General features: G+C 39.7%; 15 protein-coding genes, 1 long non-coding RNA gene and 1 other non-coding gene across 18 annotated transcripts; 9 read left to right on the top strand and 8 right to left on the bottom strand.

Moving 5' to 3' along the window:
- The first annotated feature begins 8442 nt into the window (after nt 1-8442).
- LOC116260683 (berberine bridge enzyme-like D-1) lies at nt 8443-10570 on the top strand. The gene is given in 5 exon segments (XM_031639121.2): nt 8443-8523; nt 8617-9388; nt 9391-9547; nt 9549-9817; nt 9820-10570. Coding segments are annotated over 5 exon segments (1587 nt in total). The 3' UTR covers nt 10128-10570.
- A 185-nt stretch (nt 10571-10755) lies between these two features.
- Nucleotides 10756-14600, bottom strand: LOC116261110 (uncharacterized). Its single transcript, XM_031639724.2, has 7 exons — nt 14123-14600; nt 13934-13993; nt 12174-12256; nt 11972-12036; nt 11860-11893; nt 11162-11232; nt 10756-11023 (listed from the first exon to the last, which is right to left on the bottom strand). The coding sequence occupies exons 1-7, from the start codon at nt 14397-14399 to the stop codon at nt 10933-10935; spliced, it is 681 nt and encodes a 226-aa protein (XP_031495584.1). The 5' UTR covers nt 14400-14600; the 3' UTR covers nt 10756-10932.
- A 2496-nt stretch (nt 14601-17096) lies between these two features.
- On the top strand, nt 17097-19456 carry LOC116259845 (ubiquitin-conjugating enzyme E2 variant 1D-like). Its single transcript, XM_031637795.2, has 4 exons — nt 17097-17317; nt 18112-18251; nt 18339-18464; nt 18938-19456. Exons 1-4 carry the CDS (start codon nt 17284-17286, stop codon nt 19076-19078), a joined length of 441 nt encoding a protein of 146 aa, XP_031493655.1. The 5' UTR covers nt 17097-17283; the 3' UTR covers nt 19079-19456.
- Nucleotides 19457-20457: 1001 nt separating this feature from the next.
- Nucleotides 20458-20564, top strand: LOC116261610 (U6 spliceosomal RNA). Its single transcript, XR_004174315.1, has one exon. It is a non-coding gene; the product is annotated as a U6 spliceosomal RNA (small nuclear RNA).
- A 686-nt stretch (nt 20565-21250) lies between these two features.
- On the bottom strand, nt 21251-26106 carry LOC116261459 (uncharacterized). The gene is made up of 7 exons (XM_050079612.1): nt 25937-26106; nt 25288-25741; nt 22349-22483; nt 22231-22266; nt 22041-22176; nt 21599-21713; nt 21251-21516 (listed from the first exon to the last, which is right to left on the bottom strand). The coding sequence occupies exons 2-7, from the start codon at nt 25680-25682 to the stop codon at nt 21401-21403; spliced, it is 933 nt and encodes a 310-aa protein (XP_049935569.1). The 5' UTR covers nt 25683-25741; nt 25937-26106; the 3' UTR covers nt 21251-21400.
- Nucleotides 26107-27662: 1556 nt separating this feature from the next.
- On the top strand, nt 27663-28070 carry LOC116260682 (uncharacterized). Its single transcript, XM_031639120.1, has one exon. It carries the CDS (start codon nt 27663-27665, stop codon nt 28068-28070), a length of 408 nt encoding a protein of 135 aa, XP_031494980.1.
- Nucleotides 28071-29396: 1326 nt separating this feature from the next.
- Nucleotides 29397-34382, top strand: LOC116260836 (uncharacterized). The gene is made up of 2 exons (XR_004174179.1): nt 29397-32083; nt 33853-34382. It is a non-coding gene; the product is annotated as an uncharacterized LOC116260836 (long non-coding RNA).
- A 5129-nt stretch (nt 34383-39511) lies between these two features.
- Nucleotides 39512-42897, top strand: LOC116259881 (protein NTM1-like 9). Its single transcript, XM_031637858.2, has 6 exons — nt 39512-39900; nt 40044-40321; nt 40827-41144; nt 41413-41859; nt 41941-42091; nt 42308-42897. The coding sequence occupies exons 1-6, from the start codon at nt 39735-39737 to the stop codon at nt 42610-42612; spliced, it is 1665 nt and encodes a 554-aa protein (XP_031493718.1). The 5' UTR covers nt 39512-39734; the 3' UTR covers nt 42613-42897.
- Nucleotides 42898-44393: 1496 nt separating this feature from the next.
- On the bottom strand, nt 44394-49500 carry LOC116260073 (IAA-amino acid hydrolase ILR1-like 9). Its single transcript, XM_031638155.2, has 5 exons — nt 48956-49500; nt 46538-46663; nt 45630-45944; nt 45122-45250; nt 44394-44838 (listed from the first exon to the last, which is right to left on the bottom strand). Exons 1-5 carry the CDS (start codon nt 49349-49351, stop codon nt 44449-44451), a joined length of 1356 nt encoding a protein of 451 aa, XP_031494015.1. The 5' UTR covers nt 49352-49500; the 3' UTR covers nt 44394-44448.
- Nucleotides 49501-54395: 4895 nt separating this feature from the next.
- Nucleotides 54396-58407, top strand: LOC116261518 (IAA-amino acid hydrolase ILR1-like 5). Its single transcript, XM_031640315.2, is given in 6 exon segments — nt 54396-54625; nt 54628-54882; nt 55102-55227; nt 55832-56146; nt 57585-57722; nt 57936-58407. Coding segments are annotated over 6 exon segments (1383 nt in total). The 5' UTR covers nt 54396-54502; the 3' UTR covers nt 58362-58407.
- Nucleotides 58408-60547: 2140 nt separating this feature from the next.
- Nucleotides 60548-66417, top strand: LOC116261588 (IAA-amino acid hydrolase ILR1-like 5). 2 transcript variants are annotated; one of them, XM_031640423.2, is made up of 6 exons: nt 60548-60956; nt 61543-61668; nt 61762-62076; nt 64762-64890; nt 65288-65722; nt 66186-66417. In XM_031640423.2, the coding sequence occupies exons 1-5, from the start codon at nt 60594-60596 to the stop codon at nt 65687-65689; spliced, it is 1335 nt and encodes a 444-aa protein (XP_031496283.1). In that variant the 5' UTR covers nt 60548-60593; the 3' UTR covers nt 65690-65722; nt 66186-66417. The 2 variants fall into 2 exon arrangements, with proteins under 2 accessions (XP_031496283.1, XP_031496282.1); XM_031640422.2 differs by lacking the exon at nt 66186-66417 and adding an exon at nt 65849-66153.
- Nucleotides 66418-68013: 1596 nt separating this feature from the next.
- LOC116260100 (heavy metal-associated isoprenylated plant protein 9-like) lies at nt 68014-70890 on the bottom strand. The gene is made up of 5 exons (XM_031638194.2): nt 70755-70890; nt 70443-70608; nt 69661-69830; nt 69406-69499; nt 68014-68701 (listed from the first exon to the last, which is right to left on the bottom strand). The coding sequence occupies exons 1-5, from the start codon at nt 70770-70772 to the stop codon at nt 68166-68168; spliced, it is 984 nt and encodes a 327-aa protein (XP_031494054.1). The 5' UTR covers nt 70773-70890; the 3' UTR covers nt 68014-68165.
- Nucleotides 70891-74853: 3963 nt separating this feature from the next.
- On the top strand, nt 74854-75647 carry LOC116261339 (heavy metal-associated isoprenylated plant protein 45-like). The gene is made up of 3 exons (XM_031640057.2): nt 74854-74991; nt 75098-75173; nt 75310-75647. The coding sequence occupies exons 1-3, from the start codon at nt 74896-74898 to the stop codon at nt 75627-75629; spliced, it is 492 nt and encodes a 163-aa protein (XP_031495917.1). The 5' UTR covers nt 74854-74895; the 3' UTR covers nt 75630-75647.
- A 4645-nt stretch (nt 75648-80292) lies between these two features.
- On the bottom strand, nt 80293-82896 carry LOC116260899 (uncharacterized). The gene is made up of 4 exons (XM_031639425.2): nt 82284-82896; nt 81655-81897; nt 81403-81523; nt 80293-81211 (listed from the first exon to the last, which is right to left on the bottom strand). The coding sequence occupies exons 1-4, from the start codon at nt 82839-82841 to the stop codon at nt 81120-81122; spliced, it is 1014 nt and encodes a 337-aa protein (XP_031495285.1). The 5' UTR covers nt 82842-82896; the 3' UTR covers nt 80293-81119.
- Nucleotides 82897-88404: 5508 nt separating this feature from the next.
- LOC116260872 (heavy metal-associated isoprenylated plant protein 30-like) lies at nt 88405-90729 on the bottom strand. Its single transcript, XM_031639393.2, has 3 exons — nt 90436-90729; nt 90194-90269; nt 88405-89166 (listed from the first exon to the last, which is right to left on the bottom strand). The coding sequence occupies exons 1-3, from the start codon at nt 90544-90546 to the stop codon at nt 88847-88849; spliced, it is 507 nt and encodes a 168-aa protein (XP_031495253.1). The 5' UTR covers nt 90547-90729; the 3' UTR covers nt 88405-88846.
- A 12651-nt stretch (nt 90730-103380) lies between these two features.
- Nucleotides 103381-103978, bottom strand: LOC116261191 (uncharacterized). Its single transcript, XM_050079692.1, has one exon. It carries the CDS (start codon nt 103824-103826, stop codon nt 103656-103658), a length of 171 nt encoding a protein of 56 aa, XP_049935649.1. The 5' UTR covers nt 103827-103978; the 3' UTR covers nt 103381-103655.
- Nucleotides 103979-110087: 6109 nt separating this feature from the next.
- Nucleotides 110088-112236, bottom strand: LOC116261373 (protein WHAT'S THIS FACTOR 1, chloroplastic). The gene is given in 2 exon segments (XM_031640104.2): nt 110088-111408; nt 111411-112236. Coding segments are annotated over 2 exon segments (1599 nt in total). The 5' UTR covers nt 112018-112236; the 3' UTR covers nt 110088-110416.
- Nucleotides 112237-116947: the final 4711 nt, after the last annotated feature.

The following is a 116947-nucleotide window of genomic DNA, read 5'->3' as shown; positions in this document are numbered from 1 at the left end:
AGTACTTTCTCTATTTCGTGGCCCTCATTTTGTAGATTAATTAATGAGCTAAATTTGCCTTTGTATACATCCATTTCACAATAAGCGTTTTAAGAGATCTTTACCAAGTATATGTAGTTGAAACATGGCACTTGATATAGCTCAAATTTCAATTGCCTTGATTGAAGTACATTTGATCTAAAAATTGTTCCTCTAGCTCAAATTAAGGCCATTTGATGTAGGAATTCAGATGGTTTGGATTTAGGAGAGATGGAGTTCTGGTCGTCTTCATATGATCTGATCTATGTGTAACTTACGAGGTCATTTGACAATTGGAACACTCTCGGAATGGTTGTGAAAAATTTATGGAACAATGATAGATTTCTAAAACTCTCGTAAACTGTTTTATTTTATTTTCCAAACAACCCCTCAATGCTTGACATGTATAAAGTGAATCCTTAACTACTAAGTCCATCGAGCTAAGACTAGCAATTATTCATTTCATTAAGGTCTTAGTGCTTTGAACCAGCCTTGTCGTTTTGTGAATTATGAGGATGAGTAAATGAATAAATAAACAAACGAGAAGGTGAGTGCGACTGTTTGATTGAAAAAAAGCTGCAATACCATGTTGATTTGCCTTTTAGGGCTTCTTGCAAAATGTCTCATGTCTCTTTGACAAAAACATAGGAGTCAGCATCATGGAACGACCCTTTAAGAATAATTTTTTGAGGAAATGAACACTAAACTAAGCGGTTAAATGAAAAATACGGTAAACCAAACAGGCTTTTTGTAACGTGGCTCATAAGACAGGGATTATTTGTCTTGGAAGAACCCCCAGCCTTTTTATCTTTCAGCCGAGTGGATGTCCTATAGTCCTTCCAAACACCGAACTTGGCTATCAAAAGAAGAAAGACAATTGGTACCAGTTGATACTGTGTTGTACTCTTTTATTGGCACAAGGGCACTGTGTTGTCCTCAACCATGACATACTGGCTTTAGAGCACTACCCTCATGGTCCATTCTCAGATTCCTGAATTTGTTTGTTAGTCTAATGTGGATCTTGGGGTCAGATTCAAATCCAAACAGTAACTAGTAATGTCCAAATCCAAAACAAAGAAACCAAACATGGGTCCAAATTCAAAATAAAGAAAGCAGACAGTACGGGTTATGAATGAAATCTGAATCGGATCCCTTTGTCTTGTGTTCTTCTTCTTTCTATCGGAAGAGCTTGCACTCTGGACACTCAGAGCTCCAAGTTCATCTTCAATGGGTAACGCAGGCCAAACTTGCATACCAATCAAAATACAGAAAAAAAAGAAAAAGAGAGGAAGTTCTAATTCAAGTCCCGGCTGCTGCTGCTGCTGCTGCTGTGTCTTCATCTTGGCCTTGGCGGCTCCTGAAAATTGAGAAAAGCATATGATTTCGTGGAGCAGAAAACCATATTGGCCTCTTAAGATTTTGAAGAGATAATATCGTCTCCCCTACGTAGACGGTAGATCTCTCATATTTCCACCTCTATGATCAAATTTAACGTAAGAAAAAGAAGCTGATTCCCTGATAATCAAAATTGTTCTTCTTCTTTTCTCTTTTGAAAATGCGATTGCGCTAACTTTTAAGTTTTCATTCTTCTGCTGCAAATTCTCGTGCTAATTCTGTCTGTACCGCGGCTTTTGGCATTTAGATTTGAGCAAGTTCTTTGCTTTCGTTCTTTTTAGCAGAATGTCGAGCAAAGAATAATATGGGGTATATTTTGATGGCACTCCACAATTTAATGTATGAGGCATTGAGGAACGCGTGTGGAACGGGGGATCGAATCTCACGTTCTATCAGACGCTCTTCTTTTCCTCTTCTTGATTGACCAGTGGGGAACAAAAACATGAATGCATCACCACCCATTTAGTGTTCCCGAATCTAATCCCCAACTCTACTGTTCCAAACCATCAGACCCGAGAAAAACGTGATTTTATCATCAAACTCGCGGCTGGGAGATCGGCTTAATTAATTGGTAAATAAGCAAGAACAAATCGAGCTTATGACAAGCGTACTTCAAGAGATTTGGAGGTTTAGAGTTCGGCTTAGTGAGCCTCTTAATAGTTTCTAGATTGAAAGAATCCAGATCCGCGCCTTTTTCTTTTTTCTTTTTTTTTTGTTGCTGAAATAGAGTATTTGTTCAAATAGTGTGTTTTTGGACACCAAAGTATTATTCGTTCAACTAGTCATGTGATGTCATGGCATAAAACATGATGGAGGCAACCGTGGGTTCTCGAATCCCCAAGTCTTGCAGCATACAACCTTCACTACAGCTACAAAAGTATTGGAAGAAATGCAATTGAAAACTTGACGCGAGTCAAAAGTTGAAAGCAAAAGTAATGAACGGCATTAAAACAGCATTTATGAATCCATCAACTAAAATATGTTGGATTTGGATCTTCCTGCTTTCACTTTGCGTCAATAATATATTGGATTTGGATTTATCTGCTTTCTCTCTACATCAATCTTCCCGAGAGTTGGAGGAAAGTCGTCCTGGACGAATTTTAATCACTCGTATTATTGTAAAAATGATTCTTTACCTTAGTAGAAGTTTTGGATCTGCTCAAGAAAAGGTTTATGGGTTCTTGTGATTCTAGAAATAAGTCTTAAATCCAAAAGGACCAAGTCATGAAGTTTTATCATTTTTCTTTTTTGAAGAGGTTTTGGGTTGCCTTGGTTCTTGGCAGAACCATAATGGCCCATACGGCCATTGAGCCGCCCCCAACTTTTCCCTTTTTTTTTTTTTTTTTTGTCTCCCCAACATAGGCTGCTGTTCTCCCAAGCAATGAAGGAAGGAAGGACCACCACACTCCTGCGTACGCTAGGGTGGTGGGCTGCCCATCATCTCTCGGGCGACGGTCGAGGTGGCGGCTTCAGCAGTGGGTGGTCGCCTACAAACCCCATCTACAGGGCTGAAATGCTCCTGCCCGGCGGCCATGGGAAAAAGGGTTGTCCACCCACGGCCTTCGTGCGCCGGTCAGTGGTGCTGCGGTGGCGGCCGATGGACTACGGCCGCCCCATCGTCGGTATTGTAAGTCCCAGCGATGGGCTTGCGTGGGGTTTCAATTCAGGCCCACCATTTCAGTTGAAAAGGACAGGGCATGCCCGCCCATCACTTCTTTGTTGCAGGTGTTAAGGCGTGGCGGCAGGCGGCTGCCAACGAGACAAGCCTACCTCCCCACCCACCGGCAGGGTCGTTACCAGCGACGTTTGCCGCTGGGTGCACCCAATTGGAGGGGCGTTTTGGTCATTGTTTGCCTTCTCCAACCGCTTTGACGGTCGGCGGCGGCTCTGCCAACTTCCGTTTCTCTTCCTGACGCCCACCATAGAGGGAAAACATCTTCGATGATGTCTGTTCGTCGCCCACCTCCAAAGCTGCTTCTTCCATTTCAGGCATCGATAACAGTAATGAAGCTCCAGCCTGCCTCTTCTTCAACGCAACATTGATTGATTGGAGTGCCGAGAGAGGAGGCCATTTCTCGACAGTCGACATAACTTTGTTGTGTTTTCTTTTGAGCTTCCATTGGATTTCAGAGATCACAGCAGTCGCCTGCTCCCCATCTCTACCTCTGCCGGCCCTTACACGATGACCCAAACAAAGAGATCGACATCGGAAAGTTGCCCCTTTCACCACGTCTCTCTACCTTGAGTCGGTGGTAGGCCGAACACGTACCAAGCTCTGGGACCAACTGAGCTTGGGTTCACGAACCCAGGTCTTGCAGCGTACGACATCCACTACAGATACAAACGCTACTGAAAAGAGCAAAAGTTGAAATCAAAGCCATGAACAGCATTAAAACAGTATTTATGAATCCACCAACTCTGGTTTCTTTTTTTCGGGAAAGGAAACCGACCCTGTTACATGAAGGAGAGATGGATTTCGGTAGTGAATGCATTTACATGTATTTGAAACTATTTAGATCCAGTCATACAAATATGAATCTAAATACATGGATGTTTACATTCATGACCAAAACTAGGATCCTAATAAAATAAAATAACTAAACAAAATCCAAAACATAGGTCTGAACACTTAAATGAACTATTATATAACATCATATATTGGATCCGGATCTTTCTGCTATCGCTCTGCAATTGGATCTGGATGATCTGTCCTCTTTAACTATGCATCAATGATGGACTCTTGTATCAAAGGAGTGATACGTGGGAGCACATCAAAGCTTAAGGTTAAGACAGAAAACTGTGCTAATTTGTAGCCAATTAGCCACACGTTTCCTTATCCATCTAATGTGAGAAAGAAAAGAAAAGAAATGCCATGTTGGTCTCCAAAGCAACAGCTTGTGATACACAATCTATCTCTATCGCACGTCAAGGGCTTGGCCTCGTCTTCATTTTCATCTTCATGTATTGTATTGTAGAAGGAATGTTACGAATATGCAAGTTAACAGTGGAAGCGACATTTTAAAGCACTAAAGAAAGGTTAAATTGAAAGTTTAGGCGATGAGTTTCGTCTCTTCACAACCAAACAACCAAAAAAGGAGTGCCATTTTCACTTGTACCTCTTCACAAGGTATCGTGCCAAAACAAACGGATCGTACACGTAATACTCTGTAAAAGGCAAAAAGTATGAGCTAATCGAGAATGCCACGTTCATTCCACCAGCAATACGATGGAATCTTTCGCTTTATTTGAGGCTTAGTTCCTAGCTAGTTAAAGTTCATGCTCTTTACCAACATTTTGTCTACTCCAGTTACATCTACATCAGTATCAGTTAGTGCATGCATCTGAGGAGGCTCTTTACCACCCCCTGTTTATGGTAACAATCAGGCGGCTGTCTAGAAAGAATAATTCCAAGGTTCGCCCACTGTAAAAAGGTAAAAATCGAAAAAAGTTTTAGCACATTTAGCACTTTGCCAGATGAAAGTATTGAAGCCATATCACAATATTGACATTTCCGTTTGATGGTTCCTGCCTTGCAAAATGAAGGCATCCGGTGACCTGCCCAAATCGTAGGTTTAGCATAGTTGGTCAGTTTTGAGGGACTTAACATAGTTGGTCGGGTTAGAGAGTTGGTGAGAGCTGATTGTTGACTAGATTCATTCTCGTAAGTGATACTACTCTTTTAAACTGTAAAAGGTGGCATGTGACACTTCAAAGTTGAATTGAGTAACTGTAACTTCTTATAGACCATGTTGCAGATACGAAAAATGAAAGGAAGGAGGTTTCCACATCAGAGTGATAAAGTTCCCTCTCATCACCTGAAAAGTAAAAGGAAAAGGGAGGTTGGGCTGTCGTGTTTGGTGGGATCCACGATTAGTTTTTCCATTATAAGATCGAAACTGGGTGCCTCTTTGCAGATCAAAGCGATGGGGGAATCGCATATTTCTGGAAGTGGACACGCATTTTAACTTAGGTACAAAGGGATTGTACCTGAATTGGATACAATGGAAGATGGGTACCAGTTGCATATAAAAATACAGAAAAAAGGTTGTGAAATTCTCATCTAATATCCAAGATAGATCCGGTGGCATGGCATACCTCACTCTGTCCCATAATTTTTTGAATTGTGAAGGGAACTTTTGACCCCACGAATGAAGTATGGCAGCCCAGAAGATAGAGTTAGACCATAGATAGATAATCTTAGCCCTCGGATCTCATAAAAGTGTTTAACTCTTTTATTATGCAATTGAAGCATTTCATCTCTCACTATACACACATGATAAGAAAAAGCATATTCTTATTTGAAAAGGCTTAATGTAATTGTGGATATTGTTAATAGATCTAACAGTCAAAAATTGAACATACAATCACATTATAGTTTTTGAAACCAGAAAATGGCATTCTTTAAACATATGCTTCAATAAGGTCTTTTCCAAATGCATATTGGTTGTCCTATGCAGAAAAGCTACAACCAATATATCAAACACATTTGCCATGTCATCTAATGTATTTTTTTTTAAGTAATAGTCATACATGTATCCATGATATGTCTCGAGTTCTTTTGGTCGTATCCATGCGATATTTTCTTATGAGCTCTTGAAAGTTAAAACAACATGTGAAAAAGGAACATTAAGTTCATGAGCTCCAACAAACAAGAACTTGGTCCTGACGATGCTAAACCCTTTCTTAGTTGTAGCAGACTAATGAGCATCATAACTGATGAGCTTGAATTACTATTGAGAACTTAAGCATATTGCTACTTAAATTTTGAAGCATCTGTGGAAATGTATAAAGAAACCAGATTCACTACCGGCAGACATATTCCATAAAGCATAATTAATTAATATAGAAATAATAAACCTTCTTCCTTCAATACCGTATTATGTTATTTTTTTCCTTCTCGTAATCTTGTGTGTGGTTTTCACCGTTCGTTTTTTTCATACTTTCGGGAGATATTCCTTCCTTTTTTCTCTTTTACATAATTAATTCATTTAGTTATTCAAAAAAAAAAACAAATCGAATTGATTCGATTATCAATCGACGTGTCCGTCTATATACGCGGACGGCCCATTTTCTAATTGAAGTATTTGTGAGGCATAATCAAAAGTATCTGTTTTTTTTAATGGAAAAAGCGCTACAAAATCTCCTGGTAAAATTTTAGCGATACCGTAGTTTAACTACTAAATTATTCGTATTCAACGAAAAGCATTATATATATGGCCCTGGAAAGATCTGATTGTCTCTCTTCATAAAAGTATTGGCGTTGTTTTCGTAAGGCTTGGCGTCATCAACATAAAATATATAAAGAATCAATGTGGGTCATCTTCAAAATGCTTCTCCTCTGGCCCGTAGCAGATCGTGCACCGGATATCGAATAAGTTTTTCCTTCCATTTTCTCTTCTGCCTCTTCTCCTTTTCCCATTTTTGTTCACTTTTTCCTGCGCTACAGTCGCGTCTGTACCGAGACTTCAAATTTCAATCACAGCATATTGTCTCCACAGATCAAAATTCGAGATTTGCCTGGGAAAGTACAAACACGGAATCAGATCTCCAAAAGCTACAGAACAGTAATTAGGTAGGCATGTAGGCATATATTGCTAATTATAATGCTACGGATGCTCACAACAGCGTAGATTTCACCAAAATTTAGAAGACAACACGAGTGGGAAATCTCTACGATATATTTTGTTGGGAGGTCCTTCCCATGGAGCAGAAGGAACCTAGGCAGTTCTGTAAAGTGAAGATCTCCTGCAATGGGGTTGCTTTTTCACACAATACACATGCACTCATGAACCAAGTGTCTGGAACGTGAGAATCAAGAAATATTACAACTTCATGAAAAATCGCTTTGGGATGTCTCAGATAGTTATGGGGGAAGGTGAAATATATACAAGAGCAATCTTTACTCAAACACAGTTACCGTTATTAGTTATATTTGGTCGAGGACGGGATTCTAAAGAGATCAGAGAGAGTTTGGATATTGCTGCTATGAGTCCATTAGCACTTTTAGTTGGTGTAGTGGATACCCTTCCATGTTCGTTTCACAATGAAAATCCCCAAACTGCCTGGCTAATGATTCTGTTGAATCAGCTTCCAAACATATGCGCCCCTTGAAATTCATTTTTGACTCGCTCTGCCATTGCTAAGAGTATTATTGAAGCTCCTTTCTATTTCTTAATGTTCCTTCCGTATGAACGCACTCAGTTATCGATCCTTCGACAGTCCTTTTAGCAAAACAATAATTAAATAGGAGAATTTATCTCACTTAGAAATGTGTTCCACCTAATTTGTACCATTAGAATTTGGTAACAGGTAAACTGTGTTCCAAGCTCTATGAATGTGTCCCAAAGATTGGAACACTATGTCCCAAACAACGGAACATTCATGTTATTAAACACCCTTAAATAGCAGTTTGTTGCTATTTCATGAATTTATCCTAAAGATTTCGACAGATTCAAGAGAATAAATCTGCTCAAATCTTTGAAGTAAATTCATACATCAATGACAATTTGTTCCCATTTCCAAACACTGCTTTGGGGCTGTTTTAAAGCATTACTATCAATTCATTTTCAATATGGTCAGACCTTGCACCATTTTGAAACATAAACACATCGGTCTGTATCAGCCCACCCTGGCCATTTGAAATTGTTAAAAAACAAATTAACTGTACTATTATTATTATTATTATTATTATAGGAAAATATCGTCCAATGCAAAGCTGAATTTGCTGCTTAAACACCCAGAACCAGCCCCTCATTGTTGCGGTGAGAGGCCGATAGGATGTGTATCACTAACAAGGGCGATGTTGATTACACTGATCGTCACGTTGAAACACTGTCAATTGCGTACATATTCCTACTTACATCAAGCTAGATTCATGTGTCCTAATTTTCACAGCTAATTCTTGTTTATTTTGAATGCATGTATAAGGCGCACCCCAGGAGATGTTGGCATTCATGCTTCATTTCTGCTTCGTTCAAGTGAAGAAGCACAGAAATGACTTCATGATTTCTGGTTTGAGCAGATGGTGAGATGGTTAGGCAGGCAAAGGGCACCTGCCATTGCTTCAGATACGCTGACATCACCATGAAGGAGAGAATTCATGTCCTTCTGGTTACGTCCTCCAGAGGGTACGTGGGCGCTGCTTGCTGCTTCATTCTTTTTTCTGGAGTTCAGAAGTTCGATGAGTCGATCCCGACGTCGTAGAAAGTCGGCCGGAACCGGAAAGTCGGTCACAAAGAAGCGTCGCAATCCCCATGTATCAAACTGTCACTCTTCTTTCTTGGAGCGGAACATTTTCTTCTCTTTGTTTTTTATCACGAAACCTTCTCTGCCTACTGCATCTCAAAGTCCAGAAGAGAAAGAGGGAGAGAGAGCGGTTCCACTCCGCCTAAAAGCCCACAAGGGCAACATGAGAAATCTCATCTTCGCTGTGACCGTCTCCATGCTTATCTTCTTCACCCCTTGGACCTCACGTTCTCAGGCGACCTGGATGTTGCCACCTGCCTAAAGGCGCACGGAGTGAGCAACTTCACGTCAAATTTGCAGCTATCCCGCGACGCTTCCCGGATCGACCATCTGTTTCGGTTCTCCGTCCAGAACCTCCGATTCGCGGACCCCAGCTTCCTGAGACCGCGGGTTTTTCATGTTGTCAGGGAAAGCACCGGCGGCGGGTTTGGCATGTTGTCAAGGAAATACGGCCTGGCAGCCGATAATGTTATCGACGCCGTCTTCTTCGATGCTACCGGCTGTATTCTGGACCGAGACGGTATGGGCAAGGATGTCTTCTGGGCGATACGCGGGGCTGGCGGCGGCAACTGGGGCGCGGTCGCAGCTTGGAAGCTTCAGATCCGAGAGGTGTCACGAAAGGTGTCCGTGCTTGCCCTCTCTAGTTGCGGCACGAGACAGCAAGTGGCCGAGTTGGTTCACAACCGGCTGTTGATCGGGCCAAATTTACAGGACGATTTCTACCTTTCTGTGCCGTCGGCGCCGGGCTGCTGATGTGCCAGCACCCAAAATCTCTGCGACGTTCAAGGGCATGTATCTTGGGCCCGCCGGAGGAGGCATTGTCTTCTATCAAGGCGAAGTTCCCGGAGCTCCGGCTTAGTGCAGCCGAGTGTAGAGAGATGAGCAGGATACTCCGTGTTTTTCTTCTCTGGGTTAAGGGAGGGAATCACCGTATCGGATTTGGAAAACCGGTTCTTACATGAAAAGAACTACTTCAAGGCCAAATCAGACTACGTGAGGTGTTCGCTGCCCTTTACAGCGATAAAGGAAGTTTTTCGAATATTGGAGGAACAGTCTCGAGGTTATGCGATACTGGATCCTTGTGGCGGGGAGATGGCTCGGATCTCACCTGACTCGATTCCTTTTCCACACCGAGACGGCAACCACTACAACATCCAGTATCGTGGCGTGAGGAGAAGAGGATGCATGGAATGGTGATACTTTAAATGAAGTGGCTGATAAAATTTTATGGACACACGACTCTATATGTGTCCACTGGGCCTAGGACAGCCTACATAAACTATGTGGATCTTGATTTGGGCAGACTGGATTTGAATGCAACGGCTAGCAATGCACAAAGAGCAAGGGAATGGGGTGAGAGATACTTCGTGGGCAACTATGATAGGCTAGTGAGAGTGAAAAGGAAGTGTGACCCCACTAATGTCTTTAGCAATCCTCAAAGCATACCTCCTCTGGCTGTTGTTGTCTAGATTGGACATAATTGCTGATTTATAAATATTGATGTTTTAGTTTTTGTAGAATATGTGAACTTTCTTTTATAAGTAATGCCAAGTGTCAAGTCCTGCATAATAGCTGACCTGTCACGATTCCCCAAAAGGTTACAGTTAAAAGACATGGTTACATATTTTTAAACTAAAGAGAGCACACAAATGTTCTTAAAAGTATGTATCATGCAGACAAATGTTATTAAAAGTATGTATCATGCAGAAACAGAAGCAACTCATGCATACAAAACACACACACACACACACACACACACAGAGAGAGAGAGAGAGAGACTGAGCAGTTTATCAACCTGCAGTTGGGATACTTGCCACTAGTAGTAGGTTTATATACCAACGTACTGGTATCCAAAAACATGGAGTAAAACAAAATACCTTTGGAAAGGAACATTGTGATGAAGCAGAGCCGCTGTAATACACTAGAGGAAAAGCACATGGCGAAACTAATCTTTCATCTTCGCTCTTCCCTGAAGTTAACAAGCTAGTTCTCTTCTTCTTTTGTCCACAATAGCAAGTGTTAAACAGGTAAAAACGCTGTGGTTTAAAATAATTAAACTTTACTCTAATTTCACACAAAGATACAACAATTCAAAGGTTTGGAATTTGTCAGAATTAATTGCAATGCATAGATCACCCATAATTACAGTCCTCATTTGGTTACAGTACTATGTATTTCCGTTCAATAGTTTTAACGAATATGTTGTCAACGGCAAGGATGACACATAAAAATGGAGAGCTCACTTTACAATGGAGAAAAAGCGGCTACCCTTAACTAGTCCCAGCTTCCTTTGTTTCTTCTAACGGACTTCTTTTCAGAGTGAGCCTTCTTGTTTTGTCGCCTCTTCTGCTCCTCAACAGCAGCACTAGGAAAAAACACAACGAATTAAAAACGCGTATAATCTGTTGAATCAGTTATTGACATGGTATCCGTAACTAAACTGAACTCAGAAGAACAAAAGAAATTAGCTGACAAAATAAAGCAAGGCTGGTGTACTACATACAGCTTCGCTATCCTCTTCTTTTGTTCCTCTGAAGGGGGAGGGGGGACATAGGAGGCAGCGTCAATGATAGCCTGCACGAAAAGAAAGAAACCTGATGAATGGAAGAAAGTATACAACTTCAAAGTCTGCGATGGGATCAGCTGAGGCAGATACAGGTGGACACAGAGAGAGGATGTTTTTGCAAAGCACTGCAACCAAAAAACATGTAAAATACAGTTTCTGTGAAACTATTATTATCTACGGAGAACTAGACATACTTCAAAATTACCATAATACTGGTTTCCTCTATTTTTGGTCAATCTAACCTCTGTCAAGCCATGGGTTAGAATCCCCGACATCAAGCTTGAATTCCCAGCATATGATAGTTTCAAGCACCAGCAACCAAAACTGCTTTGCATGACCATAAAAACCAGATGTATGATCCATAGTACAAGATATATGTTGCTGTTGAAACACCAAGGCTAATATATTGCAAGTAAAAAGCATCTGTTCTTGTTTACGCTTGTGTATATCTATGTGTAAACATTCATTTGACAATCTCTTCTTGACCAAGCTATTTTTCATAAAAGGGAATATGCAGCCACTGTTGCCTCCAGCATCAGCATTCTAAAAGACAAATGCCACCTTTAAATTTCCATTTAAGTTAAACTGACAAAGCGGATCAGATTCACAGGATTAGCTAAGGACATCTGCAGTACCTGAAGTTTCTGCAAAGCATCTTCAATGTTGCCCCTGCAGGTTTATCATATAAGTAGGCCACCAAGGTAGTTAGTTGAATAAAAGTATGTCGATTTACAGAGAAATATTTACTTCTGTGTTCTTGTCTTTGTTGAAGAAATAACAAGTTCTCCATCCTTGTTTATCCGATTTTTCTCCTGTTAGGGAGAACACAAAGAAATCCTCATGAATCAAAGTGTACCAAAAGTATGCTCAGATGAATGCATGTGCACCTATGAAACACACAAGGATAGCAGTACACTAAAGATGTCTCACATTGGAAAATGAGACAGACCATTTGCAGAATTTTATCCCTGACCCTATCGCCAAGCCAGTATGCACTTTTTACATTGAACCGCATGTCCACCTTAGTATTTACTGTAACAAATAATAAGCATTTAATACAAAAAACTTCAAAAGTTGCATTAAGATAGCACAATGGCACAAACCAAGTAGTAATAAAGAACAAAGTAAGACACATGGATTCAGATACAAAGTTTATAGGCCTGAGTATGAGATTGTTGAGTGCCTCGTGTGCAAATATGTGATTCTCATGAAAGCTGCAAGTTCACAATTGTGCTTACATACAATGGGATATTTAAAATTACATGGCTCATAATACATAAAAACAAAAATAAAGCTAGGTTTCATAGCTTTTGGAAGACTCCTTAAATACAACCCTTTAACAGTTCAAGTGAAGATCCATTGCCACCGTGTATAGCATCAAAGTTGAAACCAACACGGGTATTTCTCTTCGACAAAATATCATAACTTATTTCGACTATTAAGGGCAGCTGAGGACAAAAGGAAGGAGAAAAGCCAAAAGAATAATTGAAGAACCTTCTGAAAAAAAGGTTAAAATAAGCCAATAATAATTAGTGCAATTGAAGATATTATCAGAAAAAAAGTTACTGGAGCTGCTTAGGCCATCCATGTGCAGAGTGCATATACAGGTGTGAGCCTTGACAGCAGCTATTTTCATAGATAAGAGAAGGGCATGTGTAACAACCAAAGTAAAAAGTGCCTCTCCCCAGCACTACACAGAAGTGCAGAACCAAATGTACGGCCTGCTAACAACAGTATGACTGTACCATCATGGCATAATATAAAGCAACGTGAAGGACAGAAGTCTAGACATGATAAAAGTATACAGTACTCTATGCCTTGCCTGTATCACATGAAGAATTCACAGCATTCACTTAGGTGTGCATCCTGTGTCAATGCAAGGACAATAGTACATACAAGGACTCTTCATAGGCATACCATATCATAGCACACTAGTGTTAGGCACATTTAACGTTGCATTATCAACTTTATGTATTTCCTTTAATGGCATAACTGCATAAATCATAACTACTAATGACTGCTCTTCCAATGAAAGTTCATCATTAATTACATTAGATTTCAACTTGAACTCAGAGGACAATAATACACATCAGAAACACTTCATAGGAATAGCATATCATAGCACACTAGTGTTAGACACGCTCAACATTACATTTTTAACATTATCTATTCCTTTCATAGACTGACTGCACATGGTGAAAGGCACCATGCCAAACTCAACCCAAAATTTCAATTGGTCGTTTGATAATGTTGATTCACATTGATCCAGTGGTTGGAAAATCAGAACTTTTTGAAATTTGAATGACCTCACTTATCTTATTTGCATGATCAAGCCAGTATGTATTTAAGTTACTCCTGTTTCTGTAACTCTTAAACTTGCAAAAATCATAAACAAGTAAAGACCCCACAAGCGTTGTGGTCAGAGCTCAGCTCTAGACTGTAAAATCAAACTTCAACAGTTATACACTGACAAACAAAAGTAAAGCTTTATAGGCGAATTTGATAAGATGCACACTATCTCTGCAGCGGAATCAAATGATCCCCACAACTGTATTTACGGTACGGTCCGATTCGCCAGGAGGCTAGAGTTACTCTGGTTGATCGTTTTCGGTTCCACCGAATTCCAATGCGCAGCCTCAGCTCTTATAAACATAAATAGCATTTCAAGTATTGCAGAAAAAGAAATGGAAGAGTAGGATGAACGGAGACCTTTATTGACGTTTTGGCCTCCAGGGCCGCCGCTTCGTGCGAAGTTAACGATAACATGATCTGCAAAACAAAACAAAAAAAGCGCACAAAACGAGAATCGCCTAACTTCGTTATAAGACCTGGAAATTTAGGATTTTGAATGCCGAACAGACAACAAGCGAGAAGGAAAAGCAGTTCCAATTTCAGAACCTAACGTAATCTTCGGGGTCGGCTCGTCGGAGACAGACGCGGCCCTCTCCTCAGCCTGCTGGAGAAGCTGCTGCATCTGCGAGAGCCGGGCCGAGACCTTCCCGCCCTCGCCGGAAGCCGGCAACGAGCAGTAGATCCGGCCGGGTCCGGCGATCAGGGACTGCCCACGTGTCCCGATGCGGGAAACGAGTGGGTCGATAGAGGGCGTGTGGTGACTGAAGGCGGAGAGCCCCCGCCGGCAGCAGAGGTGGAAGTGCCTCGTGAACAAGGAAGCCATGAGAATGAAAACGGGAGAGGGAGGTAAAAGAAGAGGAAGTTGGGGGAATGGATGGCTGCGAGTTACGGAGTTCGTGCGTCCATTCGTCCCATCGTCCAACTGATGGGCTTAGGCCGGACGGCCAAACGCCGTCTCTATTGTCTTCCGTTATCGCCGGGCTCTTCTCAGGGTTTTTAACGCTGCGAGGCTTAAATTAGAAGCGCTTGCTTGGTGTAATAAGAGTTGAATATAAAGCTGCCGGAAGTCCATAATATTTCCTTGACGTGAACCGATTAGATCAGGAAGCCAGTTGCTAGTTTGATTCATGTGACTCACTTGTCTTTCTTACAAACCAAAACCAACATATAAACTCTAAAAAGAGACTACTAGCTTTCTTATCAGCCATTAGCTTGATTCTTGTGTCTATCAATCTTTATCTTTTGTGCAAAGCCAAAACAGACATAAGCTTTTAAAAAAGAGACTACTAGCTTTACTTTTTATGCCGCAGGACAAGCAATAACGCCGATTAAGGTTGGGCATCGACCCGGCATGGGCATACCTGAAGCCCTAGTCTAAGCCTAGTAGTTAAGTTATTAGGGTGAACCCAGTTGTCAAGTTCATGCTTACTGGGTATCTGGTTTGATATGCATCTTTATCGAAACCCTTAGCATGTTGTTTTCTAACATCTCATAAACCCTCAACAACATACTAAGATAAAGGATTGGCTGCAGGCATCACACAGATGAGATGAAGATTATCTATATAAATATATATATAACAAAAAAATATGAAGAGATGAAGTTTAAGGGTATATATTGAACAAGGTCAAACACCCAATATCTAATTAGGGCCAGCCTTATAACCACCCAACCTATCCCGGGCTCGGGCCCCTCGTTTGGTGGATGTCAATCCCTCCCCTAGCCGTTTTGGATATAGCTTTAAAAAGGCTAGAAACCAAGACAATCATCTCATTAATGACCTCCCTTGAAGATCCCTCACAATTTTCGATATAAGACTAAATTCGGGAGTGTTACAATCCAACCCCCCCCCCCCCTTTTAAGGCACACGTGTCCGCGCGTGTGGGAGTCTGAATGTTGAAACTGCTCTGATACCACTATAACAACCCGACCCACTCCTGAACTCGGACCTCTGGTTTGACGGATCCCCACCCACCCCCTAGCAGTTTCGGCTCCAGCCTCAAAAAGACTGAAAACCAAGACAATCATCTTATTAATAGCCTCCCTTTATAAGCCCTGAAGATCCTCACAATCTTCGATATAGGACTAAACTTCGAGAGTGTTACAAGCCTGGTCTAATGAGCCTTTTTAGCACTCATCATAGACCAGGTACCCGACTAACCTTTTAGTACCCGGTCAGATTCCCACCCTTAAATTGCTAATGAATATGAGTTCAATCTTTTTATAAAAAACAAAGAAGCCAAAAACTTACGTAGGAAGTCAAGAATTAACGCTCTCTAATGATGCATCTCATTATCCACTACCAATAACTCTCGTTTCCCTTGTTTTTCTAGCTTCACCTTGTCTTGAAAAGAAAAAGGAAGGAAAAAAAAAAACTGATTTACATGAAGGGATTACCTTTATATTGCAAAAACACGTGAATCAAATATTACTATAAAAACCTAAAATATTTCATTCACTTATCTGCTCAAGTGGTTTCAAGCTGGAATTCAAAAAATTAAATTGAAGTTCAAAACTACAATGTGAACATGATAAGCTACAAGCCACTTTAACCGCAGCTTGTGTTGCCTGTAAAAAGAAGCATTTTCTCTTCATTACTCGAATCAATCATAATTAGAATTCACAGAATAATATAATAGTTAAAAAAAAGCATCTCCATTATGGCACTAAGCTCAATAATACATAAACAGGATACTAATGAAAAGCATGCAATTGTTATCTCCAAAGAAGTTAAAAAATCAAAATATCATGTCTAAAGGCCCTTAAAAATCCTTTTCACTCTTCACGGGGGAAAGCCAAGGTGTAAACAAAAAAAAATTACAAACATAAAAGTGAAGTAGGACATTAGGCTTCCACTCACTATTGGGTCAGCAAAAAGCTGAAGCCCCTATCTAACCTCACCATAAGACATATTTTTAGTACTTACCATAAGACATATTTTTAATACTTACCATAAGACATATTTTTAGTACTTTGGGATGCTTTTCTTGTTATTTTTTAACTTGGTAGGTAATGACCTATTGTTTTTGCAGCATAAATAGTTATACATCGTAAATTGAAATAGAGATTGACTGCCTATCAACTCTCTTGAAGATACTCTTAAGCTCTCACTAAAAGCTTTTGTGGGAGAATATTTTAAGAGGCCACTTTTTTTTATGTCATATACACCCGTGAACTAAAGTCTCATGCATATACTATTATTGTAATTCAAATAAATAATACCTATAAAAATTGAATTGCCGGCCAACTTTTGATCTTCTAATAACTAATAATTTTTATAAAAATTAAATTGACGATCGAATTTTTGGTCTCCTAATAACTAATCCGACCAATTATAAGCAACGAGTAAGCGAATTACCGAGAGGTACGTCTCAGTTGCGTAATATGGTTTCACCAGCGCCAATGACGAAAGAAAAAGAAGTTGGGCGACCCCACCGAGCGGGCCCCACCCCAACTTGACGACTCTCGGGGAAGGGGAAAAAAAAAAAAATCATCGGTATCCCTTTCGAAGCCCATAATACGAACAAAGGGAGAGCGAGAAGCGACACGAAGGAGCCACTTTCCCCCTCTGCGGCTCTGCCCCCTTCCGCCCTCCGAAGGCTCCGGCGCCGTCGACCGCGATCCCGGCGGCTACTAGACCTTCCGCTCCTTCTTTTCCAACGCTGAGTCCCCCCTGTTGGGTTGGAGACCGGAGCCGACGGTGCGGCATGACGATCGGTTCGGGAGGATCTAGCGTTGTGGGTCGGTGGCCTTCAGCTCTTTCATCCTTTCCTTTTTCGTCTTCTTCTTCTTCGTGGTTTTATGGTTTCAATCATGCGCCGATTGCTTCTTTACTAGATCGGGTGTTTTCGTGTTGCGAAATTCGTCTGTATCGTGCGATTCTGCTCCCGGCTGTTGGTGATCATGTTCCGTAATGGGATCGGTTCGATCCTGAGTGAATAATTGGTTTTTTGCTTTGATTGATGTGTCCCTTGCTGCGTTTTAGGCTGGACTTCTGCAAATATCCGCGCGTTTGCTTGCGTATTACCGTTTAAATGCACAGAAATAAGGCAGCTTGTTTGGGGCGATTCTGGGAGCGAATGATCAAGATTTTTGTGTGTAGTAATGAACTTTTGTGAGCTTAGAACAAATCCATAGCGTGAATGTGCATCCTATTTGCTTTGTGAGTGCAAGTATGTGGTGACCGCAAATTTCACGTCCTCGTGTGTCTTTCGTGCGAAAATCGGTTTTGACTTGAGTTACTTGTTGAATGTTGCATAACCTTGCCTATAATGCTTAGTCAGTTGTCTGTTTCTTGAGCATTATTTGTAACATTCAACTTGCTCTACAAAACGTTCTTAGTGTAGCTCCAAATTGTTGGAAGTTTTTTCAACATTGGGAAGTGGAGTCTTTGCAGCATAAATATAACTATAGGATCTTTGATTCCCAAAATCTAGTCAAGTGCCCTGTAGATTTTAGTATGTGAGCATTTATTTGTACACGCCTCCCGATGGTACGAAGATATTCTTCATGTTTACGTGGCTATATTTGTGCAGTTCCGCGCAACTTCAGATTGCTGGAAGAGCTTGAGCGAGGAGAAAAGGGAATTGGAGATGGCACAGTTAGCTACGGGATGGATGATGGTGACGACATCTACATGCGGTCCTGGACGGGGACGATCATAGGACCTCATAATGTATAATAATGCTTATGTTTTCTTACCCAGAATTTGGTTCTAGTTTGCCTGTTTTTAGCATCTTACCTTCGTTTTCTTTTTTTGCAGTCCGTTCATGAAGGGCGCATCTATCAACTGAAGCTGTTCTGCGACAAGGATTACCCTGACAAGCCTCCCAGTGTTAGGTTTCACTCACGAATCAACATGACATGCGTAAATCATGAAACTGGAGTGGTAAACACGAAAAAGACCTCAGCACCAAGTTGTCTTTTTGGCATAAATAAAATTGCGGTTATCATAATCATCTCTGTAATGGACTCCATGTTTTTGATAGTCATCGAGAATATCTCAATTTCATTTATGCAGCTCCTAGAGTATCCATTATGACAGGGCGAATGGAGCTGCTTGGTTCCTTCAATCAGTATTCCCATATACGCCTTCTCTGATGAAGACCAGCATTGCACATTGAATGCACACAATTGACACGGAACAGGACATGAACATTCCTGATAGTGTTTTCCTGTTTTTTTCCATTTTCTGAATGTTCCAAAAAGAAAAGGAAAGAAGCGAACGGGATGACTTTCATAATGTTTTGGACATGGAACGTAGTTGTAACCAGATATATAACCCTTTTGTGTATATTAAAGTTTATGGATGGTGTGTGCTTGTGAACATGTTTGCTGATGCGATACCTTTTTTTTCCCTAGGTTGAACCAAAAAAATTTGGCATGTTGGCAAGTTGGCAGCGGGAGTACACAATGGAGGACATACTGACACAGTTGAAAAAGGAAATGGCTGCTCCTCATAACCGAAAATTAGTTCAGCCGCCAGAAGGCACTTACTTTTAGTCCATAGCTTGCTGCGTCGTCTGTGGAGTCATGGTGCTGATCGCATGATGGAGCAAGAAACGTTCATTCCGTTGGTTAAAGTTGGGAATATTCAAAGAAGCAGTGTGGGGGAACCCGGTCAGAACCGATGAAAGGTGTGAACACGGTAAGTTGATTGTCATGTTTCTAGAAAGAAGGTTTGAGAGTCTGTTGCGTTAATCAGAAACTTCAAATGTGTAGTAGAACTCATGAATTAATCAGTGTCCGTCCTTCTCCTGCGTTGTTTTACTTTGTGTGGTCTACTTGGTCCAAGTAATGTGAAACCTCTTTATGTTAAGCACGTTATAAGACACTCATCAAATTAGAAGAAAGCCTTTGGAAATTGGAGGTTAACATTGACATCGCAGAAGCAATGTTGGTCCCCTGTGATTTACAATATAAAAGGAGTTCATCGTTTGAAAAAGGTTTCTGATGTAGCATTCACAGGTTTCAGTATTACACTCCACTGCTTGCGCAGTTGTAGCAGGCTGTGGGAATAGTCCTTTTTTGTTGCCCATAGTGGCCATATCCTCCCGGCTACATGGTTGGCGTTTCACCTAGTTGTCTCACTTCGTCGTAAGCATTGTGACCTCAGACATAGCACTCACCACTATATGTTGGTAACTTTATTGTCCACTTTTGGTCGGAGTTCATTATCCTCAAATATAATGTGTTCCCTTTATTCTCGCCTCTGCACAAGCAATTTCTCATTTTCATCTGTGATCTCGTTTTCCCTTGTCATGGCTAATGGCATGTGAAAAATTAAAAAGGGTTCTCTATCAGGATGTGCTTGGTGAGGGCTTGAGGCAGCAGGTGCTTGTTGATGTACTCTTGAAACGGAATGTCCCACATTCCCTGCGTCCTGGGATCTCAAGAGCCAAAATATCCAACTCCATTGATTATGAATATGATGCATGCATACTTGTGCTACACCTAACATTTAGAGGGAAGTGTGTGTGTCTGTTTGTGCATATTCCTGTGAAATACAGTGCCCTATTTGAATGGGGTCTGTCGGCATAATGTTCACCCTATGAATAGAAATAAGAAGCAATCTCGCATGCTGGATTGCGGCAGACAAAATGAAACCGAAACCAAGGCCTTCCAAATGCTACGAAATCAGGGGTGAAGGTCTGGACTTCAGCCACTGATTAAAGCTAGTGGTGCAAAAGAAATTAGCTAACTGCAGGTGAAGGGACTTCCTTGAAAGGTCCGACTTAAGGTAAATGAGATGTGATCTTTCCACGTGAGCCCGTGTAACCATTGAACTGTGGTGTCCTTACAGCGCAAATGGCGGCGACGAAGCTTCATTTGTTGATCACGTAATAACAGTAGCTGTGTTTGGAGCTGCCGATTCTAGGCTGTTTTGCTTTCTTTGGAGATCTGGTAAAATTGGATTGACATATAGAGAAGATTAGCGTGCCCCTGCACAAGGATGACGCACCTAACTCTGGTCATTTTCTGAATCTTCATTACCCCGATTGCATGGATTATGGGGAAAAGATTCGTAATCCGTGGATCTACATGCCTTATGCGGAACGTGTTCCATGACCATGAACAGTTAGCTGTCAAAGTTTCCAGAACCAGAGTACAAGTCCAATAACACTAGCAATAGCAATATAATTTCAAAGAAAACAGACTAATCCATACTGCTAGCAAGCTGCTTCAGTTATAAGGAAGCTGGTCAATCTTGTCTTGATTGCGCACATGGGTTGAAGACTACCCAACTTCTTAGATCTGTTTGTCAACCCTTTTCCGTTCTAACTTTTTATTGCTCTGACATGAGCTTGGATTATGCCAGCTGCTAAGAATACGTTAGGTGCCATTTGTCCCTGCAGTCCAGAAAACCCGGACCGGTATCACCAAGTCTCGCTCATATTCAGACCCATTCTGCTGAATATCATCCTTGTTTGCAAGTAACGTGCCCCACACAGAAAAGCTGTTTGTTTGTCTCACACAGTGGTTCAGCAGAAATAGCATGGAGCCAAGCACAAGTCGACAAACGTATCACTTTATCGTCCACTTGTAGCGTTGGTGAGAGCGAGACATGCTATTACGATCTTCATGCTAACATCTACAAGAATCCAATCAAACTTCAGCTTCTAAACTTGGCAACAAATTTTATCCATTGGAGACTCATCATATGTCCTATAGACATTCAGAAAGAGATCATACGATCTTTTATGCAAGCTGCTTACAGCTGGTTTTACAATATACCAATTTTCACCTTCTTTGTTGAACTATGTGTAGACATTTTCTAGATATAACACGGGAAAGGAAACCGAACAGAAAATTTGGAATCTATTACTAGACGGGGTTACTGTTTAACTGTGATCTTTGCACCACTCTTCTCAACGTCCACTCGAAACAGCAGTCCAGAGCAAGACGAAGTGCAGTTCCAAGACCCAGTACAACCAAAATACCTGCATGAATCCATGACATGAGCTTTCTTGAGAGAGAGGGAAGGAAGGAGAATAGAGGGCAAACAAATGGAGAAGATGGTACCGATGATTATATTTACAGGCAGCGCTGAGAGGCCAAGAGTCATAGATATCAGCACATCTAGAAGAAGTCCACAAATTAAGATGGAAAATGCCACCCAAAGTGGACTTATGCAGCCCTGACCAAATTCTTAATGAGTTAAATCAATACCCACAAGAACAATAATGTTCATCCAGATAAGATTTATGAAATTCATCATGCTAACTCCTCACACAAATTGGCAACAATATTGTTTATGAAAAACGAGTTGGAAATAAAATAGGTGCCCGACCCAGATCAAAGCAGGTGCCAAGTTACTCATCTACATTGACATCAGTAGAGCACCAATTGGTTTCCAAGTGGGTACTCGGCAAGAGCCTAGATTAGTATCAAACAATTGTTTCTGCTCTACTAACCTAGACATGAGATGACTGCAGCTAATGGCCCAACAGGACAAGAAACATACCCTGCGACGATCTGTGCTTCTAATATCAGATACTCTAAGTGTTGGTTCCACTGTCCACACCCAATAACCTGGCTGTTGCATAACACCAAACCAAATGGATGTCATCAGAAGAAAACTGACACACTGACCAAATAACCTGACAAACATACGATAAGATTATATAAAACTCAAACTTGCCTGAGATGCTAGCTGAGAACCAGGTAAAGGTATATTTACAGCCACCTGCCTGTTGTCAAAAGAAATCAGATTCTTCTCCGTACTTCAAAGTGGGAAGAGAATACAAGTGAAAAAAGAAAGTGGACACTTACTGGCAAATTTCACATTTATTTGAGCCTTTGGTGCAAAACCAAGTTTGTATACAAGAACGGTGAGCTTTTGCAAGCTCGCCACGACAGCTGCACCCAAGCTCCACAATAGCTTCTTCAGACTGCTCGTGACAGACCCTGGCATTTTATGTTGGAATAAGAAGTTACCACCAAGTAGCAAGCAGTTCTGGTAAAGCATGACAAATTGTCAATTAATTCAAAAATTGAAAAAATAACTATTTCACGATATGAATTCCAAACTATGCATATTTCTAGCCAGACAAAAACCAGTGACCAAGTGATGCACATGACAAGTAGGAACATAACCAAACTCTTATTGGAATATCTCCTGCTTTATTTGTTACTTTTACTTGATGGGTCTGGCAAGTTGGATTGACCACCTGTTATCCCAATAGCGAAATTCATTTGAGCTACTTACATGCTCTCATCATGTGTCAAATTAAAGAAAAAACAAAACCCGAAAAATGCATAGAGAAATGATCCTAAGAGTAAAGCTTCAGAAAACTCGGTGTTCATTAGAATTTTCTGACTGCACAAAGAAGACTGAAGAATAAAGCCTGATTCCATGCTTCATACATGCATCAAGCAGACAAACTGTGAAAAACAACATTTGGTTTTTTTTTAACCTATCTCCTCTTCTCCTCCTCTCTGCCGCCCATTGGTAAACATACACGAAAACAAAAGACTTAGGAAGCTACACCATCCCATCTCCAGCCATTTCTTTATTTGAGAACTCATCTTGCATAACTGATTTTTCAAGGTATCTTCATCCTGACCTTTTCATCATAAGATATGGAAAAAATTGCTATTCAGAGTTCATCTCCTCCCTGCTTGTGGGAGTAAGAAAATATTGAAATTCAAATATTTATCAACTTGTTCAACCTTAAATTGGCATGTAACCTTCATGCAAAACATTAAGTCGCAAGAGGAAGTGGATATATCTTGACCAATATCCATAGATTTAACATAATAGCTAAAATTATGAATGAGTCAACATCTTCTTTGCCATTTTTCTGACATAAATATGAACGTACTAAGTATTGATCAATTTTTTGCAGTGAAAAAGGTATATATCAATTTATCAATTGATCATTTCTCTAGAATAAGCTATAGACATTCCGACTGATCTCACTATCAATAGTGCTCCTTTATTCTTGACATGTCCAAAGGCGAACCTCTGGAATATCTCGTCATTTGTCAGGACTATTAGTCCAACTCCCTAGGACACTAAAAGTCTACATGGTACAAAAACAAAGTAATCATGTAATTGGTTGCATTCATTGATCAGAACTGGTCCTTAATTTAGACCTGTCCAAGTAGGTTACATTGGATTGTCATTCAGAAAAGTGTTTGAACTCCTTGGAATTCCTTCATCACAGTTGCTACAGAAAGACATGACTCGGACGCTGACTTTGAACGAGTCCATTGTGATTCTCATGATATTTTCAAAAATATAATACAACTTTTTCACTTTTGACGAAAACTAAAAATGATATGCTCCAAAAGTTAGGATTAAAGTTACTAAAACTAATACAGAGTTGTATATACTATGTACCTGTTATCAATATGACAAGTATTGTGCCAGAGAGACCTGGTCAAGATGGCTGATGTAGAGCATCAACCCATCGAAGGAGAGGTTCAGCAAACATGTGAACTGGTCTAACTAATAAATCTAAAACAACAGAACACATCTAATTGAAAGGGCAATTACATTCGTAATAGTGAAAAACTTCATCTTCAATGTGGATTCTAGTGCTTCATAGCAGGACCTCAGGTTTCACCCCCGATTGTTAGAAACTAAATTCAACATTCCTAGTTTACTGAACATCCAAGTACGATAGCAATTTTTATTTCACCAGAAATGGCCATCAATTGAAATAATTTAAAATAGGAGGAGAAATTTCTAAAATCTAAAGCGAGGTTAGTCTGCATTTCTACCACAGAAGATGGGTGAAAAGGGAAAGGAGAAAATGATAACTTTGCAAACAAGTGAACTGCATCATCTTGCTCTCGAAGATAGAAAGCCAACCACAATGGCTTTTAGGTGCCAAGTTGACTTTACTATTGGGAATTATGGAAATTGGAAGGCATTCCAGATAATCGTAGAGTTTGTATGCGAATTAAGTGAACCAGGAACCATGGTATAAGAGACCATTAACAAAATCCTTGGATACTAGTTGAGGATCCTCTTGCAAAATAGACAATCCCACAGGCTAAAATGAAATCTATGCTGTCATAGCAGCACACTTGCACATTTTTGCTGCCACAAGGGAACAAAGGACTATAGGTCCCGCAAATTATATCCCTGCAACCGGTAGAGGCAACAATAAACATAGCTTGTCTATATTTCTCTGCAGAATTCAAAATTATAGAACACTAAAGTCTCTCACTTGAACCAATTCAACAATTATCTAAGTTTCCAGGGATGAGAAGAAATGCACATCCAACATCAAAGTCACTATTGGCGTGCTAGGATACAGTGACTCATCACAACATAGAACCCCCAATTTAATATGCATTTACATCGTTTGACTGGCACATCCTATAACAATTTTAGGTTTTCCTACGACGTCCAGGAAATCGAACTTCAACTGTTCAACCTACTCCAATAGGATCTCAAACCCCTAGATTTTACTGTGGTGAGTCTGGTGACAATTTGGATCGAGTCGGTCCAAACATATAGGCCCAGAGAGCTGCAATTTCCAGAACCCTCGACCCATTTTATCTGAAATCCGAACGGATTCTAAAAGCATCACTGTATAGATAGATAAGTAAGCAAGGGAACGATGAGATAACCGGCCGATAATTAATTATTGAAAATTTAACTATAATAATACAATAATTAGTAGATAGACGTGCAACCATCTAAAACCCATTCTAGGTATTCATATTCAGCTCAAGCCTCACAGCTGCGAGATTACCGGCACCGTTCGTTATAACTTCCGTTTCTCTCCAGAGGAAGTTTATTGGGTGACGAAGCCGCTGCATCTTCAACCTCCCTGCAAATTTCAACCTTTGGAACCCCAGACGCAGCCAACTCTTCTCGCGGGCTGTCTTTTGGAACCATAATGAAGACCGCTCCCGAAGCAGAGTCATCGGCCAGCTGCATGAGTGAATTAGAGCCCCTAAGACTCTCGCCATCGCCATCTCTGGCAGCAGTATTCTGATCATTCTCACGTCTCGCCTCCAGAAGTCCCTCATCGGGATTCAGCTCGCTTCCTTGCGCCCCGAGATCATTGTCGACGTGCTCGTCCGCTCGTTTGTCGCTGCAAGAGCCGTTTGAAGACCCATTCTCGCACGATTCTTCATTATGCATTTGTTAATCCGGTTAATAATTAGGAATTCTCCCCCGTCCCGCATCCAAATCCCTTCTTCCTACAAGAAATACACTGTGAGGAACAGGCTCCACAAATTAATTGCCCCAATTCTCATATTTCCGAGACAAAAGAATGCATTAGTTGGCAAAAACTAGCTGAAACAGAGAAGAAGAAAAATTAGGGCTCAAAACGAGTTTATTTCCTCGACATTCTAAAACGCGATTAAGGAAGGAACGGAAGACGATTCCGCTACCTGCAAACGCAACGCCGGAGAACCAAAATGAACTGGAGAAGTTCAAGTTTCCGTCGGATTTCTGGTACGAGTACCCGATCCGACGGAGTCACCGGCGGCGTTGGAGCAAGGCCAACCGGAATCCGGGCAGCGGGGAAGCGGCGGATGGCTGGGGAGCGTAACGGTACCATCGCCGTCCGTTTTTAAAGGGGAAGCGGGGCGGGTTCTCAGACGCGCATATCGGGCCTTGGTGCTTGTTCGGGAACGCCAGTTACGCCATCGAGGAGCCGTCACCTTATCTGGATCATAACGAGTCGGATCAAGACCCGATTTTCACGATCTTACACTTAGCACCAGCAAATTTTATTATATTACATGAAGGTACATATTTATTTCTGTTTTTACGGTCCACTTAATACTTTGTAGTTGAGTATAAGAACCTTTTCTTGCATTTCAATAAAAGCAAAAAAAAAAAAATGACCAACTTTTGGATATGTGACTCCAACTATAAAATCCCGTAAATTTAAATTTTTTTTTTTGGTGCATCGTTTTACATTTTAATTGTATTTAAAAATATATGTCATAATAACAATAATAAATGATAAAATTTAGTGTAGTCAACATCGGATTCCATCTAGTATTCAAAGCCTTAGGGGAAAAGGTGCGCATCATTTATATGCATCAGTTGTATCGAGTCATATTGGCCCTACAATTTTGATTAAAGACTATGTTTTGATGTTATGGTATTATATCTGCTGACTTGGCTAACACGACTTCCATATGATCCGATTTTTAGAAAGGGATAGTGTCGAGCCTCTTCTTGCTTTCGATATCAACATGATTTTGATGATAATAACATTAGGTTTTCTATAAAGAATGAGAAAAAAAAATATTTTCCATATTCAATTTGTACAATCGAACTTGAAGTTTCTTTGTTGCTGGTTATATGGAAACTTATATTTTTCCTTTTTGTATTCCATAGCAATCTGTGTTGGAATAATTAATGTTCCATGAATTTGGCCTAATATTTGCATGGAACAATCACAGAGTGTTTCTACAGGTTTTCTCTCTTCACATGGGGGGCCCCAAATCAGGTTTAAGCCTCAAAGTTGAAAGCGGTGTAGAACCACTCTTTTGCGTGAAAAAACTGGTTTAGTCGGATAATGATGTATTGTTATAAGGCCTGTTTGGATGAAAAAGGTATAAAGTTGGGACTTGAATTTGATCCCGAAACCACATGTGGGATTGTGTAGGCAGTCGCCCACACAGCTTTCTGAATTTTAATTGGTTTTATATTGGCTGCCCCTAACTATTTGCTTATTCACATTATCACATATCGGTGCCCATCTGCTCGATGCCCTTCTATCGATTTATTATGTATTTGAGAGGTCTATATATATATATATTTTTTTTTTTGAATTAGTGCTTTTATTTCTGGGCAGATCTCAACTTCAATCTGAAATAGAAAGCAATCAAACATGATTTAATAAAAGTATAGACTCAATAAGAGAAAGAAAACAAACACACTTTCGGTGAATAATTTTGGTGAAATCTTGTCCATGCGAAGAATGTACGAAGAAAATTGTAAGATATGTTTTTGTGGCCTGTAAAGCCACGAATCGTGATCAATCGGTCCAACTTCATCGACGCAAGTCGGGTTCGAATCCATACCCGACGTCCATTTCCGTAAAATTTCTTCTCCGAACGAAGCAATTAGCAGCCGTCCCGCCGGAAGGCGGCTCATACGATGGCCGGCGAGTCGCAGATACCCGACCTCGTGGCGGCCCTTGAGCATGCAGCTCTGATCGCAAGGCAGCTGTCGCCGTTGACGCCGGCCGCGCAGGTCACCGAGGCCCGGGAGTCGCTCAGAGTCGTTCAGGTGCGGATCGAGAGTTTCCTTTCTGCCGTTGAGCCCTCCCTTTCGTCGGCCGCCACACCGGCGGAGGACGAGCCCATGGTCGACCGTGAGGAGTCAGAAGTGGAGAGCCTTCAGCGGGGTGTCGAACAGTGGGGTCTGCAAAATAAGCGCCGGAAGCGGCCCGCTTCCCCGTCGTCTACCTCACCCGAGCCGCTGGACTTTTCCGGCCGGAGGTTATCGTTCAATCGGGCAGACTACCTTCGCTCGTTAGATCTCGTGTTTCAGTTCCACGGGTGAAAGAGTCGGAACACGTTGGCGAAAAATTTTCCGGTTCATCAAAGGGGGTGAGAGAGCCAAACCCTGATCATGAATCTTCTTTTTTAGCGTGGAATATCTTTTCCTGTATCCTCGATACCTGATAAAATAGTGATCTCTCCTTGAAAATCTACAAAATAAAATATGGGAAGAAGACTCTGGTGGTTCTGAATCCACTTCATGTCTGGCGTCTGTAATGGCGAAAGGTATTTCCTTACATTGGTTCAACAATGGAGTAAGTGTTTGTCAGAATGCGATTCTTAGGAAAAAGTGATCTAATTGTATAATATGGTTGAAATAAATTCAAATTTTGACTGATTCGAATAACATATTAGCTTTTTTACTGGAAAGAAAATTCTGAGCTTGACAAACAACAAGACTATTTTACCTTGATTGTTCATACATTTTTTGTAATGACATTAATGCATTTGTTAACACGTCTTGATTGTACGCCCTCTTTGGAGGACCTAGAGGGATTGGGGAGGGGGCAATTAATGGAAGTAGCTCAAACATAAGGGGCGAGGATTTCTCTAGCCCATTATGGTGATTGTTAAGAGGTAGATGATCACCTAAGCGAGGTCTTCCACATGGAGCGGTTCATTGCTTATCGAGACTCTATGAGAGCAAAGAGTTCAAGCGGCAAAGAGGAGTTAGAGCATTATAGGGCCACACCGTCGCTGGTATAGATGGTACAAGGGTCTCAATGGACGACCTAACAAGGACCTCACTGAAGCTATCATAGTGGGTTTCAAACATTTTGCTCATGTTGATTCTATTGTAGAACTATACATGATTTAATGAAAAGGGAATAATAGTGCATGAACATTAGGTGTCATTTGAGAAGGTGAGCCATGTGGTGACTGGTTGGCATCTTGAACCCTTCTTAAAGCATCTGTAGAGGGACTAAAGGAGGATATCTAAATGGATATGTAGCACACCTATGTCATCTGGACAAATGCTTCATGCTGACCAAAATTGCTTAAGAAAAGCATAAGAAGATGATCTTAATGTTCAAGGACCTCATTAGGACTCACTATTTAATTATCATCTTTCAGCGAAGTGAGCTGAAGGCGTACGAGCATCACCGGAACAGTCAAGCTATATGAGTTCCACTAAATAATAGATAGAGTGTTTTGTTTATTGTTATGTAATGACATGTAGAAAGTGTGTGTATGTTTACAAGCAATGGAAATTTACAACTTGTATTTCCGTTTTTGGTATATGAATATGTTACCTTACCGTTAGATTTTGAAATCTAGCCTACATTACTATTAGCTTTTGAAATGTATAATGTAAATTACAGGTTTTGCCTCACTCTCTGTAGCCGCCCCATCGCTGGAATATTGGACCATCAGATCCAACTGGAGCTGGGGTCGAAAACCATTTGTCGCAGATCCACCATGCTTGGGTGCGAAAGCAAGAGATCACATGCTTGGTTTGAGAATTTCTGTTGGAGGCCATATTCTAGCCCAACGAAGGCCCCTTTCATCCTTTGTTTTGCTCATTGGAGAAAAGGCATGATGATTCTATGTGGATTATGGCATCGAATACCATCACAATTAAGAAAAAATATCTCAATCTCCTCACAAAGGAGCTATTGGTTGAGTTGCACAGTCCAGAGTGCAAGTGTCTTTATGAAGCTGGATTTAAGATCTAAGTATCGCCAAATTGAGTAGTATTCAGGGATGTGGACAAGATGACTCTTGGGAGACATGAGAGGCACTGTCAATTCAAAGTCATGCCCTTTAGGCTAATTAACACCCTTGCAACATTCCAAAACTGGAAGAATGAGGTGTTCAGACATTCTTTGAGAATATATATATATATATATATATATATATATAATCACATCCTTATTCATAATCAAAATTGAGATGACGATGTCCAAAATGCAAAATTAGCCTTGGAGGTTCTCCAAGCATCAACTATTCTCCAGGAATGCATTTGGCATAAACATGGCTAGGAATGGACAAACACACACACACACACACACAAAAAAAAAGGATTTAGGTGGTTGTGGTGTTCATTGGCTTGGTTATACAATTTGTGCACATGCTGAGGGCATTTCTTAGGATTTTCAAGTCCTACCACCATTTTATCCAGCGTTACAACCTCATGGTTGTATCTCTCACGTGTGTTCTTAAGAAGGAGGGTTTCCATTAGGCAGAAAAAGCTTAGCAAGCTTTTGAGGAATTGAAGAAACATATTTATCTCATTGCTAGTCATGACCTTGCCCAAGTACAGCAACCCGGTTACAGTGGAGAAGGATGACTCGGTTGTACGATTCAAAGGGATATGCTGACAAGGAGGTCACCCCATAGCCTATTTAGTAGGGCAATGGATGGACGTTTCGTGCAACTGGCATTCCATCTTTGAGGAAGCTCATCATGATAGTACTGGTGAGTCAAAAATGATTTTACAATTTGCTAGGGAGGCTGTTTACTCCCATCACCACCCTGTGTTACCTCTCAAGTCAACAAGTATCTACACCAGGCCAGCAGAAAACCATTAACAAGCTACGTGGATTTGATTTTAGGGTGAAGTATTGGAAGGGGCTTGCAGTGGTGCAACAGATGAGTTGTCGCAGAAAGAGGATGTCTGAAGCTGGTGTGTTATGTTGTCAGCTACTTCCTGTCGTTTGTGGGAACAAGTTAGGAAGGAGCACCAAGAAAATTTGAAGGTTCAGAAGCTTGTTCAAAAGTGTGAGAAAACCTGAATGCCTGTTTCTAGGTAGTGCATGACCAACCTCTGTTCTATGGCCAGCAGGTGTGCTTGCTAAAATGGACTCCTGATTGATACTCATATCTTAGACTATTTTACTCCAGACTTTAAATAGGACATCAAGGAGCTGAGTGCACCTAACTTAAGGTGAAACCAATTTCTATTGGCTGCGAATTCTGTAAATTATTCAAGTGTGTGGGTAGGTGTATGCAATGCCTGAAAGTATGGGAGGGTTGAAAGTATTTAGATATGTATAGCCCCTTTTGGTGCCAGAAGAAATGGATTTCATTGACGGCCTTCCAAAAGCTCAAGCCAAGTCTTTGATTCTTGTGGTGGTCAATAGGCTGTCCAAATACGTTATTTCATTACTTTGTCACCCCTTGCCACATGTTGTGTGGCAAACACATTCCATGAGCACGTGGGCAAGTTTCATAGGATGCCACATTCTATTCTAGGCAATCCGACATGGTTTTCCTCAGCATTTTGGAATGATTATTTCACTTTTCCAGGTACCCTATGCCATATGTGGTCAGCTTAACATCAGCAAATGGATAGCCAGATGCACGGAATCCTACTCGTCTGTGTTGTTTAACTAAGTAAACAACCTCGTAATTGAAATTTTTCCTGTCATGGGCAGATTTTTCCTGTAATACTGCATACCAGTCAGCCATTGGAATGTCGCCCTATGAGGCAGTCTTTAGCTGTATCCTCCACCCCAATTACAATGTTGTGATGGAGGTTGGATCTTTGTGGTTGTCTCTGTTGCACTTTTGCATTGTACAGATGAAGTGCTTAGGATTCTGGAGAAGAATATTTATGCAGCTCAGAGTGAAGCAGGAGGATGATAAGAATTGGAAAGAATGGGATTTTGAGTTGTGACTGACACTGCATCAATTAGTTCATCAACATCCCAATCTGAATAAATCTTCTTCCTGCTATTCTGGCTCTTCTGAAGTGGTGGCAAAGGATTGAAGACCTGCTTATCATCTGCCACTTACCTGAGAACTGAGAAGTGAGAACAGCAATATGCGTCCAGTGTTGCTCGTGTTATGGTTGAAACCTATCCTATCGAGGAACAAGAACCTTGGCTACTTTGTATGCTGGAACAGAGTAGGGTAACAAAACAGCAGTGCTTAGTGCCAGGGATGTTTATTGAATGGAAACCGTGGAGCCCAGGGAAGCACATGGGAAGTAGCCAATCCTCCAGCAATTTCCGTGCTTCTCACCTTTGAGGACGAGCTGTCGTTTAAGAGGAGGGAGTATGTCAGTCATAGGTTAGCCATAGACACGTAAAATTTTTGTTTCTCTTTATGCCTGTTATGTAATTAGCCTTAAAGGAACTGTGGATACTGACCGTACAATGTGTGCTAAATAGAGATAGTGGCACGAGTCAGAGGCAGGAACCATGAATAATGTCTATTTGTTCATAGAATGTTTTTACATCTGGGGGACTTTCACCTATTCCTTAAAGTGGATTGTGTTTTTTTTTTCTCCCTAACCCTAGTTCTCTTTGAGCTGTGTTTATGAATCTTTTTCAGCCTCAGCAGTACCACTTTGTTGTGTAACTCTCCTTGAGAGAACTCTAAGGGTGTTGGTCTTGACTTTGTTTGAGTAACTCGGATGCTTTTAGTCTTTTGTAGTTATGTTTCACTTCATATAAAATTTTGAAAAGGAGGTGAATGTGTTTCAATGACGAAGAGGACATTTCATTTGTCAAATAAACCAAAGCCAAAAAATATTGGATTATTTATGTCATTGTAGTTTGCCTTATATGTTGATGTTTCCTTTTTCCAGCTTTACTGTTTTATGAGGCTGCGAATAACTTTAGTTCTTCTGAAGTTTCATTATTCTCCATAATTCCTCTAAATTCCTTGGGAAAATATCCTTCATATGAAGTTCAAAATATTACAATTTGGAAATTGAATTGATTTTCAGTGAGAACGTGAAATTTCTTGAAACGTTGAGAAAATTTCGGGTTTATGCTTCAGAAAGCTACATCAAGATACTCTGCCTTTTGACAAGTGGTTACAGCACCCAATGAATCTAAGTGAACCGGTTCAAATGTTTTTTTTGACATAAAATTTAGCTTGGGTGCCAAATATGTGTCCTTTTTATATGAACAAAATTGCAAGAGTTATTTTTCAGGTGTGCAAAAGAAATCAATGTAGTAAAATTTTCCTTTTCTATGCTCTCGCCCAAATATTCTTTTAACCACTGATCCTGCATAGGACAACCTTTTGATGAGAAAAGTATATCTTACCTTGGAGATTGATTTATTCAGAAGTAATGTCGAGCACTTTTCTCTATTACTAGATTAAGTTCAGTAATATATCAAGTTGGAACAAAAAGTTCTTTTTAGTTTTCGATTCTTTCAGTTTTAAGGTTGGAGTTATGCACAGAGATCACATAGGAAGCAGTTGATTTGGTGCAGCAATTCATTTCCCATTTGATTTCATCGAATGAGACAACAGGAGCAAGCCCTTTGGTCTCATTGCACAGCCTTGTTGCTACTAGATCTAGTGAAAATCTCTTCAGGAGGAGGTATAAGAGCTGAGAGAAGTGCTTCCCTTCTTTTTGGAAAGCCAGGCCTAAAATAGAGAAGTTGAACAAGTGCCTTCTCTCAAGTTGTCTCCATCTTATGTCAGTTGTACTCCTTTTTCATCTCAAGTCAGGAAGTGCAAATTTAGTCATAGCTCGGTAAATGTATTATGTTGCTTAGAATATTTGGTATCTTGAAGGTAGTCCTCATGAGACATGTCTCTGTGCTAGTCTCTTAATCTTCACTTGCTCTCTTGTTTGGTAGTTACTTCACTTGCCAGATAGTGCAATGGTCTCCTTCATTTTTCTTCTCCTGAAATGAGTTTTGGCTTTATAGTGAGACTAAAATTACAGATTACTCCCCTTAGCATGCTAATGTGTGTCTTGTTAGCACTATGCAATCCCAAAAGAATATCTGTATGAAGTACCATTTCAATCTAGTTTATGCACATATTTTTGACTGATATACGTGTTTTCGTGTTCTTATTTGTTTCACTTATTGCAGGTGTCTACGAAGCAAAGAGATTAAAATGAATTCAAAGCTGGAATATTTGAGAAGCTTGTAAAAGTTGTAGAAGGATACTCAAACTAAGTGCAACACTAAATGTATTAACTATGTATCTGAGTTGTCTGCTGTTTTTGAAATGAGAGAATTTCCGAGATGGAATTAGGTTTGCTACAATCTTGCTTGCCATCGGAGAAGGTGATGCAGGTGGGTGCTGTAGTGCCTTGCCCTCATGGATGTGATTGGTACGTCTCATCTGCCTCCTGACATTTATTCAGATGTAATCTTCGGATGGGCAATAACGGATACGAGATTAGGTCAAATTTGGTGCCCACCAGTCAATGTTAACTCGCTGTAATGTTCATCCACCGGAGTAGAGCTGCTGCTTCTTGATAGTGGTTCTTATGTCTTGAAGCAGGCATTTGCACGCTATCTGTCGTTGGATATTGTAAATGTTTGGGTTTTTTGTTGGCACGTTACGAGAATCAAGTGGTTATTTAATTGGCAAGATATGAATTTCTATTACCACATATCAAGAGCAATCTAACACAATCTTGTCTCTGTATGGTCTCATTTTTCTGGGCAAAAGGGCTTAACTCAGTGTAGGAATTTGCTCTCCACAACTGAGTAACATGACATGAATTTTGGCTTTGCACTGTAGTTTGTAGGTGGTCTCTAGAGCAAGGTTCAGCTATGGGAATTTGACAAAGAGGGGAAGCCTACTAAAATTTTCCGCCCTCGATTTTTGTTTGTCTACTTTGATTCTTAGATATCTCGCTTTCAACTCCTGTATTAAAGCCCCTTAGATTCAAGAGGCTTTTGGATAGGGATGTCAATATATCTGATTTGAATTGGATATCCGACCGATTTGAAAAATCGGATATGGATAAAAATTTAATATCCAATTAAGAAATCAGATCGTATTCGAATTTAATAAATGACATCCGATCGGATTCGGATCGGATTCATTTTTAGACAAATATCTTCTATCTAATACTTGAAAAATGGCAAAATCCGGTTCAAAATTTGGATTTGGATTCAGATATAAATATAAAAATCGGATTCAGATTGTAAAATCGAATTTTGGATTCAGATTCGGATATGACTTTGCTTTATTCAATTTCGAATCCGAATATATGAATATCTGAAAAAACGGATATGGTTAAAGATGTATCCGATCCGAATCCGATCCGTTGAATGAGGATAAAACAAACACGCTGACGTCTCCGCCAACTGACGGAAGATCCTTAGTGAAGACATGAAAGGTGGTTCTCTCGTTTTAGCGACTCCATGGTAAATCTGCTGAAGCAAAAACCGTCTTCTGTAAGCAAAGCTGGAGGTGGCCTTCGGCCCTTGGCTGGTAGAAGGGAATATCTCACAGTGAACTTGGCTGAAAAGGGGAGCCAAGGCTCTCTTTCTCTCTATTCACGTGCTTGCTTGTAAGGAAGTGGGGTTGATGTTACGAAAGGCAGAGTCTCTCTGTTTTCGAGCTGCTTGGTTTGAGTGCTCTCGTTTCCCTTATTTCAGACCGCTCAAGTTTCTGCCAAATTTAACAAAATTCAGTTAAGTTTGGAGTTCTTTCATTTTACTGCTTCTTTAATCTTTTGTATGTAATTGGCAGTTAAATGAAACAAATCAAATTATTTCATCAAAACTTGAGCGTGTTTTTGTAAATTTTTTAAAGAGTATTCAACGGTTTCAGATTTCATCTTTTCAAGCGTGGGGAAGGATCAGCTTTCTGGATCCTATGCTTTTCATAAAAGGCTTGTGGCTGGATGAACCTGTCATATATATATATATATATATATAATGGTTTACTTTTATTTTTTTAATGGTATAAGTTGCGCACGATAAAGGGCCTGCAGACCAACCTTGTTTATTTGTACTTTTTGTCAAAAAAGTTTGCTTTCCTGTACCTAACAAAGTTACACTAATGAAACCTCGACACTGTTGAGAAATTGGCAATTTAGGAGTTGATTTTCACTCACCGATTTAGGGTTTGAGTTCTAAAAAAGAAAAGAAAAATAAGTGCTGTTTAGAACGTAAATATAAATGTCGATCCTAGAGAACGAACACCTTCGGTCACATTTGCTTTTTTATTTATTTATGTGTTGCTTACTTATTTATGTGTTAATAACCAAATTCGTGTGAGCGGAATTTGGTCCATAAGAAGGCCAAAGCTTCCATTCAACCATTTAGGTATAAGGCATGTGCAAAGTGCCTTGAGATGCTGCCCTATTACGCTTCAACTTGTGTCCCTTTGATGGTAGTATAAAGAGTTGGCTACAAGAAATCGAAACAGAGACCCATCACATATCAGCATCTTGTTGAACTAAAAAAAGTTGAAGATGCCTAGTCCACCCACAAGCAGTTGAAAACAAGTTGAAGTCCAAGTTCCAACGACTTGCTTCCTTGTTAAGGTATAAGTACGAGCACAGCCTCGGGCATCACACTCTTCTTTGTCTTTTCTTTTTTTCTTTAGTTCGAATAAAAGCAGTTGACTGAGAAAGTTGTGGATGTGAAAAAATGGGCGACCTAACAAAAAGTATCCTGTTGGAGACTGTTCGTCTGGGACGATACATGGGCCCCGCTGTTCATAGCATTCGCTGAATAAGGGGCCGTTCTTAGCTCCTTGCATAGATGATATAAGCCTACCGTTTCTTATTTATTTCAGTTGTTGCACAACTACGACGTAGGACTTTTCTTTCAGCTCAACTCTAAATGTCATCTGGAAAGTAATAATAGAATATATATATATATATATATATATATATATATATATATATATAGAGAGAGAGAGAGAGAGAGAGAGAGAAACCTATAAAATGAAAATTTATACAAAAATTTAGAAACAAAAAGCCCCCTAATTACAATAAAAAAGTGAATAAGAGAGAGAGCACTTTCGACTGTGCTGTACTCCATAATAGTTTGGAACACCATTTGCATTACTTTTAATACCGCCATCGGGCTTTTCTACTTTATTTTGTTATATACGCGCTAAGATTCGTTCAGAGAAAATGACATGAAGCCGCTATTAGCTTGTTATTAGGATAAACTATAAAATGAAAAGGAAGAATGTCTTGGATGAAACAAAACTAAAGTATGCCACCGAAAATGATGGGAGGTTCCAAAAAAGCAAAGAGCCATTAATGCAAAGGAACCATGGAAGAGCGAGGAACATCTCACAGGTCTGGTGATTGCCCTATACCCACAATGATGCGTGGATTGAAGCATTAAAAAACAAAAACAAGAAAGTTTAACTTTGTATGGTGTTGAATATTTATCGTTGACGAATGAAAGAAGAATTTAACAAAAAATGACTAAGGAATCTTCCTATGATGCCAATGGCAACAAATCACTCAAGAAATATGTCCCCTTGACATTGACCAACTCAGAGAAGGCAGTCATCACTCATCTCCATTCAGGGATGTACAACAAGTCAGCTCAAGCTTTATGAGGCGAGCTCGATCTCGACACTTGTTGAAACTCATGTCATTTACATACATTTTTTTTTCTTTAAAATGAAGATGAAAAACACAACAAAGTATTCAAATTCGTTAAAAAATAATGACATACCTTTGAAGATTAACAAACAAGGAAGACATGAACCAAATCGAGTTTAACAAGTCAAGCTTGTGTAACTTGAACTCGACTCATTTACAGCTCAAGTCTTCTTAACTCAAGCTCTACATGAGCAAGTTTGTGTTGAGCTCTAGTTTGCTAGATTAGTTGCACATCTTTAGCTACATCTATCAACTGATTTTTCGCATATATGGTTTTATACTGAAAGACCCGTTTATGGAACCTGATTTTGTAAGAAAACAGAAAGAAAGCTAATCTTGATGAGAGAATATAAGCTTCTAGTACGATTTCAGTGTCGCCCAAATGAGTCAAATAGTTTTAGGTGCGAACAAATCTTTTTTTCCTTTTTGGAATAGAAGAAGATCCTTCGATACTTTATTATGCAGTTCGGCAGCCAGCCAGGTTTCCGTAATCGGTGAAAGATAAAAAGCCAAAAGTAAGTAGAGGGCCCGCTTGCTGTAATTGATCAAGGGGCGACCGGTAGGGAAGTTGGCCTCCCTCAAAATTTCAAAAAAAAAAAAAAAGCACAATTTTATAAAATTTTCAGTTTAGTTTTGTATAAAAATTTTGAAAAATTATATTTTGGTTTGAAAGTATAGTTTGACCCCCCAATAAAAAATTCCTGTTTCCGTCCCTGATCGCACAGTGTTTTCATAAAAGGAATGCATTATTTATTGGGTTGGCAAAAGAGCATCTAAAGTTTTTGCAGCATGGGCGGTTGTCGAATTTTTCAAAATTTGGTGGTCGTTCATGGGAAAAACTAAAATATGAAAAACTGATACGTGATTTGATGTACCTACGGCAAAAGTCAAATTTCAACTTCTTCTTTATTTTTTTGTTGGCATTCAATTATCCGATCATGTATTATACAAATTAACAGCAACACTGATGGTTTTATTAATAAGAAAACTCCAATCCCCATATATTTTGACAAGCAAGCTTGTCCTTGCACTTAGTCGCCGATAGTTTCTCACTAAAAAGAAAGTAACAGGCAGACAAGTTCTGACTCAAAACTCGCTCTATGTCTACATTTGATGGTATTAAACATACGAACCACCTCAAAAGTCTACAGAAACTTAGTACCCTTAACACACTCTGTAATGAGTGCTATAATACTACTAAAATTTCAAATAAAATGATGGTAGAATAGCCAACCAGTCAAAACTTCAGGCTTGCTCTACTGTTTTCTAATGCCAAGTTGATGTAGTGATAAGGAGGATTGCCTCTTCCAAATCATGAATCAACGAATTTTAATTGAAGAACAAAGGAATAAACAATAGTTGTCAACAAAAAATTTAATATATTCCCTCTCTCTAATTCACGTTTTTTTTTTTCCTTTCTTTGATCCTAAAAAACTAATCCTAATAACTCAACGTGATGTATTTATGCATACACTCAAAAGAAAGAGAAAATGGATCCAAAAATACGGAAGGGTGCAAACATCTAAATGAAATGCCAAAATGATTAAACCTCCATCATCAGGAGAGATTGAACCTCCATCCTCTGTGCGGACTGCACTTCTTTTGGTCCTGAGCTTCGACCCATATACAGTGGATTTCTCGATCGGCGCTTTGGTCAGGAACGTATCCTAGGCGATCTACCTTGCGCAATTCGTAGTTTTGGTTTTAGAATTCGCAAATTTCCCTTGGGATCACAATTGTGAGACGAGTCGAATTCCTCGAAAATTCAAAAGGACATGGATATGTGGCAATGAACTTGACTTCGATGGGTTTATGAAAGCTAATAAACTATTTTAATGAGTTATAAAAACTTGGTTTACTTGTTTGCAGAACACACACAAAATCTACCTTTGTGAATGACTTGAGGGTGTCAATTTTCACAAGTTTTATAAAAAATTGCAGTAAAGACTTAAAAACAAAAAGGAGTGATTATTTTAAAGGAGTTGTTGCCAAAGGTTGGTTAGTTTTTGTTTTGAATTTTTGTGGCGTCACTTTTTTGTCGTTCATCCAAGTTCAAGTGTGGTAAACATGGATTGAGGAAGGAGGGCGTTCTGAAATGTCAAAAAAAGTCGCCACCTTTAGTAACAATAAAAAAAAACTGATGGGTTTCTAAGAGCTTTTCTCGTTCTGTCGTTCTCCACTGTCCTTCTCCTTCTTCCCCCTCCCTCCACTCCACCTTTTCTCTCACTGAGTTCTTCTTCCCCTTTCCTCCCTCTCTCGCTCCCTCTCACAGAATGAGCTCAGTTTGTGAGGTGACGAGTGAGGTTTGAATTGTCGAGGACCTTCTTCTTATACTTTACCTCTTCACTGCAACTAGTTTTTTTTATCTCTGCCTAAAAAATGACGGTTCTACCGGTGTCTAATCTGCCACTGGGGTTCCGGTTCCGTCCGACGGACGAGGAGCTCGTGAATTACTACCTGAAAGGAAAAATCAAGGGCCGGAAGGACGGAGATGGGATAATCCCCGAGGTTGACGTCTGCAAGTGGGAACCCTGGGAACTGCCTGGTGATTCTCTCTGTTTGTCTTTCTTTCGTCATTTGGGGAATTACGTTTGTGTTTTTTTTTTTTTTTAATTCTCTTCCTTTTTATTGGACTTGAACGACTAAGATATTTGTTGTCTGAGTGCGATTCTGGTCGTGTATTTGCAGGGATGTCGTTGATCCCTTCGGTTGATCCAGAGTGGTTCTTTTTCTGTCCCCGGGACCGGAAATACCCGAATGGTCAGAGGACAAACCGGGCGACGGGGTCGGGGTACTGGAAGGCCACGGGAAAGGATCGCAGGATCAAGGCGAAGAAGGACGCAAAGCTGATAGGGACGAAAAAGACTCTGGTTTTCTACCAGGGGCGGGCCCCGGAAGGGAAGAGGAGGAATTGGGTAATGCACGAGTATCACGCCAATAAGTGCGATGATTTGAATGGTCTGCAGGTTAGTCTTTCATCCTTTTGTTTCTAAGGAAGAATTCAATTTTTTGGTGTTGCTTGATGAGTTAGCTAGTACTGTGCTGATTGTTTGGTTATCGGTATTGATTCTGTTGAATTGAATATGCAATTGGCGGCCTGCATTCTTTGTTAACATATTTCGACGGAGGATTGGGCTTGTTTACCAGTTGCTTCCTTACTGCTGCAAGTATTCGTGGCCACATTGTGAAAGGGTGTTTTTTCTTTCTTTCTTGGGAAATGAATTGGGATGGATTTTAAGGGCGTACTCGTATGCTGATGAAGACGCACTTTTGAACGACCCTCTCTTGAAAGAGGCATATCTATTTCCCAAAAAATTTCTCCTACATCTATATTTAGCCCAAAAAGATCACTTTGAATTGTTTCATTTATCGCCACAAATGGTTTAGATTCTGTTTTCTATATAATGTTTTAACTGCATGTCTTCTGTTTTATTGCTCTAACCTTATGACGCCGCTGCCCGAGTTGTGCAGGATGCCTTTGTCCTTTGCCGTCTATTCAAGAAGCCTGAAGAAAATGGAGCCAGCTCTAAGTGCGACCTTGTGGATCCTAGTGGATTTTCTCCTACTGCAAGCAAATCCGTTCCTGATGAAGATATGTGTGGTGAACCGTTTGACAGTCCAGGAGAAGAGGAACTGGAGCCAGACAAACAAGAGGTTCTGCATACTGCAGCTGCAACTGTAGTAGAGGAACAACAAGACCAAATTGATCTTGTTCAGTCACTGCAGCAGATACTGGATGTGTCGTCTGATTCACCTCTAGAAAATGCAACCACTGGCAGCAATTACATGGTTTGTCACTTGTACTCAGCATAAAGCCTTTCTAAAAGTTTGAGACTATCACTGTATTGTTGTTTCTCTTGCATGTTTTCTCTGCACATGAAAATACTATTTATTTCTCGTGCTTTTCCAATTGGTTAACTATACATGGTTTAAGTTTGATTTGCGTAGAGCATTTCGTTTCCTCCTTATTTTTAGGAGTCCGATGTCTTTCAAAATCGTGAATGACCTGTAGCCTCTTAGAGATATAGCTGAAGATTTTTTTACTTATGAATTCCAGGCTGATCAAGAAGTGGATGCATCTAGTTTGTTTAAGGAGCCAAGTCTTGAGTCACTCGAGTCCTTGGGCGATGACTTCCTGAAAAGCTTATCTACTTGCCAACCGTTTAATTTCTTCCCACCATTTGATGGTGGATGCGAAACTGGCTTGGACAACGGGCTCTTGTCCCCAGACAATGTTTGCGGCCGGTGCATTCTCCCAGACTCTTCTATGGAAGCAGCACATGAGATGTTTGACATCGGTGACATTCCTTTTGGAGAATCCTTTGGATATCAAACGTATATACAAAATATTGAAAATGAAAGCGAGACAGGGATTGACATTCGTACACGTGAACCAACAAATTATGTAAATCAAATAATGCCAGCTCAGGGAACTGCTCCCAGAAGGATTCACTTGCATGTGACTACTGATAACCCATCTGCTGATGATGATCACAATGAAGGGGTAGGTCTAAGGCTCTTGTTGGTGGAGATCACTCATTTTGATGGTTTCTCATGTCATTTTGTTTCTTTTGTTGTTATGCAGGTACCAAGTATTAACTGCACCTTTGCTGGAGAAGCGAGACCCCCACTACGAGCAAAATCAACTTCTTCTCATCCTTTGAGGTCCAGACTGAGGTCAAAATTGAACTTGCTTCAAGTTACAAAGGCTGAGACATCACATCAAAATGGCACCAGTCAGTACCTTTCTCCATTGTTGCACTTAAAATCAGATTTTATGTGGTGATCGAGTAATTCTAGAGTTAGCTTTGGTTGTTTCTTTGACTCTGAATGATAATAGAGGAAGGTGATGTGTGCGTCAAATCGTTCCAGGACCTTTGTCTATATGCAGTGTGCCCTATGAATAGTTTGTCTGTACTTTCCCTTGAGTTAACTTGTTTCCTTGCGTGCAGCTTCGGAGGTGAAAGCAAGAGGTCTTGCAAACAACGTTACGGATGCATTGTGCAGTGAAAGTGCTCCTGGTTATCCGGACATTATACATCCATATAACGTTCGCATATCTACGAAAGGTGAAGTGATGAAAGAGGGCAAAGTGCTGAGACCAAGATCTCTATCCATTGGGGCAAAGGATATCAGTAAGAAGCCACTGTTTCAGCAGCGTTTCTCTAAGCCTTGGCTTGTGATGTTCCTTCTTGCAGCGATAACGATATTGCCCGTCGTGCTTGCACTATTGTGGCGATTTCAAAAGCTTTCTTGATGTAGCGTCATTGGCCAAAAACCTTCTTGTTTTGTTCTTCGGAGGAAAAAGGATAATAAATAATCAGTCTGTCATCTGTACATAATAACTGTACTGGTATTATGCCACGGGTTCTCTAGCTAGCCTGTTTTTGCCTTATGTTGCCACCTTTCTTTTCTATTAGGATGGCAAGCCATATTCTTGTGTATTTTGCTCTAGCGGAGGGCTTGATTATTGTAATGCCTGGTGTACATGATAACAATACTAGATCAGAACAGTGGCCTTGTGCATGGTTAACAATCACAATTTCGATTGCGTGTGTGCATGCATGTTCTTATCAGTTTAACGATCGTTTGGTGTCTTGCTGGAGTCTTCTCTTCTATAAGACTGAAGGAAGTATTTCATATATTTATACCTCCGAGTATGTTGATGTTGTGAAGGGCCATCCTAGGTCCATCGTATGTAAAACGTGTACGTCATTTTTTCTCAGGACACGGGTACATCAATTTTTTTTCCAGGTATGTACGGCTGCATTTTAAAACATTTAAAATTATATTTCAAACTTAATTTTTTCTTTAATTTTGGTTGTTTTCTTTTTTATATTTTCCTTTCACTAAGATTCTATAATGTTCCTTCAATTTGTCTTTAATTTTAAGAATTTTTTGTAGATTATAAGACTAATTAATGGTTTTTTTATTTTATTATTTTTAAGAATATAAAATCTGCCATTTCAAAATTACCGCGTTCGGAACCCCGTACCGCTATTTCAAAATTGCCGCGTCTGCCTACTTGACATAGGGTCCATCCCATCTGAGAATGTGTAAACGTCGATGCAACTGCGTCGGCAGTTCCTCGAATGAACTGAATGCACTTAATTACGGAAAGCATATTCCACCCTTTGACACGTAAACTTCTGATGAAGAAAATTCAAATTTTTCCGGAACGATTGGCTGAGACGTAAACTGTAGCACAGAAGCGGTAGAAATTAGAGAGAACTGTTTCTTCCAAAGTTTCAATTTGTTCACGACAGCTTGCGAGATTTTTTTTTTTGGCCAGCAATAATTCTTCACTCTACAAAGTGGGAAATTCTTATGGGATGTTCATGAACATAACCTTAAAGGAGACCTGCCTGGCTTCCCCCTTGGGCTCGCTGGAGATCATTTAATCTCTTTTTCCTGTTTAAGTGGTTGAATTGTTGTGTTGAAAAAGCTACTGTGGAGGGCTTATGAGGACATCAAAGTGACTCGTGTTGACCTAGACAAGTATTTGAGGCACCGAATGGAACATGACGCCCACAGATTACATAGGGGTGTCGGATTGCATTTATCCAACATTCAATCGAATCCCAGTGTGATTATTCGGGCCCGGCACCTAAAATTAGGTCATCTGATCAACCATCTGATTACGTCTTGGTTTTAAAAATTCCATCCAACAAGTCCAACTAAATGGGAGTTGGTAGTGCCTGTATCCGAGATACACCAATTTACGTCTATATGGTGAACCAGTGAAACTGTCCATAAACTAAACTTGATGGTGAGCATGTTTAGGCTTGCTCAGATTACTGAACTTGGAAAAATTTCTGTCCCGCTTATCTTGAATAGGCTCGGGAACTCACGAAAGTTTGCTTTTGGAAGACAAACGATGAGTACAGGTTAGAATTTCCTTTCAACGTTGTAATGCAAAATTGCAGATAAGTGTTTCACATTTAGATTCCTTTTGTCCTTTCCTCGTATAATAGTACTAAGCTTTTTGGCGTAAGTCGGCTTATACTTTCCGCAGGCTTGCGTTAGGGAAAGCTCACCTGTCAACTGACTCGAAATTTATTCCATCGGAAACAAGTTTTTTTGTAAATGCGCATCATATATACATTCTATTGAAGGAAGAATGTTTCCTTAGATAAGTTTCTGCTACTAATGCATGCAATGCAGCTCCCAGAGGAAGAGCCGCTTCATCTATGAAGAAATATGGAGAATGAAGTACATGAACAGCACCTAGGCTCTGATTCCGCACGCCAAGGTTAAGCAGAGCACCAGGTAACTTCTGCAAATAAAATGCGAAGTCCTCTGCAGTCATTGTCAGCTGCTCAATCTCATGCACATTGTTCTTTCCGAGCAGCGTTTCGCCCACATTCTTCACATGTTCATACATCGCCAGTTCATTCACTACCGGAGGATAATGCCGTCTCTCCGTTTCCATGAAGTCCACGATAGCATTGCACCTATGAACTGATGACTGAAGCTCTATAACCTGTTGCATATTTATAACTATCACTTAGTCCCGCTGAAGTGAAGCACATTGACGACCAAATGCAGCAAAGGGATGAAGTAAGAACTGAGAATGGTGGATAGTATAGTTCCAAAAGCACTAAGATTTAAGAGAAGTGCAATTCAAGCATCACATTATGCTGACATGCGTTTAAAGCTAAAATGAACGCATAGCTTGAGGACATTTTACTGTAGATCTACTTGCAGAAAATGAAGACAAAGGCGCTGACATTCCCTGGTGACAAGGTCGAGAAATAAAGCACTACCTCTCTGATTCTTTTAGTGAGTAGAGAAAGCCCTTCAGATGACAGGCTGCGGATGGTGCCACCAAATTCCACCCTTGATGGAATCTCTTCAACACTTTTATAAGTACGTATAAATCCAACAGAAACAACCTTCACAAGAAACAGAAAACGAAGCAAATGAAAAATCCACCTTTTTTCTTTTTCACTAAAGTGGGATTTAAAGGAATAACTTAAGGACTTCAGTTCCGCAGATATCAGAAAATCAGGATCATGGTCAGCAGCATAATGAACCGACCAGTAGTGAGAAATCAAGCGAATTGCACTAGTAGCTAAAGCTGCAAACGGTGGGACTGATTCACAATAAAGCTCAGAATCTGCACATTCACAATAAACCAAATCTAGCACAGTTTCGGATATTGTTCAATTTCTAGGAGATGAACGGTTGAACACCTCTAAGAGGGAAGGCCTATCGTAGTAGAATCTTTATCTCACCTTAAAAGTGCAAACATATACTGCAAGAAAAACATACCGAACTTTTAAGTGGATGGGTCTCTCGTGATGTGAGAAGTTGCAGGCTTTGAATTGCAAATGCTGAAGCTACAACTGGATCTATAGCTTCATGCAAATTCTTTGCAGATCCACCCCTCCCCTCAATCACTGCTTGAAATCGACCAGAAGCAGCTGTCATGATTCCCGGAATGGAAGATATTTTCCCAGTCCCAAGAGAAGGATCTACATGCATTCCGAAGATAGCATTTACATCTTTAACGGCTCCATCTTCTATCATTTGAAATGCTCCTGCTCTGCCTTCTTCTGCTGGTTGAAAAACAAGCTTCACCGTGCCCTTTAAATTCATATGAAGATCCCTCGTCAGCCCAATCCTTTTGAGAGCTCATCAGAATCGAACTTACCCAGAATATCATAAACATTGAGAACTTGGTGATTTTTCCCGCGATAGCAGAAAAACCATCACAGAACATTGTGCTGCAAAAACTTGAGTTTTCTTTGGATTCTCCAAAACCCTCATTAAGAAGATCTTTTCTTCCAGAGTATGAACTTGTTACGAACAATTATAAAATGTAACTTTGCTTGGTAAACGCTTAGTTTGTTGCTTTAACTGTCATTTTTTTAAAATCCGATTCTACAGATGTGATTGACAATAATTGTTAATTGGGGACCAACTTTGTGAATAGGTAGAAGCCAATGCGTTAATGATCTCTTTTTTTGGTTGATCCAGAAAAGGATGGCCAAAATGTGTCAAATTTCCGTAATTTTTTGGTGCGAAAATACAAGCAGAATGTTAATGTAAGGTTTCTGATAATGCTGAAACATCTACACCATCAACTTGAATTGAGAGACCAGCACTAGATTTTAAGTAACATGAGACAGAGGAACTCCTCGATTTACCGAAAAGCAAGGGAGGAATCTTAGACCAACCTGCAGCATCTCCCTCCGGCCCTGCAGCAGTTTTGCAGCACCAAGAAGCATGGCAACATGTGCATCATGCCCACAAGCGTGCATCTTTCCACGTCGCTTGCTCTTATATTCCCAATCTACCAATTCCTTCATATTCGAAAGGCCACAAATTAGGAGCTGATTAATAGTAGCTAAAATGTCAAAGAAAAACCAGACCATTCATCGGCTAAAAAAAAGGCAATGCTTAACCTCCAATCCACCTAATCTCCTCCAGCAAGAACAGAAGTTAATTACCGTAAACCAACTGTGGCTTGCTGGTATTGCGTGGTTCTGCGAAGATGAAGATCAATCCTTGGAATCAATCTATTGTTCTTGTGCATGGGATGAAAACCCAATGAAGAATCACGTAGCTTCTCAGCCTTTTGTGGTATTGCCTAATAAAAGTAATGAATTTCTACAAAAGCTAAAAATGACTAACAAACACAAAGAACACCGACGTTGTTAATATTCAACATGTCGGTCATTGGGCTTCTGTAAAATGGAGAAAAGCGCCACGATCACAAGGTGCGACGGATAGCTTGTTTGGGGCCAACTCTATCACCCACCAACTAACCAACCTACTGTTTCCCGACGGTTATGATGGAGAGATCGCCGTATCGGCATCATATTGCTTTCAACTTTATTTTAAACTTTTGGATTTAAAATCAATTTAAAAATAAAATATACAGAACATAAACTCATATCGGCCTTGTATTATATAAAAAATGGGTCTCATAGCCTTTTGTATTTTTTTTTATGAAGAGTGGTATGTGTTACCCACCGCAAGATATTTTTAGGGTGAGTAAGAAGGTCATCCTAGTATGGAGCTTCAATCCTTCCTCATCTTCTTAGGAGACAGATCTATTTAGGGTACTTCGGGATGATGTTATTAATGTGCTTTAACTTGCATGTTAGTGCAGAAGTTGACGCTTCCAACACTTGAATTAGGAATTAATCGCCTACCAGCACCTAACACAAGCCATTGCACCAACTCCATCCATTGCAACAACTCCATGGAGAATAGTATGTTTTTCAATGAAAGAACCCAAAAGAGCTTCTTTCATACGAATGCAACCCAAACAAACACCTTTCAATGTGTTGAAGGCTCCAAGTTCACATTCCTTACTTGAGTGTCTCCAAATTTTGCAGTTGAGGATCTCACTTTCCAACGATCTCAGTCAAATACTCTTTGAGTGCTCTATAAATACTCGGCCACCAAGGTCCCATATATATATATATATATATATATGAAAGTTGGTAAAACACAGATAAAAATCAGACCCATTGGAATTAGTTATTAACTTTTTTTTTTTCAAATCTAACTTTATAGGTATGATCTTAAGAGTGATTTGGTGGCAAAGAAACATTAAGTTCGTCGTTTTGTTGCTTAAATGAAGTTTTTTAATATAAAAATGAACATCTCTTATAATATCAAAATTTTGATAATTGAAAGATTATTATTGTTTTTTTTTACAAGAATGACTTGAACTAAAGCATGATTTCATATTAAATTAATGTTTATAGACACCTTAGAAAGTTCATATTTTGTTTAAAACTCTTTTTGTTTTCATCCCTTACTCAAGTGGTTTGGTATCTACCAATCACTTATATATATATATATATATAAGTGGGAACTTGGTTGTTAAGCTAACTGACCTAATTACATTTGCAAACCTCTTTCTTTATTTGTTTCCAGAAAGCAAGGGTCCAACCTCTGAAGAATTAGATTGAAGAATTTGGCCATGAACTAAGAAAATCCAAAAAGAACGAAAATCTGGCATCTAGCATAAAACAGTATCAGTGTACCGATGGTAGCTCACGAAAATATCAATGGGAAGCACCACATGTTCTTCAATTACATTTCTGCTGAATCATATATGAAATCTAAACAAAAGAAAAAAGATAATTTTAATATCGCGTTGTTCATGTGCCCGTTTTTTTCATACCGAACCAGTTTTGAGCGATCGATAGGCAGACTTGAGCCCAATCTCCCGATCATTTAGAATCGATTTTCTTTCTGTTTCAAACTCCACATCTCCAAGAAATCAGATGCTTCCGAAACCCAACAATCCAAAATAATTTGGAGAAAAACCAAAGAGAGAAAACATAGATATATCTCTTACATGGAGAATCACATTACTTCATACCTGGTGCGCTTCATAAATATACATTTTAAACTAATGTAGTTTATACAAACATGCCCCATAATGGTTCCTATTTGCTTCGACTAAAGATCGACGCCATGATGCTTTCTTATTTTCTGAAAACGAGTGAAGCCCACTGTCCACTGATCCAGGCGGAGTGTGTGTTTGTGTGTGCGCCCACCTGCGCGTCCGAATGTGTGTGTGTGGGCGCGAGGATCGCAGGGAGAGCAGCTGACGGTATAGGAAATCCACTCACCTCCAAAGGAAGGGCGTCCATGTCAGCGCGAAGGGCGACGACGGGGCTCTGCCCGGACCCGATCGAACCGACCACTCCAGTGCCGGCGAACGGCCACGAGTAAACCACGCCCATGGCGTCGAGCTCCGCCCTGATGAGCTCCGACGTCTCGAATTCCTGAAAGGCCAGTTCTGGGTTTTGGTGGATCCGCCTCCGGACGCCCCTCATCCAGTCGAAGAACTGAGCGTCCCTGGCCTGGTCCAGCAGCTCCTCTGCCAGGGGATCAACTGACGCCGATGACGCCGGAGAGATGATCGGCCGGCTGAGGGCGAGGAGAACGAGGGCGAGGAGGAGCCCCATGGAGGGTGGATGAGAACCGGGCACTCGAGGAACACGCTTCCTCGGACTCCCTTCCATTTTATGCTTATCTAATGGCGGTTGCGCCAATGACGGTTGTTGGAGAAGCCACTGAAAATTTGGCCTTTTCTGCTCTCCGCCATCTTTTTCAAGTGTGGTCCTCGGATTCTTCGTCCAGCTCAGACGCCCGTCGGGAGTCCAAGCATGGCCGGAGTTCAAGTCCGGCCGACGGTTGAAATAGGACGGATCCGGAACCGAATCATTGTTGTAAGTAAGGTCCGCCCAAAAAAAAAAAAAAAAAAAAACCTAATTTTACGTATCCGATTTGAAATCGTCTTTTCCAATTTCGTAACTGAATATGAATCAAAGTCTAACATTGAGTGAAATCTCATGAAAATTCGACCAAATTACGCGTACATGAGTCGGATCTTAAGTCAGTTGAATCCATACTTGGTTTTAAAAAAGAATATCTGAAATTGCATTTAAATCGAAATCCGCTACCGATTCAGTGAAGGCCGGATTCAACCGGGTACTAAAATGAATAACATATGAAGCTGGATCACTTACTCCCTCCTTATGAGCAGCAAGTGGAGATAAAGTTTATGATAATAAAGGCGCACCAAAAGTCCTGCTTCTGCTTTTACGGGCGTTCTGTTCTCCTTCCTCTTTTAGCAGATAAAGTGAGTGTTATCATATGCATTTTAGATCCAGAATTCGCCGTATCATGTTAGATTCATGAAGTCCTTCTTATTTTGACATGAATTCTGACGGTGAAGCAGCCGGATCGATCCATTTTACTCTCAGATTGCCGGAGAATACGGCTGGCCGTGCTGTGATGAAGATATCGGTTGTGACGTCTACGTCGGTTTGTCTTGCTCCATGAGAAACTATAACGCTCTTATAATCTATTCCCAAATTGTTGATCTGAAAACGACTAGTGAAGGAAGGCCTACTTTGTTTCTTGGTGTCACTGAACAGCTACTGAAATATCCGAAAGGCCCTCCACTCACACACGGTTGAACACGCGTTCGGGTTCGAAAAGCGCACCACCACAGCTTGTTTGGCGGTTGAACATGCGTTCCGATTCGAAAAGCGCACCACCAGAGCTTGTTTGGCGGTTGAACATGCGTTCCGATTCGAAAAGCGCACCACCCGAGTTGTTTGGATGAAAAAAACAGTTTCGTGAAAAATGATTTTTTTTTTAATTATTTTTCATAAATTGGTTTGTGTGTTTGAATGGCGACTACAACACACTATTTTTTTTTTTGTGTGTGTGTGGATAACTTCGGAGTCAGGTTATTCAATCCATTTTTAAAAACCAGGTTCTTGGAAACAACCAAATACTCTAAAAGCGCCCTGTTTTGGAGTGTCATTCAAACACTACCTTAAATATTAGGTCGGGCAATAAAAGAACAACTCTGAATTAAAATAAAAAAGTTGATATGACATAATTGAAGTTTCTTTCACTCTCTAATCTTAAAAAATAATTATGAGCTGCATGTGATGTAGGCTGCCACACATTAAGTGGAAAAGTATGTTAATGCAATCACAGCGGAATTAAAAAAAAGAAAAAAAATACAAACGTAATGTTTTCCATTTGTTTGGGTAGAAGACAGCTGAATTCAGTTTAAAATTCGGATTTGAATCAAATATGAATTCCAATGCCAGAATCAGATAGAATTTGGATTAAGAAATCAGATTTTGGATTTGGATTTGAACATTATTTTTTTTTCCGTTCATTCACATTTGAATTAGAATATGTGAACATCTAAGGGCGAGTGTCATTGGAAACACTATCGCATGTAATGCATGAGGCTGGAAGATTTCTCAATTCTTTCATCCGACAGTGAAGATCAATAAATAGATAAATAGAGAGAAAGAAGCAAGTCGTGGCGAATAAAAATTTTTATAGTGACAACGTGTTGGCTCCAGTGTCGTCAGTTTGGATCTGGCGTCAGCCGGCACTGAGATAAAAGCGTTGAATCCTTGAAAGAGACACGACAAGAGAAGAGAAGAAAAGCGAATGAAGCCCAAAAGATCTGTTGCAGCAGAGTCTGCAGGTGGCCAGGCTACTCAACTTTAGGTGGGTGGCCACCAACATAGTCGAAAAAAAAAAGAAAGCAGCCTGGAAAGGTAATGAGAAAGAGGCCGATTAAATAATTATAAGCCACGAGACTTGAGCTTCCATATAATCCATGGAGATGGGCCTAATCGTTCCGCAGAAGATTTCTACTCGCACATTCCTTTTCACACCAGGATTCAAATTTCAATCCGATCTTACTGTTCCGATCACATCCAGAATTATTATCTAAAGTTCAAACATAATCGGTCTTCTTCTTCTTCTTCTTCTTCATGAAAAGACGTAATGCTCATCTGTATGTATGTATCTGATGATATCAGACAACTTTGGGCTAACGTGAGCCAAGAGCGCACAAAAGGAAGAGGGAGCAGCAATGTTAAAGGAGGGTCCACCTCGCCCTACTGTCGATGAAGTACACAAAGCGACATGCAACAAGATTTTCTTTTGTGGGCAGCCTTACGACTTCTGGTTCCCTGCTTTTCTCTCTTTATACGAATGTTATTGCTGCGCTTTGGCCTAGGGTGCGTTTATGAGGATCGGATCGGATCGGATCTATCACCAAATCCATGGTTTTAGCAAACCACAGATTTTTCAAAGTTTGGATTTCAAATCTTCAAAAAAACAAGAAATCCATGGCTTTTAGACGAAACAAACAAGGGAAAGTTATTCCGCTATTTTTCTTCCGCTCCGTCAAATGCGCTTCGGATTCGGTGGACGTCTACGTCCACCCTCCCCTAATTTCTTTCAAAATATTCTTTTCCTTTAATTATTGTCCAAGAAAAATACTTCCGAACCATCAAACGTCCAAAAGCAAAACTATGGGGCCCTCCTTGGCTCCAAAGAACGAGTGAGACAAGGGCGCCTCACTCGTCCAGGTCGCAGGGCTTTTCCAAATTTGACGTCCATATCTTTCATTAAATCATCTATTTGTTTTATTTTTTTTTTTACTATATTTTAACTAACAGCTTGATCTTTTAATACACACAAAAGCATTTCACCATGCACATCAATTATCAATGAAAACGTGTTAAAATATATTTTAAAAACTATTTTCCCATTTAAAAAATTCTCAAAAAAAAAAATTCAAAAATTCGGAGCGGACGTTTGGTGGGATTTGATTTCTTTGGACTCTATGTGAGGGTGACAATCGGATAAATAAATGTCAAATCAAAAAGTTATGAAAAGGATTTGAGAGATCAGTAATCCTACCAACCACGGGTGCAGATGTGGGTGGTTTTCAAAGACCTTACCTACCATTGCAACTCCTGTCTCAAAAATTATAGTCCACTCACTCTAGTAGCGAAGCCGATTTTTTTTTATTGATGGGCACTTTAAATTTAGATGTGAAACTTGAAGAGGCATTTATATGTCAAGAAAAACTTAATATGAATGATATCTTTACATGTAAATAAATTTTTTGAGCTGGTATGGACAATTGCTTACACTAGTTATACGGTAGTTCGGCCACTGGTTTTGTCGACAGTAATTTACAAATTTTAAAACTAAATTGACAAAATAATAATAAGTTGATGAAAATTCACAATACGTTCAAGCAGTATTTATCTTCTCGATCAATAATTGTCACCAAAAACATGTCTCTTCTTAAAATAGAGGTAATTAAAAAGAAAAACGCCCAATTCAGTGTAGGGACGCAGACATTTAAGGATTTGGTTTTGTTGGTTGTACTGAATTTGATCTGAATCCGATTGTTTACATATCCAAACTAAAAAGGGTACTCGTAAACCGGGTCACACTACAAAATATGAACCCGAAACTCCAATAAAATTATGTACAATGTTTGTTATGAGCCAACTTATACTTTTGGGGACCATAGAGCCATATATTGCAGTACCAATTTTTTTTTTTTTTTTTGAGTGTCTTTAAATATTTGTTTATTTATATATGCTAGTACTTAAAAAAAAAAAAAAAGAAAGTTCTTTATACACTTTTAAAGATATTTGAAAATATCCACTTTTGACTTTTTTGGTAAAGCTGACCCCACTTGAGACTTTCAAACCTACCTAATTTGAAAGCGAGTGCCCTTTTTCAAAGATAAATTTTCACCCTACTTTTACGATGCGTTTGATAGCATTAGAAAGTTGCATCACGAACGGTCAAAATTTTCTAAGAAAAAATAGTCCAACTTTCTTTGGGAACCACTTTTTTTTTTTTTTTTTTTTTAAATGAAGAAATAAAAGTAAAAAAATGTTTCCTTAAGATGATCTTGCTTCAATTAAACATTAGTAAAATAAACTTTTTTATCTAATGGCAGTACCACACAAAAGTTCATTCTCGTGAAAGTTATTTTTTTAGACAAAAGGTTGATATATACGACACTTTAGTTCTTGTTTTTTATTCAAATCTTAAAACAATTCCAAACCACACAATAAAAAAATTAAAAAGACCTTTTTGAGCTATCTTTCCTTCATCCGACAAAGTATACATACATACATTAGCTTTTAAAGAAGACTGGCCCTTTGGTGTCCTCCTCCACAAACAAACGAGATAAAGGTAGGTGATGTCAGTTTATTAGATTATCGCCACGTCTTGCTGTTTGTGAAGCTGCCAGTGCCAGCATTAAATTTAACGGGAGGGAAAGAGATGAAGAGAGGATGGTAGGTAGGCCAACCCATGCTTTTAACTTTAAGCAAAGTGTTTCCAATTCAAGACTAAGATTCCTTGATAAAGATAATTGTTCATTTGAGTCTCAATTGTTTTCACGGAAGGAGGTTGGTGACTGTCAGTTTGATTTTTGTGTGGGTGTCTCCTTTTCCAACCAACTTTCAAAATAACCCTACATACCAACTTTCAAAGTAACCCTATATCATTGAATCTTAAATTAAATCCGCAAATGCATAAAAAAATTTCCATTGCATGTTAAAAACCAGGACAGAACAGATAAAAAAGAATCGGACCTGAATCTCAAATCACCGGAGTCAGATCAGATCTCCGGTGAAACAACGGGCGGGGAATGCTTACCACCTTTTCAAGTACCTCTTCCGTACTATTTGGGTCTCCATTCAAATATGGAGTACCGGATCAGTTCGGTTCGGGTCGGGTCGAGTCTTGTCCTTATATGAGATGAGGGCCTATATGACGGGAAGTTTCGTCTGCAGCCTACAAACCGTCGCATGGTTTCGAGACTCTGCCTTTCTCATCTCATGGCGTCTTCTTTACTTGTCCGCCACCCCTTCGTTGCTGTCCTCCTCCTCTTATTCCTTCTGTCTGCTCAGGCGGCTTCTTCTCGAGCGGGTTGTCCTACTCCAAGACTCTGCTGAGCTCGGCCTCTGCCGAGAGGGACTGGTTGGTGTCTGTCAGGAGGCGACTCCATGAGAACCCGGAAACTCGATTTGAGGAATACAACACGAGCGCTCTCATCAGGCGAGAGCTTGACCTTCTCGGAATCCAGTACGAGTTCCCCTTCGCTAAGACCGGCGTCGTCGCCCAGATAGGCTCCGGCGAGCAGCCCGTCGTCGCTCTACGGGCCGACATCGACGCCCTTCCCCTGCAAGTAACGGCTTCTCGTTTCCTGCCCGTTCCCGGCGAGAATTGCATTCTTCTTTTCCTCGTTTCCTGCCCACTATGGGTCGGGGCACTAATGCTCCCGGCGAGGATTGCATTCTTCTTTTCCTCGTTTCCTGCCCACTATGGCTCGGGGCACTAATGCTCCCGGCCAGAATTGCATTCTTCTTTTCCTCGTTTCCTGAGGGTGGTGCCTCTTGGTTCTCAGGAATTGGTGGAGTGGGAGCACAAGAGCACAATCGACGGCAAGATGCATGCTTGCGGCCACGACGTCCACACCGCCATGCTCCTCGGCGCTGCCAAGCTGCTGAACCAACGAAAGCAGCATCTCAAGGTTGATTTGCTCTTCTTTCTTTGGATTTTCTTTCCCTCCTTTGTTGACACTGCTTAGCCTCCTGGAAATGGTATCACGATTCATCTCCACAGTTTCTTGTTTAGATGTTTTGCCCCTTTTTTCCAACTTTTCACTATATTACACCAGAATTTCAGGCACAAGCGACAAGCCGGCCTCAGTCAAACCTATCTTATCTTGAACTGTAGGTTGGAAACCTGCAACCTTTTTTTTAAAAAAAAAAAAATTCCAAATTTCCAGGATTTGGACATGAATGTTTGCACATTAAACATGCAGTTGGTTCATATGCAATCTCATGTTCATAAATGAACTGTGTGAGAGGTATATTGGATTTCAAAAGGGTTGGATTTGATCGCTGAGTTTGTTACTTTGTAATTACTTTGTGCTAATTTTCAAGGGTGTTCTGTGGAACTTAGTCTAATTGTAGGAAAGAATTTGATTTTTGTAGACAACCCTGGATCAGTGCGACGGTGTACAACTCTGCTGGAGTTAATAGCTTATTGAAGTATCTGAATGGTTATTTTTTATGACTTACAAGTTATATGCGTAGCTTTTTATTGTTTGTTTGGATCTTCTTTTTGCACAGGGAACTGTGAGATTGCTGTTTCAGCCTGCTGAAGAAGGTGGTGCAGGGGCACACCATATGGTTAAAGAAGGAGCTCTCGGGGATTCTCAGGCAATCTTCGGTATGCACATTGAGTCCGGACTGCCTACTGGATCCATCGCATCAAGGCCAGGCCCATACTCGGCAGCTGTCAGTTTCTTTGAAGTTGAGATTCATGGGAAGGGCGGGCACGCTGCAACGCCACATTTGAATGTGGACCCGATTGTTGCTGCGTCCTTTGCCATTTTAGCTCTTCAGCATCTCATTTCGCATGAAGCTGATCCACTTGATGGCCAGGTAAATATGAAATTGTATTGCCGTTTCTATGGATCATTATTCCTATTCTTGTTCCTTTCCAGTTCTTCTGGTATACGTATGTTCTGTGGTGTTTCCTCACTTGGAGGGTTCAAAAGCGTAAATTGATGGGAAGTACATCTTCCATGTCAAATTGAATATGATAATACAACATTTAGTTAATACTAATAGTGTTTTTGAAGTCCTTTTCTTCTGTCTTATCAAAGTACAATCTATGATTCTACGAAGCTGTTCACCACATTGTTTCCTGTTGTAAGCATGGGTAGAGCTTTTGTTTCGGTTGTCAAATATTCTCTACTCTGCAGTTCTTTTGCCTTTTCCTTTGGTTTTGGTAACCAGCTCCAATGACAAATATGAATAATGAGAAGTTGAATTGTCGCTCAATTAAGTCAAGTACGTCTCCTGAGGAACTTGGTTGTGGAGTTCCCAAATACAAGCTAGCATGAAAAAGTTTGTGGTTTATGGAGATTAGAAAGGATGTACTTCTTTCCCTATATTGATGCTAGTTGGCCTCAATGTTTTGTCTTTTGCCTGTTATAAAACTAAAAGATGTCAAATTGACATAAATCTGCTAAGCACATCGATTTGATGTTAAGTCTGTGAATTATTGGTGCCATCTGTTCTGGATATGACTGCAGTTTTGAGGGTAACAGAATGTGAGGAGACAGCACCCAAAATCAACCTTCAATCAAAACTCTGGTTGGTTAAAGTACCATTCCATTTGACCCGAGAAAAGTAAAACCTATGATTCTTTAAGAGCAGAGTCTCGAGATAAGGTCATAGGGGTTTAAAGAACTGCTGCCAAATAAAGTGTCTGCATTGTTGACGAGGAATAATCCACTGTAGGCATTAAATTGGTTATGAAAGTAGGATTTTGAACTAGATTTTATCTGACTGATGGTGGAAAAACAAAAGTTCAGGGAAGGGGGCGAGTTGGTTTTGTTATTATACTGCTATTTTGTGTTAACATTAGTTGGGATTAGGGGTACCAGATACTATTATATGGATTATATAGGTTGAGGTAGTTTGACTGCTCATCTTGTTTTGAAATGTCGCAGATATACAACAAGAAGGACTAAACATATAAAAGAATGCCATGTCTTCTTTCACACGGTGTGTTCTTTAATGTTTTATCAAGACAAATCATGATTTTTTTGGCTGTGGCTCAATGATCTTTGTCTTTGTATTTTTCTTGCTGAGGATTTGTCCTTAAGATGCTCACCTGACAGCAACTTGTTCACATAACACTTGTAATGGATAAATTGTGTTAGAACTATGTAGGGGCCAATTTGTGATGAGTTTTGAGGTGATCATAAGTTGGTTAGACTTGTGATTCTCTTATTCACGGGATGGTGATTGTTATTTTGTTATGTCATCTGATAAGATGTACTGATGCTTTAATCAATTGATTTTGGTGAAGGTGGTATCTGTGACTTTTGTCGAAGGCAGTAGTGGGTCACTGAATCTGGATGCAATTCCTTCATCCACCAGGTTTGGAGGAACTCTACGAGCTCTCACTACAGAAGGGATGTACCAGCTGAGGAAAAGGCTCAAGGAGGTGCTTATTTGATCTTTATGCTTTTTTAGCACTTTCTCTGTTGTCACGATTTTGTTATTTTTTCTCAATCTAGTAATTTTTTCTAGAGAAGTCAAATGAATACATGTTTATATAATAGCCAATCTAGTAGGAATAGGCCCATGCAGTGCCTTATATATTTCGCAAGTTGGGGTCTCTAGAATATGGCTTTCAAGGAAAGGTTTCTACTTGCAGGTGGTTGAAACGCAGGCGACTGTGCATGGATGCAAGGCAACTGTGGTCATGGTAGACGATAGCTATCCAATGTATCCTGCATGTTCAAATGATGAGAAGCTGCACCAACATGTTCAGCGTATAGGAAAACTCTTGCTTGGCGAACACAATGTGAAATATGCAAGTAAAATTATGGCAGGGGAGGACTTTGCCTTCTACCAGCAGGTCATACCTGGTGTGATGCTTAACATTGGTATCAGGAACGAAGAGTTGGGGGCCATTTACTACCCACATTCACCTTATTTCTTCGTTGATGAAGATGTTCTTCCTGTTGGTGCGGCTATGCATACTGCATTAGCAGAGTATTATTTAAATGAGCATCAGGAGCATGGAGAAGTTGATAATTTATTTGAGGCACTTGTTAATGATGCATCAACCATGGCTTAGCAGACATATATGCTGCATGTATATTAATAAATTGGTTTTTCACTAAGCATTTGGGGTTTTGAGTGGGGGGTGTTGGGCGGTGCGGATTTTGTTCCCAATCAAAGTAGTCTAATCTATCAGACACGGAAAGAATAATATCTACGTTAAGTTTGATGGAAATTCTTATAATTTTTGTTTATGTTACATTAGAAGCCAAATGGGAGTACTAATCTGTAGAATCTGGCCACTAAATTTCTAGTTGTGATGTACCTGACAATTTGTGATTCAAGTATGGGAATTACTTGACTACAAGCTAATCAGATCTTTCATAAACAGATTTAGGCGAGAATCTGGATCAAACAAGCTTTGACAGCTAAAATTAGATCAAGCATTTTCAAGTATTCAGATCCAAATTCAAAATCAGGTTCCAGTTTCTCTTCGATTAGGAAGTCGTACTATGTCAAGCCTGACTGAATATGTTGATTGTCTCGAACAGAATGCAATCTGCATCGCAACCACACTTTTCTGTAATGTGAAGATCTATTTAAAAGCTAATTGTTCTCACCTTGCAAACAACTTCAATCATGAGTCGAATTGTTTGCATTCGCAGATGAATGTGATGAGTCTTGTGCCCATTGTTTATTGGGTAGCTAAACTTGACCTTATTCAGGCTGAACGTACAAGAAAAGCTTTTACAAGCTGGCTGCTTGGTCATTAAAACATGGGTTTTTGTTATTGTACCTGCACAAATATAAATTGGACAGAACATGTACTATAGAGAATAAAACGAGCATACATAACTACAGACATATACGCAGGAACTGATGGTGAGTTATACGAACTGAGACAAGCCGATTATAAAGGACAAAAGAAAAACAAAATTTTAAGAGTACAAATATATATGGCGACCGTTCCTCTGACCGCTCAGTGGCGGGCAAATGGTGCAGTCAAGGCTGGCCATGTCAAGTTGTCAACTATCAAGCAACTCCGGCCACATAAAATTTCGGCCAATAAATGGCCAAAACGATTAAAACCTGAGCAAGAAGTCTGAACGGTTTTCTCTTGTGGTCATCTCTGAACTCTGTACCTGGCTAAAAAATCGATACACGTTCGATCGTTTACTGTCAGCACCCGGCCGGATAGCAGAGGAACTTCCCTGCAGTTTTTCATAGTTAGATTGTAACAAGACAACAAAGAAACTTGGTTTTGAAGAACTGATTTTTCTGTGGGGTAGACAGAAGAAAAGCAGATTCCGAAGATTCATTCCACCGGCCATTGAACAACCCGTCTGAAAACCTTAATGGTTCGGATGCCTGTCCGGACCCCACATTTAACTGCGAAAAGGTAGATTGGTGGCGCAAAGTCATCGTGGATCCCAGTCAAATCGCTTGACATTCTCAGTATCGTCGACCGGCCGAAGAATGAGAAGCAGTATGTACTAGTCAACCACACGAGCAACGGCGGTGGCTCCCACACGGCCTCACCCACTCCCAGGACTTTGGCAGTAGACAGAAGAATTTTCATGTAAGCGCTCGCCTTTTTCTCGATAACTGAACAAAGTACTTCTCATTCAGAAGTTGCTCAGACTTCAGATAGATCATTTTTTCCAACTTTTGCACTGCCTTTCTCTTTACTCATGCTACAATCCAGTCGCCTCAAATGAAACTATAATCAAATGATAAGAAATAGGGAATTAGCCTTTTCTGCTTTCAAGTGTCTCCGAGAAGAGTTGGAATCTAATAAACTGACCACTTGAGTTAAACTTTTCGGCTTACAGTACTCGTGAAATGATTGTAAAAAGATCATTCATTTGAGTTAATTCCTTAAGCTCATGTTTGTCCGACAACTGCACAAGAGGAGAGAGCATCTTTCCTTATAACATGCAAATTTCCCGAACATGTTATATATTATGGAGAGGCATGAAGGGAGCTTTTCCCTTATGACATGCAAGCCCGGTTGCGTATCATGTGGGAGAAAGCCGGATTGCGTGTCGTAAGGGAGAAGACTCCCATCATGCATCTATATAACACACAAGTCGTCTTCTAGAAATCGCTTGTTAGTGAAATTCAAAAGTATGAGTGGCTTTATCAATTGGACAAAAAGTTCAACCGTTAAACGAAAAGTTTGCTTGCACAGGGTTTAGGGGATAGAGTGGGTAGAGCGGCTGCTTTGCTATATTTTAGTCGTTGAACTAATAATAGCGACCGTGCACTGCTTGGGAGTCACCCCGCATTTTCTCTCGTTCTCTCTCTCATGGCTGCTTGCATCTCCTTTGTTCTCTTCGCCATCGCCGTGTTCGTTGGTGTTCCTTCCTTCCTCTTCTTCTGCTCAGCAGATGCCAACCTCTTGTCCGACGAGTCGCCTTACTCCAAGTCTCTTATGAGTTCGGCATTCGCTGAATCCGAGTGGTTGGTGTCGGTGAGGAGGCGGCTCCACGAGAATCCGGAGACTGCGTTCGAGGAGTACAACACAAGCGCGCTTATCAGAGGGGAGCTCGACCGTCTCGGCATACCTTACGACTTCCCGTTCGCGAAGACGGGAGTCGTCGCTATCATTGGTTCCGGCGAGTCCCCTGTCGTCGCTCTCCGCGCTGACATGGACGCAATCGATGTGCAAGTAATTTAACGAACCCCCTCTCGTTAGGTCTGTTCTTCGGTGAAAGCCGAATGGTAATAGTAAGGTCGCGTTTGGTTTGGTACAGAATTGTGGCTCTTGTATGGATGACGATTCTCTGGTTTTTCAGTTGAGTTCTTCATCGGATAAAGTTTGTTTTCAGCAAATTTTCGGAGGAAAGAAATTCGTTTCGGATTTCTCGAACTCGGTTAATGATATGAGGCTAAAATCTCGAGATTTTTAGCTTCTTCTTCTTGTTCTTCTTCTTATTTATCTTGTTCTTCTTCTTATTTAGTTGCTATGTTTTAGCTTCTTCTTTCTTGTTCTTCTTCTTATTTAGTTGCTATGTTTTTAGTGATTTATCAGCCAGTTTGGCTAGGTTGCCTTTGGAATTTTGATTGTTACATTCCGCGATTGGCCTGAAATTCGTCTTTCATCTGAACAGAACTGAACTAAATGCTGCAAACGGAAATTCTAAAAGTCTTGGAACTCCATGACCATGGAGTTTCAACCTAGAGAGACAAGTGAACCCCGTCTGTGTGTGTGTGTGTGTCTGAAGGAGAGTATTGGGTGTTTTCTCATTTCCCAGGAATCAATTGAATGGGAGCACAGGAGCAAGGTGGAGGGAAAGATGCATGGCTGCGGGCATGATGCTCATACTGCAATGCTTCTAGGTGCTGCGAAGTTGCTAAACCAACGCAAAGAACATCTGAAGGTCAGTTGGTCAGCTTTATTGCGTAGCAACCATCGTTTGACTGACTTTGATTTTCCTTTTTCGGCTGTTTGAGATTTAAGAATGTTCGTGCAGGGGACTGTGAGGTTGCTGTTTCAGCCTGCTGAAGAAGATGGTGCAGGGGCAAGTCACATGATCAACGACGGTGCACTTGGGGATGCTGAAGCGATCTTCGGGATGCATATTGATCCTTCATATCCTTCAGGGACCATTGCTTCTGTTCCTGGGGAGTTCATTGCTGCAGTATGCGCTTTTGAGGCTGAGATTACGGGAAAAGGGGGCCATGCCGCGTCTCCCCACTTGAACGTGGACCCCGTTATTGCCACATCATTTGCCATTTTAGCTCTGCAGCAGCTAACTTCCCGTGAATCCGACCCTCTTCATATTCCGGTGAGCGCAGGCTTTATGTAACTCTTTACTAGTTTCCGTCCTTTTGTCATCGTTTAATTTCCATGTTCTATATAACTGATGCAGCAGACCAGACATACAAGACCCTGTCCCATTAGATCCATTGGTAATAAATACCCTGTTTTATTGACAAGTAACTTTTTGTTTTAGCACAAATCGAGATTAGAAGTTTATCTTGATAAAGGGTGAATTTTTTTATTTTGTTTTTTCAGGAGAAAGTTTATCTTATCATTTTGAGACATTAACTTATCTATTTAATCATGAGAGATGCATTGTTATACTTCCGTCCAGATTTACTGAATGAAAATTAGTTTCCTTTTTCCTGTTTCTTTGTTTCCTCTATTTCCTGATTTCCTGGGACTATGCTGGCTTTAGAAGAAAGTAGCATATCCGACAGAATTTCATCACTGATCTCTTACCCGATTATGGAATTATGGTACACTTTTAGGTACCATGATTTGCTCTTTGCAGTTAGAAAAAAGAAAAACTACTGTAAGGTTAACTCAGGATCAGGATCAATGTGGAATGGACAGAACCTGACTTATTTTGTTAAAGGGTCTCAGACTCCCTGATCTGAGACCAAAGGCTATCAGATTTTGTGTTTATGGACATCCTTAGATCCAAGTGCCATGCGATGATCATAAATTTGGAGAAATGTGTCAATGTGCAGAAATGGCCAAACACGATGCTGTTATAAATAGGCAAGAAGATTAGGAGATAATGAGATAATAAAGCTATAATGCATCCATGGATGTGAAAAGCAGTAGCAATGCTCCAGTTTAGCAATGGGATAAATGGTTCGTTTTTTATCAATACCATGATCCTAGGTGATCTTTTGAACACAAAAACACTGAGCCATGTCTCAGCCTGTAAAAATCTGGAAAAAATATAAAGTCGAAGTCCTTAGGAGGGCTAGAGATAAATATCTGTAAATATAAAAGAAGATAATATAATGGAAACACAAAAGTCAATAAGGTAGTGGTCCATGCCTAACATCTGCTGAAGTTCATCATAAATATGTTCTGCTATCACCTTCATAACGTGATATCCCTGTGTTGTTGAAGAGAAAAGTACATCTATGAACTAAAAGGCAGTCCGTGTGTGGTTATGCAAAATGTCAGAAATGCACATATGGACAAATCTTAAATAACAATTCTAGGTCATTGATCATTCTAAGTAATGACATTGGTCTGTTTAAATTTGATATCTAATCTTCTGAATAGTAGATGTATAGAAGAAAACTAATACAAATAAAATGGACATCAATATTATATATAAGAGTGTCGAGTTCAAGCTATGATGTTGCCTGTGTCTAATGTAACTTTAATTTGCACTCATGGACTGTCATGGTATGTTTGAGGTTAGTAACTGGCTCAGCACTTTGGAGAAATGAGAAATTTGCAATATAAAGGTGCCATAAGAGACAGCCGGTCGTAAGATCAGAAGATAACCTACTTTTCTATACTTGCTGTCATAAAACCTTGAGAAACATGTAGTGAACAATTTTTTTACTTCCTGTTTTCTTTTCTCATCAATCCAACCAGCAAAAACTATCAAGGGCCACCATTTTGTTGAAGTGGATTTAATTCTACTGCCAGCTTTAGAGCCCCTATTTATTTTGTAATTGCAGTTTTGTGTATGCCAAATGCACATGGCACATTGAACGATTCATCAACATGAAAACAAAAAACTGTGAATATAGACGCTTCAAGATGATCTTTCACAACAGAGAACCTGTATCTTTCTAGATTTGGTAGTTGCTCTCTCCCAAGTTTGAGTCCTTATGTGGCCTTCCTGTTTCACAATGTGAATTATAATGCTTGTTAGGGAATCAAAGCAGCAGGCTTCATGTAAGCATGTTCTTTAAGGTGAAAAGCTTTGTGCTATAATTCTTAGTGTTGCAAGCTTATTCTTCCTGCTTCTATTCCCTGGCAAAGACTGTGATAATGCTGAAGCTGCTCGATCTTTCTATCACCATTGACTCTTAGATGAGGAGAAAAGATCATGTATTTAAGATATTGCTCTGACCATGTTTTTACTCCATGGTTAATCTACATAAAGATGTATTCTCTATGTTTTAAGGGAGAATCTCTTAAAACATAAGTCATGCTCTATGGCTACATATTGGTGCAGATATGGAGAAGGTTAATAGTATTTTCGTCTAAAATACAACTGGAAATTTGACACCCTTAACTGAAGTTGATCTAAGCATATCATCCTTGTGAACTTAGAGAGCTTAGACTGATGTGGCAAGCTATTGCACTTGAGAACTATTCAGCCTGCTGTTAACTGCTCGCTGTAAGTTTTAGTTGGCGATTCACGCTACTCATTTGTTATTTAATCATTCATTAAGTCTTTATGTTGTTTAGGTCTTTAGAATATGATCATTCAAGAGTTTTTGAGTGAAATGGAAGACATTAAGGTTCTAGAATGGAACAAATTAGAGGAATGCCCTGTGAAGGGAATAACTCTGGAATGCCTTCTCCTATTGAAGACGAAGTATGAGTAGTTGGCCTTTTTCATTGTTCCATACATTTAGTTCAATAAGTTGGATAAATTACCAGTTAACATGGCTATTTGGAAACTGCAATGAGGTTAGCATATGGATCCTTCTGGCTATGTTAATGTGAAAATAGCTGACTTTTTACAACATTTTATTCATTGAAGGTGATAACTGTTACATTTGTCCAAGGAGGTGAGGCGCTGAATGCAATTCCATCATCTGTAAAATTTGGAGGTTCCATACAGAGTTTTTCCACTGAATGGCTGCACCATCTCCGAAAAAGGGTGAAGGAGGTTGGCAATCTTGGTTACCATCATTTATTACTGCATCTTCCATGCGTGACATATCTTGCTAAAATATTCATTAGGCCATCATCTTTTTGTTGTTCAAATTGCATTTCAAGTGTTTTCCACTTATATGAGCTCAACAAGAGGTCTGTCCACCTAGCTAGGCCGGTGGATTTATGACCTTCAAGATGACAAGACCAATTGTGCAATACCCAGGTGTGTCTCTGTCGCCATAATATGGAAGAGAACTGCTAAACCCAGCTTTCATAACCAAAAGGGTCATTATATTTATAGATATAGGGATGATACTGGTACATTCACATGATACGAGGGGAAAATGCTATGACTTGAGCAAGCTACCTAGATCTAGCAAGTTAAGATCTCAAGAACCCTTTGGTTGCAGGTAATTGAAAATCAGGCTGCAGTACACCTTTGCAGTGCGACTGTGATAATGAAAGATGAAGTGGGCGATGAACCAATCTATCCTGCAGTTGTAAATGATGAGAACTTGCATTACCATGTTCAGCAAGTTGGAAACCTGTTGCTTGGTACAGATCATATCTTGCTTGCGAACAAAGTGATGGTTGGTGAAGACTTTGCTTTCTATCAGCAGATGATCCCTGGCATACTGTTCAACATCGGCATGTGGAACGAAACAATAGGTTCTGTTTACATGCCACATTCTCCTTTGTTCTTTCTTGATGAGGGGATTCTTCCTATTGGTGCCGCAATGCATACTGCAGTGGCTGAGCTTTATTTGAACGGACATGGGAAGGTGGGACACAGTGAAGTGCTAGAGGCATAATCAAACAGCAATTTTTTACGTGGCAGCACACTGGTAGGTTCCTGCATTTCAATTTCTTAATTGTCTAACTTCAATTTTATTCCCTGTTTCTGTCTCCTGATTTTGACGACAGTGACATGTTCCCGGGGTCACCCGAATCTAAAAACACTGTATTTTCAGGCCTTATTGAATGGGCGGCGGAGAGGCATGCTTGATGGGTCTCCGTCCTGTCAAATTTTTGCAAATTAAATTTTCCTGTTGCTCAGTGCAACCTGATCCGGTTGTGTACGTGGGTTCTCAAGAGGACTGGCATGACTTATGTGCTTCATGAGACGTGCTGCATAATACGTCAGTTGCTCGCAACTGGAAAGAATTGAACAACCCTTCCATTTTTATTTGTTGAAAAGAATTGGCCTTTTCATGTCCTGTGCCAAGTAGACATAATGGTTTAATGCATATGGTCCTTGTGATGCTCTTTTAAGAAACATGACCGTGCAACCGTCCCTTTACGACGCAGATGTTGGCGCTCATTCTCGCTCTCTTTCCGTGGATACCTTGTTTTGTGCGCAACTCACTGAGTGTGGAATAGATACAGTTCTGGCACATGCACAAAACACAGCCAAACACAAGCACCTCTGCAATTCCAAAACCACTGCAAAACAAGGGCAAGAAAACACAGGTGCCATTTTGCAGGTCGCCTGAGATGGGAGCAATCAGATTGTCTCAGAAGATGCACCTGGCCTGTCTTCGACTCTCCTAGTATTTTTGTCTTTACGTTGAACTATAATAATTTAGTTTAATTTCATAAAGAGAAGAAAACTTGGTAAAAGTTGACTGAGTTCATTTTTAAACAGCTGTAAATAACAAAAGGCGGGCATTGATTATGTGGGGTCTGTTTCTTAGCGAATGCGTGTGATAAAGTTTATTATCAACTTGTATTGTAGTACCTCGAGGCGGTAATTCTTTTAAAGACTAGTGTTAAAATTTTAGAGTGATCGTACCATTCATCTTTAAAAAGAAAACAAAAAAAACAAAAAAAACAAAAACAGCTTGTATCGGAGTCGGAGTAGTTAATCTTTTTTCAAAAAAGTCACTTCATCTTTTGATTAAAAAGTCGGTACCCGACGACAGCCTATAAATGATGCCTTTATTGGGATGCTTCTGGAGGACGTGAAATTCTGTTCTCATAAGGCATTAGATTTTCTCCTTCCCACATGCCAGCTCTAAAACCCTGAACGTTCTACCATAAATTGTCGGTCCATTATCAATTTTTTATTTTAAAATCATTTATGAATAATTTAAACTGTTTAATAAATACACTTTGTTTTTCAAACGTCTGCAACAGCCAGCCGAGCAACCAACAACTAGGGGCGGACCCCTAGGATTTTATTCAAGGATGAAAGTTGGGTTTTGTGGGTTGAATTTGAATAGGGCTAAACTTAATTCACACTAAAAAAATATATAAAAATAAAAAAATTTCAATTTTTACACTATATTTTTTTTTTTCATTCGATTGGGTGGGACCATAGCCTTAGGCAACCCCCTACCAACAACGAATAATACAATGCACAAATGGGACGAACATTTGGTGACAAAGATAGGTAAACTAAAAAAGATTACGACAGATGATTTACAGACCATACCAACTTTTATTTCTCCCTCTCTCACACAAATTTCTATTTGAGTTGCCACTTTAGTTTTTCTGGAGATGGAGTTGCGTGACAACAATAAATATACATTCAAAAATAAAAAAGTTGGGGCAACTAATATACATTAAAAAAAGGGTAGGGATACTTCAGAAAATTTTTATGAAGTTATGTACAATTTAGACTTTTAATATTTTCATAATTTTTCTTCCTAAAAAAAAATCATATCTTTGATCATTATACTACTACTCCTATGCATACACAAAGCTCAAAAGGGCGTGCCAATTTCGTTTTTTCTAAACTTTGTCCCCGCAAGGAACTTTACCATGTGAATCCCAGGTTTTCAATGTCTTGATTTCTTATAATTTATTTTGGAATCTTATTTATGCTAAGTCTATTTTCCTTTTGCAGCTTATAGTGATCGTTTTGGTATACGTAAATTTCGAGGGGCCCATCTATGTGTTCGAGACTAGAACAGCTCTTGAATCCGGAAAAAGCATGGCAGGAAATTGTTGAAGAGGGAACTATGTTGCTTAGTATCTAATATTGCAAATGAAATTCACAAACTAAATCTATCTGCAGTATGCTATTCTTTGTAGACGCTTGAAGCAAAAGTACCATTTGCAGAAACTGCAGTAAAAATTAATCAGAACTGCAGCAAAATTCGGCCATTTTCAGGTACATTAATAAGGAGAAAAACTGATGCAAATTCATCACCATCGTTTCCCATTTCATTCACAAATATATGTTATTGGCATTGATGGAAAAGTCCCAGAAGTGGTATTAATACAAAATAATAAAAAGATTATACATATGCATTATGTGTGTGTGTGTGTGTGTGTGCTGTTTCCTTAGAGGATGCAACATGCGTTTGGATTCTCGTCACTGAAGAGTTGGGGCGCGTAGACTCGTTCGATCACGTATATGGGCGGATAGTAAACCATCTTTTTTGCGTTGTCATCCTGGTCCATCTTAGTTCCTTCTTCTTCACCCCCTTCATCTTTCTCTTCCTGGTTGTCCTTGGCCTCTTCCTCCTCCTTCTTGGTCTCGTCTTCCTCTCCCTTCTTCTCTTCCTCACCTCCACCTTCTTCCTTCTTCTCTTCTTCCTTTCCTTCTTCTGTCTTCTCCTCTTCCTTTCCTTCTTCTGTCTTCTCCTCTGCTTTTCCTTCTTCAAGTTTGTTTTCTTCTTTCTTCTCTTCGGGTTCCGGCTCTTCTGCTGGCTTTTCCTCCGCTTCTTTGGCTGGTGGTGGTGGTGATGGTGGTGGTGCGATGACATTGGCTTGCTTTCTTGTGCGTTTATAGACGTACTCGACGAGCTCGTTAGCGTCCATGGTGCCTGTCACGGTCACCTTCCCAGTAGCGAAATCTGTCTCTGCCGTTTGAACTCCTAAATTCAACAGTGGTTTGTTACTAAAGATACCAATTAATTGTTATTAGGTGTTTCTCTCAACAGTTCTGCAACAGGAGAAGCCAGAGCTTCTTTTCCAAAAAAAAATCAGAGTATCTATGTTCTTGCAGAAGGATACGTTTTTTTCATTAAAAATGATTTCCAAGGCTTTGAATCGGATTGCAAACAGAAAATTTCAGGAGAACACTGTTCATGCGTTGAAAGCACTTTTAGCACGCGAAGTCTTCCCGCTTCGGCGTGATTCTACAGTGCATAACGAAGGGAAAATGTACGCAAATAGGCAATGCTTTTAAATTGACCAAAAGAATACAGCCTTACCTAGACAAAAACTTAAATTAAAGATTGGTGTTGCCTATGATCGACTGTCTATGTGAAGCATGCGTAGGATCGTCGGTGCAATGAACAGAGGAGGTGGCTCTGTAAACCAACTATTGAAGTTTGAGAGAAAATATTTAAGTGCCAGATGTGAGAGAATCAAAAGTTTGGAATAAATCATATTTTTCATCAACTCATCTCTTGGATACCCGAAACTTTAATCTGCGCAAGGATGATAATTTCCCGAGCTAGGTAAACTCAATTCTGAACTATAAACACCTGAAGAGATAACTTCTGAATCCGATTTAAATTATTAAACCTAAAGCCAACAATTATCATAGAATTGAAGATGAAATGCAGACCATTACCTCTCATTCGCAGGATCCTTTTCCGAAGCTGAAGAGCACACGGCTCGCAGTGCATGTTTACGTTGAGCGTCACGGTGTTCATTTCACCAGTCGCCTTTCATAAACAGGTGAACAGCAGCGAAAAATTAAAGTTGGTAAAAAGCAAAAGCAGTAAAATAAATCTGTCCTATACACCAGGTACAACAAGAGTTTGACTACCAAAAAAAATCGTCTCCACTGAACAGCTGAAACCTGACGATCTCTTTGAGTTAGTACCTGTGCATTCACGATCTCGGGTTCGTCCTTTGCTGCAGGCAAGATTGGAGATATGACGCTTGCTTTCTTCTTGGTTTTCCTCTCTACTTTTGTGCACAATGCTTGAGGATCTATCATACCCTTCACTGTCACTTGCTTCCCTGCCATGTCCACCTGTACATCTTCCACACCTAAACACAAACTCCCCATGTAAACAGATGAGAAGGTTATCATTAAAAAGTGTCATTGTTATTACTTCTTTTTAATTACTAAAATGATGAGAATTGAGAAAGCCTTTAAATTAAAATCATCCGACTAACTTCCCCGATCTTTTTCACTATACAACTTACAAGGAGCCTCTCAATCTTTACAAATGGACAATAATTTCTAGAATTTCGATGAGACATAAAACTACAGAAGTAATTTGCAGAACTTCCATCATTCAGTTTTGTTTGTTTAAAAGCATGGCTGCTCTATGAAAAACTGGAAAACTATTGCGTTGTTATAAAGAAATGGAGGAGGCCTGATCCCGCGCTCCCCTCCCCCCCTTCTGATCATTAATGGCGAGGGCCGGTGTCCTGTCGGAAAAGGCCAAATGGCTCCCTGAACAGGTAGGTTTTTCCTTATATATTTCAAGGAAAGCGTGGTGTTATATAGGAGAACAGAATACTCATCTCATCTGGGAACTCAATCAGAGACTAGAAGCTTAGAATTCAAGCAGAACAGGGGAATTAAGACTCGTATGCATTTTCCACACACAAAACGCACGCTTAATGCATGTCCATGGGAAGAGAGAGCTAAACCTCTGGATTTGAGGATGGTTCTCTTAACTTTCTTAGCACAACCAGGACAATTTATGTCCACGGACAGGATCGCTGGAGATGGTGGCTCTTTCTCTTCCTGTTTCTCTCCATCGCCTTTCTCCTCCTCATTCGCTTCATCTTGTGCCTCAGCGGCCTTGCTCTCTTCCTACAGGAAAAGAATCCATTCAAGCCTTAACTTGCAGGGACCGAAAAGATCGTAACAATCGATGCAACAAAGACCGAATAAACCGAAACTCTGAAACAACAAGAATTAAAAACCAAGAAGGCAGTTAGCCAAAAACAAAGCCTTGCCTGCGGTGCTTCTCCCATTAGCAGAACTGGATAAAAAAAGAAAGGCTTTCAGGATTCAGGATTCTCCTTCTTGTTCTAGAACACAGAAAAGAAAGAGGCTGGATGACAATGTAAGGGGTTTGCGCCTGCAGTGCATATATTTATATATACTTCGAGACGACGCATCATTGCTCAATTAAGCATGTAAATGGGTCAGACCTGGTAACTCAGATCCATGTATCACTGAATCTAGCCTTCCGGTCCAGTTCTAGCTCAGGGAGGTTGAGATCTGGATCTGTTACATGAAGGGAAAAAGAAAACTCAAATTATATTTGATCAGTCTCAGATTCCGTGACAAGCATATATAGATTCACACGAAAACCTTCCATACTTGATCAGCTGGGTCCAGTCTACTTGCTAGGCCAGGACTCAAATAAGTCAGGTCTGGACTTAGAGATACTTGAAACTCAAAATACGATGCCTTGTCTAACTGGAGTGAGTCAGGGTCTGGTTATTCTAGAACCGAATATATTCAAACAGTTTCTCTGAGATACAACTGCAATAAAAGCCACGAAAAAAGTTGAGGGCAAATCGAAGAAATGACCCTAAATCTTGATTTGGTGGATTCTTCGGTATTAGGTGAGACTCACAAGCACCTTCTACTTCTTTTGTATGCTGCTGCTGCTGTAAATTTTTTTTTTTGGATTTCTTCTTGTCAAAGAGCTTGTTATCTATTTTTGTTTTAATGTATCTTTCTATCAAATCGGCTCAAGTAAGTGAGAGAATGTTAGCAAGAGAGAGAGAGAGAGAGAGAGGTTTCGGTAGGTAATAAAGGGATATGGGACTTGGAAGCAAACACAAAGACAGAAAACAGTGTGTGGTGAGATCATATGTCATGAAAGCAAAGCGTTAAGGTCAAAAGCATGTCTCATACATATCTGGAAGCATCTATACGTTATATGTTCTCGAACGATTTCCCGATTTTGGGATATTGCGAAAACGTAGAGAAAATGCCATATTCTCTTTTCAACGCCTTCGTTCAGCAACCATTTAGTATTGTCAGTGTCATTTTGTATCATCCATTACGCAAATGTTTTACACCTTTCAAAGGGTCGATTGATTGATGACAAATGGTTGTGGTAAGAGGATTTTGTTGCTTTATTTGTAAGACAACAAACAATATATGGAATTTCTTTTTTCCACGTTCATCAGTTTTAGGTGAAAAGAGTGGACCGCTATAATGTTGGCAATGGGGATATCAACAAATCAGGTTAGAATTAGATGTGCTCATTTACCATATTCAATTTATTGGATATTCATATATTGAAATTCAAATTTGGATTCAAATTGAATATAGAAAAGTCTATATCTATCTGTATCAAATTTTCAAATTTACAGTCCGAATCCAATTTTTGTTTTCAAGATATCCGAATCTCTTTAGATACACAACTAAACTCCAACTCCATTACGATACTTTAAAACCCGAGATTCGAAATGTATAGATATTGAAATTGACCACTTATGTGCATAATGATTCAAAACTGAATCCGAATTTGAATTCAATCGGATGTCATTCCATAAATTCAAGTGCTACAATTCGATTTCTTAATTAGTTGTCAAATTTTCTGTACCGAACACTTTTTAAGCTATTTGATTGGATATTCAATTCAAATTTGATCCATTGACATTTCTAATTAACAAAGGAATACAAGAATTCGTATCGACTCCTCAATTCTATTAAACTTGGACCAATCCAATTGGTTCCAATCGCCCCATTCAGCTTGTATCTTTATTTTATTAATTAAAATATCAACAAATTATTTTAAGAAAATTTATGCAAAGTCGTTTCCATGTGACTGATATATCTTGATGTTTTATACCTTGTATAAAGGGTCTAGGTTCTCCATATATAAATGCAGGTTTAACAAACTTCTCACCTAGCATGACTTGCATATGGCGGTGAAAATGACGATACATGAGGGACATCTTATAGTCAATAAGTATGATAACCTGCCCAATTGGTTGGTAAACGTAGTTACTGTTACTTTTTACCATAAACTAATAAAAAAAATATCACCACCGACGTGATGTTGCTTTGGGAGTAACGTGGAGAGGTTGGTCTGATCATATTCATAGTAAAAGAGAATGGCAATTGAATCGAGTTGGCCACGCTGCTGATTCAGTGAATCGGTTGATTAAACTAAATGGGTTATAAGTTGGCAGAGAATTCAAATCTATTTGCAACTAATCCGATTTGAATCGACCAATTCAAGCTGATTTGTATGGTACTTGTCTAAAATTTTATTTACTTAGAGAAATGACCAATCTCGGGATGGTCGAAACTGTGGGATTTGGATCTAAGCAAATCATTATTGTTGGTCTAAGCAAATCATATAATTCCACGAGAATGCAATTTTCTTTTGGGTCTATCAAACGCCTTCACAAACTCTTAAACCAGAGCTCTTGTTGGTTCCATCTGTTAGTTGAATCCAATTCCAAAGTGGTTGATGGACATAAAAAAAAAAAAAACCTTCGAAATTCTAACTTTCCAAAGTAATTAGATGGTGCCACAGGTAAATCTAATCAAATCCTAATTAAAATGAGCAAGCCTAAAAATGACTACGTTATCCTTGCATCATGCATGTCCATTTTTTAGATCTAAACATGCATTCAAGCGTTAGGTGTTCGGAGTACCAGATATTGTGGAGGAAGTTTAGAAAAGTAATTTATCTGCATGCAAAAATGTTCCAGACTGGACTAGATGTGGATATGAGAGAGACTTTCTACCAATATCTGATTCCAATTGCCTAGAAAAATATTGACGTTGCTATCTCATATTTTCACATCCAAACCCGTATAAGATTACCACGGATTTGGATCAGAGTGAAACCGGATTTGATCCCTTTGAACAGATTTGCGAACCATTTAAACTGCTTCTCCCACGTGGGACTCAACGATAAATCTTGAAAGCATAAGGATATGAGTTTGTTCCGCATGTCCTGCGTACAACTAATCAAAATTAATACTCCAAATTCATCCATGAGTGGTCTGCAGATCTTTAAATGCGAGATTTTTCCAGTAACTTTTGGGTGAGCGAGAGGTATTAATCCCACTGCCCGAAAAAGGCCCGAAGGCCCCGCATTCTCTCTGCCTCCGGAGTCCTGAGCTGCGTCGGTGTCAGCGATAGCAAAGATTTTTTGAGTAACTTGCCACAAAAGAAAAAGAAATCGAAAAGGGTGTAAGGATGGGCGAGAAATGACATACACACTAAAATGTCGATCGCCAACAGAAAAGCACTCATCGTTGTCGTCCCATCGACAAAAGGAAGCCCTGCGGCCCATCAATTTGGAACATTTTCTGTGCCAAAATCTTGCCGTTCAATTTCCTTCGTCTTCCCAAGTCCACACGTACCATGGCCGCACGTACCTCTTGCCAACATGTCAGAGGGCGAGCTTCATTCGATTCTCGTATTCTATTCCTCATTCGATTACCTTTTCTGCTCAAAATTGTTCACTTGGTTGTAATAAAATTGAAAACTGTTATGTATTTCTTAACATATATGCTCTGCCAGTAGAAAATGAGAGCCTAAGATTAAGATGATTAAGATAACCATACATTCCTTGAAACGATGTCACCGTATCCTTACTTTACAAAGTCTTAAACCGGGAGCTTGAAATTCATTCAATCATCTTCATCTGAGTGGCAAAGAGGAAATGGATCTGGGTAGCATCTAAAATAACAAAAAATTGGCAAAAGACTAATTACCACCGACCCATTTAAGGCCTAATACTATAGTGTGTCAAATAATCCTAACTGATTTGAAGAAGAATATTTTCACTGTTTATTAAACCTCATATCGCACTATTGATCATATAACAATTCTTTTATTATACTGATTTGTTACCAAACTTGGCCTAAATATTCCGTTGTTATGTCATTAAGGAATGCTGCCATAAACTACTAATTCCAAAACAAACAGAAACACATGGAACTTTTACAAGCTAGTAATGTTCCATCAAGTGGACGTGAAAACAAACGGTCTATTTTCTTCACAGGTGGCTTCTTCAACAAGCTGAACGAGTCAATTTAAGCAGGAAGCAGATTGAGCTGCAGAGAGAAGGCACACTCTCGCTTCCAAACTTCAGCAGTGATCTGACATCAAATGGCAGAACTGCAACGCTATGAGTCCAATTCCCCCGTGTTCCGCTGCTCTTTCTTTGCGTGTTTTGGACGGAGAGCAACGTCGGATTCTCTATCGGTAATCAAAGAGCTCTCTCTCTTGTCTCCCTGTCTCTCTCTCTACAATCATCGCAACCAATTTCAACGTCCTTAGGCTGACGCTTCTAGTTCCTGCATGTTTGTAGATTGTTGAAATTTATGCACATATGGACTGTGAAGGATGTCAGAGAAGGATCAGGAAAGCGATCTCCAAATTGGATGGTAGAGCACATTCTCATCATCTAATTATATGAAACTGCCAGTCATTAATTATTCACCACATTAACTGCCAATTTCTGGTATATCTCAGTGGTATATATAGTCTTCATGATTTTAGTGATGATTTAAACGGTGGCAGGAGTCGACAGTTTGGTTATCGATATGGACAAGCAAAAGGTGACGGTGACGGGGTACGTGGACCGGCGAAGGGTTCTCAGGGCAGTCAGAAGAACCGGCAGACAGGCGGAGTTCTGGCCGTATCCATATGATAGCGAGTACCATCCTTACATGTCTCAGTATTACGAAGATAATTCATTCGCTTCCACATACAACTACTACAGGCACGGATATAACTCCAGTGATCAGGGCTATTTCCCCCAACTAATCTATTCCACCCTTGATGACAACACTGTTGCCCTCTTCAGTGACGACAATGTAAACGCCTGCTCTGTCATGTGAATCTCCTCCATATATACCGTGGACGAGTCTTTAATTTATTGAGGTTTTTTCATGACCGAAAGCTTAAAATTATGCGTAACATATTTGTTGGTATTCCCATATATACATATATACCATTTATATTGCATTGGATTTATATACCCTTAATTTATATCTAGGTCATATCCCGGACTAATGCAAACACTAAGGAGATACATTAACTGGACATGTTTCTGAACGAATCTTTAAAACATTGACGTGCCCATTACCGTCTGTTCGGTACAAATTTAAACAGATTTTACCAAAAAAACAGAAATTTTTTTTACCAAAGAGCGTGTGGATTTGACATTTAGTAATAAATCACATTTAAACTAATAATAATTGTTGGGGTTCGAATATCATCCACACTTTCACACACACACACATTTGCACAGACAGACAGAGAGAGAGAGAGAGAGAGAGAGAGAGAGAGGATCGGAGATTGCTTAGTTCCAATCCCTTCTTGAATGGAGAACATTAATTAGCAGCGGACTTCTTTGCTGAATGAAATTCTTATTAACGTGTTGCAAGTTGATTATGACAGAGTATTCATGTAGATCATATCTCTGCTTGGTCACGGATAATGTAATCAAAACTTTTGCTTCTGTCTTGATAAGAGTCCAAGTCAGAACTTAATCACGTAGCTTAATTAGGATTGCATCCTCCTGTTTTGAGACTTCAACATTCAGACGACAACTTTGTGGAGTTCAAAGAGCACCAGGGTTAAGCGCCACTGATGTCTGCAAAAAGCTGATGGCACCGTGGCAGGAGAAGTTCTCTATCAATTTTTTTTTTCAAGTTACGCTGAATTCTTCTACACAATAAGCTGTTTCCTCTCTGAAAAAGATTACCCGAAAGTTTGATTTCAGAAGTTTACCATTAATGGCAGTCTTGATGCCGGAAAAGTATGATTTCAGAAGTTCATAATGGCAGTTTATGTCATCAAAATTCACGTGCTTTTGATTTGAGAAAGTTTCATTGACAGCCTAACGACTTGTCATTGGTGACAGAAAAGAGCGTCAGGTTTCCAAAGTTCCATCATGTGCATGTTGGTCTCAGAGTCACCCATTTTACGGCAACTAAGCCAAATGACATGCTAATAGTTGTCTTCTATTATATATACTTAAGCTTCTGAATGGATCTCACTTGAATTAAACAAGAAGAAGATAAATCACTCTTTATTCTCCACTGGGTTAAATAATGTATAGCCTTAAGAGTCAACTTTGGAGGAGATTGGCAAATCAGAAATCCTTAAATTTAGCAGAAAATCTTTTCCCCCATGAAAGAAATTCATAAATCTGATTGTTGTCTCTAGAAAACAAAATAAACATCCTTGGTCCTGAAATATTTTTCTGTTTTTTCTAGATTAAATCGATTGAATATCGCACATGTATTTATATGTTAAAAAGGCATCATCTGCTTGCTGGATCGCATGTACTGCACAAGAAGTATCAGAATGTCTTTTTGGGTAAGATTGACAATAATTTTTCTCGGGAACAAATTCTAGATCTTATTCCATGTCTTTTTCCCACTTCTCTTTTTATCTTTCTCTCCTTCTGTTATTCTTGGAATCAATTTTTGGACTACCATATCAGAGAACAAAAAAAAAAATTAAGAACAATTTATTGATCTCATTTGAATGGGGTCGACCCTGAAGTACTTGAATGGTGTCATAGCAAAATTAAATTTGTTAGAATCCCATGCTCCGGAAACATGCATGTAATTGCCACGGGACTCCATGGATAAACTTTCACTCCGATACCAGCGAGAGCTGCTTACGAACTACAGCCACCTTTGTTTTAAAACCAATGGAAATTTAGATCTGATTCGTCCGAACCATCTTGGTTGCAGCAGCATTAAAAACCTCTTCGACTCTCCTAACTTCAGCATGTATGACACCCATCAGGGTAGAACCGCGCGCGACTCCTCCTACTGTACCAACTCCTCTGTTTCTGCCTCATTCTTTTCATGTCTTAAAGGAGGAAGGATTTCTTATTCCCCCATCAGAAAATTGCCAAGCAGCTTAAATTTTCCGCAAATATTTTCTTATTTTGTTGCACCATCACAAGGTCTGAAACCATTTTTCCTTTTTCTGCATAACCTTTCTTGTTCCTGCTCAATAAAGATTTCCATGATGGTGATTGGTGTATGGATGCGCTTCATTAGATGTTCTCTATGAACTTGGAAGGACTGCCGATCGGGGAAGACCGAGCAAATTCTCAGAAAGGGAATTTCTGGTTTGTTATCGATGAGCGCCTCAACTTGGCGCCGTAAAAGGATCAGGTGCAATATGGTGAAGGTTTTTTCACATACAAGTGGTGCCAACAGGCCTAAAACCAGTTCACAGATTTAAGTGGTTAGCCCAAGGGGTTCAGGGTAGATGGTTAGACCGGCGGCTGGTATACACTCAGTCGTTCGCTCAATTCCGGTGGGCGTCAGCTCTTTGGCTGGCCTATATATATATATATATATATATATATATATATATATATATATAGAGAGAGAGAGAGAGAGAGAGAGAGAGAAGTTAACCCTGGCAGGTTATGCACAGCCTCAGCAAGGAATGGGATGGTTTGGTAAGGGGAACAGTTTGGTACTGTTTCACCAATTTGTCTTAAAATTGGGACATTCGTGAAATACTTACACATTATAGTATTTCATGAATCTGCTTATCTTGGAGATAGATTTATGAAACAATAAAACGTCTTATTGTTCCAAAACCACCCTTTAAAAGAATGTTATTTGATTGATCACTTTGGTACTACAGTTTTATGTTAATCGTCTCTAAGAAATTAGCTTTTATAGTGCCCAACTTTGTCATGAATTTCAAGAACGAGACTTACGTGAATTTTTGGATGCAAACCTCAACAGAGGCCAAACAAATCCCTCAAGCAAAAATCCTTCTGTTTTGAATAGCGAATGAGATTTGATCCCCGGGCATTAGGGATGTGAAGCCATCGAATATATCTAGCTCTCCTTACTGACCTTATTTTCAATCCGTCTAGTCAGATCTAGTTAAAAAAATATATCCAATTACTGATCCGGTTCAGATTTGATATGCAATTTCCACAGAGGAGCCCAAATCTGAGACAAGTACCTGATTAAGTTCTAACAAAAATTCAAAACAGTAGATATAAATATCAGATGTTATGATAGACAAGTCCAAATTAATTTGGTTTTAAAAAATTGGGTTTGAATTCAATCCTGAATCCATATCCAATTACACTGAATCCAACTAAGTTGAATTCTCTAAAAGCTGGATCCGACCCGAGTTCCAACATTTTACATCCGCGACAGCTGCCCAGCACTATAAGAAATTCTATTCTTCCTCTTAAATGTTCTTGGTCCAATGTATCTAAAACTTCCATGCCAACAAGTTCAAGTAGATGTGGAAAGGAATCGATGAACATACTTAGGCAAGCATCAGCAGTTGAGTGTGGATTATTATACTCTTAATAATATTCCATCTGTAAAAGAATAAAGCTGGAGAATTTCTTTGTTTCTCATGTGATCAATGAATGTATGTCATTGCCCATTAATACAAACCAAAAAAACCGTGAACAATCGCAACGACGATTTTGCTTTTGTCACAAGGAAATGCATCTTTGAAACATCTCTTGCTTTGATAACATGTCAAAGGTGTTGTTATATCGTGTGATTAAGTAAGAGAATTCTTTTTAGCATGCTGTAAAGCTGAAATTATGTTAGACGTTTGGTCCACGTTTGAAAGCATCGTTTAAAAGATCGGGTGCTTAATACCATATAGTTGTCAAGTGGAACAAAAGTTCCAGGATTCGTGTACCACATCAAGTATGATGATCATTTTGTTCCATGGTTGAAATTGCATGGAACTAAAATTTCATCTGTTTAACTAACTGTTGATTATAAACGAAAGAAAACAATCGATAGAAAAGCAACAAGTATAAAAAAATGCCGGCATTAATGGTGCTGGAAGAAAGATACCACATCGCCCTAAAAGCACCTAATGTTTCTAGGATTTTGAATTTTGGTTCCACTACTACAGTGGAATACCATAAGTTCAAAACGTGGCTTTGGTTTTAGCGTTAAAATTACTAAAGAAAATAATTTTGATGGTATAATATGCTTTCAGGTTGTTGTCATGTTTTTTTATTATATTATATCTTCCAAAAGGACCAAGCATGTGCATAGCAACTAACAGTGCCATTTTCACCTCATTGTGATCAAACACGAATCGACAAGCACGGATCGACTTTTATCTCTTTCACAACTATCTTATGTCATCCAAAGGGACCAAAGCATGTGCATAGCAATTAACAGTGCCATTTTTACCTCATTGTGATCAAACACGAATCGACAAGCACGGATTGACTTTTATCTCTTTCACAACTATAGAAGTTCAAGTAAACAAAAACTTGATTGGAATGGCTGAAGTTCAAACAAAGCCACCTGTGTCCTTTGTATTTATCATTTGCGTTTTTCTTAGAGCAGATTCACGTGACAGTAACAGTATGCTATGAAACAACCCTTAAGGAACTCATCAAATCCTTATTTTTAATACCAGTGATGAAAGCTGCCCTTTGTTTACATTTCTAAGGATTTCAGATAAGCCTCTGAAGAAGTTGAAGTCCAAGGCTATGGAACACACATGCAAAGAAGAATTGCCTGATCCAAAGGCCCTTTTTATATCGTTGCTACTGGAAGAGAGGGCACCAACCAACTTGTTTCAGTACATAGAAACAGCAAAACCAAGAAACAGGACACAGTGGCCAGAGTTTCAGATGAGAAGTAACCCAAGGAAGGAAATAATAGAGCCTCCCATCTGTTAGAAGAGAAGAAAATGAGTGGCCGAGCGATGGTGGCGATGGTCATCAACCTCTCTGAATTAATACGATCTCTCTGTTCCGATTGCGGTGCAAGTTACAGCTAGCAGCATTTCATTGCCTCTACCTAAAATAATAAAAAACGCATGTTCTCTAATAGCTGTACCTCTTTGTTCTTTAGTGCAATAAATTTCTTTACTTCGACAGCAGTCCGAGCGACGTGCAGATTTGGCCCATTTCCCGTCTTTGACTATTGACTGCCTAATCCATGAAAAAAAGAGAGGGAGAGAGAGAGAATATGCCAGAAAAGGATTCCAAGAAACCACATGTGGTATTCCATATTCTGCTCTTTTTCTCACAAATCAGTGAGTGAACTCAAAATGCCTAAAATTTCTCATCTCAGAAACCTACCCCCACCCCCACCCCCAAATATTGCTCCCTAACATGAAAAGAAATGATGGGAGCAATGTAGGAAAGAATAGTAAAAAAAAACAGAAAAAAATGGAAAGTAATTAAACTCTCCCCAAAAACAGGAAAAAATGGAAAGTAATTAAACTCTCCCCGAACCCAAACCCCTAAGAGAAAAATAGAAAAACAATGAAAGAAGAAGCCCTATCAGATTAGAAGGAAAAAGCTAATCAGCAAGGATTGTGCTTCTGTTATGTATACATCACAAGATGACTGCGGCCTTTTCTTGGGAAGCACATGCAGCAGCATATGCGATCAACGGCTCATAATGATCTGCACCTGCACAGCACCAGCCTGGACAACAAAAAAATTGAAAAAGAAAAAATAAATAAATAACAAAATTTAATGAAATTGAAAACCGGCAAAAGCATTCCATAGTAAGATGTGTACTGTTCACCACTAGCTTTCTTTTTCTCTTTTTTGTTTATCTCTCTTAAAAAAAATAATTTTTAAGTTGGTATTGGAGGATGAATTGGTATCCATACCGGTGCCTCTCATTAGAAGGAAAACTGGTAACCCTGTAGCTTGACTTCCTCTAGGAGGATGTGGGAGGAAGAACAAGCAGGCCTCTTCATCTGATGACCCATCTGATCCATGCGCTTGTACCTTGACAAAAGCCACAGAAATATCTATTAGCAAAAGTGAAAGGAGAAAGAAACAATGGGATCTCCCAGAAATGGAAGAAAATTGAGATGAACTAAGAACTCTTATAGGACTAGAAAGAAAAGAGTACTCACCACATAAAATTCTCTGTCAAATACCGTCGCCAGAGTTTCAATGGCGATATCATCCCCGAAAGCAGCTGCTTTCCCATCTCTGTTCTCATCCACTGTTAGGAGACCCTCTTGTGTATAATGCATGGAGATGATGTCATATTCATCTCTTGAATTCCCATTAATAGACATATACTTCACCCAACTCTCCCCATCTTTAACAGGAATGCATCTCTCCTTATATACTGCTTCTGCGGCAGCCTCTCTGTAAACAGAAACAGAACATGGAGAAAAAGAAGAGGCAAACATTCTTTAGTTCCAGTGGCAGAAAATGCTGGTGTCGGTTTCAATCAACCAAACAAGAAGAAAGGAATAACCATGTCCAAAGCGCAAATTAGAAGTGGTATAAATGAAAACGGATTATCAGAAAACGGGGAACAAATGGCATTGCATGGCGCAGATCCAAGTGTGAAATGGACTCAAGTTCACAATTATTATCACGAACAGGGAAGCACAGACGTGCCTAAGTCCAGGATTAAAAAAAAAATACAGAAGGCAAAGAAGCCCCCTTGGTAATCACGCGCACGACAAATGAAAATTCGGAAAAAATGACAGATATGAGAAAGAATTAGAAGTATGGGGAATTTGTTACCTGAGACTCCGACTCTGATTAGATCTTCAATGAGGGAATCTAACCGTTGGCGGTCCTTCTTAAGAGCGAGAAACTTCAACTCCTGGACGAAATGCACGCCCCAACCAGCTTCGAGATCAGGCTGGTACATGTTCTTGATGGCGGCATCCGTATCTGCACGCGGGCAGATCCCGGCCTGGTAATCGTCGGAAAATCTGTCGACAACCCGTTTCCGGAGATCCTCGGGGTGGTCCGACAGCCGCATTGCCTTCCTGGAGGCGGTGAAGAGGCAGTTGCCGTCGGTATCCACGTCGCCGCCATGAAAGAGGAGGAAGAGCTCGGCGAGGGGCTTGGACGGGTGCTTCCAGAAGACGCCCTTGGAGGAAAGGCCCTGCAGGGCGCGTCTCTGCCGCTCCTGGAGGCCGGAGACGGCATCCCAGCCACTGTTCTCCCGAAGGTCGGACAGATCGGAGAGGAAGGACTCCTCTTCCTTCTCCTTGAAGCCGTCCTGCCATGGGAGTTTGAGAGGAGAGACTGGTTGGAACCCGTCGAGTACGGAGCCCTCGCAGAGTTTCCCCATGGCTCTCTGCGCAGAAAGAGAGAGAGAGAGGGGGGGGGGGTGTGGAGGAGGGAGGCTGATCCTAACGGTAAAATCGGAGGGGGGAGGTGGTCTCAGGGGTTTTGAGGAGAAAAGTAACCGTTGAGGGTAAACGGTCGAGAGCTCTGCTGACGTGGAGGTATGGGTGAGCTGTGGTCGAGTTGGCCGTTAGTGCTGTCCAAGCGAAGGTCCAGCACCAGTCATCCGCTTGCGCCTCCCACTACTGCATTCAGACTTCTACGGCTCATTTTTCGGGTCTCATTCTCATTCAAACCCCGTCACATTACATTACATTACTTGTAGTAGGTAGGGCTAAACAACGAGCCGAGCAATTTTACCTTTACTAATTACATTTTGCTAAACAAGCTTTTGTTTTGGCTTGTTTACTTAGTCAAGCTGAGTGTGGATTTACCGAACTCGACTTCTTAAACCCAACACAAGTCTCTACTATTTACTACAATAGTCATTACTTTACTTTATTAATTAATACTTTTAATAATCTAAATATAAGTCACTCTTTCTTTTACCTAGTTAAGCCAACAGGTGGGACCTGAACTCCGGCCGTCTGGAACCATTTCCGGGAGACGTGAGGAACTGTCAAGTTCCTTTCTGAGGCCGCGTTTGCCCGCCACAGAATGGATGCTCCTGCCAAACAGGAGTGTTTGAGTCCTGCAGGCTGGCGTTAATGCATGGATTGTGGAGAGCAAATCCAAATCTGGTCGCCAACAGCTCCAAAGTTTCCATGTTTGGGGTTTGGATATTTGTTGAATTTGGGAATCTAGTTCGAAATTGCAAACTTAAACAAGATTGATACCTGCAGCCAATTAATCATCTTTGCTTCACCGAACCTCTTAGTTGGGTACAGATACAGATCGTCGGACTCGTTGAGCCCCGTTGAAAGTTCGGTACTTCTTGTTCGGTTTTGGATCTCTATATGAGAAGATGTCTCAGATCCTGGATTCCCTATTGGCCTCAGTAGTAGAATGCCAGATTGCCCCATACAGGACAGCGAAGAAAGGTCCCATCTTTGGTTGGACTCGCGGGTCCAGACCCGTGCCCCACTAAGATCTGACAGGCATAAAGAAGAAAAGAAGATGAACCTCATTATTCGTGGGGGTCGCTTTGCTTGCAGATCATCAACAATGGTTATAAATGCTTCAGCATTTGGTAAACTTTTAATAACAACTTAAACTAACAAATCGAAATATTGGAGGAGAGCGTCATCTGTGACTAAGTTTTCCTTTATGAAGGAATCGAAATTTACGTCTGACAAGGACGATATATCTTTTTCTTACAGTCACGGTACTTCAGCTGGAATGAGAGAGAGAGAGATGCACATCTCTCTAGGCAATGGCAAGATCGGCCATTAGAGAAGCAAAATGATAGAGATCTGCTTATATTCTTCTTCTTCAGCATTTCTGTTCCCCAAGGACTCAGTGACGACGTTTCTTCTGTCCTGGCTATTTCCTTGGAGCCTTACTTTTTTTCCTCTTCTTCTTCGCTGTTGTGCTGATTGTAATTCATGAACAGGTCTGTGAGTAATGGAAAAGGACAAGACTAACTGCAAATACCAAAGCAATCCAACTACTTGAGAGCAGATCTAAGTAATCAGACTCCGCAACTTCTGCCTTCATAAAGTTACTGCAAGATTCCTCTTCGAATTCAACGTAAAAGTTGAAGGATAAGATGGAAAAAGATTTATGCAGGTTTGCTGAAATACCTGTTTTTGGGTGCAGAACTAAATATATCTAATTTGGATAAGATATCTGGTCAATCGTTTCTAAAAAATCGGATATGAAAAAAAAAATCAATAGCCGATTAAAAAATCAGATTGATTTAGATTTAAGAAAGGACACCGTACAGGATTTGGATATATATAAATATCTGATCGGATTTAGTTTTTAAAAATTATTCTATATCCAATGCACTTACATTAATCAGGTTTGGTTTAAAATTTGGATTTGGATTTATATATGATTGCAAAGCCAGATTCGGATCATATTTGAATTGTAAAATCGCATTTTGGGTTGAGGTATGACTTTTTTTTATTCGTATTCGAATCCAAACATATGAATATCCATAAAAGCGGAATACAGTTAGGAACATACCGAATTCGTGTATGATACGTAGAGATCAGTGTTTATAAAAGCGGAATATAGTTAAGAATATATCGGATTCTAATATGATTTGTAGAGATCAGCGTTCATGAGAATACTCTTTAGTTTAATATATAGTTTCTCGTTCTGACCAGAAAAATCTGGGAAAATTATGTGCGTGTGGGATATACGTGCCCATGCTGATGCTAAAAAAAGTTAAAATTTAACGCTGCAGAACTATTAATTTTGAACGATAGTTGTGATATTAAATAAGCAGGTATTACTCCTTCGACCTCTAATGGACGGTCGGAGTGGATGGTTTGATTATTGAATGTCTGGTTTTTTCATTCAAAGCTGAAATTAATTCTTGCAAGAACACGAATGTTGCGAACTACTACTATGATATATTTATTATTGCACATTAATAAAAACTCAAAAAAATAAAAATAAAAAAATGAGGATCAGGCTTTGTGGTTAATACTATTAGATATTTCTATGCGAGCTGATTTGAGACCATTGGGAATATATGAGGTTGGACCCCCGAAATGCTAATATATCTAATTTGAATTGGATATCCGATTCATCCGATACAAAAAGAAAAAAGTTTGATATCTGTTTAAGAAATCAAATCGGATTCGGATTTAATAAATGACATTCAATCGGACTCGAATTTGGATATACATAAATATCCGATCTGATTCAGACAAGATTCATTTTTAAACAAATATCCTATACCTAATCCTGTTAAATTTTGAAAATTGGCAAAATCCGGTTCAAAATCTGGATTCGGATTCAGATATAAATATGAAAATCGGATTCGGATTGTAAAATCAGAATTCTGATTTTGGATTTGGATATGACTTTTTCTTATTTGAATTCGAATCCGAATATGTGAATATCCGAAAAAGCAGATGTGATTAATGATATATCTGATCCGAATCTGATTCATTGACATCCTTATTCCTGTCGGACCTTAAATCTTAAGGGTTTGGCTATAAAGTGACCCAAAAAAGGCATTTGATTACCTCTATTGTTAAACCTACAGATTTGATTTAGCATGCTTTTACTAAAGTGGCAAAAAATTTCACTACCAAAATCTACAGTTCGTCAAACTAAAAGTCTTAAAACGATAACTTAAATCTATACTTCAGATCACTAATGATAAATTAGGGAAGAAAGGATCTGGATTTAAAGAATGGATTTCCTATCCTATGGATCTAAGATCAAACTGGATCATAGGATAAGATGCTCGGATTACTAATGGAGCGCTTTGCTTTCTGTTTTTTAACAGCTCGCACTCAAAACTTCAAAACCCGAGACATGCTTCGAGGAGGCATGTTTCCGCTTGTCAAATCTGAGATCTTGGTCTCCATTATTATGGGAAAGCTTTTCGGTGGACGTAATGAAGGACTGTTTTCCCAGCAGAGAAAGGTTGAAAAGAGACAGTGAATGGCAGCATGTGGAAACGCTCAGAAAGCCACGGCAGATCCAGAGATGGACCCCTGCCAGCCACTCTGTAATGGAGAACCATATGACTCCAACCAATGCATGCTCACCTGTCTTCAAAAAAGCTCCCTCGGCATGGGAAAATCATTCGCATCAGAAGTTGCCTCATAACATTCAGGCAAAGCTAACCTGAAAGAGATTCCCATTTGAGCAGCAAATGGAAGTTGGTGATAAATCACGAGAGAGGAAGCGGCCGCACTCTTCTTACTCTAGGAAGAAGTTTTCGAAGTTCAATTCTCATCTATATATGCTGAAAAGGAAAAAAGTTTTACGGTGTCAGCATGGGGCTTAAGAGACTGTTTGGTACAGTAACAATTGTTACTTTTCAGTGAAATTGTCTAAAATTGAGACATATTCATGGAACCTATTACGTAGCATTTCATCAATCTACTCAAAGTATGGGTCACAATTACTGGACAATAACAATTTGTTATGGGTGCCAAGCGGCCCCTAAGTGTTGTTCACTGTGAGTCTGTTCTTGAGTTAGCCCTCATGTTCTAATTAAAATAATGGTTGAATCTGAGATTAGATTGTGAAAGTATTTAGTTGATCATTTTGCAAAGCGAATTCTTCCTCAATGCATCTGGAAAATAAAAATAACAGTAATAGTAATAATAATAATACTAATAACAGTTTGTTATTATTATTGTTTAAATTTGTTATGGTCGATCGACTCCATATATGTACATCGTGGTTTATACTGGGATGAAAAACCACATATATATTTACAACAGTCTGGAGAAGGGCTCACAGTGGACCCTAATTAAAAGGCTGCCTGACTCTGCTCGTTTGGTGTCCTGTGCCCTTTCCGCGTGAAAGATGAATTATTACTCCCTTTTCCCTGCATTTTAATAATGCCATCTTTTTTTATAATGTTTACTTGGGATGGGGAGAATCGCTTTCTTTCGGCTTAAATCACTAGAGTGATACCTTTCTACTTCTAACGTTTTTACTTGCATTTTTAATCATAGGGTTTTATTGGATTTGGATCAAATATCAATAAACCAAAGATGGAAAAAAAAAAAAAAATCTATCATCTGATTAAAGAATGGTGGATCGGATTTAGATTGATCAGATTTTAATCCATATTTGATGTTAAATAATACTGGTTTAAATTCATATTTCGGATTAGGTTTTAGAAGAATATCCAACATTATACATTTTAAAAATCAGTTCCTGATGTATCAAATTTGGATGTGAAAATTTAACAGTAGCATTCAATATCGTATAGACTTCTTTTTTCCTTTGCGTTAGAACTCAAATACGTAAGCATCCGGTAAATAAAATATGATAAATGATACACGGGAGGCACCATAACATCCCCGAACCCAAGACATGCTCTGCTCTCACCGGAAATGATAAGCCGGCCGTGCATGGCTGCAGCTAGTTGCGGCTCGCTTCGAAGTGAGGACGACGAAGGCGCCACCTTAATGATCTTTGCTACGTTCAGATGCCGGAGAGACGTGTCGGAAGGAGCAGTATCCGAACGTGTCAGCGAACTGCGGCGAAGCTATGGATGTCAGAGCCTCGGTGGGTGAGCCTGCCTTCAGGCCATCATCTCTCGGAGGAGGCACGGGGTTCTACAATGTCTCCGCCATGAGCCTGCTCCGGCGCCGGCACCATCCCACCGTCTGGGCACAAGCTATTGGGACCATCAGCACGCGCGAGCGCATGCACCCCGCGGTCAACTGTTCGACTTCATTGGGCTCGAGTAGTCGAGTGTAAAGAATTAAAAACAGGTTGGGAGTGATGCTCACGTTGAGTATGAAGGTTTCTTATTTTCCTTACAAAACTGAAGCACAAGAAAGGAAGGAGAGGGACGGAGAGAGAGAGAGTACAATGATTTTGTGCCGCCCTAAAGAAGAAGATGCACAAATTAAATAACCATATGACGGGCGTGCATGAGAGCCACCATTGTCATCATCATCATCATACCCCAAGACTAGAAAATGCATGCTTTCCTCTCTGATCAATCATGTCCCTCATAAACCGCCGTTCAGACAACACCAGAAGGTAAGTTCCACGAGAAGAAGACGAATAAAACAACAACGAAACAACAAGATATATTTCCACATATTCATGTAGTAGACAAGCACTGAGATCCTACCAAATAAACAAAATCACCACTCTCCTAAAAAGACTTTCCTTTTTAATTTCAAAAGATGAAGCCGTCGAGCACCGAGACATTGATTTAACACATATTCAACAAGACCATTTCACTTTTTTTCTTTTCCTTTTCTGCAACCATGAAAGACAAAGCAGGAGAATAGGTGCGGTTACGGTTCTCTTTGGGATCACTGGCCGAACCAGGGGGGCGGCGGCGGCTGAAAGGCAGGCTGAGGGAGGCGCAGAACCCGAGAAATTGAAAAGGGCACGCCGAGCTGCTCACATGACGGAGCAGGCGTTGACGTTGTCGTCGCAGAACATGGTGCTGACCTTGTCGTCGGGGCGGTAGACGGAGTGGACGAGTCCCTGCCGGTCGCCGTCGTTGTAGCCGTGACGCCAATAGTTGTAGGTCTCCCTGTAGGCCTTGTCGTCGTAGAAGTAGTGGGCCTCCCCGGTGAAGAAGAGCGGCAGGTTGGGGTTGGGCCAGAACTCCGCCTTCTTCCCGCTCCTCCTCACCGTCTTCAGCACCTTGGTCCGGTCCACGTACCCCGTCACCGTCACCTTCTCCAGCGGCAGATCCACCTCCACGCTATCGACCCCTGCAACCCCGTTCCCCCATCGTTAACACACTCAAATTCTGTCGATTTCTTTATCCTCGGTTTTTTTTTCCCCTTACCTTGAGATTCAAAAACTCCGCAAGAACGGATTCTTCGGAACATTTTGCCTGCGGTATCGACTGGGTTTGGTTCGAATCTACTACCTACACTACTGGTCGGCTCCTGCAACTTGGTATCGGATGGACGGGATCTATTTTGATATCAGATCACATCTTCGGAAGCCAAGTATAGACAAACTAGAACCGAGAGAGATCAACGAAGATAAAGGATGTTAAATCCAGACCCGAGATCCAGAATTAAATCAAGACCCACGATCATCCGACTGAACTTGAATCGAAGGGACAGATATCCGATAACTTGTGAAGAAAAACAAAAACGGGGGTGCTTTCAAGGAGGGAACCTAACTGTGGGATGTACAATCTTGTATGCCAAGTAAACTATACGCGCAGAAAACAAGAGAGAAGGTACTTGGCTTTCTTCTTTTCCCCACTGTACGCCTGAGGACAGCAGCTCCGCTCACAAATGATGACATCTCGGGATCATATACACGCATACATACAGACACCATCATGCGCTCAAAATTTTGGGAACTAGCAATCACTACTAACCATTTTCCACCATAATCTATTCTCTGCAATAATGAGAAAGAACGCGCCTTGTATACATACACACACCCTTTTCCTAGTATATATAGCTCGAATCATCATCTTCAATATATATATATATATATATATATATATATATATAAAGCTATGACACAAGAAAAAAGGAAAAACTGGGGAGCAGCAAACGGAGCAAAGGTGAAGAGGAGGAGAAGAAGCGGTGTGTGGAGAAAGAGAAGTGAAACATGGAGCAAAGGGAAGGGATGGTCCGTAAAGGCTTAGGGAAAAGAGGGTTCTTTTCTACGAAAAGTTTTGGGGCAGGCCTTGAAGCTTTTCTGCCTTCGTGGGTGCTTTATTCTTCGTCAAAATGAACAAGAAAGAAAGATAAGAGATAAAAAAGCGCTAACCTCTAAGTTTCATTAATGCGTTTCTTACTATTCTTTCGCATCCCTCGCAGCACATCCTCACCCTCAGCTCCACCGTCTGCACACACAGAGGAAATACGAATTACTAATGTAAAGGCGCGCGAACAGAGAGAGAGAGAGAGAGAGAGGGAGAGCATTTTTACATACGAAAGGACAACAGAAGAAGAGGAAGAACAGTGAAGAAAACACGACAGAGTAGTGGACAATGATTGATGAAAACAGACCTGAAGGGAAAGAGGTCGCGACTTAGTCATGCTGTAGCTCCGGTGCCGAAAGAGTGAGGAATCAAGTGTAGAAAGCAAAGAGTCCAACGTTCTCTCTATCAGTGTAGCCATCGCACTCCCCCACTGCTTCCTTATATACAAAACGATCTCACAAATGCGAGACTTGCACAAGAAGAAGATCAGAAGGAAGAAGGTTGGAGAGAGAGAGAGAGAAAGAGGCAGGTGATATAAGATATTCTTCTTCTCTCACGGCATCGCTTCCTTCCGCTTCTAAAACTAGTTCTTTCTATTCACCACATTCGTTGTTTATGTCCCAATATTCCAATATTCTTGACGCTCCTTTTAGGCGCTCGCCAATGCCACCTCTCTCCTTCTCTCTCAACTTTTTTTTTTTTTTTTCTCGAGCGAGGTGCTGCAGCTGTTCCCACTTTCCCAAAGTGTACACTGACTCTTGCTCAAGGACGCCGTGCCCCCGATTTTCGTTCTTCACACTTTACAAAGCTGCAATGGCCAACATGGTCCTCCACTGGCTCTGTCTTTGACCCCTTGCTTTTCCCTTCTCTTTTCTCTGTTGTTCATGATTTCTGTTCTTGGCCAACTTCAAACAGGGAGGGAGTATGCTAGACTCACTACTCACTTGTTCTTAAACAAGGGTCTTTCAGACATATCATAATGACAAGAGCCATGATGATAATTATTTTGAAACCCTTGATACGCTTTGCATGAAGAGATGCTATCCAAATTCATAATAGTTTAATGTGCCCAAATGGATTTATGGCCTAACTGGGGAGCGGCAGGATGGACAAATATCACGAGGGTGAGTGACTCACAGTGTGCAAAGAGAAATTCTCGGAACAATGCTTCCGTATTCTTCCATATCCTTCTGCTGTGAAGCATCAAGCCTACAAAGTGATTCCATGATGCTGAGAATAGGTGTTAATGATATATTTTTATTTGATCAGAAGCATGCTTTTCAAGGAAGGGGAACAGGAGAAAAAGGAAAACATGGGGTTGAAATTTGATGTTGTTAGACGCTTCTTTATGCTTCTAAAAGCAAAGCTACTCCTTTTCTGGCGACCCACAAACCAATTAAGTATCTCTCACTGTGTAAGTTTCCACATGATCAGGCCGCTCTTGTTCATGGTCAACATTAACGGCCCATCCCGGCGATGATCAAACTAATTGATACCTAAAAATATGCTTTGGCTTTCAAACTTGGTTTCTGGCATAGGCTTAGCACCAATTACATATTAATGTAAGTTCTTTTTCTTTATTTGTAAATTTATTGAGGAGTATTACTCATATTTGCGAACATTTGCAACATTTATAACAATAAGTTATTATGAAAAGTACAAATGAAAATGCTGGTCACTTATTCAGGTGTACCATTTGCCTTGGGCAAAATAAAGGAGTATCCCATGTATAATATATATAGAAATCTTTTGGCCTCTCGCACACAATTCAGCAGTTATGTGTGTTCAACACATCTTCCTGATGCTTCCTGTGATTGGATGGGGCTCGAGCTAACGGAGTATATAAATAAAATGTATATCAAATTAGGTAGAACTAAAGCCAGGAAACCCTCACAGTCGATCCGACCAGCTTGCAGCTCCGATCACGCAACTAAGCCGTATATGTCGCATCACATCTGTAAGGATCAGCGGACAAGAAATTGAAGAAATAGGAAAGAAACACATGAAGGGAAAAAAAATTATGTTTACTCGACGCTCTTGAACTTTATTAGTACGTACCAAATATTTTAGCTGCCCACAAAATTTTGAAATGCCGTGTGGCCTGTGGCTGCCAGCTCCTAGAAAAATTCAGTGTCATATGTGAATCTTTTGGGCAATCAAAAGGGCAAGCCCATTCCATGTTATCAGCCAAAAAATCAGGGCTGCGTTCAGACTGTTCTTTCTATATCTGCCTAAACGGGTCTCCTGTACTTCTTTAAACCGGGGTATTTTCTCAAAAGGAGCACCATAGATCATCCTCCATCAGCTAGATTTTGGGGATCATGTTCACCGGTTCTTGTCCACTAGCTTCTTTTTCCATAGGGAGTTAGAGATTGACCAAGCTGCTTTGATACGGGCCCAACTAAACCTAGAAGGCTGGAAGCATAGTTGGTAAACATTAGATATCAGCCAGTTGACGAGTTTTCATATAACCTGAATCAGGCAAGTCGGACCGAGTCAAGGGTGAGCGGGGCCAAGTTAGGCTGAGTCAAGGGCAAGCCAAATGTGAGTCTGGCCAACCTTGATTTGTGGTCAGGTTTTTTAGCGATCCAAGCTGACTCGGGAAATTCCGCAACCAACTCGGCAAGTCAGCCAACTTATGCCAAGAAATATGGTACTACCCTAATCAAAAGAGAGAAAACATATGTAAAAAGAAGGCCCAAGGTTCAATCCTTCTCTTGCATGCTAAAGCTTTTTGATGGGGTCGTCCTAGTAGGCTCATGAGCTGAACCTGTTGGGGAGCGGTCACGACTCGTCTCAGTCCAGACGCTGGAGAGTAGAGAGTTCATTGTCAATGAAAAGGAAAAGCTTAACAAGTGGACCCAAACGGCACCCTCAACATGGTGCAGCCTGCTTCTAAGACCTGTAATGGACCACCCATTGGCAGAAGGATTGCGGCGTGGTTTACTATGCATTGGTGCATCTGAAATTTTGCTTTCAACAAAAGGCATGGCTTCAGGATTCAACTCCGCAGGCGTTATCAGTGCCCACTTTCAACTATAATGGCGGTTCCAGAACTAGAATCTTATTGCTGGTCAAGCCCAAGGCAGGAGGAGGCATTTATTATCTGGGGAGTCGGAGGCATCAAGTGGAGGTGCAATGATGTACTTAAATGGGAGCATCTTGCTCAACAGGAATTCGATGCGGCAGCTTCCATGTATTTTATAACTCCCCAAGAACACTACCTATTCTTTGCAATTTTGAAGAATGTGAAAATCTAGGCAATACTGACATTCGGCCATTAATGATTCTGGGAACCGCCAAGTTTTCGTGCAGGACTCGGAAGCTCGTTTGATTGCAGGAACAGGCGAACAGCAATACAAGAACCAAATGTCCTGAATTTTGATTGTTCACAGGTCCCTGATCACTTCCTCTTACTTGGAGGCTTTCCCGCCGCATATAGAGACTATACTTCGTGATTAGAGGCGCTCCCACTCTGAAGAATGTTCTTGTTCCATGTCAAGAGACAAGCAACCGGCATCCCAGACTTTTCAAGAAGATGTAGTTTTTCCAAGCAGACAAATCTCCAACAACATTGAGCATAAGATCTATCTTGTGCTTAGAACCAATATTGTCATCAATATCGATGCCTGTCTGCCGCATGGTATGGGCTCTCCCTGCAAAGATTCAAAGATTCTGCGTCTGAAGCATGTGCTTCGAGTTCAACTTTCAAGCATCGGCCAATAGAAGACAGGTTCAACTCTTATGGCTTCTGATATTTAGTTTAAATAATAAGTAAAGAACAATGCTTACTTTCTTTTTGAAATACTATGTAGGCATTTATTCCTATTGTTTAATTAAACAAGAATTTTCAAGTTAACAATTGAAACCAATTGTTTTTATTATCTTCCTCATGATCATAAGGAATCCCCTAGGAGTCAGACTACTTGATGGGTTTGACAGCATCTCATATGTAAACAACGGTTATATCCTCCGGCTTATGCACTAAAAATTTGGGAAGCTAGGTATGGGAAGAAGGGTATGTTCTGACACGATATATTGAGAAATTTCTGGCTAAGGGGCACTAGGAGTTTAATTTTTAAACAGCACTCATGCATAAACATGTAACTAAAATTTCGAGTAAGTACTGATATATAAATGCAACAGTTTTTGTGTAGGCAGATGTGGCCATTTGCAAGCACCAACCCGTATGTAGCTCCGCCACTGCTAAAGTCTGTCTTCATGAAAACAGTCACCACATGAAGTTCACATTCTCTTGGACTTGAGCTTTTCTCCAAACATAAAACTATAGTAGGAAATGTGATCCTTCTCCTTAATTCCTTGTGATGACTACATAATGGGGAAAGGAAATCGCGATTCATGGGGACTTTCAAGTTCTTCTCCATTACAAGATACTTTGAATGAACTTTCCTGTCGAGGTCTTTCTTCATCATATACATGCGTCTTTCCTTCCAAAAGGCCGTAACATGTTGGTAAATTTGTCTTTACGCAAAAGGCTAAAGTTTTATGTTGATGGCAGAAGAAAAGGTCGAATAAGAAGCTAAAAGGTTAGTTCTTCACACACATGCTTTCATAATATAATTACTTGTCTTTTCTATAAGCCGCACCTTTTATTAGAATCAATATCGCAATGTGAGCAGAAGAATCAATTAAAGGAAAAAAGAACATATCCAGATGCCAATTCTCAATTCAACTCTCTGGTTTTAATCCGCCGACAAATGACGCCGACCCATTTAGGTATGTGATCGAATGTAGATGCTAATCAGTATTAAAGTTACAACAGATAGAAATGTAAATATTGAGAAAAATGTTTTGAACGACAAATCGACAATAAACAGAGCTAGATGTGCAATTTCCAATGGCCACAAGATGATTCCGGGAAAAAGCCATTTCTTTCTTGGATGGGTTGAAGATCTTCTCGGGAATATAGTGTTTGTTTATCAAAGTGAGTTGCCTTTCCGGAAACAGGCCCCCTTTGTTCCCCACTCCGCAAGAGAATTTTCCTCATTAATAAATCATAGACATGAAAAAAGCAAAACGCGTAAGAGTACCAGATGCTATCCCTTTTTCTCTGTTTTCTTCCCGCATTAAACACTAACAAAATTGAACTTCTTGCGTGTAACCCATGAACTTAATATGCAGATTCTATTGCTTTTCATCCTTATTAAATCGTTAAAAATTTCTATTCTTCTCTCTCTCTCTCTCTCTCTCTCTATATATATATATATATATATATATATATATATATATATATATATATATAGGCTTCTTAATAATCTACGAAGAATTATATGAGAATAACTCTACTTTTTTGGATAAGTAGAAGATTAAATCGTATAAAGATCAGCATGGGATGTAGGAACAAAATCACTTTGTACTCATAAAAAATATTCTTCGTGATCATCTTTCTGTCCAAGTGTTCTTTTTATGGATTTAATAAAGACACTCCACGTAGATCAGGGGAAGATGAACAGCTGCCTAAATGTAGGACTCAACGTAACCCAAGTTCAATTTCATGCCAGGTTCGTAGCCCTGTAGCCATTAGCTAGCTAGGCATCTCTTATGCGGGCTCTCAGGGGCCGTGACCCGCTGTTATTTTTTTTTTAAATTTATATGTAAATTTCAATTGTCTTATATAAAATTTTTTAAAAATAATAATTTCGCTTCTTGTCAAAATTTAGAAACACTTTAATTTGGCTCCTTATGAAAAATTTCTGGTTTTGCCCGCGAACTTGCCCACCCCACACGACCTCACAAAATATCTTTATTTTCATATTACTTAAATGGTTTTTTTTTTCATTTTATTTCGTTTTCTTTTCCACAGTCATCATCTTCACCCTGTGATCTTGAGGAAATTAAAGAGACTTGAAAATTTAGTATCGCTGTAAAGCTAGTTTTACTCGTTTTCACAATGTTATAAGATACTGATGCGATATATTTTTTAATCTACGGATTTGGAATTAGGGGACTTAGGTTCGTAAGTTTGGTCATTTGAAAAAGAATTTTAGTACGGAATTTTCCCTTAATTATTTTTCATTCTCCAAGTCAAACGGAGAAGCCTAATCGTAAACCTTCGTTATAGTAACCGCTAAAATCGGCATCATCCGGATCGGTCCGAATGACCGCTTTGGATAAAATCGGTTTTCACTCTATAGCTTATTCATTAGTGCCATGTGCCGAGTTGTAACTAAATTTTACATTATAATTTAAAATTTTTCATTTTAGTAACTTTTATACGTTTTGCTATTTATTTTTCGAGTGATTTTTTTATTATTTTTAGTCAATTCAAAGCCAATGTAACTCGCCCACCTTAGCCCCTTTTCAGATTCGTGAAATGCGGAGACGAGTGCATGGCCAGAATCTGCCGCTGATCGCCCATGCTTCATTCTAACAGTGGTCAGATTATTATTTCCCAATTTACAGCACCGAACCATCAATCTGTGAGCAATAGGTCTGATCAACGTTAGAGAAGCTTTCTTGACGTCTTCTTCACCAACACTGCCAAAGTGGGATTCCGCCTTGTAGAATCACCATGAATGGTCATCATTTTCCCTTTTTCTGGTCATTGAGAAGGTAAGTATCTCTTCGGAAACCACTGGCCACCAGCGTTCTGATATTTGGGTCCAATGCCAAGGAGGAATCAGTCTACCATCCAACTCAAAGGCGGGTTCCCTGTTCAGGCGCATTGGTATTTGTTCAATCTATTTCCAGCAAGCAATCTGATTCAAATAAACTCCTGATTACAAGTATTTCCTCAAATTGAGAGTGAGAACAGCTTGCTAGTTCCCCATTCTTTTCGTGCATCATAAATTGATTATTATTTGATTCTGCTCATTCATATTGAACTCGTTATTTGCTCAAATCCTAAACTGTTGCGGAATATTTCTTTGATTGAAGATCTCTTTAAGATTACTTGAACGGGTTAGAAATAAAATAGCACTAGATTACATTCAATAACCGATTGAGTTTTGCTGCTTAAATGTTCAACTTCAACTGCCTTTTTCTCATCTGTCCTTATCCGTGCTGTATTATTTACTTGGCTTGAATGGTTGCTTAGTTGACAGAACACGCCCAGTTCAGTTAATACATTGTTTATCATTTTTGTTAATCTGTTTTCAATTTCTTACTGTTCGCATCTCTAATTTATTTTTTTATTTTGGAGTACTCTAGAAAAATAAGTTTTGTTTTGAAAATGATAAAAAAGGACTCACTCGTCGGTACGAGGACCGATCGTTCCCGGTGCCTTTACTATTAGTGCACTTCATTTTGGCTTAAACGTATTTTCTATATGCAGTGTGAAAAATATTAAAGTTTGAAGTTTCAAACTTTCGAACAAGTTCTCGAAAAATTGCTTGAAAATATGAAATACTTTGAAGAAAACTAGAGTTGAGAAATCTTTGTAAATACCATTTGGAAAGCTTGGAAATTATTTTAAAGTCACTTTAGTGTTCTCTTAAAACTTTAAGTAGGTTTGAGATTTTGCTCTAATTCGATTACCACCTATTTAGAGTTCTATCTCATCTTCCTTAAGTTCTTTTACAGATGTGATTATGCTCGTTTGTGATATTGAATGAAAGTGAATGCATGGATGCATTAATCCTAAGATGAATGAAAAAAAAATGACACATTCCTACCACAATATTCTTCTAAGACATTCTTACCATAACATATATCTAAGATTTTTGTTTTTATAGTTATCATATATAAGAAATAAAAGTTTTTGAAAATGGATTGAGATTGTAGACCATCAAACATGAATCCAATATTAGGTCATTACTTGAGTTGTGGTTTTAATGAAATCAGTAAATGAAAATGACCATGAAGAGGAAAAATGTCCAAAAGAATGCAAAAGATGAGATATTTGATTCTAAGAAAAATTAGAGAAAGAGAAAAATAAAAAATGTTGAAAATCACAAAATCAAAGATTTAAAAGAAAGAAAGATATGCATTCATACACATATACATATATGCATACATATGTATATCTATATACGTATAGATACATATATGTAAGTTTATGAAAATGAGGTTTGAATTTGAGTAGAAAAGGAAAATGAAGCTTTCAAAAGAAAGAGAGAAAGAGAGGGCGATAGAAAAGATGCACATACATGTGTATATACTATCACATATACACATATATGGAATATTATAAAAACTTGATTGATTTGAATAAAGAAAGAGATTTTAGAGGAAAATAAATGGAGAAGGATATATATATATATATATATATATATATATATATATATATATATATATAAGAAATTTGTAGATGAAGGCGTTTGACTTGAAAAAAGAAAAAGATTCTAGAGAGAGAGAGAGAGTAAGATATTCATATATATATGCATTCATATTGACACAAAAAATTGTAAAAGAGATACGTAAACATAAAGAGAGAATGATAAAGAGAATCATCATGTAAACACATATATATATATATATATATATATATATAACATGTATATACATGTATGTCTTCAAGAGTTTAAAAATGAGTTAAAACATCCGACTTCAAGTTTGATGTAGGTCGAAGGGGAGCTTAGATTCATGCAAGAGTTTAAACTAAGTCTCCAAAGCCATATTAGAAAGGATTCTTTTAAAAATATTTTGGAATACGTAAACATAAAACATAGTTATTTCATTGGTTGCAAGAGAATATGTTTCTTCCACCGTTGGGTATGGAAAAAACTCAAATCACACGATAGAGCACTAACTAGGGTTCCTAATCGGTCGATTAAAAGGAAACTAACGCGAAATGTATGAAAATGCACTTTCAGATGTACAAATTCGTGAAGGTTTTTTCGGGTTGGAGAAGCCCCAACCTCAAAAATTAATCAACACAATAATAAAGAGAGAATCTCAATCCACACTCATTCTCACCATATATTCACATATAAATAAAAATTAAGCAAGCATGCATTGATATACAATATTCAAGGAAGGAGAGAGAGAGAGAGAGAGAGAGAGAGAGAGAGAGAGAGAGAGAGAGAGAGAGAGAGCATGATAGAGGGAGGGAGAGAAAAAACATGATGTACAGATAGATAGAACATGAGGTAACTATGAAATGATATACCATTTCACTTTCCATGCTCTTAGTGCACTCAAGCATAATCTCTTGTCTTAAACTAGATATTGAGTGCTTTCTCCTTTGGTCATAGGGAGATGAAGATGAGAAGAAAATGATGACGATGTCGTATTTAATAGAAAATATGATTTAGGCATGAAATAAAAGATTATCTCATCTTTTTCATGCTCCCGGTGCACTTTAGCATAGCCTCTTGTCTCTAAAATAGAAATTGTTATTTCCTTCGGCTATGGGGAGACGAAGATGAGAAGAACATGAAAAATGAAAGACAATGCATATTTAATGAAATAGAAAACATGATTTAAGTTGAAATGAAAGATCATCTCATCTTTTCATACTCCCGGTGCACTCGAGCATAGCCTCTTGTATCTAAAATAGAGATTGAGTGTTATCTCTTTTGGTCATGAAGAGATGAAGATGAAAATAACATGAAAAATGAAAGACAGTGTCATATTTAATTAAATAGAAAACATTATTTAAGCTTGAAAGTTTGAAATGAAAGATCATCTCATCTTTTCATGCCCCCCGTGTACTCGAGCATAGCCTCTTGTCTCTAAAATAGAGATTGATGTTATCTCCTTTGATCATGAGGAGATGAAGAAGGGAAGAAAATAAAGAGAACAACAACCAAATTATATTAAAAAAAAAAGAAATAGAAATAATAACAAGAACATATTAACGAAGAGAAAGAACAATAATAACAAATACTATAATCAAGAAAAGAAAGAACATGATTTAATAATGAAAGATCATCTCATCTTCTTATGATCCCAGTGCACTCGAACATAATTCTTGACTTTAAAATAGAGATTGAGAGCTATCTCCTTTGGCCATGGAGAGAGGAAGAAGTGAGGAAAATGAAGAAAGAAAGAGGTATGAGAATAGCTTGTGGAAAAATGAACACTTAGCTTGGAGATCCCCTTGAGTGAAGCTCCAAAATGATGCCTCCAAGAGGGTTGTGACTTGACGAAACTTGCTTCTAAGTTAGAGAGAAAATGAAAGAGGAAAAGAACAGAGAGAGAGCTCAAGAGAAACTCTAAGTCTTCAAGTGAAAATACACTATCGTTTCTCCCAAGAGCCAACTCTTGCCCAAGAAGAGGGATTGTGAGGGTACTTATAGAGAGTTTTGGAGCCAAAACTCAAAATTTATTTTTTTTATTTTCTCAATATTTTCATTCGAATTTCAAAGAATTTTGAATTATTTTCAATTTTTTTTTAGAAAAATAGGCTTTGACTAAGTGGGATTGGCCACTAGCCCCGCAAAACACCCATTTGAGGTGTGGGCAGGCCTATTCCCTACCCAAAGAGATCAAATCCGCCCCCTAAGGGGCTGTTTTTTTGCAAGGAAAAGGAAGGGGCGCGCCCAGCACTTGAAGACCGTGCGCTGCAGTGACCCGCGGTTGCTGTAGCGATTGCTCACGCAATCGCCCATGTCGTGCGACGCACGGTCGAGCACGTCCTATCGCGCGACTGTGCGTCGCGGGATGCTCAATCCCCTTTCTTTTTTTTTTAAACGAAATTCATTAAAATATATAAAAAAAAGCTATTTATATAGGAAGCATGATATATATTTTTATTTGAAATGTAAAAAAAAGCTTTTTTCTAGTAAAAGTATAAAAATTCATCTTTTCTTGTTTAATTTATCTAAAGGCATATAAAAAAAATTATTATAAAAGGGTGGTCGACTCCCTTTTGAGCAACTCCGAACTTGCACCAAATCCGATTTTGGTTTAGTCGGTTGTCGACTCGTTCGAGCGTGCGACTTCAGTTTAGAAAATGTTTTGGCATGAGAAATGAGCTTTTAAAGCAAAGGGAAGGTCCGTGCACGCGCGACGCACAAATTTTGTGGTTTCGAACACAATTCGAATTTTGGGTCTGAAATGTTGATTTGGATCTAAACTTAATTTTGGATCTAATTTAGAACTGAAAGTTGTATCTTAGATTTGAATCTTGCGTCTAAATTTGGGTTTTGTGCTAGGATGGAATAACGTAGTCTTTTTAAAAAAAATTGGGAGGATTAGACTTACTCAGACAGGCATATTTGTATTTGTAAATTATTTTTCCTTGTTCCCATTCGCACAAATATGCGCTGTCACATTTTTGACTTGCTTCTTCTAATTTCTGCTACTTTTAGTTGATTTTCCAGATTCAGATACTACCACCATCAGTAATAATGCTCGAAATTCTGTTTAGGTTCATGAAAATAATCTTGCAGATTAGGATTGACTGGCTCGTTCTAACGTTTAGGCAAACTAGTGTTTTTACTAATTATAGCCCCAGATGGTTCACTTTTACAGTATCTTTGTCAAATATTTTTGGAATTGCTGGTTGTGAAAATTTTCATTGCGGTCACAATTGGTTTTCATCTATATTTTTGGAATTGCAAAATTACGGATGAAAAGAAAATTACGATTCACTCTAGCCTAAGTATTTTAAAGATGGCATGCTAACTGAAACCCTAAATTGTAAAAAGAGTTGCTGGTTTTCTTCATCAGGGAAAAGAAAAACTCATTCATCGTTCCAATTGGCAATTCTTATTGATATTGCCCATCAAAATCATGGGCCAACTTCCTTTCTGGTGAATCAGATCAGACGAGATGGCAAAGGGGCCCGCGAGTAGGCAATTCACAGGCACACGATGATGAAATATCCACAGTTGGAGGCCCAAAAATATCCAGTAGGGCGAAGATTCAAACTTGAATATCTGAAGATAAGTAGCCAAAGTTTTATCACAATAAAAAAGTTGGGGGGCTTGCGGCCCTAACAACAGATGACAAAGAAAATTGGAAAGCAGAGGACGTTCTTCAAGAGCTTTGCTGCAACCAGAACAACCAAGAACTTTGCCTGCCTAAGTAACTTTAAATTAATGCAACGGCTATTCTCACCGAAGAATTAGTAAAGAAACCAAGACCCTTTACTTTTCCACCTCAAAAAATAGGAAACGAAGTCGATAGTTAAGCGGCCAAACTATCCTTGCCGGATTTTGAGCACAATTCCGGCAGCCAAACACGCAATCAGATTGATAAAAGGATGCTCTAAATGTGATCAAGAAATGCGGATACTGATTCATGGTTCCACCATTCTTTTGTAAGCCACAGTGGGCCGTACTTGAAATGGAGAAGGGCACTTGGACTTTTAAAGCCACTTAACAAAGGTCTAAAACTGAATTCTTCACTAAAACAATCTGTTTTTACAGGAAAGCGAAAAGGAAAGCTGTGAAGAGCTGAGATGAAGATCTGTAAACCAATCCAACGTTGTGAACGAAATCCCTAAAAGTGCTGCGGAAGCATTGGTTTCGATCTCATTGGAAGCATGTCCATCAAATTGTGCAGTTGTTAGAAGGTTAGTGATGAAAAAGAAAAAGAAACACATCAAAGACGACAAAGCTTGCATCAAGAGAGAAACGTAGACGTGTTCCCACCAACAGATGAGAAGTAGAAATCCACTGTCATGGCTGTTGAAAAGGTTCAACCGCCTCAGCTTAAACCGCTTAAAGAAAGAAACAAACAAGAAAATCAAGCAGAGCCCACCGAAGAGCCAATGCCGGTCATCTTTCGCCATTAATAGAAATGCAACTCACAAGAGATAAGACACCCGAATAGAACATTCACCTAAATCAGATGTTTGAAAAAGTTTTTGATTTCCATGGGCCAAGAAGAGGATCTGCCTTACTTCTTCCGCTATATTTTGAGTTCATTTCCTTGGAAAACAGAAGATCAATCTCACCTTGATTTGTCATCAAACTGGGGCATCTAGAAGCTCGATTTTGAGTGCGGTTGAGAGGTCAAAGAATTCCCAAGTAGCTCCGGCACTTGCACCAAACACCCAATCTACATCCGAGCCACAATGAGCTTATCATCGCAGCAACCAAAGACAAAAACTTCCCTCCACAAGCCAGCAGGGTACGACCGGCTTGGTCCCGCAATCTCCGCCTTAGTCCCGTCATGATAATGACGACCATAAGGATGAAAAATTAAAAAGCCTCGCCACTAGTAGGCAGCAAACTAGATAAAGTTATCAAAACCACATTTTAGTTAGAAGCCACATTCTCGCTCCCTTTCCGTCTCTCTCGAAGCAACAAAATCCACTAATCAGTCGCCTGCAATTCTATACAGTATTCATGTTAAAGTTCGAACAGGAGAGAGGAAAGATCAAAGGCAAAATCTGGAGTAGCGGTATTGAATCTTTCAATATCATTGGAGATGATATAAAATGTAAACATCCTCCCTTCAACCATCTGTTGGTATTACTTCCATAATCCCCGTTCTATACAAAAGAGAGAAAAAAAAAAAAAAAAGGAAAACCACCCATTTACATTGCCGGAACCTGTGTTCAAAATATCGAAAAAGAGGAAAAGAACAAGAAAGCAGAAAAAAGAAGAGAAAAAAAAAAAATCAAAGGAGGAGTTTGAAGAGAAAAGAAAAATACAGCGGAGCCGGAGCAGCTCAAGAGGCCCAGGTGAGGCGAGGCGGTGGGGGAGCGAAGGGAAGGCTCCGGACGATGAGAAGTCTCACCCGCCTGGGCAAGGGCGCCCCGTGCACCAGCTGCTCCAGCATCCTCGTCAGAAGCATCGTGTACTCCTCCAGCAGCTCCGCCACTATCGCCACCAGAATCATCTCCTCTTCTTCTTCTTCTTGAGATATTTAGAACTCCCCAAGGAGACGTGAAAAACAGAGGATGATCGAGAAAAGGGAAAACAGAGGAAGGAGACAAAGAAGCCACGGGAAGATAATTCTTCAACGGGACCTTCTTTTATACCCGCAAGAGCAAAACCCGTTCTGGGTTTTGGTAGAGGAATCTGGGGCGCCCCTATTATGAGGTGGGACCCACTTGGTTCGCAAATTTTCCGCCCCCCCCTCCAAACATCGCCCTCCCGCAGGCAGCTTGACATCCTTGTTCATGAAAATTCTTCGCGCCGCATCAACATCAACTCCTCCGTTCTTCTGAGATTTTTAAATGCTTTACACACCCTTCTGGAAAAAAATACAGAGCTTCCAAAATGTAACTGGCTCTGAGAGTAATGAACTTCTCTGCGATCTTTAGGCGATTCCCATCTCCATTTTAGAATGTGAAAGTACCGAGATATTTGTGAAATGTCACAGATCTTTTTTTTTTTTTTTCACAGTATTTTTTTTTTAATTCAGATCTAATTAAACTGCCACAAAGAGTGCGCAAACCGGCAGCACGTAATCACTTCCACATTTAGATGAACAGTAGCAAGTAGTTGAATGATGTGTTATAGATCCATTCAAATTTCAAAACAAACATTAACCTTGAAGATATAAAAATATTCCAGGTGGTTTTCTTAAACTAGTCATTAAAAAAAAACATATTACGTTTGCTTGCATGCATATGCATCTGACCAGGGTAGGTACCACTTTAAAAATCATCAAGTTGCCAAAAAATATCATAATGAAGTTCGGATCAGCGTGTCATCTTTTAGGCGTTTGATCCGTGGGCTCGCCAAATTTATCCAAATCATAAAAGTGAGAAGATTAGTTTTTAATTGCACGGTTCCATTACCTGCGATTCAAAAAGCTTTTGAATGAATAATCATGTTTTTTCCCCCAAGAGGGTGAAGAAGTTATTTCAAATCATTATTTTTTCCACCATCTTTTTTTGGGAAAACCTCAGCGAAGATTGAAAACCTCTCAACACCAAAGCGAATAAATGGAGGCGATAACATAAAGAATAAGAAGGTTACTTAGAGGCGTTAAAATATGATTGTCGTTTTCCATAGAACGCCGGGAGTAGGCGTCCGTGACGTCCGTCCTTATCTCGGCTTTCTTGTTGCTGAGTCTGCCAATGCCGTTGGACGTGTTGTATTAAACTACGTTTGGCTTTCCAGCAGCTTCGACGGATACCGACAGCTGTCAGGCGACATGACGCCCTTCACCGCCGCTGCTTCCGGCCACTGCCCGCTTTCTCTCTCTCCTCTCCTGCCCCCGGTTTTGGCTTTTCAGCTTCGTCTCCGTCCGTCTGCAGAAAAGCAGGTCTTCCAAAACCATGGGTCTCATGGTTTTCCCCTCTCTCTTTCCTTTTTTCTCTTTTTATTTTTCAGGTCTGCAAAGTGTGCCCGTTTTAGCTGTCATGTTCAATGTTGATGAATTTCTCCCGTTTTAGATCTTGTGAGGGACATGAAACGAAGGTTTTGAAACCACTAAAATAAAACCAGGAATTGTCGTCATCAGTCCGAATGACAATTACATGTAGTATAAATGTGCTTACAAATCTAGCAAAACCACATGTTATATCAAATAGTACACATTATATATATATATATATATATATATATATATTAACAAAGCTTGTATTCTATAAATACAATTTCTGGATTTTAAAACCATGCCTAAATTTTGGGTCCAAACAAATCCAACTCCATCAACAGTGTTGCATAAGTCCCAAAAAACTTAAGTCTATTATTAACTGAACCTCTAACAATCTATTTTACGTATAAAATGGTCTGATGTTGAAACCGAGTGGTCAGCATCGGACTCATCGATGTGTGTTGTTTTGCAAATTGATGTTTTATAATAGAAAAACATCGAGTGGTCAACATCAGACCCATAGATGTGTTGTTTTATAATAGAAATTCTATTATTGATGCCTGCATCAAATCAAACTAAACGAGCGTTTTAAAAATACATTGTATGTGCATTTATAAAATTTATTTTATTATTAATCCTTTGTTAAAGAAAGTTTCAAATCAGTCAACTCAAGTTTGGCTTGTGACTAATGGCTGGTGGGCAGGTGGTCACCGGTTCGAAGTGGCATGGGCTTTGATTCCCTTCTGTCAATGTCAATTAAGTGAAACTAGTATAGTAGCTGACATGCATTGAGGGGCCAACACCAAGTACCTGTAACCCTCTCCACCTCGAAAGCAAGAAAATAGTGTAACAATTCGACCCACTTCTATATTGAGCTTAAGCTCTTCGTCCAACAGTCCCAGCCGAAGGTTTTCAAACTCCACCTTTACACGATGCAAATGGCTGAAATCTGCAATAGAGGTGGGGACAAGATTAGAGATGGCAAGACTTGAACCAGAAAAAAAAAGGTAGCCGGACCCACTGCATCTGACGGACGGACGTAGGGTACCATGGGATCAGGTTCAATGCTCACAGCAAAAACTAATAGATCGAGTCACATGCACATCAGGAACCTGGTCGAAGAATCCTTACCAGTCAAGATCTGTGGCCCCCTGGGGTGTGACCCACTGCCGTTTCTTGTGGATAGGCTCCAATTGAAATCAATCTTTATCCACCTTCCCCTTTTTCTCCAAATTTGAAAACACCAACTTTAGAATGGGACATCTGGCTGTCATAGTTTAACCTTTGCTCAATCTTTATCCACATTTAACTTTTCTCTGTTTTTTTTTTTTTTTTCAAATTTGAAAACAAGAATTTTAGAATGGGAGATCTGGATGTACTAGTTTACTGCCAGCGTAGCTAGCCACTTATCTAATAATAGCATAAAGACTCACTGAACCCCAAGAAGCTTCCAGTACTCACGGCCAGATATCGGCTGGCTAATGACTCTTCAGTTTGTGTTTACTCATTGGCTTCTATCTTGGATTCTTGATCCCACTTACATTGAAGTCACCTGTCTGTATCACTTCGATCCCACCCTAGTGCACAAAATCTTTGTTTTTATTTACTCAACGCAACACCACCCATCTCCTTTTACCTGCTCCCATGATCTTTCTTTACCTTTTTCGTCAAGAAGAAACGGGGGAAAAAAAGGAAAACGGAGAACACCAGAGAACTGTAAACCACTCCCGGTATGATAGGAACCCCTGGAGGCAGCTCATACAACTGTCACATAGCAGCAGTCTGATGCAAAATTGTTCCCTCTATTTGAAATTGCTGGTTCTGGTCACGGGACAAAGTATTATCATACTACTATTTATTATTCAAATTCTGTATCTTTTATAGATTTGGTATTGAAATCAGCTCTGATATTTTATAGCATGCTGGTCAACTTTGTCACAGTTTAGAAGTGTTCTACAGTTGTCACTTTGGCTTATGATTTTCATGGAATTCTGCACTGATGCAGGCAAAGTCCAGATCACGTCAACCAGCCAATTCCAGTACATGTAATCAAGCTTAGTGAACATGTAGAACAGAAATTCAGCAGCATAAACGTCATGCAACTTATAGAAGATATTTCCAAATAACAGAATTGTATGTCGTATAAGATACTGTAAAGAAAGGTTAGGTCTACAGTTTCCTTGAGGCAACAGCAGGAACACTCAACTTCGTGGCACCCAATGCAACTAAGAGTAGCTCTGTTGATATAGAACAAGAGAACCAAAGACCGGGCTATAAATGGGACCAGTAAGATTTCTTCTTATGCATAGGGAACCGCAAGTCATGTACTGCGTATTTCTCCATTAACACTGAACTGGCCTAAAGTTTACGAAGACAAGAAATCAGTCTAACCATCGATAGTGTCCTTCAGCCTACATTGGAAAGGGTATTCACAATCTACCATCACCTTTATAGCGAGGGTATTTATAAGATATTTATCACAAGTTGGTTGCAGTTGCTTATGTTCAAGTGTAATGATTGACAATGTAAAGAAATGATCAAACATACATCGAAAAATGCTCTCAGCTAGCCTTTGAAATGTCAAGACTGCTCGGCATGCATCTGTGCACTTACCATCTGCTAATTATCAGTAATAACAATCCACCTTTAAATAAACAAACTTATGTCCACCGTAAGCTTTTTTCACCCTCATAACCATTGAAGGGTACTGCATTATCATCTTCTCGGACCGGAAAATTTCTCAAGTAGAGGGAGATGAACCCCTTCACTTGGGGCGTATACATGGAAAATAGGTACCATTAACAAGAAAAAGGAATCTAAGCTAGGAAGTTCAAACAAAGTCATGTCAATAGATTTGACTAGACAGGTTCAAGGCATATTTAACTCTCACAAGAACATCACAAAGATCTTGCAGAGAATGATTCAAGATCACATGAAAATAAAAATAAAAAAAGCAAAGTATCTCTTGGCATCATATGGTATACCTTTACAACATTCACGCCAGTTAACTAGAGACTTCACAGAAAATAGGCATATCCTACTGCAGTCACATTATCAACACAAGGGTGCAATTATTACAGTAACTCCCAAGGTTGCTCTAGACCACTCAAACAACATTTCACTGGATCATACATCTCAAAGATTGCGGATTGGCTAGTAAAAGCCTGTCGACTGCTGAAACCATTCTCTTACTCTTCCAGAACCTAGCCAATTGAGATGCATTCCAAACCTCATTTAATTGAAACCTTTGATGCGTTAATTTTCCAGATTTCAAAATATTTTGATAGTAAAATTCTGTTTTTTGATAGGCAACAAAAATTTAATTTAATCATAGATCAGATCCTTGTAGGCCAGAGTCAGCCAGCTGTTTGATGCAATCGGCAATTCACCAGGTACTGTCACATATTGACATAATGAACAGAAACCAGCTTCAAGCAAAGTCCCAAGATTGAATTGATTAGGATGCCACTAAGTTCAATACACTTTGTGACATAAAATGACCTGCAGGTAAAACATACCTCCATGTCTATATCCCAAATTGTTGACACAGCTGGACACTGGTGCGGCTATATAGGATTCTGTTGACTCATTTTTTGTACTTTTTACTATAATTTTATATTTTTATATAGTAATCTAAATTTTTATGAATACAAACAGTCAAAATGTGTTTATTTGTTTAAAATCTCCCACTCTCTCTCTCTCTCTCTCTCTCTCTATATATATATATATATATATAATATAGGATTTGTGGATTTCCTCGCCTAGGTTTGGGCGAAAAATTCTTCCGGCCTCTCACAGCATACTGCCCGATGCATCCACAGGCTCCCAAAGTCTAATTATTATGACAAGACCATTATATTCTACAAACTGTAAGGAAAGACCATGGACATGAGTCCACAAATTTACGTTTATGAATCCATAAATATGATGCTGACAGCTAATTCTTAAGAGCGACCAGATGAAAAAATCACCATAATTGTGATAGAGTGGGGTTTATGCTACAATTTTGCAAACAATTCCATCAAGCAGCCAACCACCGCTTTGGCCCATAAGAAATAAGCAGTATATATCATAGCGGTCATTGCCCAGCCTTCATCATAACGTATGAAGTGAAAAACAATCGAATATTGCTTGACTAAGTGTGAAATATCATCCCTTCAGGCATAAAGAAAAAAAAAAAGCAATACTGTTAACTGAACCAGATAATCACGATATTGTTTAATCATCTAATAGGTTACCAGAAATCCCCAATGACAACCATTAGGCAATGTAGCCTGAGACCAAAAAGCACCTTCAAATATTATCCAATGTGGAATGTCAGACACACATTGTCTACGTGGAATGTCAGAGATATCACCATGCACCATACAGAGTCTTACTTTGTGTTAGTCATCTAATTCAGCAGAACTAATCCAGCTGTTCAATCTCGAGGTCACAAACAGATCTCAATATGATAAGAACCTGTCAAGGAAATATCATCAACAGTACCCTGGCTGTTCTTCACTATTTTCAATCTTATGTCTCCATTGATACCATTATCACAAGCCTGAATATTTTCATTTGCCCGATCATTTTGATTCGTTCGCAAAATGACCAATTATATATTTTCCATTTTTTTTTCCAATGCAGTTCTGTTTTCCACTAGACTCTCTATTATGTCCTACCCAAGCTACACACTAACTTCTGAGGTGTCCTCCTTCAAACTTAGTGTTTAGCAAAAGTTTTCTCCCTATTGTACATAAAGAAAAACAGTACTAAATTTTAACGGCATGGATTTTTCTATCAGACTTAATAAGCAAGGTCAACTAAGAAAAAGCACAAGACTATAAGTAAGAAAAATAGATATCATGTATTCATTATGATTGATAATACCATCATAACCAGAAATGCTACAATGTGAAGAAATTGACTGCAGAAATCAAGCACAAACCTGAAACTGCTGCAGTCAGGAAAACAAAGGCATCATGTCGCCACGAATAATGGACTTTCAAGTCAAAAATATTCCTCGGACTGCATCAAAATCTCAATGCAATTTAAGTGGCTGATGCCTGGATCGGCCTACAGAACCTGACAAGAGAAGCCCAAATCCTCTTTTTTCTGAAATGGCCTCAAACTCCAAGTAGTTTCATCCACAAGGGGAAGATAATGAAATGAAACTCTCACCAACGTTCCCTTGGTCTACCATCTGGGAGAACAGGGATAACAACCTTTTCTTCTGACTTAGGTGAAACCTTTACACGGTTTGACGGCTTCACTTGTTCAAAACCTGTACTACTGTTGCCATCAAAATCAGGTGGAAAGTCATCTTCTTCGTTATCCCAGCCATCATCTTCTTCTTCTGAATTTGGATCATCATCACTGTCATCGAGGCCATCCAAGTCCTCACCCAGTTCATCACCCATGAGGTTTTCAATTTCAGACCAGTCGTCATCGCCTTCACTTTCATCTACTCCTAACGGGTCAGACTTTTCACTCCCAACATCAGTTTCTGGTTTCCCGACAGGTCTTCTTGGGAACCTAGGTACTGCAACAAGTGCCCGAAGCTTTTCCTTGATGATCAACAGCCGATCTTTTTCCTTCAATTGCGAGCCATGATAGGCTTCTCTTAAAAAAACTGAATCCCTATCTCCTTTCAGTGACACGTAAAACATGTCCGGATGCCTGATTAGCATGCCCCTTAGCTGCTGAGAGAATCTGAACTCCTCTCTAAAATGTGTAAGGTGATCAACAAGTGTTCTTTTCTCCAAACACATACTGAGAATCTCATGAATGACCCCACAAGCGTGCTTTTCTTTCTCCGGCGTACCAGGCTTCAATTCCGAGAAATCTGCATAAGGTGATATATAAGGTATCTCATTGAACTTAACCAGTCTTCTCATCTCCCCCTTTGAGAGTTTCAGTCCCTTTGGTAACTTCACTCGATTAAATTTAGGTGGTCTATCTATAATCAAGTTCATGTCCTCAATTTCTCTGGCTTTATTTTCTTCAGCAGTAACTTCAGCCACTGAAACCGCAAGTTCAGGATCCCAATGTGTCAATTCCAGCGCCGGCCCTCCACCCGTGGCAACCACTTCAAAATACTGAGGATAACGTCGACAAACCGTGGTCCTGAAGTCGACTGGGAGCCCCAAATCGGTTCTCAAATGCGAATTTTCTCAATGAGAATCCTCTTATCTATTGACATCATCAACAATTTCCGCAGTTTCACTACTGATTCTCCCTCCATTTCGTTCCTAACCTTCAGCTCTTCCATGTAAAGCCTTTCAGCTTCCGGTGTCAACCTAAACTTCAACGAGTAGACCCCCTCTTCTACGATTTCGAAGACCGCCGGAAAACGCCTAAGGAGGGCAATAAACCTCCTCTTCTTGGTTAAACCCAATTCCTTCCTGAACTTACCAAGGTGTCTTAAAGCCATTATCCTATCAGGCTGGCTAACAAGAATGCTCCTGATCTTCAACACCAATTTGAGCTTCTTATCCCTCTGGATCACATTATCAAAAGCCATTTCCTTTCTTCTCTTGACAACAGCAACTATATGAGAAAGACAGCGATGGGTGTTCTTCAATTGGAAAGGTTTGTTCCAGGGAGCTAGACCCTGACCTAGAAATGAGTTAGCAGAGTAATTTGACGAAATAGGGACATGGGTTCTCTTGGAGAGCTGACAAGTTCGCAAAAAATGAGGAGATGGGCACCGAAGAACCATTGAGGACATGAACAGGGAAGGGTTTGAGGAGACAGGGAAGCAGAGTTTTAGGTCCATAGTCTCCCAATCCCTACCAGTGGCTTCTGGATTATGGGTGTTACACGAACTCCAACAAAAAATTGCTACATGAACAAAGCTGAAGCAATAACACACACACACACACAGACAGACAGAGAGAGAGAGAACCTGCAAGACGAAACTCAGAAGCAGGATAAAGCGTGCTGAGAGAAATATCTTTTTGCCGCTGAACCGCAGAGTTTGATTTTCACAGGGGAGGGAGGTCTTCAGATGAAGATGATATGGTTCGTGAAAGTGGATCGGATCTTCGTCCAACTTTGACCCGACTGTGGGCACTTTAGGCGGATAAGATCCGTAAAACAGGTCCTCCTGGTTGCATCCCGACCTTAGCCCGACTCATCGTGCTTGCTTCACACTAAAACTGACATGGTAGTACTGATTTTTCTTTCATGTATTCCGGGCCAGATCCAATATCCAGAGAACCAGAGCTGATGCTTGACCACTCATTGGAAGTTCGGATCCAGCGCTAGTTCTATCCTCAGCCGATCCATTCAGATGCCCTATACGTTTGAGATTTGAGAAGTGAGAAGCAAAGGACGTTGGACTCTCAATGGATCAGACCCAGATCTGACTCCTCAGTTGAGAAGCCAAATAATGATTTCAACCCGGTAATCATCTTTGCCGTAGTTTTTACCATTGAAAATCAGCCGTTCGTTCTGGAGATAGAAGGTTAGATCTCTTTACTATGAAAAAAAATTGATAGGACAACCCTAAAATCAGCCATTCTTTCAGACCTCATATTTTTGATCCAAATAGCAAATCGCACCTGTTGCACTCAACTAGAAATTTGTTGTTCATGAACAATCCCCTGGTATAATCAAACGCACCCCAACTCTTTCGAGTTTGCGCTGATAAAAGAGTTTATCGCACAAAGAACAATATAGTTGGCTGTGCTAACTTTCTATTTCAAGTGCTTGGCGCGGCTAAAATTTGTAGGTGAAAATATGTAAATGTGACCATGCAGACTCTTTTGAATGAAGCAGTTCATACAAGGAAAGAAGAATATGATATAATGCATCTCCGCGTCCTTGGTTAATCGTTTAAAAGAACGGCAAGTCTTCCTCTCAAACGATTTGATTGTTGAAGAAAAGTCACGGACTCTATAAATCATAGTTTAGTTTAACTGAAATCCGTTTTATATATTGCAAAAGAGTAGCAGTTCTTTGCATTTTCAATGGAGAAGTACTACTGTCAATTTCCAGGAATACTGAACACTGGTGAAGAACCAGGAGCTTCTAGATCTTGAAAAGTAATCAATGGAAGGAAAAGTAATGAAAAGACGACTGTCCATGTTCAATACATGGAGCACATGTTGTACAGATTTGATGTTCAAGCACATCGCGGTGAATCTCGGACCCAAAAATTTGAGGTCAGGTACGTTTCCACCGCTGTTGAAATCTCCTCGGATCTCATATTCAATGGCAAACAAACATACCAATAAAGAGAAAAGTATTGAGGCACAAGTAGCAAGGTCAAGAATTGATCAAAAGGTTTTCATCTCCAAAACTTGATCAATTCCTCTTACCATCTGAATGTTAAACGCCGCGACTGATGCAATATGATCTGACATTTGATGGTAACAATCCTCAAACAAGAGCACCAACCATGAAATCTTGGAGTTTCACCATTGCATTGATCTGGGGTGATATTCAATATGAAAACCTCTCTAAGAATGCAAGAAAATTCCAATAACTAACAAAATGTTATTGTACAAATATATGTATGTCTGGAGTGGAAACAAGAGTTCTTTTAAGGTGCACTAATACGTAGAAATTCGATTTTGAATCCCTCGAAAAATATTAAACCTTTCCAATGCATATTAAAATACCAAGAGGCAGTCATAAGTAATAAACCAATATGCATATTACAACCCTCATGTGGCATCGGGACATATATATATATATATGTATAGATATATGAGTCCTTGAACATTCTTGCTCTCCCTTCTCGTTCAATGCACTAAAAGAGCTATTTATGTTGCTAGCTAGACATATAAAATGCCCAGATTCAGTTCACACGCACACATCTCAGAGAAGAGCACAATGGTAAAAATGTATGTATCCTTTGTGGATCTTAGAGATAAGATTTTATGATATGACACATTTTCGATATTTTTAAATCCCTGTGACCTTTTATTGGACTCTAAGCTTTATACAATCTTAGTTGACAAATTAATCCCAAAATTGGCCAAAACGCTGCATTTAGAAAAAAGATAGTACAAATGAATGCCCATAATTCATACAAGATGGTTAAGAGCTAGTAATCAAGCGTAAAACTTATGTCGGTATGATTGGGACATAAAGTTTGAGGCAAGACTTATGCACACACCCACATGCATATACAAAATCATCAATGTAATCAGATTTCCTGACTTGTCAATTTCTTTCTCTAAATTCAACCTTCATTGATTTCATATGTAGATTCAATTTTGGTGGACATAAGACTGGGATTTGACGTGTTCCAAGGTTTTGTATGACAAAAAGGTCAGCATGATTAAAACAACCAAAAAAAAAAAAAAAAGTGATTGCTGAAAATTAACAACTCTTTGTTTCTCTCTCTTTGGCTACGTCCAATGGTGGGGCAGTTGCCTACACCAGCTTCACAAAAACTTTTCATTTTGATATTATATTTTATGTTTTATTTATATATAGTTATACCCTTTAAAGTGTAAGAATCCCTCAATCCAAAATTCTTGGCTCCGCCATTAAATCTCGGTAACTCAGTCGCAAATACCAAGTGCATGCATTGGCCCGGCAAGTACCAACTCGGACCAGCAGCCAACTTTGACTCGACACCTAGGACAACCAACCCGAATAATTTTGCAACATTTTTCAATCTCTCTGTGCTTTCACTCGAGGTGCTACAGCTTAAAGAAACATGCATGCGTCATCGTTTATTGAACCCTAAGTCTAAGTATTGAACTTGACTTCACCAATAATTGCAGCAACTTGGATCGAAACCTAATGTCTGCACAAAGTTTCCAGCTAGCTTCATTTCACACCTAATTAAATAATGGCAGGAAACATGGTACCAAAACTTATAAGCCCGTCAAAAATTCTTGGTCTCATAATATAAGACCATTATTTTCTCGAGTTGCATTAATTTATACGTTACAAGACAAATTGCTTAACTCAATCAATCAAAGCGAGTGACTTATTTCTTGATGCTTTTAACCCTAGTAAAGTTTGTTTGCAAGTTTTTTTCAAGTAATATATGAGTTACAGCAGTCTCTGACGAGTCTATAAGAGTTGGCAACATTATTGAAGGCCTGCCAACGACCAGGCAGACAGCAACATATATGTATATGTGCATAAAAAATGGAGAAGCTTGTCTGTCATGTAGCTGCAGTGAAAATATTCTTCAGGGGAAACTTGTCTCTGGTTACTGAGGTCGTACTTTTTATGTGCGTATGTGTGTGTGCACATGCAGAGCAAACTTTCATGTGTGTGTATGTGTGTATGTATGTATGTATGTGCGGACACACATGCAGCGCCAGGCAGGCATGAACAATTTGAGCATATGGAGAGAGCTGCAAAATGACAAGTCTGTCCCCAAGTTGGTCACATGGTGAGTAACCGGCCAGCTTGCGCCCTCCAGCCCCCTCCAACCAACCTAACTCGATCCCACAAAACGATCTACTAATAATAAAACAAGGCAAAGTAGAGAACGAGAGAGTGCCTGGTCATTGCCGTTATCGACCTTTGAATGAGTAAAGTAAAGCCACCAAGCGAGAACGTTTGTAAAATAAGGGGAACTTTTCAAATGTCATTTGGCACCTAATCAACAAAATGATTCACTTTTTGTTATTTAATTTGAGAGAAAAGGTTAAAAAAACAAAGATCTGTAAGGTCACTTCTATCAAACTAATTCCTACTTTAATCGAATTATCGTCTTGCCCCTAGAAAATAACACCAAATTAAAAGTATACCTAACTTCTGTTATTGCATTGATATTTTTCTTGAGTAGCTTTCTAATTTTAATAGAGAAGAAAAACAATCATGTAAATATGTTAGATATTAGCGCCAAGATGGCTAATCTTGCATAATATCATTCATTTATAAATGATAGGTACGTGCAAACTAATAAACTTGATGTTTGCCTTGTCGACCCGCCGTTGAGCAAGCTAGTGGCGACTTGGAGGTTAGTTTACTAAATTAATTTTATTAAGGGTGGAAATGCAAGCCGGTTTTTAACAATATAAAGAATGGTTGTGTTTTTAACATATTGCGAAAAAAAATGGAAGTCCTTTCCAAAACTTTTCTCAAGCAAAACAAAACTTTATTAAAAAGAAATGTATGGTCCAAGCACATTCATAAGAATTTTTTTTTTTACTTTGGGAGCAACTTTTTAACACCCAATCGCGAGAAAGTAACTTCGCCGGTTTTAAACCACAATTTCTTTTACTAACAACTCCAGGACGGCAGATAATTAACTTCATTTGAATCGATGCACAAATCAAAGTCTTCACATTTCCTATGAGTAAATATCAGCTGGCTGAGGCCGGATATGCTGCTTGATTTTCATGGGTACTATTCTTTTGAGAAATGAAAGATGAGAGTATTTGGTCGAGATTATGGTAACGGCCACCCATTTAAACACTGATGCAGCCCAAGACACTGAAGGTAAGAGTAATGGATGGCATTCGATGTTAGGTTGTTAACTTCTTATTCGCCGGGGCAGAAAAGAAAAAAAAAAAAGTCTTGAGGCCTCTGTGAGGCATTGTCAGTAAGGCATGGGTTTAATTAAATCAAGTTTGTATAGAAAACTAGTGATGTGGAGCCTCAAATATTAACTACTGAGTGTATGAGTCCAAGGAGGAAAGACTGATCCTCCCCTCGTGACCCCTCTTGTTGCGGGAAAGCGTGGAAGGTATAATTCCACGTCTCCTGACGCTTATTATTTTTTCTAT

Source organism: Nymphaea colorata, chromosome 9 (assembly GCF_008831285.2).
Source record: "Nymphaea colorata isolate Beijing-Zhang1983 chromosome 9, ASM883128v2, whole genome shotgun sequence".
In the NCBI taxonomy this organism is placed as follows: Eukaryota; Viridiplantae; Streptophyta; class Magnoliopsida; order Nymphaeales; family Nymphaeaceae; genus Nymphaea; species Nymphaea colorata.
Note: the sequence above shows the minus strand (reverse complement) of the source record. Positions and strands in the feature narration are given on the sequence as shown.

What these genes read in the sequence shown, in the direction of transcription:
- LOC116261110 (XM_031639724.2), bottom strand. Translation starts at nt 14,399, where the DNA reads ATGGCTTCCTTGTTCACGAGGCACTTCCACCTCTGCTGCCGGCGGGGG. An exon ending in AGGCCAAAACGTCAATAAAG is followed by an intron (nt 12,257 to 13,933) that starts GTCTCCGTTCAT and finishes TATTTGTTACAG; the next exon opens with TAAATACTAAGGTGGACATG. An exon ending in ATGCTTTGCAGAAACTTCAG is followed by an intron (nt 11,233 to 11,859) that starts GTACTGCAGATG and finishes CTTTTCGTGCAG; the next exon opens with GCTATCATTGACGCTGCCTC.
- LOC116259845 (XM_031637795.2), top strand. Translation starts at nt 17,284, where the DNA reads ATGACGATCGGTTCGGGAGGATCTAGCGTTGTGG. An exon ending in GGGAGGATCTAGCGTTGTGG is followed by an intron (nt 17,318 to 18,111) that starts GTCGGTGGCCTT and finishes ATATTTGTGCAG; the next exon opens with TTCCGCGCAACTTCAGATTG. An exon ending in CGATCATAGGACCTCATAAT is followed by an intron (nt 18,252 to 18,338) that starts GTATAATAATGC and finishes CTTTTTTTGCAG; the next exon opens with TCCGTTCATGAAGGGCGCAT.
- LOC116261459 (XM_050079612.1), bottom strand. Translation starts at nt 25,682, where the DNA reads ATGCATAATGAAGAATCGTGCGAGAATGGGTCTTCAAACGGCTCTTGC. An exon ending in AGTTATAACGAACGGTGCCG is followed by an intron (nt 22,484 to 25,287) that starts GTAATCTCGCAG and finishes ATAAAATGCCAG; the next exon opens with GGTCTGTCACGAGCAGTCTG. An exon ending in GCCTGTAAATATAATCATCG is followed by an intron (nt 21,517 to 21,598) that starts GTACCATCTTCT and finishes GGATTCATGCAG; the next exon opens with GTATTTTGGTTGTACTGGGT.
- LOC116260682 (XM_031639120.1), top strand. Translation starts at nt 27,663, where the DNA reads ATGGCCGGCGAGTCGCAGATACCCGACCTCGTGGCGGCCCTTGAGCAT.
- LOC116259881 (XM_031637858.2), top strand. Translation starts at nt 39,735, where the DNA reads ATGACGGTTCTACCGGTGTCTAATCTGCCACTGGGGTTCCGGTTCCGT. An exon ending in GGAACCCTGGGAACTGCCTG is followed by an intron (nt 39,901 to 40,043) that starts GTGATTCTCTCT and finishes GTGTATTTGCAG; the next exon opens with GGATGTCGTTGATCCCTTCG. An exon ending in ATGATGATCACAATGAAGGG is followed by an intron (nt 41,860 to 41,940) that starts GTAGGTCTAAGG and finishes GTTGTTATGCAG; the next exon opens with GTACCAAGTATTAACTGCAC.
- LOC116260073 (XM_031638155.2), bottom strand. Translation starts at nt 49,351, where the DNA reads ATGGAAGGGAGTCCGAGGAAGCGTGTTCCTCGAGTGCCCGGTTCTCAT. An exon ending in CCCATCCACTTAAAAGTTCG is followed by an intron (nt 45,251 to 45,629) that starts GTATGTTTTTCT and finishes TTTCTTGTGAAG; the next exon opens with GTTGTTTCTGTTGGATTTAT. An exon ending in TCACTAAAAGAATCAGAGAG is followed by an intron (nt 44,839 to 45,121) that starts GTAGTGCTTTAT and finishes AATATGCAACAG; the next exon opens with GTTATAGAGCTTCAGTCATC.
- LOC116261588 (XM_031640423.2), top strand. Translation starts at nt 60,594, where the DNA reads ATGGCTGCTTGCATCTCCTTTGTTCTCTTCGCCATCGCCGTGTTCGTT. An exon ending in TGGACGCAATCGATGTGCAA is followed by an intron (nt 60,957 to 61,542) that starts GTAATTTAACGA and finishes CTCATTTCCCAG; the next exon opens with GAATCAATTGAATGGGAGCA. An exon ending in TCCGAAAAAGGGTGAAGGAG is followed by an intron (nt 64,891 to 65,287) that starts GTTGGCAATCTT and finishes CTTTGGTTGCAG; the next exon opens with GTAATTGAAAATCAGGCTGC.
- LOC116260100 (XM_031638194.2), bottom strand. An exon ending in CCGAGATCGTGAATGCACAG is followed by an intron (nt 69,500 to 69,660) that starts GTACTAACTCAA and finishes TGTTTATGAAAG; the next exon opens with GCGACTGGTGAAATGAACAC. An exon ending in AAGGATCCTGCGAATGAGAG is followed by an intron (nt 68,702 to 69,405) that starts GTAATGGTCTGC and finishes TGTTGAATTTAG; the next exon opens with GAGTTCAAACGGCAGAGACA.
- LOC116261339 (XM_031640057.2), top strand. Translation starts at nt 74,896, where the DNA reads ATGGCAGAACTGCAACGCTATGAGTCCAATTCCCCCGTGTTCCGCTGC. An exon ending in CAACGTCGGATTCTCTATCG is followed by an intron (nt 74,992 to 75,097) that starts GTAATCAAAGAG and finishes GCATGTTTGTAG; the next exon opens with ATTGTTGAAATTTATGCACA. An exon ending in AGCGATCTCCAAATTGGATG is followed by an intron (nt 75,174 to 75,309) that starts GTAGAGCACATT and finishes AAACGGTGGCAG; the next exon opens with GAGTCGACAGTTTGGTTATC.
- LOC116260899 (XM_031639425.2), bottom strand. Translation starts at nt 82,841, where the DNA reads ATGGGGAAACTCTGCGAGGGCTCCGTACTCGACGGGTTCCAACCAGTC. An exon ending in TTGACAGAGAATTTTATGTG is followed by an intron (nt 81,524 to 81,654) that starts GTGAGTACTCTT and finishes GCTTTTGTCAAG; the next exon opens with GTACAAGCGCATGGATCAGA. An exon ending in CCTTCTAATGAGAGGCACCG is followed by an intron (nt 81,212 to 81,402) that starts GTATGGATACCA and finishes TTTGTTGTCCAG; the next exon opens with GCTGGTGCTGTGCAGGTGCA.
- LOC116260872 (XM_031639393.2), bottom strand. Translation starts at nt 90,546, where the DNA reads ATGGCTACACTGATAGAGAGAACGTTGGACTCTTTGCTTTCTACACTT. An exon ending in CGCGACCTCTTTCCCTTCAG is followed by an intron (nt 90,270 to 90,435) that starts GTCTGTTTTCAT and finishes CTGTGTGTGCAG; the next exon opens with ACGGTGGAGCTGAGGGTGAG. An exon ending in CGCATTAATGAAACTTAGAG is followed by an intron (nt 89,167 to 90,193) that starts GTTAGCGCTTTT and finishes ACGGGGTTGCAG; the next exon opens with GGGTCGATAGCGTGGAGGTG.
- LOC116261191 (XM_050079692.1), bottom strand. Translation starts at nt 103,826, where the DNA reads ATGATTCTGGTGGCGATAGTGGCGGAGCTGCTGGAGGAGTACACGATG.